We start from the raw sequence: 143,651 nt of genomic DNA, 5'->3' as shown, positions 1-143,651 counted from the left end.
TCCCACCTCCATCACGCTTCTCATTTAATCCATGTTGGGATCGTTTCACGTCCATTTAAACCAGCGAAACATGGGGAAAAAAGAAGAAAAAAAAAATCCACACAGCCTTTTCACTTCGCCACACGCTGCGTCCTCAAGTAGAGGCGACAGCGACGTTGGAAGTGCTTTTTACTTGAATGCATGCCGTCAGCTGCAGAGAGCCTCCTGACGTTTAAAAGACACATTCATCCGCCTGCCTGCCTGCTGCTGCTGCTGCTGTGTGCGTGCTGGCTTGTTTAACTTTCTGTGTGTGTGTGTGTGTGCACAAAAGCGAGCAGAGGAAAGGGAAAGAAAGAAAGAAAAAAACTGAATCACAGAAGGAGAGACGTGTTGTATAATCCCACAGCATCACTCCTCTGACATCACACATCTCTCCATTCAGAAAATAGCCTCCACCCTGAAGGCGCAGTATCAGCTCTGGAGGCCACGACAGCCAGCACACTGTAGTATCAATCATTTAAAGGTTACCTTCCCCTCGCCCATCGAGAGACGGATTATAGAACAGGCCCGTTGTCTGCTATCAGTCTGAGGGGGGGAATGAACGAGCACACCAGGGCGATATGGAGATGAATTCAGGTCGTAGTGGTCCGAAGATTGACCGACTGGAAATGACACGCTTGCGTGGAAATAAGATTTGAATGCGATGAATGTTTCATACAGAGGATGGGAGCTGAGATGAAATACTGTTCAAGGTTTCTCGGCGCGATTGAAAGAGTGTTAGTCCAGATGAGGAGCTGTTTAATGTTTGTGGCTCGTGTCCATTTGCATCAGGAAGGGGCCACGTTCAAAAATAGAAAACACTGGAACAAACTGTATTTTTATGTCAGTGCATTTTTTCACAGCTAAAAATAACATGCCGTGTGGTTGCTGTGATGTATGTCAGTGATTATGTGCCACAAAAAAAAATGAAAGAAATGCACTTAAGTGGGATGTTCGGTCTTCAAACTTAACTCATGGATGAGGTAGAATAAAGCCATTGCAGCCATTCTGCCATTTTTTTGTATAGCAAAAAAAAAGTTCCTTCAAATCATTTTCAAAATGTGCTTAAAGTATCGTAGTCAAAGTGCTCATTCTGCAGGAAAATTACCTCCTTAACTGATACGCGATGTTATACTGTATATTACACTAATCAATCGCTCATTTTTTGAACTTTTTTACATTCTTACAAAGTTTAATCTGCAGCAGTGGTATGAACAAATCCAACACATGTTATGAGTTTAAATTCGTGATCCTGAAAACAAATGCAGCTTTCAAGTAAATGGGGTTTGAGTCCAACTTTAGTGGAGTACAGTAAAGCAGCATGAAATGGAAATACCCAAGGTCCAGTGCCTCAGACTGTACTTAAAGGTACGGTGTGGGTGTGTAGGATTTAGCGGTAACTAACAGTGCACAACCAACTGAACACCCCTCGCTCATCCTCCATTACAGCAGCTGCTAAAAATGCAGAAGGCCCTCTGTAGAGACGGTGTTTGGTTTGTCCATTCTGGGCTACTGTAGAAACTTCTTGGTGCACCATGCAAAGCCCCCAGGTTGACTGCCAGGCTTTGAAGACGATTTGATAGTGGCCGAACCATGGTGGCTAAAACCATGGTGGCTTATTGTTTGAGCATCAAAACCCTGCAAAGTGACTCGTTTCACTATCAGAATTTGTTCCGTTTGGTCTGATAAAAATTGGAATTCCTAGAAAACAAACTCCACTGGCACTACAGTTCGGAACATCCAGTGACATTATGTCTGTTTTTAGTTTCACCTGCCACCGAGCTGCTTTCATAGGAACACACAGGCTCCACCTCTGACGCAGTATCCAGTTCTCATTATGTCCGTGGGATCTCTTCCTGTGTAGTTATTAAAGGCTCATTCTAACATAGTTATGCATTAATGGAAACATACTCATTAATATCATATTCCATTTCTGCACCCACATCCTACACATTTCACCTTTGAGTAAATGTACTTCGTTGCTTTCCAACAAATTCCTATTAAAATGTTCTCTTCTGCGGTGTCAGTGCACTAATTAAGGTTTACATCTCGATGAATTAAATAGAATTAGACGGTCGCAGTTGGAGAGCGTGTCATGTAACTCCGCGCGTAAGCCGATCTGATCTGAATCTCTGTCTGTGCATCTGTTTTTTATCTGCTGTTGTTGAAGTTATATCAGCCTCCTGGGCACCATCAGGATTCTGAGTGATGGATCAGAGGTTTTTAAACTCAAATCCCAGCAGGTTGCTGGTGGTGGAAGATTCACTGGCTGAATCTGTGATTCCTCTCCGGGGCTCGTGATGTGCCGTCTGTGTGCGTCCTTGCGTTACAGCAGTAATAAGAGAAACATTTCAAGTGATTGGAGCGGCTGCCTCCCTGTTCTCTCTCTCTCTCTGTGCTTATTATAGCACGTCTGTCTGCCTCCCTTCACTTTATTTATTTACTGATGGTGAAGTATTGATGACACAGTCCGCCCTTCCTGTTTCTGTTGTGGCGTACATTGAGCAGCTCCTCTCCTCGAAATAAGCTGCGACGTTGGTGAAAGGGTTTTTCAGTCTGTGATTGCTTTTTATTTTTCTGGAATCTTGCAGGTGTTTCTAATGTGGTGGAAGAAGTGTGCAGTGAAGAGGAAATGCAGCTGTGTCTCCAGTGACCAACTGTGCTCACTGAGTCCGTCTCTTATCATATTTAATGCTGCGACAACGGCGTGCCTGTGATCTGGTTAGGTTTAGGCACAAAAACCACTTTGTTGGAGTCAGGAGAAGAACATTATTTTGTTTAAAATGTCTGTTTTGTCTCCTCAATCACAGTTGGAGAGGTGTCCTGAAAGATGTCAAGCAGTCTCATGAATGAAAATGTTAAAATCACAGTCTAAAACTGCGGCCACTTGTTTGGCAGTCTCATCGGCTCTAACTTCACCACCTCCGCGCGTGACAGTTATGTGAATAAGCATGTTATGTGAATGTGATATGACATGTCTATAAAAAATGTCAATATGTTACGTAGGCCTAGAAATGCAAACATATCAGTGGTTTGCAGAAATGTTTAAAACCCAGCATTCCATCCTGGCGTCGGCGCTGGCACGCTTTGAGATTCCTCATGGACCCAAGTTGTTGCTCCCAGGCTCAGAACTGCAGTTTACTGCTCAAAACATCTCTACATACCTCAGGTGCAAGGAACTTATAACTAGACTTACAATTCAGAACCAAAGGTGAACCGTGTTGACTGGGCCATCAATGGATAGGTCCAAACGGGCTCAATAAATCTATTTGCAGCTCATTCACATGTGTTGATGTGTCTCCAAGTTTAAGTACTGTTCTCTGTAAAGGACTGAAACTCTGAAACAGATAAAAATGGAAACATTGCGTGACGTTTTGTGCAGAGGGACTTCTGAATATAAAGAGTTCATGAGCGTAATACATAAAATTAACATAATTTCAATTCATAACACATTTCTGAATCAATCTGATGCTGAGTGACAGAGATTGATCATATTAACTGATCAGTATAGGGAAGATGAGAACCTTTGCTCAGTTTTTCCTAAAGATAAAGTATAATGTGCTAAAAAAAAAAAAAAAAACTAGACTCTATTGTGATTGAAAGAAAAACTCAGACAGTCTTCATCCTGTTGAGCCTTTTCACTCTGTCTCAGGTGCATTCTGGGAGACAATCAACGCTTCGGACGCTTTGGATGCACACATTTCTGGGCAAAGAGGCAGGACAAGGTTTCCTGAGCCATGGCAACCCTAACGACTTGCTTAGACGCTTAGCACCTATTAGCTCGAGTGACGACAATGTGAAAGTAATTCTGAATTAATTATCCGCGTGCTGCCGCGAGTAAACACAGCACACAGATGCTCTCCCTCTGTTCCCGCTGCGTATCTGGCAGGGCACATGTGATTGGCCGGAGGCTGCGACCACACCGCTGTCAGGAAATATGACATCAGGAAATAGAGGGGTTTTTTTGGAGGAGAGGGGGGAACAATGCCCTTAAACAGATAAGAGAGTCAAACATTATTCTCTTCTCCCTGCAGGAATTGGCTTGCATATTAACAAATTAGCATCATTCAGCCGCACACAGACTGCAGAGGTGATTTGAAACATTTCAGCCGGCCCCAAATCTGCCTGTCAGGTTTCATTCCGCTCTCTCTCTCTCTCTCCCTCGCCTCAAAACAATTTGTACAATCTCATCTCCTTGATCGTTGTATAATATCTGCCACCATCTACAGTACTCCACCCTCCTCCTCCACCTCCTCCTCCTCCTGCAGCCTCCAAACCCACAGCAGTCAGTGGGGGCTTTGCTGCTGTTTATCCACATGCCAATCAAAGCTGCGGGGAGAGAATGGTATCAGCTTAACAACGCCGGGTGTGCGTCACAATGGCACAGAGGCCCACGCCCCGCATGTTCACACGCTCACTGTCAGTCAGCCGCGAAAGACGCAAACGCACACACACACACACGCAGACAGACCCACAAAGCTGCATCTAGAGACGTCCTCTCATCTTTTGTGTGTGTTCAGATACTCGCTTTAATGCTTTATCATCTCAAGGACCCGTGACTCAACCGCGAGCCAAGGTTAGAGAGCTGCAAAAACACTTGATCGCTCTCTTCCTCGAACACTCAAATGTGATGCTGTCACGTGTGTGTGTGCGTGTGTGTGTGGGGGGGGAGAGGCGACAGGTCCACATGTGGTCATCCTTCCCCGGCTCCCTTTGTTTGTTTTCATCCTCCTCCTCGTCACCTCTTCACCTCTCCCCCTCCCTCCCTCCTCCATCACCCCACCATCATGAGGCGGCCTCGCCTTCTTCCTCAACCGACGTCTCCATGGTGACGCCGCCTCACAGCCTTTCATCTGCCTCCACCTTCGTCTCCTTCCCACAGGTTGGTGTCCTCCTCTCCTCCATTAGTGGCTCCGTTTTCTACAGACAGTCGTTCTCGCCTTCATTACCTCTCCCCTCCGTTGTACCCTGTCCGGCTCATCTTCTCCCTCGGCCAATTACCGCAGTTAAAAAAGCGCGGCCCGTGTCTTCTGGAGGCAGGTGGTTTGAGCCAGGAACACAGATAGGGATGATTATGGCCGGCTGAGTCATTAGGACAGAGGAGGGGAGAGCTGAGGGGAGAAGTGTGTTGTCAGGAGCAGCGCAGGGAGGAGAGAGGAGAGCTGGAGGAGTGAATGAAAGGAATGAAGGTGGAGGTTCCACACAGGCCTAATCTGAAAAGGCCACGCATGTCCGTGTAATGCCGCAGGAATGCATCAGGAGACCTGTGGGAGTGAGCTAAATATCTCGCCGTTAATGAGACTCGAGTATCACCAGCTGAGACTCAGTCGTCTCTCAATCTCACGCTTGTCTGTTGATGTCTCATAAAGTTTGTCGTTAGCGACACGGGTTTAGTTACTTAACTTGATATGAGAAGATTGATACCAGCCACACTTCTTCTGCATGGTATATATGTGCAGCTGGTTAGCTTAGTTTAGCTTAGTTTAGCATAAGGACTGGGAACAGGGATGATCAGCTAGCCTTGCACTGTCCAAGGGTTAGGGTTAGGGTTAGCATTTCATTGTTTGTTAACACTGAAATAATTATTACCTGAAGTTTGAATACCCATGCGTTTAACATTTATCAATGAGGGTCATTATAAAGTGTTACCAGAAACATTAATAAATCACTCAATAACTAATATAAATGAATTAATATGCCATTAAATGCACCAAAAATAATGTTAAAAACAAATTTAGGCATTAATTTACACACTTTTACATCAATTGATATTCATGTGTTCATAAAGCGTTTGATTGAATTCCCATTTTAGTAACTTTTTCATGTAATTTGATCAATTTAATGTATTTATTTTTGTATTTATTCCCACAAACTTATTGATTTATTTAACAGTTTTCTTGTTTTCACATTTCTGTATGCATTTCTGCTCATTCATGCAAATAAGGTTGTCTCCCTTGAGTTACATAACCCCCTTTCTTTATTTTATTGCTAGGCTCCTCCTTTCTCCCCATTTCCTATTCTTGAGTGGAAGCTAAGCTAACTAGCTTAAAGCTCCAGCCAGCTACATATATAGCATACAGACGTGGGAGTGGTTTCAATCTTCTCGTCTAACTCTCAGCAGGTTTAGATTCTAAATTAGACAGCTGGGATTTGACAGGAACTGAAGTGAGAGGTAGATTGTGAGCGACATGCAACAAAAGGTGCCGTGCCAGACGCGGCCTGGGGAGGTTGAGGTTGATGGTGGGACACACCGGAGTTCTCAGCGCTTCGCAGTTTGTCGTGACGTTTTTGCTCCTGTGCACTTCTGAACATTAAAGTCAGCATTTCAGTCGCGTCTCGCTTCCGCCGTCTCGGAGCTGACATGAGCAGCTTATCCCCCCACGCTCTACGTGGCACAATTTTGTCTTTTCAAGAAACTTAACTTCACTCTCGGCTCCTTTTCCCGCTTTGCCTCCCACCAAACCCGTCAGCCTCCATTTTGCTTTTCCGCTCATCATTAATACCATCCGCCCCCTCCCTTTTTTTTTTTTTTGAAACCCTCTGCATATTAATAGCGTTGAGTGTTTACCTTGACGTTCTGACTCATCCCCTTTTCAGCAGATCTACAGCGTGCGTGTGCATGTGCATGTAGAGAGTGCACATGTGCACGGACGATGCTGGTGTGTGTCTACGGTTCAGGGATGCAAGCGTGACGCACTGGCTGACGTCACCGGGGGAAGAGGCAGGATGTGTTTTTTGATGAAGAAATCCTGTCGGCAAGGGAGAGAAGCGGAATAAGAAACAGAAACGTCCACCATCTGGGAACAATTACATGTACTTTAATGTAACCCTGAATAAAAAGGAGTAATTATGCACATATTTGCACAAATTATCATAGTAATGTCTTGTAAAAACTCTGTCTTTTCTGCTTCCCCTAATTGGATTTTGCTCCTATCTTTGCCTCCCTAATTGGTTGTGCATGTATCAGCCTCGTGTGTTTTCTACTTGAGATGTACAGTGTCTAGGCAACCGCGCTGATTTTTAGGTTCATTAAAGTGTGCCACCTTTTTTTTTTCTCCCTGTCCTCCTCTGCATGACTCCATCTGGCCGGTGTCTGAAGAGAATGTGAGGCTGCGGGGAGGCGTGAGAAAAAGGGTGTGTGTGTGTGTGTTTTGTTTTGTTTTTTTTTTGCCTTAAATATGTACGGATGTTAGTCACACGTCATCTCAAAAAAAGGAGATCCCGTCGACTTGTGATCATATCCGAAACCAAGTGTGTCCATTTTCCTTTCAGCGTTAACAAGCGGTTGTCTCTGCGGCGTGTCACGCCCGGCGAGATTGTTTTGTGTGTGAGATTTTTTTTTAAATATGCTCCGTCTCATGCAAACGCTGCTTCTATTTTTGTCTTCACAGTTCATCCTCTCATCTTTCCATTATGTTCAGTCTCATTCATCCACCCCCTCCCTCCACCACCCTGCCTGTTTTCAAACCTCCTTCTCTGCCTCGTCCCTCCCACCATCCCTCCCTCCCTCTCTCTCTTTCCCTCCCCGTCCTCCATCCTTTTTTTTCTGATGCTTCATCTCTGCGGTCTCCGTCTCTCCCTACGCCGCTCCCTGTCGGCGGTGCTATGATGCCACTTTGGCCGCCTCCCAAACCGTTTGCCCCCCCCCCCCTCTCCTCTTCCCTCACACCTCCCTCCATCCCTCCCTCCCTCCCTCCTGATGCTATAAATACCCAGCATCGGTGAGTCATCGCCGAGACATATCGGTTGCCTCTCCCTCCTCGCTTTTCTTTCCCCCCTCTCTCTCTCTCTCTCTTCACTTGAGCTCTTTGCCAGACCTCACAAGTCATCCCACCTCCACCTTGGCCCCCTCGCATCATGGCGACCCAGCTGGGCTGAGCCTCAGCCCGTGCCTGGCACGGTGCAGCCCGTGTTACCCAGGCTCTGAAGCCAAAGGTCAGCTTGACACCTCCAATGCCCGAAAAACAAAATCAGCAGGAGTGGGCGAATTATGAGGAAACACAGTCAACCACATCACTAACTTTCCAATTAGGTGACGTGGAAGCGTGGCCATGGCGCCCCCTGAATGCCCCCCAAAAGTTGCTTCAAAGTCAGATGGTTTCCTGGAGTATAAAGTAAACACATTCCGAGTGTGATCTGTTAATCGCTGCCGTGTCACATTGAGACGGAGTGACAAACTGAAACCCAGGATTCCAGGACTGTTTTACCATTGCGCTGTAATCGAACGCAACATTTTCTGCACCTTTGCCTTTCTTTTTTAGTTGAGGTTTAGCGTGTGCGTAACGATGGAATGAAATGGCGTCCAGCTCCTTAAGTGTTTTCACTGTTCTGAGGGGCTACTTTAGACACAAAAGTGGCGTCTTTTCTGTGCATCCGTGCTTCCTGTCACTGACCCAGCCGGTCCCCCACTGCACCTTTAAGTGTCTTACATGTCATGTCACCAGCCCGGCGTCATACCTGCGTCCCACTCCTCTCTGTGACCGCCACCTCCCAGCCTCACATGTAATTATTCTCTGTTTTTTTTCCCTCTCTCTGTCTCTCTCTCTCTCTCCCGCCGCCACCCACCTCTCCAGAGTTATGAGGCAGCTCCGGTTCAGCTTGGCTCATCCTTGGGTAAACTCCAATATGGCTTATTGGCTCACACCGGAGTGTGCGCACGAGGCTGAAAACACAGATGAAAAAGTTTTTTTTTTTTTTTTTTTTTTGCGCACTTCTGAGTCATAAGTAGACAGGAAGAAGGGAGATAGAGAGAGAGAGAGAGAGAGAGAGAGAGAGAAAAGTTAGAATGAAGTGTCAGAGAGCAAAGAGAAGGCGAGCTAAGACATGCACACACACACACGCACACACACCACATTCAAACAATAGGGAAGATGTCCTTCAGAGTTTCCTGCTGCCTGGTGCTGTTGTTGTTGTTGTCTTTGTGGTAGAGACTCTGTGTGTGTGTGGTAGTGTGTGGTAGTGTGTGTGTGTGTGTGTGCGTCTGCGTCAGAATCAGTGGGCTAATGAAGGGAGCATTATGCCTCTGACGCACTCTCTGGTCCCATAGGGTTGGATGGAGGGAATAGACAGGAGAAGGAGGGGCTGGTGAGAATCACTCAGCGCTCCTCGCTCGTCCAGATACTGTTTCATTTGAAATGCAAAGGCGGCGCAGACGGAACCGCCACGCAGGATTTTTTTATTTATTTTTATTTTTTTTAATCACCCGTGTTCCTGCAGATTGACTTGTACGTGAGAGGTTTGTTAACGGATCAGTGCTCTTTGATTTCATTCGTAAGCTGTAACGGAGCCTCACGCGCGCACATTGTAAGTCAAGTGCAGCGTTTATCTGACATTTTAAGATTTACATACACACAATGAACTGTGCAACGTGTGTGTGCTTTAAAGCCGTGGAGCGGATTACGACACAACAAATTAGATGTGGAAAAAAAAAGAGATAAGATCATGCAAATAATCCAGCCTCTTGAATAATTTCCCTTCCTTTCTTTTTTGGTATTGTCATAGGAAAGCGCAGTAACACACTGTACAGTGGACGCCAGGAGGGGTAGAATGATTATCAGCCTTGGCCGATTATCAGGGCCGATATTCAGCATTTTCCGATTATCGCCATCAGTGAATTTTCTGCCAAATTTGGATAAATTATATTAAAGAAACATTTGATTAAAAGAACACTTGAGTCAATTGGACTTGGGTTTATTCATTCATTCTCGGTCCCAAATATCAGTTTTTCCTTCTCCTTGACTACTAACAACTGGTATCGGTATCCACCCTGGTAAAGACGTATCAGTCGACCCCTAGCTGCCACCCGACATATTTTAAAATGTCACCTTACGATGTGATCTGGGCAACTGTGATGGGCCCTTTTTGCCACTGCCGGACATCTAATAGGTCGGTCCTCCTCCAGGTCACCATGGTGGCGAGGACGTCCTGTGGCTCAGGGTCTCAATGGCGTTGGCCTCCTCAGTCGTCTTCTGGGATCCACATGCTTCACATGTATTTTAGATCATCTGCTTGTATCAGATCATTCATCTGTACTCTGTTATTTTATTGGTCTGTTCTGTTACACAACATCTACTGCATGTCTCTCTATCCTAAGAGAGGCATCCCTCCTCTGTGGCTCTTCCTGAGGTTTCTTCCATTTCTTCCTTTCACTCGACTCAAGGGCTTAAAGGATGTAGTACAGTGTACAAATTGTAAAGCCCACTGAGGCGATGTGATTTTAGGATATATAAATATTATGGACTTAAGTGTTGACCCTGTGTTAAAAAAGGCTGGACCTGCAGGTTTATTCAGATGCACACGGCAGCAGGTTAGCAGGTGCACGTTGAAGCAGCAGCGAGCTGAGCTTCTTCCTGTGATAAATCAAGGGACTGTGATTCAACGCGTTCTGAAATATTCTGATAGAAAAAAAAAAGAAAACGTCCTTTGTTTACTAGCCCTGACAGAAGGTTGACTCCCAGAACTGCATGTTCCATTTGTATCGAGGACCCGCCGCACTGTCTTTCACAAACCACAGCCACACTGGCCTTCGTTGCCATAGAAACTCTGGGTTTCGGGATGACTCTAATCAAAGTGCTGCTGATCGTATCAGTCACACACTGTGACTCACCGACTGTGTGTTGAACACCTGGACACAAAGCAGCAGCAGCAGCAGTAATTACAACACAAACTTTTTTTTTTATTTCATGACATAGTTTCCAAGGCCAAATCACAAATAAATAAAAAAGGAAGGATACACTTGCAACAGCCCGGCTTGCAGGGCAACTTAACCACACAAAAAACGAGGAGGAGACCCCCCAAAACAGGTCAGTAACAAAGATTATTAAATATGTTAACATGAGACTTTACACCTGTACAATTATTGGTAGTTTGAATTAATTTTGATCATCGAACCCCCCCTTCCCCTTCTCAACTTATATACAATGCAAGCGAAAAAGAACAACAGGAGTGGTGGAATTCATCTCGGCACCACCTGCTGTAATCGCCTCGCCGTCGGACGTACAAATGGGTGTAGTAGGACACGGCATGTGTGCTATCAAACAAAACGCGGGGAAGCGCTTCACATTCTTAAGACAGCTCATGTGTGTCAGAAGGCAACTGACTGCCTCTAGCCGGGCAGAGGGAAAGCAGCAAACAGCACAGTAAGCTACTTAACGTCAGGAGAGAGACACGATAGAAAAAAAAAAAAAAGACAGGGCGGGAGGAATGATCGTCAAACTCTTACGTGCTAAAAATAACCATTCTGCGTTGAGCTAGACATAATTAGAGAAGTATTAGAGTACCTGTAGCTTTAATTAATGCTAAATGTCTTCAGTGAATGTATTCAAAGAGGTCAGATGTGGGACAGATGTCGCCCTTGCAGAGAATCACTGACCAAACACTGTTTAATAAAGAGAAGAAAGACAGACTGAAACAAGGGCGATCCTCGTACTGATGCCACTCAAGAGAATGATCACCCATCTGAAAGCCTTCGGTCATAATATACAGCATGAGTTCAGACAAATGGCAGTTGACAGAATCTGAAGCTCTGTGGACCCTTTTTTTTTCTTGTATACACACTGCACATAAAGTATCATACACATAAACCAATTTGAAGATACAGAAATGTTACCCGCCCTCTGTGAGGTCAGGTGAACTTAATATGCGGATATATTCTCACTGTTAAATAAGAAGTTTTTATTTCTTCAGTCGTACGACTTGGAGTGCGATTCTATCTCAAATATATATATTCAAGTGCTTTGGTACAGTTGCACATCATGCAATGCAAATTCTATAATGCCAAATATTAGATTTTCTTTCACCTATTAGAGAACTTTACATCGTTTAGCACAGCACGTTGAAAATGGGCTACATCTAACACTTCCTGTCAGTGTCTCTCTACCATCCTCTTGTTTTTATTCCTATGCTGGATGCGGACAGTAAACAAGCCTCGACATTCATACACTATTGGAGGGGCTGCTGTGTGCGCGCGTTTTTCCTTCCTACGAAGTGGAGTTTTAAAATTTGTGTATAAATATTGCACATTCATTTTGTATCTCATATTCAATAAGTAAAAAAAAAAAAAAGGTAACAGTAACTAGACCTAACAGCGAAAAAAGAGTAACATGTACAGTTGCGTCAAAAAGTAACCAATGAAAAGGCTAACTATATTTCTACGCTAGGCTAAGTTCCCTTGGAGACATCCATACGGTGCGTTGGTCATGACTGGAGGAATGCGTGGCAGGGCTACAGTATGTTAATGAAGCGAGAAGTTAACCAATAAGACACGGGTTGGGAGGCATCCAGGAGGCTGCTGACATATGGAATAAGTTGGGGGGGGCAAAGAGCAAGGATGGAAAAAAATCTCCCAATGGATGCCTTTTTTACAATTAGTGTTTGACCCTGCTGCCGACGCCGAGAGCAGAAGGGACTGAAGACTGGATCGCCTCTACTAGTCAAGTCCGTAAAAAGTAAACACACTCAAAAACGTACAAACTTTGGGACAAATTGGGGGGAGAAAAAGACAAAAAAAAAAGAAGAAAAAAAAGCTTGTAAACAAAGCTTGTTAAAGTACAAGTAGCGTAAACAAATTGGCAATAGAAAACAGGAGGATAAAGAACCTCAGAAACAAACCCTCACACGATAATGCACCCAGAAAGTAACAGTAAGAAAAAGGAAATTTCGACAACGCAACAATCTCTCTCGGCTTTGCGACACCGATTACCCCCCCACACACACAAAAGACACACTCATCAAGTGGGTTTAAAAGCCAACAAACCAAACATGGAGCAAACAAAGCGACACAGATATAGAAGAAGAAAAAAAAGAAGACAAAAAATCATTAAAGAGATCCCTGCATAGATTCCAACCTGAATGTTACTTAAAGCCCAGGAGGGATCCCTCTATCATTCTACCCCCACTTCCCTGCCAGGTATCTGCACTACCAGTCCACGACCATGCTGAAGTGGTGGGAGGGCTCCAGAGAGCAGGGGGGGAGGAAGAGGAGGAGGAGGAGGAGGAGGAGGAGGAGGAGGAGGAGAAGCGACAGAGAGGGTGCGCTGACATCGATCCAGAAACATCTAGCCTGACGTTTGTTTTTTATTCCCACTTCTAGTCGTGCAGACGTCCGATTTCGTGCGCCGTCTCGGTTGCTGTGGCAACCTGGAGGGCTTGATCCATCAAAGGGGAGCGGCTCGGTTGTCTGTGAGGGGGACCTGCTGCCTTTTGGTCTTGACGGAGAGCATTAAGCTGGATTCAAGAGTGTTTTTTTCTCCCCCCTCCTTTGATCGAAGCTGGTCGCGGGGAAGCCGAGGAGGAGGTGCATGAGACGCTTTGTGTGTTGTGTGTGTTTATCTGTATCTTATAACTCCTCTTCAAGTAGTCCTGGTAGTGGCTTCTGAGCTCCTAGTGTATGTATGCACGTATATATGTGGATGTGTTTCGGCGCTGTTTGGAGTGTGTCTATGTGTTATTTTCCACCGTACATCCTCTCAATGTCTTCCTGGTAGTGCGTTTTGAGCTCCTTGCGTTTCAGTTTGAAGGCGTCGGTGACCAAGCCGGTCTCTGGTGTCCAGGGCTCGGCGCTCAGACGGATCTTCTTGGGGATCTCGAATCGCTCCAGTTTTGCTGGTTGGAGGGGAGAGAGAGAGCAGAATCGCAAGTCAGTGTGACAGATACAGTGCAACACGAGCGCAAGTCTGGCACAAGGCGGACGCCATCGCACCAAGTCTGAGCTGATAATTTGACAGTGTGTGCCACCAGTTTTAACACTATAGGTGAAAACATTTAGTGTCCTGTCAGATCAGAGTGTTTGGGTTATTCTATTACCAAAATTAACATTTAACTCTCTGGTGTCTATTAGTAAAGTTTTTTAGCCAATCCACTTGAAGCATCTCCCACTTTATTTTCTGCATGAACAGGATGAATTCAAAGGAATACAGAAAGGCTTTTCCCCCTACCTGAGATTGCAGCCTCAGTAATGATGCGGAGGACCTCTTTCTCCATCTGGGAGTTGTTGCAGATCTCCTCCCATGTGCCCCTCACCTGCATCTGCTCCGCCACCGCCATCAGCTGCTTGTGGTTCGGCACCACAAAGCTGATCACATATGACTGGTCGCTGAAAGACGAGCACAGGAGACTCCGCGTGTTTAGTCATTCACAGTTAGGGAGAGAGGAATCAAACTATGACTACAGAAAATCCTTTAACAGTTTACCTGTTGGCGTAGGCACAGATGTTGTCTATGAGCGAGCAGTTCTTCAGAACAGCCTCCACTTTTCCGAGAGAGACGTACTCGCCTGCTTGCAACTTCACCAGGTCCTTCTTGCGGTCTGTTGAAAGAGAACATGTGTCACAATCCTGATAGATGCAGCACACGTACCAGAGTTTCCTTTACCAGTGAACATTGTTGAAGTCTGAAATATTTAAATTCCTCGGTCATACTGATAGATGAATATATTTTTGGGCAGAACAGAGGGACAGAGTCACTTGTCAGCTGCTGCCAAGCTCTGTAGGAGAGAGCTGGTGGCAGAGCCGAGGCTTCTGGAGGAATAAACACTGATTCTTCTCTGATCCGGTGCCGTTTATTGGCGGGAGGAGAACTCAGATTTTTCTTTTCTAACTTTTGGGATTAAAAAGTGGATTTATCTTTACTCTGTCATCTCAATACATCTGTAGCAGCAAGCTGCTGTACAATGAACCATAATTAATCTTCGTCCTTGTTGACTGCTGAGACTGGTGGGAAATAATGAGAGTCTCTGATGAGTGCTGAGTAAAGTCAGAAGACTGAATTGAACACAAACACAGAATGCTACTGAACAATCAACAATCTTATTGCTCTTACAACTCTGCTGAGTCTCATTCCCTGGTCACCAAATACTGATGCTTTAGGTTGGATGATGCAAGGCACCAACAGTCTCCAGTAACAGCTTGAAAGCTCAATGATCAAAAATAATATTTGCCTGGAATCTCTTCTTGTTTGTCCTGGAGATTGAATTTCGGAAATGTGTACAATGTGTACACAAGTTCGTGGATCTCTTACCGATGATCTTGAGGCATCCGTCAGAGTGGAACTCTCCAATGTCTCCAGTGCAGAACCATCGCTGGCCTCTCTCATCCACAAAAAAGTCGTCACGGTTTTTGCCTTCGCTCTTGAAGTAACCCATCGTTACGTTGGGACCGCCGATCAGAATCTCCCCCCGTGGGTTTGGCTTGTCTGTGCTGTGGTAACCACCTACAGGAGCACAAACCTGATTAGAACAAAAGTATCATTGCGTCTGTTTGCCTTCCATAAAGTTGGGTTGTTGACTCACCCTCCTCCCAGTCCTTCAGTGTGATCTCAGAACACACCAGTGGAGCACCAACCCGTCCTGTGCTGTAGTCCCACACTGAGAGAAACACCAGATAAAATCCTGCATTAGCTTTGCTTAATACTTCTATTTGCTCCTCTCTTAATTTCCCAAAGGGCAGCCAAAAACAACCACTGCATCTCATCTCCCGCCTTCCTCCCTTTAAAAAGAAAGAAATCCACTCTCTTACTCTCACTGATGGTGCCAGCTCCACAGGTCTCCGTCAGGCCGTAGCCCTGCCCCACAGGGCAGCACAGGCAGATGTTCATGAACCGCTGTGTGGCAGCTGAGAGCGGAGCGCCGCCGGAAAGTAGCACCCGCGTGTTCCCTCCCAAGAGCGCACGCACCCGTTTGAACACCAGACTGAGTGGGAGGAGGAGGTGGAGGGAGGAAAATATACACAGCAGGGAGAAGATCAGAGACAAAAACTTAAAAAGCCATTTAGACTTTACAAAGTGAGCAGTAAATCTACATAGCCTCCAGATACTGACTCTGCTACAGAGCGAGCCTGGCAAAACACAATATTAAAATCAGTGCCGTGCAATGATTCACATGTTGGGGAATAATTTCCTCCACCCTTTGTTCAGACTCTGTGTTAACAAGCATTTGCACTAGGTTATGATTAGCCATGTACTAACAGAGGTTAATGTTTGCCCTGAGTATCACAAGGGAGGCAAATGTCAACCGAAGGAGTTTTGCTAATGACTCAGCTCATTCCTACAGATTATGATGTGCATTACCTGTCACAGAGAGGCGTGTTGTAGCCTTTGGAGATCTGCTCCATCTTGTAGTTGTAAGCCAGCACAAAGAGCGTCTTCTGGAATTTGCTCATCTCCTCCACTTTGGTCATCACATTCTTATAGATTCGATCCATGATCTCCTGCGAGAAAGACACTCAGTTAACGTGTTATGTCTGACCGAGTGTCTGACCGTAGTGTGATCAATGACGTTAGCTAAAGGGCCGGGTTACTGAGAAAATTGGATTGATCGGTTTCTGTGGAGCTCAAAACACTTACTGGCACAGCAGCCATGAGAGTAGGTTTCAGCACACTGGTATCACCTTTACTGCCCTTCTTTATCTTGGTGGACTGTGAAAGTGAAGCAAACAAAAATTGGTCAACACTCAGTTACCTATTGATCCAAGGCTGCAGTCACACATGTAGGTGGGCCATGCAGAGCTTTGCAAGTGGCTATATCTGAATGGATTCAAGTGAGACTCTAAATGATATTTCCAAAAGCACAACAATCTGCTAAGTTCCATTTTATTTTTGATAACTGGTCTAAAAATCTGCCAGAATTTTTGACCTCATCAGGACCTCATCCTGGCTTTTAGATATTGTATTGATTTCTTACAAAGCAATAAGAGGCCCTGCTGCAAGTTATTTAAGAGATCTTTAACTTTCACTATCACGCTACCGATTTTACTTTTAACTTGCTTTGTTCGCTTTGTGTTTTATTCGGGTCCGTTTTTATTACGGAGCACTTAGTGGGCTGTATTTTGAGATATGCGATAAATAGAGTTTATTGTTTTCATTATGAAGTCTAAGACTGATAAAATCAATCATGAATTCTAACTCAGCTGAAAACACAGAGAGCCTAAGTCTTAGTTAAACATGTAACTACTGTCCTCCCAGAAAGAAACCTATAGCAAGATTTCCATCCAAATGTAGTGCACATTTTAGATATATTTTAAGAATGTCTGCAAAAGGCAACACAAGTTACAGCAGGATATCCATCCACTAACAATGAGTGATTATTAGGAATATGCCTGTGCATGAAAGGAGGAAAAGCTGTGGCAATGAAGACAGCCACCCTGCTAGTTAACCTAGAAGTCGCCACCATATTGGAATCAATTAGTCTGAGGGCAGATGACGGCTAGTTGGGGCGTACATCTGATTAACCAAATTATGTGAATGCATGCCCATATATGACTGAAAATGCTGATATTTTTTTCTTATTCATTGTTTTTTTTTTGGGGGGGGGGGGGGAGGGGGGCGCTTTAATATACTGACCTGGTCTGCTAGTGTCTGCGGGGATGAGTAGCCAATGCGACAGCCATGTGAGATGCACACCAGCTCAGCGCTGAGCTCTAAAACGTGGGCCAGCGGCAGGTAACCTATGTAGGTGTCCGTTTCACTGCCAGCACAGAAATAACAGGTTAATTTCCACAGTGGACACAGAGGGAACATTGTGAGAGGTGAGATGCGATGGTGTAATATTTTGTGGATGCAGAGAGACGAAGAAGACAGGAGGTGTCATAGAAATAGCTGTGAACCCGACATTGACATACTTGAGGTTAGGAATTCTCTCAGCCATGCCAGTGATCCCGGCCATGATGTTGCCATGGGAGATCATGACACCCTTGGGGATGCCCGTGGAGCCGCTGGTGTACATGATGACGGCGATGTCAGAAGCCTGTGGCTGTCTGCGGTTTACTGCTACTGCAGAGACAGAGGAGCAGAGGGCTGATGGTTTGACAGGAAATGGATCCCACACCAATATAAACACAAACATTAACAGCTGTGATTATAAGAGGAACAGATGCCGGCTTTTTTAAAATGCAACACTGAATTAATGAATTCTTTTCAAATATGCTTTGAATGGGTCGGAACATTTTTGGTAGGGCTGAAACTAACAGCTGATCTTATCATTTCAATTTACTGTTTATTCAATAAAATGTCCAAAAAAACATATTCAATTTTTAATTACCATTGATATAAAACAGAAAAGCAGACCATCCATTTCAGTTGCTTGATATTTGACTTAAACAAATAACCAATTTCATTTGCTGGTACATCTTTTGCCGATCCTATAAAGAATGGCAATCTGCTCTTCCAGTGAATTAATGCACACATGGTTTAAATCATTGCAATCCTCTTTGTAATTCTTGTTGATTGTGAAGGAAATTTGGCAACAGTTATTTCAGAAGCGAGAATATTTTTGCACATATTCATGTTTTCTTGGTAAACTACTGTAGGAGGAAAAGCATAGACAATGTTCAAACTGTAGCACAAACATAACTTCTCCTCATTTCTCTGAAAACTCAGCTGGTGACATTGGGAGCTTGGCGAGTCTGATCTGACCTCTTGCTGGCTCTGTCATGCATGACACATCGCTCCAATCACACATCAGGGTGTCGGCTTTGTATTAAGCCTCCATCAGTGTATTTCCATCCCCCCCCCCGACAAAATTAGAAACCTTTTTAATCACGCTGTGCAAATACTCACTATTTACAGGTTTGGATCCCATCTCCTTCACAGCGTCCATGTTGTAGACCATGATGCCTCTGGGGACGTCTGGCCAGCTTGACGGTTTACTGTCCACTACAATCACATACTGCAGCCTCGGCACGTCACAAAGAATTGCCTGGGATGTAGAGTTGAACAAAGGAGGGAGGGAGAAGGGCGAGTGAGCGGAAGAAGTAATTATGCAAATAGAAATGAGCTTCTTATCAAACCCTAATGATTCAGACAATAAAACAACCTGTAATTAAGTGACATATCAAAGGACAGAGCCTTGTTTAACACAGCTAACATGATGGAGACAACAAAGCGGATACCTTGAGACGGCTTTGAAGCAGGTCTTTGCTTGTGATGATGTGCGTGACCTCAGTCTCGTTCAGGCCGTGGGCAATGGCCATGGGTCCGAGAGTGGCGTACAGAGTCACGACTGTCAAAGTCAGTCAAGATCAGTCAGTTGCGTTTTACTGCAGGTTCAAAAATTGTCCGAATACACATCATATATTTGTCTCTCACTTACGTGGAAAATTGTACATGAAGCAGGCTTGTGCTGCAACGAGCCACTCGGCTCTGGTCTCACAGAAGATGGCGATGTTACACTGAGGCTTCTGGCCGAGAGCTGCCAGACCGCTGCCAAAACACTTGGATGCGTGGTAAGCTTCCTCGTAGGACAGCCAGTTATAGTTCCCTAGAATAACCTACAAACAACATGTAAAGGTTTATTATATTATTTTCACATATAAACAACATAAAAGCCGATGCATAAGCAAACATTCTACAGGCCTGGGTAGCTTCAGTGCATCTATCCGGGAGCAGCTTTGGTCTATAACAAATCACTTACAAGTATTTTCAAGGTGCAATGTCAAGCTTCAGTGATTATTTCACTTAAAGCATGTGTTACTTTGCTAAAAAGGATGTTGAAAGTATCAATACCTTTTTAAAACTGTGAGTTTAAAAATGGTACAATCTATGTAAAGAATACTATCGATAGGAATCTAAGATATAAATATTATGGCACATATCATCATCTCAGTATGTGTTCGGTGACCTTTTCTGTAACACCACTGTGAGCAGGTTGTTTACCACATTTTTTTAAAAGAAAAAAACATCCTATTTTGTGTGCCTACAATATATTTATTGCCTTTTTGAAATTGCCATTTCTTGCTATGATATCCAAAGGGGTATTGAATATAATTTGTTCAACTAGTATCATATCAAAGCTTAAAATTCTGGGAATGTAACAACCACGCTGTGCTACGAACAATGTCACATACACAATATTATGTGAGAAATTGCAGTTTTATGTTTCAAAATGTGTCAGCTGTCTGTGGTCCTGGCACCCTCAGCCAATATGAAACAATCACTCAAAGAAGCGATTTATTATGAAAGTGTTGCATTTACAATTTCAAGCACTTTCTTCAAAATGTAAGGACTTTTCAAACCTTCAAACATTAACAGTCAAGCATGTTCGAGGATTTCCAGCTGCTGTACAAGCCCTGTAAATTCAAACAGGATGCTTGAATGATTTAAGCAACCTTTTACAAACTATACCCATGTTGAGGGATTTAATATAAGGGGATTTGAATATAAAAAAAGGCTAGGTGCAAATTATTAGAGGGGTCTGATGTTGTCATGCAACATCATCATTCATTCACGGTCAGCTAGCGCCCTCTGCAGGCCTTTTACAACTATGCAGGTCTTAATGAGGAGACTCTCAGCTGTGAGACAAAGGACCAGTGACACCTCTGCTCTTCCACCCACATTCCTCAGTCACACTGTGCACAGTGGCAGACCATGCACAGTGGTAGACTGTGCTGTCAGCCTCACAGGCACAAGCAGACTTCCTGTAAACCCACAGATTCACCTCCAGCTTCTACAGTTCTGGGTTTAAATATGATGAGCTGTACCACCCACTGATTCTATATTTGCTCCAGAAAGCAAGACCAAACCATTACAAAAAATAATGAAACGTCTGTGTCTGAAAGAGGTACAGGTCAGTGTCTCTCACCTTCTTGAAGACCTTGCCGTTAGGCTGGAGCTCATCCTCCTCACTGAGCACCTCTCTGGTGCCCAGACAGTCTCTTTGTGGAAATCTCCCCGCAGCGTATTCAAACATTTTGTCCAGGGTGTCCACCCCGGGGTGCAGCCATGCCACCAGCTTGTCTTGATTGTTGACAGCCCTGTAAGGACCTGCTGGGTGACCGCTAACTGAGCGTGCCTTGATCCGACGAGCCCGTTCCAAGTTGCTGCCTGCTCCAGAGAGGAAGTACCACGGTATGAAGGTGATGACAGAGTAGACCCAGACAACGGAGCGGAAGACCTGCAGCAGCAGGGGGTTCATATCCTCCTTCAACTTCATCTTGGAGGATGAAGTCAGAGCTGGGGATTAAATCAAAAACGCGATGATACTCTACACTCCTGAAGTATATTTGACCTCCTGCTGAGGCTGAAGGTTGCAGGGGAAGGGTTCCTTTGTGTAGCTGGACCTGCAACACAGAGACACAACATGAAATTTTAGAAGTACAGCCAGGGAAAAAGATGCATCAGCATATTTGGTAATATCGAGTGGCAGCTCAAGTGAGCTACTGGCTACTGGTAAACAAATCCTTCCCTGAAGAACACCTCTGCTTATTCTTAGGCTGGTTCTCAGTCAGCACTATTTATTTAACCAGATCTGGGGGCCCTGCTGCAGTAGCAATTCCAGCTTTACAGAGAGAGCATCGTGTTGTAACACTGTAAATTAAATGATTAAGAGGAGGTGATAAACAGAATGTGAAGTGTCTCTCATTCGCTGTCTTTTCTTCTGTTTTTATTTAATTGTAAGTTTTGTTGTTTGTCAGAAAAAATAAGCAGTTTGAATCCAGATCAGGAGTCTGCTATTTTTATATGCGACCTGTAGACAAAACTGAACACCGACTTTGATGCACCAAGCAGTTGTTGCATTAAAGCCAAGGAAACACTGCCTCAATTATTTATTTTTTTAATTATACACCTTCTCTATGATAATGTTTGTGTCAAGTCATGTCATGTGCTCTTCTCATTACTGCTCTCGCCTTTGGATCAACTCTGACCGTGTGCCGAGAGCTCAGCTATTTCTAGTGTACCCTTAGGGCCAGAGTGTAATTTACAGTGTAGACCTGCAGCCACGGTGCCTGGGCAGGATAGAACTAGCAGCACTGACTCATCCTGCAGCTCAGCAGGGAGAAGACCCGAGGTCACATGGGAGGTTAGCAGAACATGGCCAGCCAATGCAACAGTACTGGGAAAAATCTAACACTGACCCAATGAGGTGGGCTGCTGCTGGATGTATGCAAACACCCTGTGGGTAATCGGTGACAGTAAAGGGTCCAGTACGCAACCCAATACTGGTTACCATGTCTTGTGCTCCAGTAAAGGCTGTTATAGAAAATGAAGTGCACCAAATGTTTTCAGCTGGATACCTAAATGACAACCACAGGACCGCTAAGGCCTCATTCGAACCAAATTAGGTGTTGCAGTGATTAGCGTGGGGTTGTACTGCGGTGTCGGAGCACGCAAGTGGTATTGTCGTTTGGATTCCACGAACCCTACCTGGATAGCTCTCTATTTCCAGCTTGGGAGCAACAAGTCTGCAGTCGGAAAGAGAGGCTCTATCCATCTGCAACAAGTTTGCAGAGTATTTCTCCTCCCCTGCAGGTCTCCTAGCAGCAAGATTTTGATTGAGGCACCAAGCAACACAATAGAACTTAGAGCAATTTGGCAAACCTCCTTCACTCCGTCTCCAAAAACATGTCACGTCAACCAGTACTTAATAAATTATGAAAAACTTCCATTCTAAGAATTAAATCAGTAGGCTATATTTATAGTCATTTTAGAAATGAAACTGCTGCAGCCTAAACAAACTCTACCCACACTCAAAATAAATGGGATGACTGGCGTTTTTTGCCGCACTGCCTGATTTAGTCTGAGTGACAGTGAATCTCAGCACTAGAACAATCTCTTCAAAGTGAGTACATTGGTAGAACCTGCTCATGTTTGTGATCAAACTGTTGCTGGGTAAAAAAAAAAAGGCAAATTAGATTTTAGTCTGTAAATTTAGTGAAGGGTTTTATGAGAATGGAAATATGTCAGTCAGCTCCAAGCCAAACAGCAGCTGTCTTTCCCTTCATGTATTCATTCAAAGACATGCTGCGCAAACTCAATAAACCTTACTAAGGCTGCAAGTTATGGTCATTTCTTATCATCAATTAACTGAACATTATATTTAGCGATTAATAGTGTTAAAAAAAATGCTTTCCTTGAGCTCAAAGTGACTTCTTCAGATTGCTTTTTTTGTCCAAAACCCAAAGAGGCTTCATCTACCATCATGATTTACATAAAAAGCAGCAAATCCCTGTGATTAAGAAGCTTGAAGGAGCAAATGTTTGGCATTTATGTTTAAAAAAATAACAAACTTTTTAAAAGATTGGCAGCTAATGACTTGATCGTCTGAATGCTGCAGCTCTAAACCTCACTGGTGAATGTTGAACACGTTGCACCCGTTTTGCAGCAACCCCGCATACCTCGACCAACCGCCAGTCTGCTGTGTTTGGGCTGTGCAAACAAACAGGGTGAGAACTCAGACAGCTCCGGTTTAACACTTGTTATGCAGGTACAACTGTGGTGTACCCTTTGCCTAAATGAGGTAGGCACACCCACTCGTAGTTGCAATTCCATCAAGAAATGTGACGACAAAATGCAATTGGCATGAAACACACAAGCAGCCGCATGCAAGTTTGCTGAAAAAAATTGAGCGCTCTCGAACCAGTTCAACCTGCACACCTGCAGCGATATCTTCCAACATGCAAGTTTACTCAGTTATCTGAATAACTCATGGGCAGGAATATACACCCACAAACTGCACATGACACAGAGATTACAACTTAGATTTAGACTATTTCAGTGAGTAGAACAGCTTTCAGCCCATCCTGCTAAACCTGATACTGAATGTATTTCATTCATTCATACTACCTGTACCTGAGTGGGCACAAGGGCAGCAGGATGATGCTAAATTACAACCTTTCCCCTCAGTGATCTGAATCTGATCTTTCAAGCACTTTCTCCATCTTATCATTTAGACCGCTGAATCTGCTAATGCGTCATCTTTTATACTAACCTCGGGCTGCAAATTCTCCTTTAACTCATTAGCTGGACTGTGTTCACATGTAACGTTATCTCTGCTGCTCCAGATACGTTGTCTCGTCGATAATGTTTTGATTTGTGTGCCCACCTTCGAGATAACCACTATCAACGTCAGCTGAGATCGTAACACACTGTTTGTTATGATAGCCTGCACACATTCTTAAGATAGTTTTCATTGTGTGTTCAGCTACTATCGGGACATTTTTCACCCCACTTTGTCCGCGTCTGAAGCGATCAAAAAAAAGGGCTAGCGAAGCAGCATCAAGATTAGCAGCTAGCGGGCAGCTCAAAGACGCGCTAGCAGCTAGCAAAGCTAACAGCTAGCAATGTAGCGCGTCGGCTAACCACTGCAGCTGCTGTTGGCCCGCTGCTGATGTGGTGGCGTGAAATTCAGTGCATGCATTCATCTAAACGCACGTAGTCATTCAAACACGGCACACGCCTTGTATTGTACACACAGGAAGAGGCTACTTAAGGCCATGTGCGGTTAAGCCAAGCCGGTAAGCTAACAATCAGCCCCTCTCATCAACATCTGCAAAGCGATTCACACAGCAATACATTCTCACCTCTTTTTCTCACCCGCTACGCCTGAAACTACGCGGCGGTGAAGTCTACGGTATTTATCCTTCTGTCCACAGCTCCGACATCATATCAAACATTGTCTGTCAGCACGGCGCGTTTTGGTATGAACTCAAACTGCTAGCACATCACAAAACAAATCTAAAATTGACTGACGTTGTAATTGTAAATCTGAGCATTGCCGGGACAGTTCTGCCAGCCCGGAAGCTGTAGCGTGACGTCACGACACTTCTCCGTCAGCGATTGGCGGACTGGAGGTGGCGCGTGCTTGGGGCAGCGGGGACGTCAGTGAGGTTACTAGCGGTCACAACTGCCGAGTCCGTCAGTTTCCTGTCAGCCGTTGACGCGACGAGGTGGGTCGGAGACAGACAGGGAAGTGAAACTGAAAACCCTTAATTGAACACAATTACTACCTGGTTTTACTTAATGTGTATCACAGTCATGTGTGGGAGAGCCGACTGCGTGTCCTGTTTGAAACGTGGTGACGAAGTGTTACTAGGGGAAATCACCAACAACACAGGGAGGGTAACTTTATTTATATTGTGATTTATTTATATTTAGCATTAGCCTACATGCTATCAGGTGCTAAAGAAAGGGGAGAGCAATAATGGGTTCCTTTCAAAAATGAAAAGTTAATGACAAAAAGTGTTGCGTGTCCTTTATAAATGTTACCCCCTGTTGTTTCAAGACCAGATGGGTTAATTCACTTATTTCAACATGCTTATTTTTAATTTATTAAAAGGTAGACCTATTATCGGGACGATATTCAGCCTTTTCCCATTATCGGTATCAGTGATTTGATATCAGATTGCTGAAAAAATAAAATAAAGGCTTTGTCCACGCCATTATTTTTATAATCCAAATGTTTCCCTCCTCCGGTTTCCCCCCAAAAATTTCTGCCCACAAAACGATGGTATGAAAATAAGCCAGTTGTCAAACGCAGAAGTACCTGTGCTGGTGTATACAGAGCCTAATTTTACTGTGTGCTACTTTTGGCTCTGATGCAGCGTCCTCTCACACAATTCCCGGCCCAAAACAATATCTGATTGTTTTCCAGTGGTCAGTATCACTATTGGCTCTGAAAAAAAGCCTTTTTGTAACAATAGGTAAGCAACCATTGCTGTATGAAAAGACACCAAATGATGATAAATGCACTGCAAAACAACTAAATCACATCAAATTTGAATTAATGAAATACAAGTTTTCATATTTTATAAACTTAAAATTCCAGCACAATTGAAAAATGTAAACTTGGACAAGGTCCAGCTATGTTTTGCAGTGTCACAGTGGTTTGGGAATAGTGCCGATATTTAATCTATTAGATGTGTGTCCATTTTTAGAGATTGAATTTGGCAGTAGGCTATTGCATGAACTCAAGTCACGATCATACCCAAATCTTCCCCAATTTTAATCAAAGTGCATCCTATATTACATTTTGTGACTGTTGGACAAGCTGAAAATTTTAATCTTAACCAAAGTGCCTTTAAATAACCACAGACTGGCTTGCGAACCTTGGATTCTTTATAAGTGTAGTGTTTCATTCGAGAGTGATGCAGACACTAATGATAATCGTGCTGACCTGAGGCAAAAAAATAATTTTAAATGTGTGTCCATGTACTTAAACCCTGTAGATTAGTTATATTAGATGCAGCCTCCAGGCACAATGATATTTTCTTACCACCTGCTGTCAGATTTTACCCAGAATCCAATGATATCCAAATTTCATCCAAGAAAAACTGGTGTACCTGCTGTCACGCTCATCTTTACCTAAATAAACTGATTTTAGGGCAGTAAGGGTTGTGCAGTCGGTTGTTTGTGGATTGTTTTCTAACAAAGTTTGGAGTTACAGTGCAGTGAAAGTTTCCCTTCCTCCCAACTGTCTGTCTCAGCACTATTTTTGGCCTCAGCTCTTTGTGCTTCTCCCTCAGCCTGTCCCTTCTGTCCTCGTTTCTTTTCCAGTTGAGTTCCGTCCTCCCATTTGTCCGTGTCAGTACAGGATGGCGAGGGAGAAGAGGGCGAGATCCAGATGAGGGAGATAGGTGTGTGGGAGACAGATGGAGGAAGAGTAGCTGCAGACAGTTAGGAAGCTGGGGGAGGACAGTCCTCTATCCAGCTCAGCCACTTTGGGTAATCTGATTATTTGCTTATTATTTGATCCACCCATTAACAAATACAAACTACACAGATTGATTGAAAAAAAAAGTATTTTCCCTATACTGCAGTCATCTTACAGGCACATCCCTGATGAAGCTGTCAGCAGCCTCTAAGACTAAAACAGGTTGCCAAGTAAGTAAGTGAGTACATTTACTCGAGTACTGTTCTTCTGTACAATTATGAGGTACTTTACTTGGGTGTTTCTATTTTTTTGCTACTGTAACACACAACAAAAACTACTACACTATTATTTAGAGGCTATAATATTGTATTTTTGTGCATCACTACATGTATTTAATAACTTTAGTTACTAGTTACTTTGAAGAGAAAGTTTAGTTATGCAAAATGTTTCATAAATAATTATGACATTATATTATAATTAAATAAAACTTGATTGATCCCGGGGCGAGTCACAAGCCTCACATGTGAACTTTATAAAGAACACTGTACATTTTAAAAGCTGACTATGATTTATAAAAGTCAGGAAACAGATTACCTTGGAATTGCCTAGTAAAGTAAAGAAGACTATTAGATTTAAGTTTTAAGACCTAAAAAGATTTGTCCAACCTAAAATGTTTAGTCTACTTTACTTGGTAATTTTGAGGAAATTTGTTTCCTCATTTTGGGAAGTCACTTTGTCAGATTTTACAGCTGAGTTAAACAACCTTTACTGTGTTCCAATTTGCCAAGTTTTTTGTATATTTTCATGTGACCTGCTTCTATACTTTTACTTAATTAAGAAAATTATACTGTCTGGATTACTTTTTATTTTCAACCTACACTGTAAAATCTGACAATGTATCTTTACTTTGAAAATTTAAGAAACAATCATCTCAAATATGACCAAGTAAAGTAGAATAATTATTTGAAGATGTTAAAACTTTTTTAGCTCATACAACTTCAATTTAATAGTCTACTTTACTTGGTAATTCTAAGGGTTGTCAGTTTAAATGTTTTAAAATGTACACTATAACTCGTCTTTATAACTGAACTAGTACATTTTATGAAGTGAAAACCAGAGTGGTTGTGCAACTAATGATCATTTCCGTTAGCTTTAATCTGTTGATTTTGTTCTCAATGAATTGATCAGTTGTTTGGTTATAAAATGTCAGAAAATGGTGAAAGATGTCAATCACTGTTTCATGAAGCCCAAGATGATGCTGTCCAATGTCCTATTACAGATATTCAGTTTACTTTCATAAAGGAGTAAAGAAAGCCGGAAAGGAAGCTGGAAACAGATTTTTTTTTAAAGAAAATTACCCAAACTGTCGTTTATCTAAATAGTTGGCGATTAATGTGCTATTTGAGAACTAATCATTAGTTGTTGCAGTTCTAAATTAGAGGCAGCAAACAAACAAAACAGATTCCTTTATGATAATAATAATTGATTTTTGAAATACTTATATTGCATGTTTCATCTTCTTTGCTGCATTCTCACTTTTGTACAGCAGAGGGAATCGGTGAGTAGTTGATCTTTAATGAGGTTCTTTGCTCTGAATTCCATAATGCTCTTTGTTTCGACTTGACAGAGAGATGATCCAACAGTGTGTTTATGTGAGCTCTCAAGACAAAGGACACTCTTCTTCTTTGACATCTGAAGAGGGACATGATAAGAGTGAACTGTCTCGGTAAGCCGTGTTTAACACTTTGACCCTGCACACTGATCCCATCTCGCTGCTCTTTGGAGTGTTTGCATGCTTGTTAGGCCATATGTCTGTACAGACGTACTCTCACAAATACATGCACGCAAACATAAAGACTCATGCCTCTCCCCCCCTCTCATGAACACATACACATGCTCGGGCACAAACGTCCACACGAGCATGTGATCACATGATGAGCTGCAGAGTGTACAGACTGCGGAGTGGTGATAATCGCTTTCCTCGGGCTATGTCTTTGAGGTCACTTGATGGGACGCGAAGCATCAGTGGGCAGATGTTGTGAGCAAAATGAACACTTTCATCTCTTCTGTGAAATACGTGTGTCCAATGTGATAATGACACGAGGACACACTTTGCACACACTTGAAGGAGAGACACAGGAAGAGAGGAAATGTATCGCTGAACTGTCTGTATCTGGGTGACCCCGGCTTCCCTGACAGGGTGCACAATGGCTAATGGCTGTACCTTTGGGATCCACCTACGACAAGCCCTGACCGGTGTCATGTGACTTGTTGGGTATTTACTTAATTATATGCTTCCTTTCAGTTCTGGCTGCTCTCAAAGAGACTTCCATGCACTGAAAAGACCCAAATTAGAAAGCTATGATACAATATATGTGTTTTTAAAGAGATGGCCCAACAAGACATCCCAGTCTTTTCAGAGTAAAACAAGTAAACTAATAACTTTTGAGCCCCCGGCTGATTATGAAGCCCCTCGACATCCAGTTGGACTTATAGGAAAAAAGGAGGGGGGTTGTGTGGGGATTAGGGAACAAAAGGATCCTTCTCTGTCATCAAAGAGGATCTGCTCCCAACTCATCCCCTGCTCTGTGGCGACAGCTTTTTATTTTTCGGGGAGAAGGGGAGTGACGGCTGCAGGGAGGGGGGAGGGAGGGCAGACTATAGCGGGAGAGTTTGATGGCAGGGGATGCCGATTTCAAAGTAATCTTTAACTTTAAGCCCTGCAGTCCCTGTGAAACGAAGCCCCTCTCTGCCCCAGACACAGTGTTGCCTATGGCTCCCAGTGGAAGCCGGCCACCCCTCCTTTTCTCTCAAGCTTTTGTCACGGTGGCATTTAAGTGGCATTACTCGACGACTGGATGACCAAATGAAGGAGTCCCTTTGAGAGGGCTGAAAGAGATGGATTTTAGCTCCCGAGACCAGTGTCGCCTCTTAAAACAACACTAAGAGCAGATAAATACCCGCTGTGTTATTGGGGTTCAGATAAACTAAATGGAGACATCTTGAATCATAACTGAGCGCACTGACAGCATCTGACACCAAATGAGAACAGTATGTGTTTACGCATATAAAAAAAAAAAAACAGAAATTCACTTAAGCTTCATTTTATTGCACACTTCCCCGTAACCTAAAACCAAGGCGTGGACCAACTCATTATTAGAGTTCACACCTCCTCACAGTTTATATGACTTCGGAAAACAAACTTAAGCCCATCAGATGATTTAAAACCCCTAGGAGGTCATCTGCACCTCAATTGTCTCACTACTTTACAACACTACTTATTTTGGGCCCCCTACCCCAAAGTTATTTCTCTCATCTTGTGAAGGCTCATGTCCCCTCAGGTGATTGGCCGGGGGAACCCCTGCTGGTCTGGTCCACCGCAGGGAGTCAGTGTAATCACACAGAGGTGCTTATGGGGTTAAAAAAAGGTTCTTTCATTGGCACAACTGGTCAGTAATATATCCGTCACATACCAACAGTTCAACATATACATACTTCACATATGCACCTGCTTGTACAGTAGCACCTTATATAATTTGTCATATAAATAATATCAGTCAGCAGGAAGTGAGACCGAGAGGATTCTGCTGAAGTGATTCCATTAGTGAGACCAGTTAAAGTGCTCGTTCAATGATTTTAGAGGAACAGTTGACCTATAAAATGAACATTTAGCCATTATCTAGTCACCTCCATGCTGTAAGAAAGTCAAGTGAAGATTCATAGTCCACAGAACATTTCTGGAGCTTTGTGGTGAGGCATCGTTAATATGGGATTACACTGGACAAGCTGTAGGGAGCCCAGCTTTTTATTTATTCATTTTTTTCAGCTTGTTTTTTACATTTTAAAACAAGTCCCCATCTACTTCAGTTCATTTGAAGAATGCTGGAGTGCTGTTTTGTTGCTGAAGCTCCAGAAAGGTTTTGTGGATTTCAAAACTTCACCCAACTTTTAATCAGCATGGGGGTGATTAGATAATGATTGATTTTTCATTTTTCAAACTTATCCTTTAAAGTGCTCTTTCAAATAAGGAACAGTTCACCCAAGATGGCAACTTATTATTGTCTGAAGTAGATGCCCCTTGACACACCCCTTTTTTCTAATACAGACAAACAAGTGAGGACTTGAAGCTAAAGTGCATTTAAGGTTGCATACAAAAGGCTCATTCTGTAATGTAAGCAAGCACTACATAGGACTTTGTACTGTATCCAGACTCATCATATAGTAGTTGACCTTTGCTCTATGCTGTAGATATAGTGTGAATGCTTCTTGTACCATGGAGCAATCACGTTTAGCTGGAGCTGTATTTCTCATACAACAATCCATTCAGGTCACAATAGGTCTTTTTCACAGATGACATTTGGACTTGTTACTATTAAGTATCCCAGCAAGTCGTGGCAGTGAGCCAGCAACAGCGGGACCCTCATTCTTAAGCAGCTAAATGGAATTCAGCCATCATTAATTGTATTGTTTATACTTGTCAGATATTCTACACAATGACACCTGACAGCTATGCTCATACACAGATACTTGGAAGTGTGAACCAGTGGTTCTCAAACTATTTCTGAGTAAAGGACCCCCAAACTGACTGAGATAGGACCCTAGGCTACTTGATAAGATTTGTGTTTTTAAATGTGTTGACAGAAAGTCTATGAAACCATTGACCAACATATTCAAACATCCAGTTATTGTGTTTTTCATGGATGGAGTTACAGTAACAATAAACAATTTATATTTTTGAGTCCCCTTCAGGGACCCGTGGGGATCCCCAGAACCCTACTTTGAGAACCAAAGGTTGACATAACACATTGACACATATAAACAGATTTTCCCCAGGCTGAGCGCGTGTTTCACAGCTCTGCAGACAGACAATCACATTACATAAGTGAGAGAACTGAAGCTGCTCGTGTCCGCGTCCGGTCGGTATTTTAACATACACATCAACCAGGTGAGAATGAGCGACAGCAGGGCGAGAACACTGGCCACGAACAGGCACGCGATGCCGACGGCCGGCGCCGTTTGGAGGTTGTACACAAAGATGAGGCCCAGAAACAAGAGCACCACCATGGACAGAGAGGAGAACATGGCGCACACGCAGCCGGTCGCGAACGCAACTTGTTTGCACGTCTGACAGCTGCTGTCGTCGCCTGAACTCTCGGCCGGACCGGTCCGCACGTCTGTGAGTGACGAGCTCACAGGCTCGTGCGTTTTGAGCGGGAGCGCCGCGGTCAGCGCCGTGTTGTCCGGGAGCCTCTGAACCCGATATTCCGGCACCGGAGTCCGGTGGCGACACACGGGGCAGCCGATTCTCCATCCCCGGCCCTCCCAGGAGTGCAGGGCTTCGAGGCACTCCTGGCAGAAGGTGTGAGAGCAGCCCAGCAGTTTGGGAGTGCGGCGGTCCAGGTCGAAGTAGTTGTAGCAGATTTTACACTCGTATTCGTCGCTGGGAAACGAGTCCGTGGCGTCAGGCGGAGCAGAGTCACGGTCCTCTTCCGCGTCGATCGCCTCCTCCTCCGCCATGTTCAGTGTGAACGGGCTGCAGGAGCTGCGTTATATTACACCGATGATCAAATTCCCAGAGCGCACTGAGAGATATTACAAGAGGAGAAAAATGCCCGGCTGGTAATTAAAGTGAGAACAACTCTCCCTCTGCGTGCATTTCCCGGTATGATTCAGTACCGTTAGGTGTCGTTGCGCCGTCCGGTTGCGCGATCACACACACTTGTTGCGTAACCAGGCCCGGGGCTAAACCCGTGGACTGCAGGGACAGAGCCAAGTCATACCGATCATATTACCAGAACAAAACCCCAGAAGATCCAGTCGATACACTCGTCCAAATTGATTCCCCACATCGGTGTGTGCCACCTGGATGGCCTGTCACAAGTGCTGGTCATGTGGATAAGGTGGATTTAATGGGCCTATTTAACCGTATAATTAGAATTTAGCGCCCGCAGCGACATTGAAGTGCACCGTGTTCTTCAGCACCACAGGCCGTGGACAGCTCCGAGCACCGCGGCCAGCTGCGACACCTCCAGCTGCAGCTCAGCACCTCTCAGGTCCTCATAGACTTAAATACAGAGATGGAAGGTCACTAAGTACGTTTGCTCAGGTGTTGTAGTTAAATACAATTTTCAGGAGCTTGGACTTGAGTATGTAAATTTACAGTTACTTAATATTCTACTTTTTTACTCCCCTGCATTTATGAGAATCGATTTCCCACTGAGCACAAACAAATCCAAAAAGGTGTCAGTTCTCTGGAGAGCCAGATTAAAAGTTGTTTATACGTCATCTCAATGTTTACTGTTGAAGTGACTTTTAAACTTCAGCCAACAGACATCTGAAGAACAAAATGAGTTGTCATGATGGCCAAATTTGACTTCATGCAGCAACAGCTACAAGATGGATTCAAACCCCGAGTCTCAGCCTCAGTAGCCTGCATGAGCCTGCACACACTCAACCTGGTGAGCTATTGATCAGCTTTGATAAATGAAGGTAGGCTAATGTTCCAAGGTTTGAGAACGAAATGTGGTATTTAATAAAAATGATGAATAGTTCTCCTGGCAAAGTGCATGCCTCATGCAGTCTGCTGAGGTTGAGGCACAGGATTCAAATCCACTCTGTATCTTTTGCGGAATGGAGTCAAATTCGGCCATCATGAAACTTCTTCTAAAACTAATTCTTAACCATGATAAGTTATTCAGACATCTGTGACTGAAGTCTAAAATTACATTGTAAAAATGTAATTTTGAACCTATAAGGATTTTACTTCAACATCAGTAGTTGTAGTTGAAAAGACGTCAAAAAACTTTCCTTCTGGCTCTCTAGTGGAAGTCAGTTCAACGTCGTCAAACACGTTGAATTATCGTCTTTTGGATGTGTTTACAATCGGTGGGTTACTACTTCTGTGAATAGACGGACTGTTTAGCTGCAGGACTGACATTTGTCCATTTTTCCCTTTCATGCAAGTGTTATGAGGCCTCGTCTTACAAATACTTTAAAGATTCCCTTGCGACCCATAGATCAATAACCACTCTCTATGACCATGTTTTAATTAGAACGTCATTAAATGTTGGTTACATCTACGAACACTGTTTGCCCGACACAAAATCGATGACATTTTAAAGATTCAGGCAGCTGTAGTGGCACGCTTATTGAAATCGTTCCCAAGGCTCAGATACACCTGAATCACACTGCTGGAAAACGACTTAAAGGGGCAGTACGTAGTTTTGGAGAAGAAATTTAAACTCACCGTTTTAATATTTACAATATTAATGAGGTTATAATACAAACTCAGAAATATTTCTCTTTTACTTAACTGAATAAACAAGCGCTTCTCAGAGGAAAATAAGGTACTCAGTCCACTGTTTGAAGCTGTAAAGGTGGCAGGGTCCGCCACATATAAAGAAAGTGAAACAGGATGTTTTTGTGTTGTCCTTTGGGTCAGTTTGTTTATTCAGTCACAAAAAAAAGTAACTTGTCTATTTAGTAATCAGTGTCAATGAAGATCTTTCTCTTCTGATTAACATTTCTTCCCCAAAGCTACATAGTGCACCTTTAATGTTTGTGGCCCGGGAAAGTTTAGATGACATCTGCAGCACCTAAACCACTGTAACATTGCATCATTTAAAGATGTACATATAAGGATAGCATAAAGAATAACACCAGAGGGACAAAAAAATAGGAAAACTTGAATAAAACAAAAATAAAAGCATTGAAATCAGCAACTTTACACGCAGGTGTTGTGATGAGTGATTGAAAATGGGTCACTGATTTCGCCTAGCCTGATCTCTTCAGGCAGGGAATTCTGACGTCTGGGAGCTATAAAAAAGCATAGTCACCTTTTTAGCCACAAGGAACAGATAACAGTTGTTTGCCTATGAGGGGAGATCATACCAGAGATAAATGGAGGTGCTCATCCAGACATGGGTAGCCTGTGTAAGATGCTAAAGTAGGAGTGATAAGAACAAAAACAAGTTTTGTGACATTTCTCCCTGTCAGGCATCCTCGTCTCCTGACTGACTGAGCATTAAAACCTCCTCTGCTTGTCACGCAGCCAAGTTGTGGATTTCGGTTCAGTCATGCAAAACGTTTGGTAACAGCCTCACTTCTTCACACATGATAGCACAAAGAGAGATCTTCATGATCTGAACTAATCTGTCTGCAGATAACTCTAACATGAAAAGCCAGATCATACAGATAGATAGATAAAATGTCATGATAGATAAAATGTCATGGTATCAGACCGGTCAGACCACTTGAGCTTAAGTGTCCCCTGTAAACTGGGCTGACATGCGCCCTCTTGTGGCTGAACGTATGCTTGCATGTTTGCAATACCTCACTGTGTGTATGCAGGGTGAGGTCGAGGCACATTGCATCTAACTGGATAACAATGCAATGAATCGCAGTAGTGAGTGCAATGAGTTCCAGTTACTAATGAAAGCAGAATAATCAGATTACACATTTTGAAGGTACTTGCCTCTCATTTTTAAGAAAAAAAAAAAAGCATGCTGGGAATGTAAAGAACAGTCTGTGACATAGGGGGCAGAGCAATTGTCATGTTAATCATGGAATTAATGCTGAATCTATGCCCTGATGAAGACCTTTCCGAGACGAAGCATGTTGGTTTATCCCTGATTCAGTTAAGGCCTTTTATAATTAATATCACGGCGTCTCAGTTAATGGAGCTCCAGGCGCTGCTTTTTCTTTTAATCGACCGCTGGCCAGTCCTTGAAGAGCACTTTCATTCGACTTCATTATCCTCCCTGACCAAGTGCAGCAGTTCCCATATTTCCTCCTTAATAATGATTGCTTTTTTTATTTTTCTACTTTACAAATGTACCCAAGTAAAATGACTCACAAGTGATTAAATGTAATCAAGTTTGTAAATCCAGAATGCCACAGGAGGTTTGATTAAATGAAAACTGAATATCTGCAAAAGACTTTTCTGCAAAGGACATTCTGTAAGTGTGCTGACATATTTTGTGATTTCAGAGCAAATGTTTTTTGTTTTTTTTTGCGTAATACTCGGTCGTCCTTCACATCTGACATCGTTTTCCCAGCATCACCCATCGTGCAGGATTCTTCACAGTTGCAAACTTTACATAAATTTGCAGCGGATGTGTCACAATGATCTAAAACATATTATTGCTTCTCATCACAGTGCGTGCAGTTTCTTTGGGGGGTAGCAGGAAATCTACACCATGATGTTGTCACAACACCGGATAACATGTCTTTCTTCCATTAACACACACACACACACACACACACACACACACACAAAGGCGTAGTGTAGGCCAGATTATAATCTCGCAGGAGGTAAGGCCTCATGTTCATCACTGGACCATAAACTATTAGCTCACTGTTTCCACTCCTCGTTTTCAGAACCGTTAATGAAGGTAACCCTGCATGCCCCGAGGCTGTATGGTTACCAAATGCTCCGCTTGTCTTTTTCCTTTTCTCCCGCTCACCTGGGTTCACCTCACGGGCCTTTGTCATGATAACCGCTCTCAGTTTGAGCTCCCATTGAAGAAGTGTTGTGGGTCACATGTATTTGATAAGATCAGACGCATCAGAAAAACAGTCCCTCTTTTCCTCTCCTTGCCTTGTAACAGCAACATCCCAAGGCTACTAATCACCGAGCGGATTTCCTTGTGCTGAAGATGCAACGTTTCTCAGATGCTTATCTTAAAGTTGGCCTGGCCTATTCTTCCAATCTGTTTCTTCTGTTTCACACAATCTCCGCTCTTAAGTCTTTGTGATGTAAAGCTCTTTTAAAGCGCTGAACCGCTGCAGGTGGATGGAGACAAACAAATCAAACACGACTGACAATAAATCACAAACGAAAATACAATCAGAGGCAGAACGTGCATTTTGAGGAATATTACAACCACACTGGAGTCTTCCTGCTCACCTGTTTTTGTAAAACAAAGACTGTGTTGTCTTAATGTAATGTAATACATTGAGAATTTAAGTTACAAGAGGTTCAGTGATTGAATGTAACTAAGTACATCTACTGAAGTACTGCACTAAAGTACAATTATGAGATACTTGACTTGATTATTCAAATGTTCTGCTACTTTATACTTCCACTCCACTACATTTTGGAGGCAAATATTGGTACTTTTTACTCCACTACGACTATTTAATAGCCTTATTTATTAGTTACTTTGCAGATTACATGCTGCATCAGAGGCAATGAAATGCATTTTTTATTTCTATTATTGGCAATCGAAAAAAAATAATAACAAAACATTGATTCAGACAACCAGAAAAATGCTGAATATCAGATCCAATAATTGCTCGAACCATATTACACAGCAGTGGTGGGAGTACATTTACTTAGTTACTATTTAAGCCCAATTTTGAGATATCTCCATTTTCTGCTACTTTATACTTCCACTCTTCTACAATTTGAAGGAAAATATTGTACTTTTAACCCACTACATTTATTTGATTACTTTAGTTACCAGTTAGTTACTTTACCTAGATTGTATCAATCAATTTATTGGCACCAAAAAAAAAGGACTGATTCTGTTATCAGAAAACTGCAGAACATCAGGTCTGATCATTGCCCAGGCTGATAATGGCTTGACCCCCAGTATATACATACTGTGAATGTAAATATATATATATATACTTTTACTTAAAAGTACTTATGTGCGTGTACTTATATGTAACTTAATTTTACTTGTACTTTTGATTCTTAATGTAATTTGACCCAGGAAATAATTGCTTTTGATATTTAGGTACATTTATATTTCAAATACTCAAAAGATTTTTTCCAAGTACTCTTCTAGGCTTTTAACGAAGTCATATTTGAACACAATATCTTCACTTTTACTCAAGTATGACTATTGGGTCCTTTGGTCACACGAATGCAAGTACATCAGCACTTAGCAGCGTTCAGGATGGTTGCAGACTGGAGTTGCTCTGACTGGTAGTCTCAGACTTTTTATTCCAGCTGTATGTATTTTATTATTAGCAGTGTTAAATTAAGTATTTATTTTTATGACAATGTTTTATCTCTGCTTTTATCATCATTCTTATTAATGTATTATTAAAGATAGTGCCTCCTAAGTCACTAAGTTCCTCTTCTTGTTATTGCTGCCTCGGAGGTGATGGTTTGTTTATGTGTGTTGTATAAAAAGTGCTATACAAATAAAGTTTGATTGATTGATTGATATCATGACATATTAGTCGCATTAAGCTTCCAGGCAGTGCACAATGCAAGTACGAGAAATGATAAAAAGAAAATACCAGATGGAAATATACCAAACAAGCAAAATATAGAAAAAATAAGCAATACAAAACAAACAAATAGTAACTATGGGTACATGTTAATGGCCAGCAGTGCAAATAAAGTGACAGTATTTTGTCTGTGTGATTGAATCCATCTTGTGTAGCATTGAACACATGGAAAACCTGACTAATAAAGGCCTTCAGACTGCAAATTGAACCTCCGCTTCATTCAGGAGCTGTGCCTGCACAACATGTGTCTCAGAAACACTACACTTTTTTCCGAATCTGACTTGAGAATTAGAGAGAAAACCGGCCTCAGTGATCGCGCTCTGTGTCAAATCCTCCTCTATAATTAGACCTCGGCGTAGAAACTGATATTACCGCACAATTATTTCAGAAGAACACTCCCTGACAGCGGCGGCTCCACTCTCTGAGGACTATTAAAGGTTAAGCACATGCTGTTTTACTGCTGCCTGTTATCTTAACATGCTAAAACCACAATATAAAGCCACTGAATAATGCAAATCAACTGGAGGTATCCATCACTCTTGTCACTCTAAGCCGGGGCTCTGCGTCTCCCTGCTACAGTTACAGTTCTACGGCCAGGAATGCATGACTGGCTGAAGCCGAAGCTTATGGTCAAATAATCGCTGTGATGATTCGATTGCCTACAAAACGTCTATCTACATTCGATCTGATGGCGTAGAGTTAATCGTGAATGCAGCAGTATACTCTGAGTCGCTCCGGGGTGAGCTGAAAAGGCCCCCTGTTTTTTTCTCCTTGAAGCCGTCGAGGGCCTTATCTCTGCAGGGGCCGCAGGCAAGACCCAAATTTTGCTATTAGGCGAGTTTTATCTCGAGTGGACGCAGAGCAAATTACTGCTTTTTTTTTCTTCTTTTTTAATGTGTGGGCTTTCAGGGTCATATAGCCTCGAAAGCCCCCTCGGCTTACTCTGCGCAGACGTCTGGTAAACGCAGCACACTATTTCTTTCTTTTCGGGGCCATTTTGTTCTTTTATTTTTGATGCATTATGTCCACCAGCACCACCACCACCACCACCACCAGCACCACCACAGCACATTTCTGTCTCAGCTTACTCCCGCTAATTGATTTGACACGGTAGATCCAATATCCTTTTCATGATAGTCAAACTTTAGTATGATAACTTTCTTTCTCTCTCTCCCCCCCCTCCCCTCCCACCATTCCTTCTTTTATGGATGTATAATGTTTCCACATGTCCTCTGCGCCATCTCCCCCCCCACCCCCCTTTTACATGAAGTCTTATAGGAGGAATTAAAGTATATTGGGCCGCATGCTGTGGGATACTGCAATGAAAGGTGGCGGTGGGGAGAAAAGTGACACTCTCCTGCAGTAAAGTTGGGACGAATAGTCGTAAAACGTGGATTATTTTAAAAAAAGAAGTCATCATCGACGTGCTGTATTTTCACTGTCACAACAGTAGCACCGCCCGGAACATCTGGCTCTGCTTACTGATGAACTTCTCTTGATCACTGTCTGGTCATTGACAAATCTGATGCTCATCATCTAATTAACCTGCCAGACCTCCAGCCCTCCTGATGATGCACCAGAGGTCACGAACCAAGCCAAGTGATTCATGCACTGCAGGTTGAGGAGGGCCCCTCCAAACACATCCAGCCATGTGCTCTTATTCCTGAGGGGGGTAAAAAAAAAAGGGGGCAACAAAAAAAAAATGTACCGGTCTATTAAACACGCCCAATTATCATAATTATCACAACTCCACAAGCTTCGCGGAAAAAGTCAAATGATCCCTCATGTGGCTCTATGTGTCCATAATCGACCATTTGCACGGATGTGTTACACCGCCGTGTGGCTCGACCACGGGTCCGAGCAGCACCTATTGTTCGATTCGTGCAGCTCTGAGATGACGGCGCTGGAGCTGCCGCAACTCGTGGAGGAGAGGAAAAAAAAAAAATTAGATCCTCCTCTGCACGCTGATAATCGGCCGCATCCAACGCCATGTTTGTCTGCTGACCTCCATTGTGTTAAGAAAAAAAAAAAAAAAAAAAAAAAACTCTTCTGAACACTCAGATATGATTCTGGTTACCAAAGAAAATCAAGTATTACCCTTTTTACATTTCTTTTTTTTTTTTAAAATTGCACACATGAATTTTTATATCGAATAATGAAATGTGATCACGAATTCCAAAAAATGGCATCGTTCACCAAGTGACACACTTTAAATGCACTTCTATAAATATTACATCTGCTGCCGTCACATTAAATCTCATCGGCTGTTTGATCATCATCGTGTAATTTTACTGTGTCACTTAGTAAAATGGTCAATAGATCCTGTGTAGTTCATCTATAACCATCATACACATGCACACTGTGAGGATGCAACTTATTTTTAGAGACTGCTAATGATAAACATTTTTCCCAAGGTTTGTTAACAGTGGAAAAAACAACTAACTTAAGTTAAATTAGACATTTATACATTCTGTTTATTATAAAGTGTTACCTCATTCCAAAAAAAACAAAACAAAACAAAACAAAACAACAAAAAAACAAATTCAGGGCCTTTTGGGTAATCATTCAGTGCTTTGTTTGTACCATTCTCACCTGTTTCTGTCGTGTGTAGGCTCTTTGCATGAAAAAGCAAGTCCGATTAAAACTTTAATCGATGCGGAATATTGTCCCACGTGCCTCTCTGCGCAAAAATGAGTGCGCACATGGAGAGACCACGCAGTCAGTAATAAGTGCTCAGCAGCTATTTGACATGTGCATCACATCTGTGGGCCATACAGTGACATGTATGTCAATGACAGTGACACACACACACACACACACATAAATATGTATAGCTAGATATGTGACATTTATAAATTATGTTAATTATAAAGTGTTACCTAATTAAAACAGAAGAAGAAAGTCACAGATTATGATGCATTTGGGGCCTTTTTAGATAATAAGTTAGATAACTACTTTCTGCTATTTTTTTGTAATTTCCTCACTCATTTCTGTCATTTTATATTTTCTTGTAACTCAATGCGAAAAAAATGACAGTTTTCAATTGTTTCATTCCATCTGTCGTTTTAAAAAGACGTCTTAGTAAAAGTTATAATGTTTTTATATATATATATTTTAAAACACAGCAGGCTAATAAAGACGTCATAGAAAAAACTGCTGATATTGATAATAATAACACCAACATGCTCAATAATGTTATTATTTTTTCATGATAACTTTAAGTGTGGGAAATATTAAAATGTGCATGAGTGTGTGTGTGTGTGTGTGTGTTCCTGGGAAGTCTCCTTGTTTATTTAATTGATTATTTATGTAACATTCAGACAACTTAACTGAATTATTCACTGACATATCAGCTTTAAATAATAAATAAGTGTTCGTGATTTTAATGGTTCATAACGTAAGGTAGTACTTTGTGATTTTTAGGTAGTTTAAACACTTTTCTCTTCACGTGCATCCTTTAACTTCCCCACTGTAATTTAATTTACTGTAAATCATCGCATTCATCGTCTGTGTCATCTTTGTTATTAAAAGTTGTGCGCTTGGTGCTAAAGTTTCGTGCGCAGTAGCACAAGATTGTGACACGACGCGCTGACCTCGTGAGGTCAACCCAGACAGGAGGGGAGCTCCCGCCGTCCAATCACGAGCCTCCCCCAGCCCCAGAACGTCCGGGTCTTGGGCCAATCAGGAGTGGCAGCGCGGAGTCAGAGGCGACAGCGAGCGCAGATAAAATGTTTGACTTCCATCCATCCTCTCAAACCATCCACTCAATCCCCGCAGGAACCGTCAGCGACCTGCACTTTGGTTCGAACTCGGATACCGACGCTTCTCCCGCCGCGGCGACCTGTTACTGAGAACCAGGGAGGCTGCGTGAAGAGAAAACAGGCGACAACCATTACAGCACAACAAAGGGATTAAAAGAAAAAAGCGATCCGAGCAGAGAGGCAGCTCCGTCCAGAAACTGTTACCTGACGCACGGTCAGGATCATGACAGCGCTCGCAGGAGGTTTACCGAGAATGATGAGACCGACTCCTCACCAGAACTACCCGCGGGGAGGATACTCTCTGGAGGGTAAGAACCGCCACCGGTTGCTGCTCACAAGCTTGAATGTTAGATAGAAACTTTTGAGAGAAGTTCTGGAAAAGTTGACAGGCTCGAGTTGTGGGAAGCTTTGAACCAAACAGTATGAAAAAATGTTCAGGGTTCAGCCTGGATGTCTTGTGAAAACGTTCTGTTTTGAGTTTTAATTTAATTGATGTATTTATTAGGCCAGTTTGTGTTATTATCAGGTATGTTGCTGTCAAGAAAAATATGTCTTTTTGGTGCCACCTGCAGTAAATTTCTTATTTACGTCTTTTGCCACAATAAGATAAAAATTAAAGTTTATTTTCACGACTTTGCAGAGCACTTTAGTCTGATTTTCAAATTTTTTGTATATCCTTCAGAGGTTTTCAGAAACAGTCTTTTCAATAAGTAAAAGAAAACACAACAACAGCAACATGCTCTCTGATTATTCGACTAATAAATCCCCACACGCCGCTGTGCAGTCTCTACTCCTTTAGGACAGGGTCGGGTCAACCAGCTCGGTGGCGTCTTCATAAACGGCAGACCTCTCCCGAACCACATCCGCCACAAGATCGTGGAGATGGCCCATCACGGCGTCCGGCCGTGCGTCATCTCCCGTCAGCTGCGGGTGTCCCACGGCTGCGTCTCCAAAATTCTGTGCCGGTACCAGGAGACCGGATCCATCAGGCCGGGAGCCATCGGAGGCAGCAAGCCGAAGGTAGGGAGATGAAGTTTGGAGAAAATTATGGAAAAAAGGGAAGCGACGAATAATTTATGAGAAACTGAGCTTCTTCTTCTTCTTCTTCTTCTTCTTCTTCTTCTTCTTCTTCTTCTTCTTTTTTTTTTTTTAAGTTATAACTCCAATTTTCTGTCTAAATATGTGATTTAAACGAAAAACAAGTCAGGAAGTTTAATGCTGGATGTGTTTTATTACTTGACATTTTAAATTTGACTCTTCTAGATAAATAATCTTTTGAATTTCTGGTTCACGGCTTCAGCAATTAATTCAACTATTCAGTCTCGGCCTATAATAATAATAATAATAATAATAATAATAATAATAATAATAATAATAATAGTAATAGTAATAATAGTGATAATTAAATAAAACAGTGACTAACTCCTCTCTTGTTCTTCTTCCCATCAAAGCAAACCGCTTCTCCGGAGGTGGACAAGAAAATCGAAGAGTACAAGAGAGAGAACCCGGGCATGTTCAGCTGGGAGATCAGGGACAAGTTACTGAAAGACGGAGTCTGCGACAGGAACAACGTTCCCTCAGGTAGGCGACGGTTCCTGCACCTGAAGTGATAAAATAAGAAAATGAAAAAATACTGAAAAGAATGTGAGAATAAATGTCATACATTTCATTTGAGAAAAAAAAACTTTTATAAGCTGAAATTTTTATGTGAATGTGTCTATTTAAAGGACCCATTTGTGTATTTTTTCATGTGCAGCTTTTATTCGTCCAGACATATTAATCGTGTGTTTTTTTTTCTTCCCACTGCTCTCCTCTCAGTGAGCGCCATCAGTCGCATCATGCGCTCTAAGTTCGGCGGAGTTGGTGACGATGATGAGGACGACGACGAGGTGGTGAAGAGGGAGATGGAGGAGAGCGAGCCGCGGACAAAACACAGCATCGACGGCATCCTGGGAGACAGATGTAAGTGAAGCACTGCGGTTATTTACATCTGCGCTGTGTGCTCTGTAACTGAGCGAGGATGGTGCGATGTGGTTGTTTTCCTAACGGCCGAGTTGGACAGAAAACTTTAGATAATGATAATAATAATAATAATAATGATAATAATAATAATAATAATGATAATAATAATAATATATTTCATTCGTAAAGGAATAATCGTCCCAGCTGTTTTCCCGCAGTGGAAAGTTAAATGCGTAAAAGTTTCAGGTGCTTTTTACGCATGCGCTCACGCTTCTGAGATTTAACAAATATGCAGAGATTTTTTTTTTTTTTAAACTGGATAGTCAAACATTTGTCTAACTTCCAAGCCTGAGAATTTCTTTCCTTTCTTTTTACGCACACAATCGGACACTTGAGGATGAACTTCAGGGGACAAAGCGGGGAGAGTCCATTGAGACTCACACCTCAGTTTGACGAGCACAAAAGCCAAAGTGCAGTGAGCGGCTCAGTGGTGTACAAAAAGACGCCAGCGCCTTTCAAAATGGGCAAAGAAAGGGGGGAAAAAGTGCGCTGACAAAAGGCCGGGAGAAGACATTATGAACCCGCAATGAGCGATGAATTATTCAGGGACAGCAATAGGCCCAGAGCGACCTGGTTTATAGACTGCTCAGAAAGAAAAAAAAAAGTGCCAATCTGAGCTGTTTCCCGCACTGTTTACAGTTTGTCACGCAGAGAAAACACATGCGGGAGAAGAAGCTCAGACTTCGGGCAAACACCTGTTGATTTACGACCTGTTGGGCTCTGAGGAGCGCTGCAGCAGAAAACGAAGGCTGCTGCTGGAGACACGATGGCGTCTGGAGTTAATCATTGATGAGAGGACTTGTAGAGGCAGCGGTGGTGTTTTTGGAGATGTTTAATTACGCGCAGATTTATCCGTTTTTAATCAGTGTTGTGGGTTTGTTTGTGCTCGGTTTTATTGTCTAATTTTGAAGAGCTAATAACTGGACCTGCAGAAAAAAATAAAATAAACATCAGGTTTAAGCTCTTTAAGGATAAAATAAATCTAACAGAGATTCATCAGAATGCCGTTATTATTTTGCGCACGGAGCTTTTGTCACAGTCTTTGCGCGCTGAGCGTGACGCCTTCAGCCAGTGAGCGCAGGGAAACCCTTCTCTTCTCCCCACTAGATTAAATCCAAACCTTTTATTTCTCCCCACTTTCATCTCGGACAGAGTCCGCCCCTTTCCTTTCCGCCTAGGGCGCACACATTCATGCAATATCTGTGGGCACATCCCTCTCTCCCTCTTCCAGGGCCAGACGCATCCCTCAAACTAATTTTTTAAATTTTTATTTTATTTGTAATAAAATAAAAATTGAAGTAAAGATTTTAGAGAGGATAAAAAATCAGGATGCTTTTTTAAATTAATCTGATATTTTTTGTTTAAAAATCTAAACCTAGAGGAGAACCTGCCATAGAGAAAAATGTATTTTCTCCTTCTTAATCTGGCATGAATTTGTTGAAAGAAAACAAATAACATTAGCTTTTTTTTTCCTCCACATCAAATAGGTGACATCCTCCATGCAAACAGCTCTGAGGTACTTTCCCCCCCATTGATATACAGAACAGCACTATTTCATTCTTGTGTCTCTTTGTGGAAGTGGTTGTTGTTTTTCCCTTTTATAGCTTCTTCATTAGAATGTGAAAAGGCCGGTTTGGGGACTGAGAGAGTGTCTTCTGGCCAAATATTGATTAAGTAGGTGTTTGCAGAGGCTATTGTTGTGCCGGAGAGAGGGCCTGTTGCTCTCTGCCCCTTTCTCCTCTACCACTATTGTTGGCTTTCCTTAAGTGCTAAGATCAAAGCTGACTCATTTAGATTTATTTGTCTGGGAAAAGGACTGCTAAGGTTTGTGGGATAAAGTATGCCGGGCAGCCCCGGGTCTGCATGGCATTAGCAAGTGGCTGGAGCATTGTGGGAAAAAAAAAGGGATGTTTGCTGGAATGAATCTGATGCTAACTTGTTTATATCTTCCTCTAGCTGTTTGAGTTATGGGGGAATTCAAACAACACGAGTGCTTGAAAGAATCTCTCTGCGCCATTTATCACATTTGTCCACAAAGCGGGAGAAACATCCAGCCCGGTGCATCTCTGTACTAACTCATTTTTGCAGAAAATGTAACGCGCTGCCAAGATTTTTGTTTTTTTGCCATGAGCGGGCGCTGAATTAATTGATCGCATCCTTCCCCTCTATTTATTACTGTTAGCACTTTAGCCTCATTTAACTAATTAAAGCAACCCAAGTCATGAAAGAGGAGTAGCCACTCTCGCAGGACCCATTTATGGCGGTGGGGGTGAAGCCCCGAAGAGAAAAAAAGAAAAGCTCAGAAATACAAACAGTCAAAGGGATAACTTTTCTTTAAAGGGAATCCTGCAGGGCCAAATTGAATGAGCCCAGCTCTTTCAAATCTGCCATGGTGAACGCAGTCAACATGTAATAATTGGTTTCATTGAGGTTCATTCCAACAATCTGCTGCCATTCTCCTGCCTCCATTGTCCGGGGGCAGGCAAATAGCCAGAGGGACAGGAGGAATCAAGTGCTGACAAAACATGAAAGATTTAGCTGCTTTTGTCAAAGGAGCTGAGTAGGACTTTGTTTGTGTAAATAAACTGGGTTACCGGCTCCCCGTGACGCTGGCATGGATTTCGGAGTGAGGGGAAAAAATTTGGAGGGCGAGGAGAGCAGGGAGATCATATTTGTGTTTTGTTTTTTTTTTGAGAGAGAGAGAGTTTACCACATGTTAAAAAGCAAGCGCCTTGCACACACAAGGACGACGGTAGCAAACCTCCCACGCCACATCCGAGTCACATAATCCAATTTTCAAAAGTTCAAAACTTACACCCTCACGAGACGTTTAGGAACATAAACAGATACATTTCCTCTTGCAGAAACGGAGCACGCGGCGCAATAACCCCACGCGGATGGATGTTTGAATTTCTCCGACTTCTTTGTTAGGGGTCCTCGCATTTCCACGGTGAATGAGTTTGAGATTGGAGGTTTAGAGCAGAGGCAGGAGACAGAAGGCCTCAATGCAACCAGAGGAATGTCTGCTGGAGCCACATTTCCATTTTCCTCTCAGGGCTGGATAATGGAGAAATTTATATGTGGGCCTCACTCTGAGGTTTCCTGTGTTAATAGTGCTTATAATGCCGGTGTAGCCCTGCGGACTGCTGGGGAAAAAACAAACCAGAGGTCAAAATATGGTTCTGCCCCGGAGAGGAGGAGATAGATAGATAGATAGATAGATAGATAGATAGATAGATAGATCAATTTGCTTACGTAAAAGTAGAAATACAATTTTCTAAAAGTACCCCATTACAAGTAAAACGTCACTTAAGTAAAAGCATTATTAGCTAAATGTACCCAAAGTATTGAAAGTATATACTTCTAGGTGGATAAGTTGTACAGTACATCATATCTAAAAAGTAACTAGTAGCTATAAGTGTAATATAAATGTCTACAATAGAAATACTCAGTTAATGTAAAAGTATGTCGGAGTTGTTTTTAATTACCAGTGATGGAATGTAACTAAGTACATTAACTAAAGTACTACACTAATTTCCAGGTACTCGTACTTCCAAGGAAACAAATATTGATACAAATATTGTACTTTGACTGCACTGCATTTATTTGATAACTTTAGTTACTAGTTACTCTGCAGATTACTCGCAGCATCAGAGCCAAAGAAGATTTTTTTAAATCAATAAATATAATTGACAGTCAGATTTAAAAAACACATTTCATCAATTGCTTGATTAAAAGTAGAAACAACACAGTCTAAAAATACTCCATTATATGTCTCAGTCCTGAATTGTGAAGTTAAAGTAAAAGTATATGAGCATTATCAGCAAAAGTACGTAAAGTATCACTGATAAAAGTACTCATAATGCAGAATGAGTGTTTCATAAAAGAAAATTGTAAGTGTGAGTATGTGTCAGAACAGTATCGAAGGACAGCAATTGTGTAAATGTACATAGTTAAATTTAAGTACAAATAGAAACACCACAGTCTAAAAATACTTTATGACAACTAAAGTCTTGAATTCAAAAGTAATTTAAGTCAAACTACATTAGTATTATCAGTAAAATTAAAGTTCTCATTATGCAGAATGTCTCTTTTCAAGATGTATTATAATAAAACTATTTTAAAGTAGTTTGTTAATGTGGATGCAGTTTTAGATACTAGTACAAAGCATCACATCTTAAAAGTAACTAGAAACTGTCAGTGTCAAAAAATGTAGTGGAGTAAAAAAGCACAACTTTTTAAAATGTCATAAGTATGTCAGAATTGTATTTTACTACAGTACTCGAGTAAAAGTTCCTCTACTAGATAAATTGCTTTAGTAAAAGTAGAAACAGCACAGTCCAAAAATACTCCATTACAAGGAAAAGTCCTGAATTCAAGTGATTAGAGTCAAATATTAATAGAGTATTATCAGCAAAGTGTGTCAGCATATTCCAAAGTAGTTTGTCACCGTGAATATTAGTGAATAGATTATGTAAACATGTAAATCTAAAAAGTAACTTGTAACTTCTGAGTGTCAAAAAATGTAGCGAAATAAAAAAGTAGGATATTTCTCTAATGTGAAGTGAAATTAAGTGAAGTAGAAGTACAACATAGCATAAAGTAAAAATATTAAAGTATGTCAGGGTTGTATTTAAGTACAGTACTTGAGTAAGTAGACAGACGGATAGATTACACACCCAAAACCTTTACGTTCTGTTGGTGTGATTCTCAAGTCTCCCTCTCTCTCCAAAAAGAAAAAAAAAAAAAGAAAAAAAGAAAAAAGAAAGAAAAAATCCACACCGGCTGATCTGCAACTGAATACAGACTCTATGCTTCATTAAAGCCTCTTTCTCTGTTGGCACCCACATTGTGATCCTCCAATATTAATTCAAAGGACAATTAATGAATGCAGGCCAACTTTGAAGTAATGGGCCGGGGTCCTGCCCCGAGCCGGCCCCTCGGCGCTGATGTACTCTCCGCATTCTCCCCACTAACCCCAGAGACACTGTGAAGTGACTGAAAGAGAAGCAATGAGCAATGGAAGGTCAAGGAGAGGAGCCCCGGCAGAAAAAGAACTCTCTATTTCCTTGGAAGTATTAGCCAAGCAAAACTCTGTGATGGGGAGGATAAAGGAGCGTGAGGAGAAAGGGGTCGGGGGGCGAGGGGACTCTGCAAAGAGGAGCACAATGGGATAGTTAATTGAGTAAAGCCAGACAGCGTTGTCAATCACTTAACTTTGTTTAGCCTCAGTTTTTGTGGAGCTGTTTCGTCCAGCACATTGCACATCACGGACACGCCAGTGCAACTCCGCTGCTGTTTTGATTAATGTCTTTTTTTTTTCCTCCTGTCTGAACAAAGAAATCCACTTCAAAAAGATCAGAAAATGTAGGATATGTAAGATTTTAAGAAGAGTATGTTCCACGTTACAGCGTTTATTTGTCCAAACACGGGTGGTTAAAACGACAATAGAATCTGAAGGCCTGCTCGTAAAAACCGAGAGAAGTTCCCCCCCGTAAACGAGTGTTTTACACGCGGAATGCGGTGATGGCTTCTCTCTCTGCCGAGTGAAGTTTTGTTGAAGGGTCGGGCGGTGAGGCCGTCTTTCGCTGCAGCGCTGCGCAGTAGCTGTGAAAAGGTCAGGGGCTAACCTAGGGTCACTTGACTGTTAAAACTATCAGGGCCCCAGGAAAAGGGAGGTTACGATAATGTTGGGGGAAGAGATGACAACTGATGGGCTCCCCTGATATCGCACCGGTGAGTCGTCGAGTAAATCGCCGGTTGTTTCTGAGCGAGCTGGTTAGTCTCCGTTTGACTGGAACGTGCGGCAGACTGGCCTGTTGCTTTGTCCCCGCGTGGTTTCTTGCGCTGTTGCTTTGTCCCTGCCCCGGGGGTGGAAATGCCACCGTGAAACTGTCACCTAACTGCACCACGGTGGAACTAAATAATAACCACCGCACACTGGGCACACATAATGGCCACTGAGGGCCATTTGGGGCTTTTTTGTCGCTGCACCAATATTAGACAGAGATACATCTTTCAAAGTCATATCGCCGGCTATTTCTTTGTCCGTTAAGTGCCAGCCTCCTGCTCGTACTCGCTCTTCCGTCCATCACATCATCATCTCCCTCGCTCTTTCTCTCTATCTGCCTCCCCCCCTCCCACACTCCACCCACCACTCGCCTCTGTTTTCCCAGGCAGCTGCGGGTTCCTGGGGGCTCTTTAGCAAGTCAAGTGAGCAGCCCACTCGCCTCCATTTTTTTCCCCTAACTGTTAACCCCAGCTGAGCCCATAAGCTGTCAGTTAACTATTCTTCTCCCTCCAGTGCATCTGCTCGCTCTGGCTCTATATGTGGCGTGCCACTATTTTATTCAGTGGCCCACTCGCACTGTGCTCCGTGGCCTGAAAGGACCAGATCTACTTCCCTGGGCAAATAACTAGTTCATTTGTCTCTTCTGCCCTTTGTTTTGTGTTGCGAACACATGTCACCAGCTCAATTACCTTCTCTATTAACGGCCCCTGGAGGAAGGGCTAGCCAGCCCCTAGCAAGGCAGGACTATAAACTGCCCCATATGCTCCGCTTCTCTTTCTCTTTCTCACCGAGGCTCTTCATCTCTTCCCCCTTCCTTCTCGGTTCCACTTTCCGTTTTTTTTTCCCCCTCCCTCCTTCCCCCGTTCTTTACTCTAATACCTGATTTCATTATCTCTCACTCTTTTCTGTCGCTCTGTCCACCTCGTCCATTTTTTCCGCAATTTCAAGCTGCGCGTGTGAATTTGTGCACACGTACATTGGTGTGTGTGTGTGTGTGTGTGTGTGTGTGCGCGTCTGGGCACGTCTCTTTATATTAACGTCTCTGGAGCGGATGGGAGGGGGATGAATGCTTGGCAAGGCGAGGCCCGGCCGACGTAGACTATGAGGGTAAACAAGAGCAGTCTTTATTCCCACAGTTGGAGTCCTCTCTTGTTTTTTTCAGTTTTTTTGTTCGGGCCTGTTTGAGGCTGCACTGCTGCAGGTGAAGCTAATAAGACTGGACGTTCCTCAGGTTCACATCTGTGACCCTCTGGAGTTTATCTTCCCTGCCTGTCAGTCTCGTCTCTCGATCGATAAATGGTTCTGTTTACCTCGAGCGGTCCTTTTTTCCTGCCGATGTTTGAGTGCGTCTGCAAAAAAAAAAAAAAAAAACCACCTGTAAATTCAATTATTCAATTTTAGTCAGCTGAGAGAGAGGAACCTGTTGAATTCACTTGTTGAATCCAAAACCCTCCTAACTTACATAAATGCACCACTTTGCTATCCAAACCACCTTGTTTTTGGTTTATTAACCTACATCTTGCTTTGTTTTGAAAGGTCTGTTTCATGAATGGTTCTGCAGCAGCCCCCAATTTCCACTTGAGGGATAATAATCTATCTTTTTATTAAGACTCTTGTCGGAGCCGCGGCCAAACTGTGAGCGGCTATGGAGTATTTTCAGCTCCCTGGTGCTTTAGCTGCAGCGTAAAATTTGATTTGGGTGTTTAAGTAAGGAGGTCGAGGCCTCCCTTTTGTGTGTTTAGTATCCTCCTCTGCCGTTTGTTGCGGGGAATGTGTGGGAACAACCCTCTCGCCGTCAGCGCGCCTTAAAATCGATCCACGGCGGCGTTAAAGAGCCGTATTTATAGATGTCAAAGACGTGGCTGCAGCGGCGGGGGAAAAGAGAGGAGTGAAGTGAATGGGTGAGATGGAAGGGACAGGTCCAACTTTTTTAAGAATGAGCAGCACCCCCGTTTTTCCTCGGCTTCCCCCAGCATCCTCTTCAGGTGCCTTCAGCCTCCCATCTCCTCTCCATGTCAACCTCTTCAACTGCCCCATCCCCCCGGCTCTGTGCCCCTCAGGCCGTGGAGGGAGGGGATGAAGGGGTGCTCCCCTGCTGTGCCCCTCCACAGCCCCCAGTGGCCCTTCTCTGGACCCCTTTGTGCCCCCGCCTCCCTTCTCCCTCCCACCCTTCATTCCCCCACTCAGCCCCTGGCCCTACAGCCCCCATCTCACCCTACAGCAGCCCCCCCTCACTCCCCTGCTGGGCAGGTGACAGGCCCCTGAATGCGGGCCCGGGCGTCCCTGATGGCTCCTACAGATGGAGCGTGGTAATCGGCCCAATAGAGCCCTGCCACAGGCTTTTCCCTGCTAAGATACAAAGGCTTGGCCACATCACTTCCAAAAAAAAAAAAAAAAAGAAAAAAAAAGACAGAGAGTGAGGAGAGAGGAAGAGAGCAAAAGAGAAAGTGCAAGCCAGAGGATGACAAAAGCAACACTGTCATTTGCCATTAAGAGAGCGTCTGTGACGGAGTGTTTTCTCTGTAGTTACTAATAATAAAAACAGGGAGGGGAAAAAAAAGAGAGGGAAAGACAGAAATAAAGGGGGCAAAGGAGGAGAGATCCACCCCCACCCTGCAGTTAACATGAGTTACAGTGCCGATGGGGAGCCTTCTCCTCTCGGAGGAGTTTTATGAGCTCCCCTTCCCTCCCTCAAGAATCTTTTCGTTTCTGCGCCGTCATTGCTTCTCTGTCTCCTTCTTTCTTTCTCTGTTTACTCCGTCTTTAAAATGGTAATGACGTTGCATGTTACCTAGCTTGTAGTCTTCGCCTTTGCTAGCTCCCTAATCCCAGCAGTATTGATGTTTATAGGAAAAGTATCACGATGTATTCTCACGCTGTGTGGCCTTCTCTCCACGCCTGTTATTAAAAAAAAAAAAAATGTTTTGGTCCGACCGCTCTCGGGCCACATCCTTGCCTCAACAAACCACATCCAAAACTCATAGTGCACGTTCCAGGAGTGTTTGAGCATCCAGCCAATCCTCCGTGAGCCCCCTGTGCCAGCGTGGCGCCCTCGGTTCAAATGTAATAAAGAGCTCTTCTCAGCGGCATCAGAATCTTGTGTGTGCCGGCGGTCCCGGAGCCCAGCAGCATTCCCAGGCAGCAAATCCGTGTGTAATGCCTGGTCAGACGCACACTGGCAACCGGCACAAACATTTCCTGCTTGGCTCAGGAGGCTCCAGAGGCAAGGGGAGATTCCTGCTAACCCCCCCTCCCTTCTCCATGTCTGACTTGGCACTTTTTAATTAAAGCTTTAAATCTGGAGGGCAGAGGGAGAATGAGCCGTCCGGGGAGACAGAAGCTGAGGCCTTTTTCTGTCGCGTACACCTGCTTATTTATTCTCTCCAAGTTTAGGTGTTTGTGGAAAAAGTGCAGTGAACCTTCCTCATGCGGTTTAAGAGGTCTCCCTCGGGTGGATTTGGGAGTGGATTCCGACTCTTTCTGTCTTGTGTCCATCTGTGTTTGACACATTGTCATGGATGGCGTTCATTGAGCGGGCCCGAGACGCGGCAGATGCATGCTGGTGCGTACGACTGAGATGGGGGGGACTGCGGACACGTAATGGCGCACAAAGGCAGGCTGTCACGCTAGTTTGTGGCGCCTAATCATTATTTAATAGATGGGCAACCTCCCCCCCCGAAATGCAGCAATGGCCCTCTGTCTCCAGTCTCAAGCCTTCATTGATTCCCTTCTTCTGCTGAATTAGATCCCAATAGCTGTCTCCCACTCGAACAGTCGCTCTGTCTCCTGCCCTCAACTGAACAAACAGATTAAGAAGCACCTGCGAAAAGGCTGCCTGCTCTTCACTATGGGACCCTATCGACATAGCGCACAGCATGGCTAAGACCGGGAGAGACACAGTGTCCCAGGGAATAGATGCCCCAGAGGGATCTAGTCCTCTTTAATCCGTGTTCAAGCAGCTTCTGGCTTTTGATCCCCTCAGGAACCACTGAGGAGTTTAGGGCAGCAGGAGGACACAATCTAAAGTTGCTCCGTACCATGTGTTGCACTCAGCATAATCTGTCTATTGTGACCCCAGCTTTAGTATTTGCCCTAAAATTGTTCTGTTTTTTTGTTTGTGCCGTTCCAGCCAGCCACTCGGACGAGGCCTCCGATGTGGACTCCGAGCCGGGCCTGCCCCTGAAGCGGAAGCAGCGCCGCAGCCGGACCACCTTCACGGCGGAGCAGCTGGAGGAGCTGGAGAGGGCCTTCGAGCGCACGCACTACCCCGACATCTACACACGGGAGGAGCTGGCTCAGAGGGCCAAACTGACGGAGGCTCGAGTTCAGGTTAGACACGCGCCGCGCCGACACACTCTTGTGTTGATGTGTTGGCCTGTCATGGATATGTGTCATGTGGGGGCGTTAAATTGCCCTGGGATGTTGCCACACATTCCTTACAGCTATTAGACATTAGACATGTGTCCCTCCTCATGTCTCACCCCCCCCTCCCCCTCCACCAAGTGCACAGAGATACACTGCGCCCACTGTGTACGAAGACAGATTGTCGTTTTTTGTCAGACTTGTCCGTGTGTAAAGATCCCTCCCAAAATAGATGCCTGATTTAGATAGTGTGCTAATATCGGCTTTACCAGCTGTGAGAGCCCTCTGGCGTTTGCCTGTGAACTCGGTGACTTGCAGCAGCGCACAAAGATGTAATGTCTGTGGTTTCACTGCACGCGCCAGATGTTAAGATCTCTATCAGTTCAGCTCCTTGTAATGGGAGGCCTCGCACACACAGCACATAAAATTCACAGGCACACACACACACACTCTCGAAAAATATAGATGACCGTAAACCGAATGTGCGCTGCAATTCAACTTATTCCATTCGGTAGGCAGATAAATAAACGCTCTTTTTTTCGGCTTTCAGGTGTGGTTCAGCAACAGGAGGGCCCGGTGGAGGAAGCAAGCAGGGGCCAGTCAACTGATGGCGTTTAACCACCTCATCCCCGGCGGTTTCCCTCCGTCAGCCATGTCAGGCCTGCAGTCCTATCAGCTGTCCGACAGCCCCTACACCCCCACTTCTATAGCTCAAGGTGGGTTCAGACAAACATTCATGCTTCAGGATGTTTGCAGTCTAAAGTATACTTTAGTATTCTAGCAATAAGGGCTAAAAACACCCGTATTGGTTTTTAAGCAGCATTGTTTTATTCCCAGCAGTGTCCGAGCAGCCCAGTACAGTCCACAGACCGCAGCCCCTGCCCCCCACCTCCGTGCACCAGAGTGGGCTCAGCTCGTCAGCGGCCTCCCAGGATGGAAGCTCCGCGTACTGCCTGTCTTCTGGACGTCACGGCTTCTCAGGATACTCGGACAGCTTCGTGGCCCCGACGGGACACAGCAACGCCGTCAACCCCGCCATCAGCAACGGCCTCTCACCACAGGTTCGTCTCCACCTCCAGTGTTAAAGCACAGCGCACGAAAAACCTACAAATATCAGCAAACCCCACACATATGTTGTCATACTAGGAAACGGGACACCAAGTGCACCATATGGAAGGATAATGACAAACACACACACACACTTCGACCTCCGAGGTGTCATTGAGGTGACATTGATGAAAACCTTGTTAGGCTCGAAAACACGGTAGCTTTTCATTTCTGTTTATTTCGACGGGCTGTTTGATGAATTTGAAATGTGGCAAACGTCAGTCTTTGGGGAGGGAAGAAGGACCAGACATGAGGACGGATGTATGGATGTCGGATGATGACACAAATCAAAACTGAAAAGACAATTATGGTCGATTACACAGTCATCAGTGTCCATCAGTGGCTCCCTACCGGCCCAGAAGATGGACTAACAGGCGGAAAACGAGCTTTTAACCGCCACAAAGGGTGGCCGGCCCACATGCAATGCATGCTGGGTACTAATTCCCATGAGAGAGAATCTCAGACTCCTGTCAGGCACTGATAAAAAACTGCCTCAGGCAGGTTTGTTACTGTGTGAGCGCCTGAGGATGTATGTATATTGAAAAAGAGAAGATCTTTGTTGTGGCTGCCAGGGTGCACGGTCAGGAAGTGGTAGGTGGCTCCATTGTGGCTGAAGGTATAATTGACTCCTTTGATATATGACAGGAATCTGAATCCTCAAGAGCCGGCCACATTTACTTTCAAAACATCATTCTTTGGGTGTTTTTGTTTTCTATTTGGACAGATAACATTGTGGAGGGAAAGACATCAGCTGCACATCAGTGGTCCACAGTTTGAATCTTCTTTCGTTTGAACTTTAAAAAGTTTGTGTGCCGCGCAGAGGAACCTGCCCTTGTGTAACCGAGCGCACGGCTGTGGCGCGAGTTCACACACCCACAGGGTCAGCGAGTGACTTAAACTCCAATAAAGAGGCCAAAGGTGGCGTGGCCTCGTGGATGGTTTCAGCATTAACCTTAGCGGGGCAGCTCGGTACAGAATGGACACCTCATCTCGTGCCTGGAATGTTTTCTCAGTCTGGAATTGCAATCACGGAACGTTCCAGTGTCTTAATTGATTGGAATGAAGTAATCTATCCCCTTGTAACGCAGTGTGTAATTTATGCAAATGACTCACTTTGTTGGCTAATTTGTTTTAATTCATGTAGTCATTGCAGCTGTTTGAATGTATATTGCGATACAGTTTTTCTCCATTTCGGATGAGGATAGAATTAATTCCCTGGTTTTAACTTAATAAGAGGGAGGAAATGAGAATTGATTAAATTCTGTGACATTGATAGTTAATACATGAAGACCTCTCTGCACTTAGAAAACTTTGCCGCTTCAATTTTCTCGGATAGCCACGCAGCTTGGTCCGTTTTGTATTAAATCCTCCCTGGAATTGCCTGGTTATCCGAACTCTGGATCTGTCTATAAAAGTTGCCCCGCGCTATCTACTCTTCTGTATCCGTCAGAGGATTCAGAGGTTCAGGCAACTCCAGATATGGTCACATTAGAGCGCCGCGGAGTTTTGATATGGATAAGGTTTACTTTAGATAGGCGATATTGTTGTCTGAGCAGTTAGCTCTGTATTCGGAGCTTCAGTCGGCCCAGTGGTTTCCCCGTGGTGCGGGATCTGTGGCGTCTCACTGCTGATCTGGTGCATACCAAAGGAACCCTTTCTCACCATGGAAGCGAGCGGCCGGGATTTGCACCCCCCTGAGACCTAATCCCCGGAACAACCTCAAAACAGACACCATCGGGGAAACTGGCTGCCGTTTTCAGCTGCAGACGGCGAGTGCAATGGACGCATGAGAGCGTAGATAGACACAGGGCGTCTGGCAGAAACAAATACGTACCATACACTGCTGTTATGGATAAACGCCAGAGGACAAACTGTTTTTCACGAAGCCGCGAGAAAACTTTACGCTTTAGCAATCACTTAATGAATTGAATCTTTTGATGAGAAAATAAAAATTCAGAAGCACTATGCATTACAGCTCAGTGACGTCATGTAAAAGTCTGATAATAAAGAGGTAATAATTGAGTAATAAACTAATTATTACGTGATTACCCGGTAATAACTTAGTAATAACAATGGGTTAATCTCAGTAATATTAGACCTTATTTAAACAGGGTAATAAGTGAACAAAAACAAAGGGTAGTCATGGTTATACATATATGAATAATTAAAAACACTGAAAGAAAGTGATGGAAGGAATCCCTTTGACTTTTAAAATGTAAAACATGTACACGGCATAAACGGGTTCAGTTTTTTTCAGTTTATAATCAGGTAATTTAGCCTTCTGCAGCTGTGTTACGTTACGTTAATTTCAATTTTTCTCCTCCTCAGTACTTCCACTCCACATATTTTGGAGATTTTGATTTTTTTTTTTTTTACCCCACTACCTTTATTTGATAAAGTTAGTTACATGTTACCTTGCGGATTCTGCTGCATCAGAGCCAGCGAAGCACATTTAAAAAATCATCTATGTAAATATAAGTTCAATTTACTTTTACCTGTACCTTTTATATTTGAGTACACTTAATTGCAGATATGTTCAGTACTAATTGTATCTTTGACTTTCAGTTTTACCAAAGCAATATTCTAACGCTTCTATTTTCTATCTAGTATGGTTAAAAGTCACAGCTTATGTCAACTTTATTAGGTTATCACCCCTTTAATGTCATCATGTTTAATCTGAATATTGCACTTTTAATGTTAACCGGTGTTACCAAAATAACAGCACCAATATAATTCTATATTTAAACATGTTTTCCGATAATAACCTTTTGTTAGTGGTACATTACACCAAAATACCCAATGTTACTACCAAGCAATTACCTTGTTAATAATTTACGTAATTACACGGTATTACTGTATAATTACCTCATTATTACCGAACTCCGACCATTTTATTACTGAGCTGTGATGTTAAAGGCTTCCACAAGTTATTCTGACACTTCAAGGAGAGGAAACACTTAAAGCAGCGTGAGGCTTTGTGGTTCGTGTATTTTCGCGGCATCTCAAACGTATAAATGCTCAAACTTTAATGGACTCTGTGTGCAGTGGGTGTTTGTATTTGACAGTCTATCACCCGTCCTTAGCAGCGAGAGAAATAACGCTTCAGTGGTAGGCCGCATTGATGTGTTTGTCAGATGTGTGAGGTCAGATCACTTTGACAGACCGGCTGTAAATTACATACATTACAGAGTGCGTGTACATGCGAGTATGTGTGTGTGTGTGTGTGTGTGTGTGTGTGCCAGCTGGCTGTCAGTCGCATCTCTCCGGGATGTTTTAAAGTGTGTGTTTGGTTCCGTGTTCTGCTTCAGCTCTATTTTTCTCCTACATGGTCTGTAACTCTTGTTCGCCCCTCAACTTGGCTTTTTTTTTTTTTTTTTTCAGACGTTTTCATGACTTTGCTTCTCACGCAAACCCCTTTAACGTGCAGCTGTTCGCGATGTATCACTGATACCCCTACAGCCCTGACATCAGAGCAAAAAATGCTTATATTACACACACACACACACACCTACAGTTAAACACACAACCCCACACGTAGGAGAGGTAGTGCTTACACACATAGACAAACACAACCCACTTTCCTTCGTTCCCACGTACCCTTTGGCCTCCTCACCCCGGCCCCACAAGGACACGGTGATTTTAGGGCATCAAGAGAATGCGAGAGGGGAGAAGAGACAGTAAGAGAGGGCACGTAATCTGTTCGAATCCTACCCCAAAACACATCACGTTCTGAAAAACATGGAGTTTAGGTGTTGCTCTCACGTTGCGATCGGCCGATGTCACGATGAGCAAAGTGGAAAAAATATAAAAATATCCTCTCCGTGCATACGTTCGACAGGATAACTCCAACAAATAACAATGGTTGGCTAAATTGTTGACCTTTTCGGCCCCTCAATCAGTCAAGCAAAGGAAAAGGGAAACCACATGTGCGAGGGAAGCCAGTAATAATGTTTTTCTGACATGAACAAGGAGAGAGACGTTCACTGGAGCCCACCTGAGTAGAGTGGAAAAGTTAATCAACTGGTGTAAAAAGAAATCTATTTTGAGTGAATGAATTGGCTTTGTATTCTTCTTTTTTCGGACCAATTTACCTTGAGATATATTTAATGCAAATTTTTTATGGTGTGACTAGAAAAGAAAGAAAGTGAAGGACAGCTCTCCAACCGGACTTTTCAACATTTCCACATAGACATTGTGTGCAAAACGCATTCTGTTTCATAGATTTGCCAGAATACAAGCTGGAGAAGTGCATCTTGCGCCAAACTTTCTTTTATATAATTTAAGTCAAATTTGGAGTGGGTGATCTAGTCACTTTACGTGTTCAGCACCTACACTGTAAATTTGACTTTACTTAAAAAAAGAGTCAGGAAACAGATTACCTCAGGACAACTTCAAATTATTAGTCTCCTTCACTTGGTCATTTTGGTTTCCTCAATTCCTCAGTGAGGTCCTTGTGCTTCTATCCTGGCTCGAGCGCGTTGTAACTTCCTCCAACACCAACAAAAAGTCTTTATATTTGTGTCTTTCCTTCTTTATCCTCTTCTCTTGTAATAACCCAGTTTTCCTCCATGTCTCCCCCCCAGGTGATGGGCCTATTGAACCCAGGTGGAGTGTCACATCAGTCCCAGAGTGACTTTGCCCTCTCCCCGCTGACCGGAGGCCTGGAGCCCAACGGTGGCATGGCCGCCAGCTGTCACGGCTCCCAGCGCCTGGAGGCTCTACCGGGCCTGACCAGTATGCCCACCCTGCCTAGCACCCAGTCTTACTGCCCACCTTCCTACACCTCCCCGGCCTACGCCATGGACCACCATCCATCCTACCAGTACGGACAGTACAGTCAGAGCAAGGTGAGCTTGAAATACACTGTTTACTTAACTGGTGTTTAAAGACTTTACTGCATTTAAATGATCTGTAATTGATTGGAGGTTATGTTCCTCCTCTGACCCCTGACTTAGTTTATATTTTCAGACCCACGTTAATTTGCGCGGATTCCTCTGATGAGCGAGCTTCTCGAATCACCCCGCGCTCTGCTGAAATTACATGTATGTCGGAGCGCACTCCTGGCCAGGTTACCTCAGTTTACATTACCATCATCCGCCTGGCCACGTGGCCGAGCCTTATCCCATCGGGCGCATTTTTTTTTTCCGCCCGCTGTCCTTTCGTGACCTCGTGTGATGAGCTGTGCCCATCAAACCCTCAGCGCGGTTTACCTAGCCATGTAATGACCCCTGTGTAACAGAGATAGCCGCCCAAATGAAGGGAGCCACTTCCCAAAGCGTGTTTGACAGGAGGGAGGGGTCGCGGCGGTGTGTAGCTGGGGCTGATCTGAGGTACACTACCACATGTTGACTGGCCCATCAGTGGCAACATCTTGATGTCATTAATTTAGCCAGCGCTGGGAGAGCCTGCTTGTAGCTATCGGGGGTTTGTGTGCGTATGTGAGCACAGGCATATGTATGTGTGTGTGTATGTATAAAAGGGGCTGTTTAACAGGGGGCGATTATGGCCCTTGGCAGGCCCGGATTAGAACCAGGTGTCCCACTGGAGGTCAGATTTAAAGTTGTTATTGATCAGTGGAGCAGAGCCAGAAATCCAGGCTCAGGCCCGGTCTCGGGCTAGTTTTACCGACCACAGTAGGTTCAAAGAACGTCTGAGAAGATTCCCAAAGCTCTTCACCTGTTCTTTTAGTTTTATTATCTAACCTAGGACCCCAGTTTCCAGTCTCACCTGCTCTCATCTGCTCTTAAACACCTCTTTCACCTCTCATTTAACTTCCCATGTCACACTTTTGTTGACCATCAGGGGATTCAAAGCTGAGGAGTCTTTCTAACCCTCCTCCTCTCTTTTTTCTTGTTCTCCTCAGGTGCCTTTCATTATATGAAGCCCCCAACACGGCCGGAACAGGAGGCTTCCCGGCCGGTCTGACATTCATCGCCAGAGACAAACACTCCTAGCCCTGAGGACAGTGACAGAGAATTTGAGGGAGTGAAGCGGTGGAAGTTTTTTCTCCTTCAGCAAAGGGGGGACCAGTTCAGACGGAGGTGTAGCGGCGATGGAGGGGGTTTGACCGGAATAATTAGGACCAAAGGCGCAGCCTCTCCTGTTACCTGGCAGTCGCTTTGCTTGTGCGTCACGTCATGCTCCAAGGACCAACCCCGGTTCGTTCGTCCACGCTCAAAGAGGAAAAGGAGCGGGGTGGGGAAGGGGCAGTAAATACATTCAAGATTGTGTATTTGATTTTTTTGTAATAAGCGGCAGAGATGCAAGTTGAGGCGGACTTGGCGAGCCCATCCCCCCTCGTGCTTCTCTTCATCACAGTGTCTTAGGAAAATAATATTTACTGTACATTGATGTGATTCTTGTGTGAGACGTTGGAGATGAAAAAAACGCGACTACAACGGGGAGAACCAGCAGAAAAAGGCGGAGTGGAGTCATAGCAAAACCACTGCAACCCAAAGAAAGTGCAATACATTCATACCTCATGTGATGTAAATTAACACGGATCGAATGCCCCCTGATTATACCCTCTCTCTTTCTAATGTCACTAATACTGGGTCGTGTGCATTGATCAATCAGGGGAAAAATCATCGAGCGATGACGAAAATAGCGAGCGTAGTCGTGATGTCATGAAGCCAAAAAATTCTCTGCCAGTGAATACATTATTCAGTTGGACAGTTAATTTTCAATTGTTTTTTTTGTTTTTTTTTGTTGTTGTTATTGCATGTGTTAAATTAGTTCTCACCACAAACATGCAAACATTAGTTCCATTTTATTATTTATTTAGTGTTGTTAAAGTGTTCTGTGTCCTCTGTGCGTCTTGTATTAAGCGCTCCCGGGTGCTTAAGTAAGTCTTACACGATGTTCATTATACATGTTTTTTTTTTTTCTTTTTGTATAATTTTCATTTACATTGGCGTAAAAAAATGATTTTGTTGTAAGGAGTTTTGTGTACAATACAGCACTATTTACTATTTATAATAAACTGTATAAAAATGTAGAACGTTTGGACTGAGTGGGTGTCGTGTTGTGTTTAACGGGATAGCTGCCGCTGAGGCGTCGTGTCCTCGCGTTTCTTCAAACGTGTTTCTGACCATGCTGTCGAGAGAATCACTTAAATGTTACTCAAGTACAAGTTAAAGTAATTGTATTAAATACTACTAAATTAAAAAGACAAAGTATTCTTTATCAAACCCTGCTCAGAGTATTAGTTCGCTGCTAACCGTTGCATGTTTAATCATTATTGATAGCAGGCATCCAATCAAACAGGTTTCTGTTTAATTACTCCTGCGCTGTTCTGCTCAGTGTTCACGGTCGCCTCTCCGAACCTGCTTCAGGGTTTTGTGTTTGTTGTCCGTATGTCAGGCTCTCCTTTTCCTGCTTTGTGATTAAACAGTGTAACTGGCTGCAAAATACAGATGAAAGGTTAAGATATTAATACAAATTATACTCAGTACCCTATTATAATTTCAAAAGTAACTAAGTAGATCACATGGTGCATGAGTAAAAGTAAAAGTCATTCACTTGAATAACTGTAATTTGAGTGGCTTTAACTAGTTACTTCCTTCCCTGGTTCCTGAGGTGTTCACACACTATAATTAAAAGCTTAAAGTCATTTTTGGCCAAATAAAGTACTTAAACTACTAAAATCACAATCAGTGGAGTGCAAACCTCCCTCAAGGCCCAGCAATCCCCTTTAATTAAATTAAGCCTAATCCAATATGAAATTAAACATATTTAAATCTGCTAGGTTCGGATTCGTATTTTGATCCGCATCAAGTGGCACTCACTAATAGATACCAGCCGCCAAATGCGCTTTGATAAAAAACCCCACAAAAAACAAGACGCATTTTTCCATGGGGAATAAACCAAAAGGTTGAAAAATTGCCCTCTTTCATCATGTTAGAGAAAGTGAAAAAATGGTGCATTAAACTTCTGTTTCTCTAGATCCACACTGAAAGTAGTCAGGGATCTATCCTGGATGTAGACCCATCCACCATCCAAGTTTCGTGGAAATTTGTTTCAGTAGTTTTTTGTGCAATCCTGCTGAAAAACCAACCAACAAATAAACACAGACAAAAACGTCCCTCCTTGGCATTTTCGGCAGTGGAGAAAAAGGATTTTAAACACCATCACAGACTGTTATTTGAAGAAATTAAATGTAGTAAAGGTCTTATAATAATTTAACTGATTTAACAAAATAATTGATTTTTGTTCAAACTTCTATGAGAGTGGTGAGGGGTGCCCTGGTGTACTCAAGGCACCAATATCGCAAAGATTCTTTCTACGGCCCTGTTATTTACTTAAACTCCAGTTCCTTCCTTCCTTCCTTCCTTCCTTCCTCACTCCCTGCCATTTTAACCACGCCAGCTGTTTTCCCCCCCTTCTATCTAAATCCAGATGAGCAGGACGGTGACAATACCTTATACTCCGTGAGCAGCGTCCCTCGTGCACACTCCTGCAGCCTCTAAATCATAAGTATATCCCCTTTAATAAACACTCCTTTTGGACAAATTCCAGCTCCCTAGGGGCTCCTTCACACCCCTCTAATGACTAAAGCAGAGCTGCTATAAATTATGGGAGCACAGCGGCCCACAGTCACACCAGGACATCAGTCACCGACATGGCTGCCCAGGGTTCAGAGGGGTTTTTTCTTTTTTGGCTCTTGCTGCCAAACAGAAACGAAAACACTGTTCACCCAGTTGGCAGACTCCTCAAAAGGTTACAGATATCACCGCCGCGTTTTTTATCACTCCCCCGTTCTTTTTTTTTCTCCTCCTTTTCTTCTGGAGGTTTAGGGATGCAGCTGCCCGTGTCACTCATGGTATGTGAATAAAGTGAACGTTTGTGTTTCAGAACATTTCTTGGGGCTTGTTTTTGTGCGTCGGCCGTGTTTGTTTGCGAGATCTCTCAGCTCGTCGTCCGGGAGCACAAGCCATAAGATCACGAGGCGAGATCACATTTCGCTATTTTCTTTACTCTGCAAACTTCTCCTTTTTTTTTTTTTTTTTACCCTCCCCTTTCTACAAGTGCTCATCTTGTAAGACACAATGATTGAAAAAGCCAAAGGGGCTGCTTTGGAGCGGAGTGTCAGTCAAGCAGCAACACACTGGAGACAACTTAACCTCTGACCCCGGCACTCTTTGAAATGAGTAGACTACTTGACCGGAGCTGACAACAATCCAAGCGTCTCTGCAGCTTCCAAGCCCGCAAATTGAAAGTGAGAGGAAAGGGGCACAAAGAGAGGAGGAAAAAAAAAAGAAGTTTTCTATATATAGGAAGAAGAGTTAAAAGGAAGCTTTAGAATACAAGATGAGCCAGAATGTCCCTTCAAGTATTGTAATCTGAGAGTTATTTCTGATGAAAACCAAATCACTCTGAGGTCATAGTTGTGCCTTTTATGATGTTTTGGCTGCGTCCAATCAGGCAGCAAAGAAGTGGGCTTTATCTCTGAAATACCACCTTATCAAGTCTCTTGAAGAGTGGGTGGATGACTCACAGCGTGCCTTTCCTAAAGCAGTGAGTGGCTGTCTCTTACACTTTCCATCTGTCGTCCGCTCTCGGTCGCCCTGGTTCTTCTCTGTTTTTTTCTAATGTTTCTGGTTTATTTTGTTTCCGTCGAAACCTCTGGTATGAAACACATGAACCGGACCCTCCTGCTTCCTCTGCTCTCCAGATGCCAGCAGATCCTGGAGGACACCGGTGTCGACATCGCCGGGCAGCAGATCAACGTGACCGCCTCCAACAGCACGGCGAGCCCTCCGCCCAGCCCGGCGTCCTCCACCACCACCACCACCACCTCCAGCTCCAGGGAGACCTACGACAACGCTTACTTTTACATCCTGATCGTCATGTTCTTCTACTCCTTCCTCGCCATGACGCTTTTCAAGTGCTTAGGCAGCGACGAGGACAAAAAGGACCCCTATGAGGAGTTCATAAGCGGCGGGCAGCCGTCAATGCAGAAATTCAACACAGGCCACATGGAGGAGAAGTTTGACTTTGAAGAGGAGAGCAGCCTGTGAGCCACGGGCTTTTCTGAGGAGAAGGGAGGGAGGGTATGAACACATGAGGGAAGATGTTTTGACAGTCACCAAGCCAGAAAAACGTCAGTGCTGACTACTCAGGCAAGACCTGCTAGTGATTTTGGGGAAAACCTGTTGTAAGTTCATTTCTTTCTTTCTTTCTTTTTTTTTTTTCTTCCCCTTTCTCCCCCGTCCAATCTGACAATCAGAAATCTCACGCGAGCGGGCAGGCAGTCAGGCCGGCAGGAGGAGACGGCTGCCTCTGATGATCTGAGAGAAGGGTGGAAACACGGAGGAGTGTGGGTCAATGGCAGGCCGGAATCTCCTCCTGTGAGGCCCAATCAGGATCAATAACAGCGGGGCCTTCAACATGCACTCACCGCAGGGAACCAGGGATACCTAAACATACTGACGGTGTGGACAACATGGACAGTGTGTGTGTGTGTGTGTGCGTGTGTGTGTGTGTGTGTGTGCAAGACAGAAATAGAGAGAGAGTATTGACCTGCCATTGGATTTTCCATTTCCCTTAATTCAATTTAACTTATGAACATACTGAACAAATTAGATAAGGGTTATTATTTTACTGCATTTTGGAATACAGGCATTTTTTTCCTTAAAAAAAGTGGGCGCTATGTAGTTTTGGAGGAGAAATTCAAACTCAGATTTTTGAGGTAATAATACAAACTCTATCTCTCTCTCTCTCTATATATATATATACATATATATTTGCCATAATTGAGTAAACAAGCCATTCTCAGAAGAAAACAAGTTATTTTTCGAAGCTATAAAAGGTGGCAGGGTCCGCCAAACATAAACAAAGCAGCCCTGTATGAAACTGCTTCACCCTCTACGGTCAGTTTGTTTGTTCACACATGAATAAACGACTAGAGCTTGTGTATTTAGTTTGTTTGGGTACAAAACAACAAGAAAGATCTTGATCTTCTGATTTAAATGTCTTCCCCTAAAACGACATAGTGCACCTTTAAATCTTTCATGGGTACAAATGTGAGCTGTTTCTTTAAATCTGGACTTTAAGTGTGATTTTTGAGTTTAAGGATTTGCACAATAATGTCACTTTACATGCACCATCAGCCAGCACTTTTAAAAAATGTAGTTAAATTCTAGGCCTGCAAGATGTAAATGCACGAAATAACTGTGTTTCTGAATAAACTTAAATGACAATCCCGCTCTCACATCGGCTCTAATTAGGGCCAAAAGCCCCATGCAACAGCGACATTCCATTGCCATTACATTTGTAACCGATCTTCGGGAGGCTGGACGCGCGGCTACAGGGCCGCTCCAGCCTCCCGGTGACCTCCCCGAGTGATCCGAGTTTACAAAGCTGTGGCGAAACGTGAACCCCGAGACTCACTCTGCAGAATTACCCCCAATTGCAGGGGATGGCTGCGGAGGAGCTCAAAGAGAACACACGCTTCTGATTTGCGCCGTTTTTTTTTTTACGCACAGAGGACGCGTCACATTAACAGCCGGACAGGTACAGTGCGATCACGCAAACACACATAAAAGGGGAGAAAGAAAGTTATTTACTTTTTTTTTTTTTTTTTTGCATGAAAGGCTTCCGGGGTCAGAGGTGGGTCCTGACTGACAACGCCGGTCTAATTTGAACTATCCGCTCCCAGAGGTTGCGCCGGTCCCCGCGGCCATGTGGACCCGTTTCCTCTGTCATAATTACATTTCTGTCTCATCCTCCTCCTCCCCTGAGGTGCCGGGGTCACCACGATGATCCTAACTGACCAAACAGCGCTGCCTTGATGTGTCTGTCGGCCGAGCCTGCACACATATTCAACGGAAAAGAAAAGTGAGTTGGAGTCTTGTGGTCACCTGTGGCTTGAAATGGGAAGTGATCATTATCATTAACACCTTTTCCACTCCTTCTATCTTTTCAAGTGTCCACCAGTCATTAAAAACAACGAAATAGTGAACATGTAATCAGTATTTACATTTTGTGGTGTATTTCTATGGTGCATCAAGAGCCTCCTGCAACATTCACAATATCTTTTTCGATGCCATGTGGTTTTCTTAATTTTTTTTTTTTTTTTTGCTTTTTGCAATGCACTGCATGTAATTTAGCCAGCAAGAAACCGCAGCAGACCATGTGATGTTCGGTCGATGTAACGATATGACAGCATGAAAACAGAAACGTCTACTTTAGTCAACAGTGTAGCTGTGCACTGACAGCACAGAGCGCAAAACCACATGTGTGCGTTTGGATCAGAGTCTTTTGTTCGTTCTGAATAAGAGATTTCTCTGCCACAACAGATGAAAATATTATAGGAAACCATCTGGGGAGCTCGCTTTCTGTGGGAATAATCAGGGAAAGGAGAAAAAAAACAACAACAATATCAGGGGCCCACATGGTAAACCCTCAGCCTCCTCTCTACTGGTGGTGTCAGTTTCAACCTGTCTGCATGAAGGTCTCCTCTGCGCCTCAGGTGCATGGTGCATCTATCAGCAGTGGTCAGAGAAAACGTCCTACGTTTTATTTCGATGACGCGTTTTGACACGAAAGCTCTCTTTGGTGACGGTCCCCGGGCCCCTGCAGGTGATCTCCACTGGATGGAACCGGGTCATTTCTCATCAGGTGGGTTTGATGCGTCTCATCTCAGCTCTGCAGGGGGGAGCACAGAGGAAACCAAACACACCGAGCATTCGAGGGAGCTGTGTATATGATGGACGGTCTCTTGTGATGCTGTAACTTCATGATGCTGCAATCAGCGAGCACTTGTACCTGATGCAACCTGTAAAACCACATCTCCATGTTCCTCCTTATGGGTTAGAACAGAGACTTAGGCGAGGAGTCCCTGTTAAGACAACTGAAAAATAAACAATAAAAAACTATGTTACTCTGCACACTGTTAAATCACTGGATAAGACAGCATGTGCATGGCTAACTGAGGGTACCTTCATCTGTGCTGATGGGTGGCCCTAGTGTCCAGATCTGTGGATATGCCTCCATCTGATGGCGAAGATGTGACATTACTGGTATCCAGAGTTGTACTGACGTCTGTTGGTGCTGGAGAGGGTTCTATTGGATTTAAACCTCTTGAAAAGAAATGGCAGTGTGTCTATCATACTGCGTTCCCTTTCGGCCACTGCGACCATCAAACTCTGGACTATTAACAGTTCCGAGGACTCAAAAAACTTCAGCGACTCGGTCCCTAAACTGTGGAACACATCACTGCTGCATATCAGACCATGCAGAAAACACTTTTTTACTCTTAGATCAAGAAACTCCCCTTCCACTTAAAGGTTTTGCAGTTCTCATTTATGCTCATCTATGTGATCGTTACCTGATTCTGTGCTGTTGGCCGGACCCTCTTATCTTTTTTAGTGTTTGCTGTCTTTGTCCTTGGTTTTATAATACTCTATTACTTCATGCCCTACTTTTTAAGACTTTTATAACGACTTTGCAGTTTTTATTACTTTGTGCGTCCTCTATGGTTGTCTTTCTTGTCTTCTTTTGATTTCTTTGTGTAGTACGTTAAGTGTCTTTATAAGTGAAATGTATTATTTGTGTTAATATATTTGAGTGTGCAGAGGTGTTAATAGCAACATAACTTCTTCAGATTGTTGTTGAAGGAGAACCCTGAGAACGACAATGCATTTGATGGGAAAGGTTAAGAGCAAATATTCAGCAGGAATCGTAGTATCAAGTATTGCATCAAATTTGTATTTTTTAAAGGGCTTCAGCACTGAAAATCTTTCTCACTTCCATGTGGTGGTGGGAACCGTGCGGTGCAGAGACGGCTGATGTTGTGGTTTTTGCTCCCACCTACTGGTAAAGATGTGGTACCGCCTTTGTTGATGTGCTTGGTCTCATTTTGACAGCGCAGTAGTGAGTTAAGCTGGAGTGAAGAACAAAGATTTTTCCATAAACCGACACTGAAAGCTTGAAACTGTCAACCTTTGGATTTCTTGTGGTCACCTTGATCGTCGTTCTGCAGCAACACAGAGCTGGACCTGGACACACACACACACACACACACACACACACACACACACACACACACACACACACACCCCGTAGCCTACCATAAAAGCTGCAGCTGTCTGATAAGGCTCTGACAGTTCAGCCTATCAATATGATCCTCATGAAGGTGAGTTTTCACTGGTCACCTCACGCACTGAAATAATCATCTAGTGGAGCAGCAGAGGGACAAAAGAGGTCTGCTCCTCCTGCTGTTTGCTTCTGTACCACACAGTAATATAAGTCTGGTTAACTTGGGGGAGAGCGTGCCAAACAAACAAGCTCTCTGGCATTAAAGGACAACCCGATTTAAGACTGTTTAAGTTTGTTTGCATGTGGCGGACCCTGCCACCTTTCTAGTTTCAAACAGTGTTCTGGAGACTTTATTTATCCATCTGAACAGCTTGTTTATTCAGTTAGAGTTTGAATTTCTTATTCAAAACAGAAAAGAAAAAGTTGAGTCCTTGAGATTTTTTTTCTTTCTGTGGTGTTTTTCTTCTTTACCTGCTAGATAATGAGTTACGCCAACCAGCTCTAACCAAGGAAGTCGTGTTGATTTAACTCCTCTTGACAATCCACCGACTAACCACACTTCAGTGAGTAAATCTGTAATGTACGAGCATTCAAACACACACTGTGACCAAATGTCCGTAACATCTGAATAATTATTTATTGCACATTAAAAAAAGAAATCTCCCATAATTATCAGATGCTGATAAATAATCCAGTTGGATTTATGCACTCTTACTGCACTTTAACCACTCTGTACAGTAAACTTACAGTGAGGCCATCGGCAATGCAAACATGAATCTCTATGTAGAAACCACACAAAAATGCAAAGATGTGAAATTACAAATCAAAGTCAAAATGAACATTTCATCAGTACATAACAATTATAACCCAACTACCAGAAAACTAGTACAATTCAATACAAAGCAAATAATAGAAAAGTACAATTTCAAATGTGTCAACATTTTGATAATTGTCCTATTTAGTCTCTCAGTTTACATTGAGCTACTGAGGTAGCACCCGCTGACTGACACAGCGCCCCCTTGGATTGTGTCGGTAAATGTATCTCAATCTTTTGTGGTCAAAAATAGTATTGCACCCTTTTAGCTGAGGCAGCTGTGGAGTCCCCCTGAGAGAAGATGTTCATATTTACAAGAAAAAGTAAAGTCATGTTCACTTTCTGTCTCTTGCTCTCACCTGATGCTTGAGTGTCGTTCTGCAGCATCATCCTTATATCAATGATGAATATATGACATGTAACTTATATTATTTACTTTGTCTGAAGGGCCTGTGTTCTTGTTGATGTGAATTTAATGGATTAATTTAGCAATTCCCCACATTTTGCATATTTACTGACAGTCACTGACACTGACAGTCTGCCAAATCATCAGTTTCTTATGAAAAATGTAATGTGTTTTGTTTTTAAGCTGTGCTATCAAATGAGTCAAAAGTGGAGCCCAGTAATACTCGATTTTTGGGGCCAATACCGATATGAGGGAAAATTCTGATGTTGACAAATCGGCCGGTAATCTTGTATGCACAAAATGTAAACATAAACACACAGTATCTGCAATGATAATATGGTTATCAAACAAAGATAAAAGCAGGATATTTAACAGTGTTCCAATAAAATTAAACGTCCAAAGTAACATCAGTGCACTGAAACAATACAATTCACTGGGAATTAAATAATTATAAAATACGTCAAGAATCTTTTCATGTTTTTTGTTCTATGAAAAATGTGTTAGGCCAATATCAGCCGAGGAATATATAAGCTTAAGAAAGTAGACTACTATGTATGCTATCTAGACTGCGTAACCAATGCATTGAAAAAGAAAACGTATACTTTATAGTGTGGACATGAACATTTGAATAAGTCAGTGTCTTTGGTGTTCAGTCTCTTTAGTATTCAGATGTGTTATCAGAATCTTATATTTATAATCATCAACATAATATTTATTTATATTGCTTCTACTGTTGTACACTAAAAAGTCAAGGCAACACGTGCAAATGTGTGATTTATGCAGTTAAATGTCAATTAATTGAATATTTGATAGTTTGTTATAGGATTGCAACAATTAATCGATGGAGAAGTATTGCCTACCGTTTTTGATAATTGAGAAAAATAAATACATATTCCATATACATTCAAATATGGATACGTTGTGATTTATTCTATTAAAAGGAGTTGAATTTCTTTGTTTTTTGGGGGCTGTAGGTTGGACAGAACAAGGCATTTTAAAGACATCATGTGCAGGTTTGAGGAAATTGTGATTGGCATTTTTCACCAGTGTTTGATGTATTTTTTTTAATACCAAATGTTCACCAAGTGGTTCAATGACCCTCTGTCCTTTCCAAAACCTTACAGAGCTGACTGCACTGCTAAAAGGAGTGTTTAGCTCCAGAGTTAATCTAACTGGCCCCTGAGGTTTAAATGGGCCAGAACTGCCTCTGCATAATTAAACTTTTGACCCATTATCCTCGTTTTAAATGTGTTAATACAACTTGTAGGCCCTGTCTAGCCAAATAACACATGCCACGCTCTGTTTTTGGCTGCACAGCCTGGTCCAACAGTTTTCTCTCATCAGAAATTGTTGCGTAAATATGTGGTTTTATGTACATTTTACGAGGCGTGAAATATGCACTGATCTTTATTACTTTTCTCCGTTTCTCAGGTTGATGCTTCTAATAATCGCAGTGCAGCCATCACAGTCCTGGAGTAGTTTCTGGGATACAAACTGCGTGCGAGAGAGAAGACATTCACTGATGAGATGTGAGCGACAAAGGTGATACTGTTCCTGCTTGATGTAGATTTGAAGGTGGTTTGTACTAACATTAGATAAAGCTTCCAGCAGCGCAGTCTTGTCCTTGTTACTGGTTAAGACAGAAACCTTTAGGTGAACAGTCAGTGTTTGGCCATCTGAAACAAGAAATGAGAAAATAGAAATGTATTTTACCATTCAAACTGTTAACTACATCCCTGAAGCACATGTCACTGAGTGTGTCCTTTCCTGAGCTGGTGGTGGTCCTGGAATCTGTGTTTTTCTTCAAAGCTCCAGATTTGCTTCCATCTGCTGGTGAAGACGTGACACTACTGGCATCCAGAGTTGTACTTGTTTCTGCCAGTGTTGTTCCTGCTAAGATTACAAGGAAACTGTCAAATTTCTGAGGTGTTGAGTGAGCATGCCAAAGGAGCTGACTCATCAACAGAGGATCATTGTTGGCTCTGACCCTAATGCACACCGGTGTTTTACACAGGTTGTCAACTGACTTTCCTGTAACTTGAAACTACTAACATATTACTCCTCTGGGCCTATAAGGTGCTACAGTTTATAATCTACTGCTGTAGGAAAAAAGTGGGTAAGGCTAAGAGTCTTGTCAGGGTTCACTCACAATTCGGGCTACATATTGAACTTCAGTACTTTTATTGGCATCGACCAAATTGCCTCGATACTGTTGAGTATCTAAAGATGTATTGTCATTCGGTACCAAATTTCAATACTCAAGAAGTTGATATTATCAGTGTCTGTGAGGCAATAAGCATGCAGCATGCTTTTTGTGCCAAGATGTAATGGTGCTGGTGATTGGCTGTCTTGAGGCATGCAGGAAAGAAATCTAGGTTATTCCCAGAAGCAGGGCTCACCAGGTGTACATGTGCTATAACCTTTAGTTGAAATAGATTTCAGAAAATCTGTTACTATAACAGTTAATATAAAGAACAAATGGCTGCAGCTACAGCAGAAATTATCATGATGACCGACCTGGAGCTGTGGGTGCTGAAGTTGTGAGGCCATCTAATGGTTTAGATGTAGAACTGATGCTTTCTTTGGTAGATGCTGTAGTTGAGGTTGTGCTCTCATCTACTGCTGCTGTTCTGCTGCTGGTCATACTGGGCGGTGTCGTTGAAGAGAGCGTGGACGACAAAGATGGGCTTGTACTGGTTGATGTAGATTGTGTGGGCACCGTAGTAAGAGAGACTGGCGATGATGAAGTTGTGCTTCCATCTGCTTGCGTCGTGGTAGTAGTGCTGTTTATTGGGGAGGGTGCTGGAGTAGTAGAGATTGTAGTTGATGCTGTGCTGACATCTACTGGTGTAGATATATTACTGTTTGTTGTGCTTGGCTGTGTTGTTTCAGATGCTGTGGATATTGAAGTTGCTCTGATATCTGCTTGCGTAGTGGTAGTATTGCTGTTTGTGGTGTTTGTTGTTGTTGTTCCAGTAGCTGATAAAGTTTTGTTGTTATCTATTAGTGTAGATGTACTGATCCTTGTTTGACTGGTTGCTGTAGAGACCGTGGAGGCTGAGGTGTTGCTCACATTTGATCCTGCAGATGCTCTACTGGTTACCGTTATTGGTGAGACTGCGGATGATGAATTTGTTCTAATATCTGCTGGTGTTGAGTTAGTATTGGTGTTAGTTGTGCTGTTATCTGTTTGTGTAGATATACTGCTGCTTGTTTGGCTGGTTGCTGTAGTAGCAGTGAATGTAGAGACCGAGGTTGAGCTCACATTCAACACTGCAGATGTTGTATTGGGTGCTGTTGCCGAGACTGCTGATGATGAAGTTGTGGAAATACTTGCCAGTGTAGATGTCACAGTGCTGCCAGTCGTGCTGGGTTTTGTGGTACCAGAGACTGTCGATGCTAATGTTTTGTTGGTACTGGAAGTATTGCTGTTTGTTGTGCGTGGTCCTGTTGTCACTGAGACTGATGAGGATGTGCTGTTATCTGCCGGTATAGACATGCTGTTGCTGATATGGCCAGTGGCTGCAGTTCCAGAGACTGTAGATGCTAAGGTTGTGTTCACATTCAGCACTGCAGATGTTGCACTGGGTGATGCTGCTGACAAGACTGTTGTTGCTGAAGTTGCTGGTGTAGATGTCAGCCCAGCACTGCTGCTTCTGGTGGGTCCTCCTGGCGTTGCAAGAGTAGACGCTGTTGTTGAGAAAGAAAGATTTGCACCATAAATCTTAAAACCTCAATCACAAATACAAAATTTACATAATTGCAGTGTATCCAAGACATTAATTTATTTGTGGTGGTCCGCTACAATATCACAATCGGCTGCCACATCAAGATGCAGCTCCCGGGAAGAGCACCAGGCCTTGAAGCCAGTTTTCCTATTGGCAAAGCTGTGTTATAACATTGTGATACACCACGACCTAAAAAGATCTTTTCCCCATCCACTGCCACAATTCAAATCTTACTCTGTTGGAAACACTGAACTTTGTAACTTACGTTGTGTGCAGGTTGTGTTGTAGTCATCACAGCAGTCTCCAACATTTGTGCAGTGCTCATCACAGTAACAGGTCCTGAAACAGGAGTTGTTTTGACCAGAGCAGCACAGCACAGGTGGTCCTGCACAGCCTGCAGCACAGACAAAATGGTTGTATAACAGATCAGCACTGCACCAATCTATAATTATTTCAGCCTGTTATTTCAAGATCAGTCAAAAAAATCATGATTCAGAGTACAGTAATCAAGAGATGAAAGAAAGCACAGTTTATGCTGAAGCAGCTAGAGTCAATATTAGCAATGGTAGTAATAGTTGTAGCCCGGGTTGGAAATTGGCATCCAAATTTGTTCAGTCAACCAACCACAGTGGCAGGTCAGCAACTGCCTCTCAACCAATCAGCCAGAGCAGGAAGTAGAGACTTTGTGTGATGGAAAAAATTTAATTAAAATCTATAACCATAAATTGAAAAAGTATTACATTTAATACTGTTGTTATGAAAATATCTACATTTCTTTTTCAAAGCAAGATACACACAATTTAGTAACACTGTAGGTGCGATTAGGAGTGGCTCGTAGAATCTATAGAGTCTCTATATTGAGGCAAATGTTTGCTACATGTTGGTGGTATGCAGCAGGGAGACATGTAAGAGAGACACACAACACATAGGTGTTGCTGATCATTGTGGTGTTGAGATGGAGCCAGACTGAAGAATCGGGCACAAGGAGTACAGTGTATGAGGTGACATGGTGGATATTACCTGTTGGGCTGGTACTGGGAGCTGTAGTTTGAGCTAGAAAGTGAAACGAAACAATGACATTTAATTTAATTGGAATTCAGGAAAGACAACATTTAAATTGAGCCTATGCTCAAGATACTGAAGAAGAAGACTGGCATGGATGTCACAGTGATCTGTCTGGTGCAACAAAAGTGAGCAATGATGTTGTTCAGTCTCCCCTGTAAGAAGTAAGGCTAATGGTGTTTAGACAACTTGATCCACTCAGTTACCCTGCAACAGTTAGACAACAGCTAGTTTCCAGGTGTGACAGCAGAACACAAAATGCTAGTACTTGTTCGGGGACTAGATTACATGGCATTAATGTCATTTTCACAGTCAGATTAAGAGACAGCTTCAGACAATAATTGAGTTTTTTTTTTATTTAGTGAAAAGGTTGTAATTAACAATTACTTATTGCCAATTTATTTATCACATTTATTATTTAATTTTTTCTTACTCAGTTTGTCACCTGTGTCTGTATAAGTAATATCATGGTGGATTTAGTAATGGTGGCAATTACAATCATCAAGACTTTATCAAACATTTACATCCAACCTTTATGAGATGAAGGCACTTTTCTTACTATGGATCAGATTTTGTTATGCTTGGTTCCCTTTTCTGAGTGTTATATTCACATTGAGGTCAGGACAAACAGCACCATAAATAACCTCTCAACCCATGATATAGTGGAGATTTATGATCAGTAAATGCTGTTTAGTTACTACTTGAATTGCTCTTGATCCATCGACTAGAGATGCAGATTGTAAGTAATATCTCTGATCAGTATTTGGCTGCATTTACAACTGATTATCAATGCATTGTTGATAATGTGTGAGACATTTTGGGATTCTTCCATCAGGAAATAGTTTTAACCGCTGACGTGATTCACTTTGTATGTATAAGCAGAGCGGATTACATTAAGAGTCAAAAGATCAATGATTCACTGAATCACACAAAATAGGGACTTCATACAATTTCTGTCCCTATTCAACAATTGGCCCAACAAAATGTTTAAAATGTAATAATATCAGTTTGCATAAAATGTTTTTTGTATCTTTTGAAATAACTTGTATTTTGATTGAATATATGTTCTCCTCCCAGTAGTTTGTATTTAATTTGGATATATTTGAAAGCAAGTATCTGTAATCTGTTATTGTAGGATATTTTTGATACATTAATGATCATTTCTAATCATCTGTGTTTATCTGCCTTGTTCTTCGTCTATGTTAAAGTCCTCATCAGTTAAACACAATATTATATCCTGTGATAATTATGCCATAACTTTGCTTAATTAAACTGTTCAATATTAAATGTGATAATGTTCCACTCACCATAATAGAGAGGTGGCAGCCCTGACAGGAGAAAGAAGTACAATGCAAACCAACCCATGACCGAATGTAGCTGCTGAGTGTCACTAGGGATTATTTATAAAGGCGTTAAACATCTGACATTTTTGAACAAACCCACACACCCACAGGTACAATCCTGGCAAGAAAAATCCTTTTGTTACAAAAGAGATAAGACAACTTCCTTGTCTTAACAGGATCATGTTACAGAAGTTATGTAGTAGTCCTACCGAGAGTTCCTCCAGAACTACAGGCGTGTAATGGTTAAATGAATAAACACATTCAGTCCGCAGATATTTCAAGAATGTTGTTGTAGCTCCACTTGAGCCTGAAGTGACTAGACCAATGGCGACACAAATTCAACAACAGTGCACATTTATTTGAGCAATGAAACGAGTATTTATTGCACATCAAACTAATTTTGGAACCCTGCCAGGTAGTGAAACAAAATCTGTTGGTAGTCTTGCATAATCATTATGAAACTCACCATATAATGTGTTTTGTTTTTAATGAAGCTGTTGCTGCATAACACAGGATAGATGCACAGCTCTAAGAAAATCCCTGTTGGATAAATACTTTGCAGGGCAATGACACAAACAGTGACTCTGACGTATTATTACAAAGTTCAAAGATTTCTTGAAAGAAACAAAACAATAATATGTTACAGATTTTCTAAGAGATGAGAAACTTTAATTTAACTAAACTTGAAAGCTTGACATTGGATTATTGAAATGAAAAGGGATTTCCCAGAATAATGCAGGTGAAAAGAAATTTGGACATCATTATCGTGGGTGCTGAAGTTGTGAGGCCATCTAATGTTGTAGATGCAGTACTTATGGAAGCCGAGGTTGTGCTCCCATCTACAGCTGCTGTCCTGCTGCTGGTTGTACTGGGCGTTGTTGTTGAAGAGAGCGTGGCTGACAAAGATGGGATTGTACTTCTTGATGTAGATTGCGTGGGCACTGTAGTAAGAGATACTGGCAATTCTGAAGTTGTGTTGCCATCTGCTTGCATAGAGAAAGTAGTGCTGTTTATTGTGGAGGGTGATGGGGAAGTAGAGATTGTAGTTGATGCTGTGCTGACATCTATTGCTGCTGTTCTGCTGCTGGTTGTACTGGGCGGTGTCATTGAAGAGAGCGTGGACGACAAAGTTGGGCTTGTACTTGTTGATATAGATTGTGTGGGCACTGTAGTAAGAGAGACTGGCGTTGATGTAGTTGTGCTGCCATCCGCTTGAGAAGAGGAAGTAGTGCTGTTTATTGTGGAGGCTGCTGGAGAAGTAGAGATTGTAGTTGATGCTGTGCTGACATCTACTGCTGCTGTTCTGCTGCTGGTTGTACTCGGCGTTGTCGTTAAAGAGAGCATGGCAGGGATTGTACTTGATGTAGACTGTGGGGGCACTGTAGTAAGTGAGACTGGCGTTGATGTCATTGTACTGCCATCTGCTTGAGAAGAGGAAGTAGTGCTGTTTATTGTGGAGGTTGCTGGAGAAGTAGAGATTGTAGTTGATGCTGTGCTGACATCTACTGCTGCTGTTCTGCTGCTGCTTGCACTGGGTGGTGTCATTGAAGAGAGTGTGGACGACAAAGTTGGGCTTGTACTTGTTGATGTAGATTGTGTGGGCACTGTAGTAAGAGAGACTGGCGTTGATGTAGTTGTGCTGCCATCCGCTTGAGAAGAGGAAGTAGTGCTGTTTATTGTGGAGGGTGCTGGAAAAGTAGAGATTGTAGTTGATGCTGTGCTGACATCTACTGCTGCTGTTCTGCTGCTGCTTGCACTGGGCATTGTCGTTGAAGAGAGCATGGCAGGGCTTGTACTTGTTGATGTAGATTGTGTGGGCACTGTAGTAAGAGAGACTGGCGTTGATGTAGTTGTGCTGCCATCCGCTTGAGAAGAGGAAGTAGTGCTGTTTATTGTGGAGGGTGCTGGAAAAGTAGAGATTGTAGTTGATGCTGTGCTGACATCTACTGCTGCTGTTCTGCTGCTGCTTGTACTGGGCATTGTCGTTGAAGAGAGCATGGCAGGGATTGTACTTGTTGATGTGGATTGTGTGGGCACTGTAGTAAGAGAGACTGGCAATGCTGAAGTTGCGTTGCCATCTGCTTGCATAGAAAAAGTAGTGCCGTTTATTGTAGAGGGTTGCGGGGAAATAGAGATTGTAGATGATGCTGTGCTAACATCTACTGCTGCTGTTCTGCTGCTGGTTGTACTGGGCGTTGTCATTGAAGAGAGCGTAGATGACAATGTTGGGCTTGTACTTGTTGATGTAGATTGTGTGGGCACTGTAGTAAGAGAGACTGGCGTTGAAGTAGTTGTGCTGCCATCCGCTTGAGAAGAGGAAGTAGTGCTGTTTATTGTGGAGGGTGATGGAGAAGTAGAGATTGTAGTTGATGCTGTGCTGACATCTACTGCTGCTGTTCTGCTGCTGCTTGTACTGGGCATTGTCATAGTAGAGAGCATGGCAGGGATTGTGCTTGTTGATGTAGATTGTGTGGGCACTGTAGTAAGAGAGACTGCCGATGATGAAGTTGTGCTGCCATTTGCTTGCATGGAAGAAGTAGTGCTGTTTATTGTGGAGGGTGCTGGGGAAGTAGAGATTGTAGTTGATGCTGTGCTGACATCTACTGCTGCTGTTCTGCTGCTGCTTGCACTGGGCGGTGTCATTGAAGAGAGTGTGGACGACAAAGTTGGGCTTGTACTTGTTGATGTAGATTGTGTGGGCACTGTAGTAAGAGAGACTGGCGTTGATGTAGTTGTGCTGCCATCCGCTTGAGAAGAGGAAGTAGTGCTGTTTATTGTGGAGGGTGCTGGAAAAGTAGAGATTGTAGTTGATGCTGCGCTGACATCTATTGCTGCTGTTCTGCTGCTGCTTGTACTGGGCATTGTCGTTGAAGAGAGCATGGCAGGGATTGTACTTGTTGATGTGGATTGTGTGGGCCCTGTAGAAGGAGAGACTGGCAATGCTGAAGTTGTGTTGCCATCTGCTTGCATAGAGAAAGTAGTGCTGTTTATTGTGGAGGGTGCTGGGGAAGTAGAGGTTGTAGTTGATGCTGTGCTAACATCTACTGCTGCTGTTCTGCTGCTGGTTGTACTGGGCGTTGTCATTGAAGAGAGCGTAGATGACAATGTTGGGCTTGTACTTGTTGATGTAGATTGTGTGGGCACTGTAGTAAGAGAGACTGGTGTTGATGTAGTTGTGCTGCCATCCACTTGAGAAGAGGAAGTAGTGCTGTTTATTGTGGAGGGTGCTGGAGAAGTAGAGATTGTAGTTGATGCTGTGCTGACATCTACTGCTGCTGTTCTGCTGCTGCTTGTACTGGGCATTGTCATAGAAGAGAGCATGGCAGGGATTGTAATTGTTGTTGTAGATTGTGTGGGCACTGTAGTAAGAGAGACTGGCGATGATGAAGTTGTGCTGCCATTTGCTTGCATAGAGGAAGTAGTGCTGTTTATTGTGGAGGGTGCTGGGGAACTAGAGATTGTAGTTGATGCTGTGCTGACATCTACTGCTGCTGTTCTGCTGCTGCTTGTACTGGGCATTGTCATAGAAGAGAGCATGGCAGGGAATGTACTTGTTGATGTAGATTGTGTGGGCACTGTAGTAAGAGAGACTGGCGTTGATGTAGTTGTGCTGCCATCCGCTTGAGAAGAGATAGTAGTGCTGTTTATTGTGGAGGGTGCTGGAGAAGTAGAGATTGTAGTTGATGCTGTGCTGACATCTACTGCTGCTGTTCTACTGCTGGTTGTACTCAGCGTTGTTGTTGAAGAGTGTGTGGTAGACAAAGATGGGATTGTACTTGTTGATGTAGATTGTGTGGTCACTGTAGTAAGAGAGACTGGTGTTGATGTAGTTGTGCTGCCATCCGCTTGAGAAGAGGAAGTAGTGCCGTTTATTGTAGAGGGTTGCGGGGAAATAGAGATTGTAGATGATGCTGTGCTGACATCTACTGCTGCTGTTCTGCTGCTGGTTGTACTGGGCGTTGGCGTTGAAGAGAGCATGGCAGGGATTGTACTTGATGTAGACTGTGGGGGCACTGTAGTAAGTGAGACTGGCGTTGATGTCATTGTGCTGCCATCTGCTTGAGAAGAGGAAGTAGTGCTGTTTATTGTGGAGGTTGCTGGAGAAGTAGAGATTGTAGTTGATGCTGTGCTGACATCTACTGCTGCTGTTCTGCTGCTGCTTGTACTGGGCATTGTCGTTGAAGAGAGCATGGCAGGGCTTGTACTTGTTGATGTAGATTGTGTGGGCACTGTAGTAAGAGAGACTGGCGTTGATGTAGTTGTGTTGCCATCTGCTTGCATAGAGAAAGTAGTGCTGTTTATTGTGGAGGGTGCTGGGGAAGCAGAGGTTGTAGTTGATGCTGTGCTAACATCTACTGCTGCTGTTCTGCTGCTGGTTGTACTCGGCGTTGTCGTTAAAGAGAGCGTAGATGACAATGTTGGGCTTGTACTTGTTGATGTAGATTGTGTGGGCACTGTAGTAAGAGAGACTGGCGTTGATGTAGTTGTGCTGCCATCCGCTTGAGAAGAGGAAGTAGTGCTGTTTATTGTGGAGGGTGCTGGAGAAGTAGAGATTGTAGTTGATGCTGTGCTGACATCTACTGCTGCTGTTCTGCTGCTGCTTGTACTGGGCATTGTCATAGAAGAGAGCATGGCAGGGAATGTACTTGTTGATGTAGATTGTGTGGGCACTGTAGTAAGAGAGACTGGCGATGATGAAGTTGTGCTGCCATTTGCTTGCATAGAGGAATTAGTGCTGTTTATTGTGGAGGGTGCTCGAGAAGTAGAGATTGTAGTTGATGCTGTGCTGACATCTACTGCTGCTGTTCTGCTGCTGCTTGTACTGGGCATTGTCATAGAAGAGAGCATGGCAGGGATTGTACTTGTTGATGTAGATTGTGTGGCTACTGTAGTAAGAGAGACTGGCGATGATGAAGTTGTGCTGCCATTTGCTTGCAAAGAAGAAGTAGTGCTGTTTATTGTGGAGGGTGCTGGGGAAGTAGAGATTGTAGTTGATGCTGTGCTGACATCTACTGCTGCTGTTCTGCTGTTGCTTGCACTGGGCGGTGTCGTTAAAGAGAGCGTGGACAACAAAGTTGGGCTTGGACTTGTTGATGTAGATTGTGTGGGCACTGTAGTAAGAGAGACTGGCGTTGATGTAGTTGTGCTGCCATCCGCTTGAGGAGAGGAAGTAGTGCCGTTTATTGTAGAGTGTGCTGGGGAAGTAGAGATTGTTGATGATGCTGTGCTGACATCTACTGCTGCTGTTCTGCTGCTGGTTGTACCGGGCGTTGGCGTTGAAGAGAGCATGGCAGGGATTGTACTTGTTGATGTAGACTGTGGGGGCTCTGTAGTAAGTGAGACTGGCAATGCTGAAGTTGTGCTGCCATCTGCTTGCATAGAGGAAGTAGTGCTGTTTATTGTGGAGGGTGCTGGGGAAGTAGAGATTGTAGTTGATGCTGTGCTGACATCTACTGCTGCTGTTCTGCTGCTGCTTGCACTGGGCGGTGTCATTGAAGAGAGTGTGGACGACAAAGTTGGGCTTGTACTTGTTGATGTAGATTGTGTGGGCACTGTAGTAAGAGAGACTGGCATTGATGTAGTTGTGCTACCATCCACTTGAGGAAAGGAAGTAGTGCTGTTTATTGTGGAGGGTCCTGGAGAAGTAGAGATTGTAGTTGATGCTGTGCTGACATCTACTGGTGTAGATATATTATCGTTTGTTGTGCTTGGCTGTGTTGTATCAGATGCTGTGGATGATGAAGTTGTTCTAATATCTGCCTGTGTTGAGGAAGTATTGCTGTTAGCTGTGCTGTCATCTGCTGGTGTAGATGTACTGATGGTTGCTTGGCTGGTTGCTGTAGAGACGGGGGAGGCTGTGATGTTGCTCACATTTAATCCTGCAGATGTTGCACTGGGTGCCGTTATTGGTGAGACTGCGGATGATGAAGTTGTTGAAGTTGGGGTAGTATTGGAGTTAGTTGTGCTGTTATCTGCTGGTGTAGATGTACTACTGCCTGTTTGGCTGGTTGCTGTAGTAGCAGACAATGTGGAGGATGAGGTTCGGCTAACATTCAACACTGCAGATGTTCTTTTGGGTGTTGTTGCCGAGAAAGCAGATGATGAAGTTGTGGTCATATTTGCCAGTGTAGATGTCACTACGATGCCTGTTATGCTGGGTGTTGTATTGCTGTTTGTTGTGCTTGGTCCTGTTGTCACAGAGACAGATGTGGTTGTACTGTTATCTGCCGGTATAGATGTGCTGTTGCTCATTTGGCCAGTTGCTGCAGCTCCAGAGACTATGGATGCTAATGTTGTGTTCACATTCAGCACTGCAGATGTTGCACTTGGTGATGCTGCTGATGAGACTGTGGATGCTGAAGTTGCTGGTGTTGGTGTCGGCCCAGCACTGCTGATTGTTGTGGTGGGTCCTCCTGGCGTTACAACAATAGAAGCTGTTGGTGAAAAAGAAAGATTTGCACCATAAATCTTAAAATCTCAACCACAAATCTAAAACTGACATGACTGCAGTGCATCCCACACATTAATTTACTTGTGGCGGTCCGCCACAATATCAGCAATAGTCGCCACATATGGATTTTATATTTTTGAACTGTGCATCCTCTTCCCACTCACTGAAGACAGCACCACTGTCCATAAATAACATGCTGTTATATACTCCGATTCAGTGGATGGTGGTGTGGTTTTAAGTCTGCCGGTAAAAGAAAAGCTTTTGGCGTGACCGAAACTTCCTCTATAAGGAAGACTGCTGGCCTCACCCTCGAGATCAAGCCCCCCAGGAAGAGCACCAGGCCTTGTAGCCAGTTTTCGTATTGGCTGTATTATTACATTGTGATGCACTCCAACCTAAAAAGACTTTTACCAACAGCTGCCAAAATTCAAATCTTACTCTCTTGTAAACACTGAACCTTGTTACTTACGTTGTGTGCAGGTTGACGTGTAGTCAGGACAGCAGTCACAAAATGTTGTGCACTCATCATCACAGAAATAGGCCCAGGAACAGCTCCTGAAACAGGAGTCGTCTGGACCAGAGCAGCACAGCACAGGTGGACCTGCACAGCCTGCATCACAGACAAAATGGCTGTATAACAGATCAACACTACACCAATCTATAATAATTTCAGACTGTTATTTCAAGTTCAGTCAACAAAATCATGATTATAAGTAAAGTAACCAAGAGATGACACAAAGCACAGCTTGTGCTGAAGCAGCTAGAGTTAATAATAGCAATGATTGTTGTAGCCAGAGTTAGAAATTGGCACCCAAATTTGTTCAGTCAACCAACTAGTGGCAGGTCAGCAACTGCCTCTCAACCAATCAGCCAGAGCAGGAAATAGAGACTTTGTGTCATGGAAAAGATTTAATTTAAATGTGTAATTAAAAATCAATACGTATCAAATTAAAACTTTTTCATGACGAAGATATGTATGTTTTTTTATTTTTCATTTTATGAGTGGCTTGTAGAATCTAGAGTCTCTATATTGAGGCAAATGTTTGCTACATGTTGGTGGTATGCAGCAGGGAGACATGTAAGAGAGACAACGCATGGGTGTGGCTGATCATTATAGTGTTGAGGTGTAGCCAGACTGGAGAATCGGGCACAAGGAGTACAGTGTGTGAGTTGGCGTGGTGGATATTACCTGTTGGGCTGGTACTGGGAGCTGTAGTTTGAGCTAGAAAGTGAAACGAAACAATGACTTTTCATTTAATTGGAATTCAGGGAAGACAACATTTAAATTGAGCCTATGCTCAAGATACTGATGAAGAAGACTGGCATGGATGTCACAGTGATCTGTCTGGTGCAACAAAAGTGAGCAATGATGTTGTTCAGTCTCCCCTGTAAGATGTGAGACTGATGGTTTTTTAGACAACTTGATCCACTCAGTTACCCTGCAATGGTTAGACAACGGCCAGCCTCCAGGTGTGACAGCAGAACACAAAATGTTAATACTTGTTGGGGGACTAGATTACATGGCATTAATGTCATTTTCACAATCAGATCAAGAGACATCTTCACATAATAATTTAGGTTTTATCAATTTAGTGAAAAGTTTGTAATTGACAATACGTTTATTATATTCTTTTTATTTTTAATTTGTCACTTGTATCTATAAAAGTATCATCATGGTGGATTTAGTAATGGTGGCACTTACCACCATCAAGACTTTACCAAACATTTACAAACAACCTTTATGAGATGAAGGCACTTTTCGAACTGTGAATCATATTTTGTTGTGCTTATTGCCCCTTAATAAGGATTATTTTCACATTGAGGTCAGGACAAACAACACTGATAAATGACCTCTTAACGTATGATACAGTGAAAATGTATGATAAGTAAATGCTGTTTAGTTACTACTTGAATTGCTCTTGATCCATTGACTAGGGATGCAGATTGTAAATAATATCTCTGATCAGTAGTTGGCTGCCTTACAACTGATTATTGATTCATTGTTGATAATGCTTGAGACATTTGGGGATTCTTTCATAACCTGGTCTGGCAGGAGCTTTTTATTATACATTTACTGTGGAACTGCATTTGTTAGCATTAAATAATATAGCATTAAGTTTTGAAATAATCCAATCAGCTGTGTCATGTAGCATTTAAATAATTACATCATTTGGCAATTGATTAGCTATTTATAATGAATTAAACCGTTCAATATTAAATGTGATCATTTTCCACTCACCATAACAGAGAGGTGGCAACCCCGACAGAAGAAAGAAGTACAATGCAAACCAATCCATGACGGAATGTAGCTGCTGAGTGTCACTCCTGATTATTTATACTTGCATATAAACATTACAGACATTTTCAGACACACACACACCCATGGGTGAAATCCTGGCAAGAACACTTGCAGTGTTGTCAGAAAACCAACTTCCTTGTCTTAACAGTAACATGTCACAGATGTTATATGTTATTTTTTCAAGAGTTCCTGCGGTTCTACAGGCAGGTAACAGGTAAGGCATTCAGTCTGCAGACATTTCAAGAATGTTGTTGTAGCTCCACTTAGAGCCTGAAGTGACTTGACTGATGGTGACACAAATCCAACCACAGTGCACATTTATTTGAGCAATGCAACAAGTTGCAGCATTTATTGCACATCAAACTTATATTGCAACAGTGCCAGATAGTGAAACAAAATCCATTCGTAGTAGTGCATAATCATCATGAAATCTACCATATAACATATTGTGTTTTAAAGAAGCCGTTGCTGCATAAGACAGGATAAATGCACAGCTCTAAGAAAATCACTTTTGAATAAATACTATGTAGGGCAATGACATATATAGTGAGTCTGAAATATTATCACAGAGTTCAATGATTTCTTTAAAAAAACAAATATGTTACAGATTTCTAAGAGATGAGAAACTTTTTCAAAATAAACTTGTGAGCTTGACATCAGATTATTGAAACAATGGAAATTCTCAGGATAATGTAGGCGCAAAGAAATTTGGACATCATTGCCATTGGTCATGTATATGCTAAGTCATGTTTAGGAGGGGTTTATGGGAGGCAAGTTGTCTTAAAAATGTGCATGAATTTTTAATTATTCCAATAGCAGTCAAGGGTCCTCTTGTAAACTAACACAGTAACGTTTCTACTAGTAGTCAGAACTGTCTCTTGCCATGTCTCATCCATCCGATTTTCACACTCTCCAGCTCTCTCCAAACTCTCGAACGTCCCTGGTCCTGCTGCCATCTGGCTTCGTCCAGTCATTCCCCTTGTCTTTGTCAAAGTTTCCACACAAACCCCCCACCTTCCTCATGTATATGCGTGGTAGAATGATCTCTGTGGGAAGAATAACAAACCACATAGTGTGGATTAATCATGGTATAACTCTCCTCCAGTCAAAATAAATCATTAATTGAAATGGGATAGAATGGTATGATTTGATCTCAAGGATTTGATATGAATCCTTCCAGGAATAATTCTACTGGACTTGTTTAATGAGGTGAACATTAATTACCTGCTGTGTGGTGTCCATCAAACTCCACTGAGAGGCCGAAGTCAGTCTTCAGGTAGATGCGGGAGGAATGCTCATAGATTTTTAGACCTGCAGCTGGCGACACAGGAGCATTAGTTCTCCTTCCATCCACCTGGAGAAAGACAGAGTACGGGATGTGTCAATGCATCATGTCAGTTAATCATATTTAAGAAGGCTTTTCTGATGTAGTATTCATTCTTGTATTGTTATGTGTATTGTGCGCAAGGTTTCACAAAACATGCATTCTTAGTCATGCTCCCGATGTGAATCAAGAGACTGTCTTGTCCGTCTGTACATCAGTTCAACACTGTTCAGACTGAAATATCGGGTAACACTGGTGTTGTGACAAGCTTATTAGATGGTGGGAAAATTTTGTGACCATAGCAACCCTAATACTGCTTTAAAAATGTTTTAGTGTTAGGCCTACTACTTAAATATGCTCAAGCTTGTGTACCAGTGTTCTTTGGGTACCAGATATAATATACTGAGTGCAGGCCTTCGTAGAATTACCGCAGACTGCCTTTGGAGGATACTCACGTAATATGGTCTGACTCTGAAATAAATATAACAATATTGCAGCTTTTTTTACATGCTGTGTCTCTGTTTTTTTCTCTTTCTCTCTTTCATACACTCACAAATACGTGTAAAATGCCAATAGGGAAATAACATATGACAGAGCATAATTTAGCACATAACACATCATCTGCCTCACTGCTGTCGTAACACCACACAGAGAAAATATGAGGGTGTGCTGGTTATTTCCCTCAGCGCTTTGACAAATGTTTGTGGGCGGGCAGAAATACGACAATATTAACCCATGAACAAAATATTGTGTCTGCTGAAAAGGCGCTGCAGGAAAATTAGATGGATGCAGTGTGTTGTTAAAAATGCCCTTGATACTTACAACCAGCCTCCGCTTCTTCTTGAACTCCACAGTGTGGTTGTACACTCTGATTTTAAGCCCTTGTAATCTGTGGTGGTCCTCGTGCTCTTCACTGTCATCGTCATCATCTTCATCACTATCATCTTCATCTTCGTCCTTGACTCTGCGACTGTGGTCTTCTTCGCTGCTGCTGTCACCATGCTGATGACTGTCGTCGTCGTCGTCATCTTCGACGCGTGTATTGATGCCCTCGATGTAGACATTGTGAAGGTAATTTGGCAAGTTCTTGGTCTGGACCAGCACATAGGAGTGCTCACCTTCAAAGTCATACTTCTTTCTATCAAAGGTTCTGTACTCAGAGTCACTCCTTACAGTGCACTCATCGAAGCCTGTGGAGAAACAAGTGCAGAGCAATTGATACATTAGTGAATAAGATGCATGGTTTGGATACGTCACAGTTGTTAAACGTTGGAATTTACTTCACCTGTGGACTGGCAGTAATATTCGCCCTCAACATTTTGAAGACAGACAGCATTTCCATCACACTCATCTTCGTCATCGCATTCAATCTTCCCCACGCCGCGGCGCTCCTTGCACTCACATTTCTGACTACAGTGACTGGTGTACCACTCTTCACGGAACTGACAAAAAGATTGAGAGTCATCATAGAATCTGAATGATTCAGAAAGTAAATGTTTGTATTTGAAAAGCAGATAATGTAGATGATGTGTGTCATTGAAAAATAGATATTCTTAACTATCACTTACATCATATTTGGTGCCATTACTATCAACACATCCACACTGTTGGATTGGCACACAAGCCCTATTTTTCCGCACAAAGCCTTCATTGCATACACATCCCGGCTCACAGCGCTGATTGTCACTGCAGTGTGGCAGGCCATTCAGGTGAGAACAGGTGGGAGTGCAGGCAGGGACACAAGTGGTGTAATGACTGTTCTGGGGACAAGAGGGTGCTAGAGAGGGAGACAGAACGGTAGCGATAGTATTGGGTGTATTATACATAGTCATGAGCTTAAAATGACGAGCAAATGGTCTTTGCAAACAGTGTATAGTATACTTCAAAATCTTTTAGCCATAGATATTTTTTCTTAGCTCACAGGTGAGTTTTGCCTCAGTATCTTAACATGTGAGATGTTAAGTGTAAAAAAACGAACCAAAACAAACTAAAACTGTCCACATTTAAAAAGGAAAATGCAGACTTAAAACATACTTGGCAGAGGTGTAGTTGGTGGTTGTGGTCTGGCTGTTGTTGATGGTTGTGGAGTAACTGTTGTTGTAGGTTGGGGTCCTGCTGTTGTCGTATGTGGCTTAATGGTTGTTGTGGGTTGTGGTCCAGCTGTTGGTGGATTTGGTTTAGGTGTAGCTGGAGGTTGGGGTTTAACTGTTGTTTGTGACTCTGGTTGAGATTCAGTTGGAGGTTGTGGTCTTGATGTAGTTGGAGGTTGTGGTCCAGCTGTTGGTTGTGGCTGTGGGTGAATTTCAGTTGGAGGTTGTGGTCCAGCTGTTGTTTGTGGCTGCGGGTGAGTTTCGGTTGGAGGTTGTGGTCTAGATGAAGTTGGAGGTTGTGGTCCAGCTGTTGGTTGTGGCTGCGGGTGAGTTTCGGTTGGAGGTTGTGGTCTAGATGTAGTTGGAGGTTGTGGTCCAGCTGTTGGTTGTGGCTGCGGGTGAGTTTCAGTTGGAGATTGTGGTCCAGCTGTTGTTTGTGGCTGCGGGTGAGTTTCGGTTGGAGGTTGTGGTCTAGATGTAGTTGGAGGTTGTGGTCCAGCTGTTGGTTGTGGCTGCGGGTGAGTTTCAGTTGGAGATTGTGGTCCAGCTGTTGTTTGTGGCTGCGGGTGAGTTTCAGTTGGAGGTTGTGGTCTAGATGTAGTTGGAGGTTGTGGTCCAGCTGTTGTTTGTGGTTGTGGATGAGTTTCTGTTGGAGGTTGTGGTCTAGATGTAGTTGGAGGTTGTGGTCCAGCTGTTGTTTGTGGCTCTGGTTGGGTTTCAGTTGGAGGTTGTGGTCTAAATGTAGTTGGAGGTTGTGGTCTAGCTGTTGTCTGTGGCTGTGGATGAGTTTCAGTTGGAGTTTGTGGCCTAAATGTAGTTGGAGATTGTGGTCCAGTTGATGTTTGTGGCTCTGGTTTAGTTGTGGTTGGAGTTTGTGGTCTAGATGTAGAGGGTTGTGTATCACAAGCAAATAAGGTTGTGGTTGAGGCAGTTGTTGTAACGGTTGTTGGTCGCTGCGTTGTTGTTGTTGGGACATCGGGATTTGAAGTTTGGTGGGTTTCAGTTGCTGCTGTTGTGGTGGTAGTTGTTGTAGCAGTTGAGCTGTTCACTGGAGGAATTTCTGGACCTTCTGTTGTAATTGGATTGAATTCGGTTGGAGCTGGAGTCATTGGTTTTACCAGGTCTGTGACAACATTTCACAATCAATGAAGTTACATCAATTTTCAAAGATGAAACGACTGTTGGTGTGTTTGAACTAAATTGAATGTCAGTAGTAGGACAGAATTACCTGCACAGCGGCCACGATGAAGCGATACATCATCTATAGCCACATCAGACTGATCGTTGGAACCTCTTCGCCCCTCAAAAATGATCTACAATTACGTGCACAGGTAAATACTAAAGCACAGTATACCATACACACTAATTAGGTCCAATTACACTTATTTATTGTCGCAGGTAGTACACTTGACATTAGACAGGTTAGGAGCAGAAATAGAAGGTTTTTAGTTTACCTGGAAAGCCTCAGTTGCTGTGAAGTCCACCTGAGCCAGTTGCCATGCATCTCCCTGGTCATTTCTCCTCCAAAAAACAGCATCGGCTAATTTGTTTTGGAGCAGGTAGACATGGAGGCCCATTGTATCGGCTGAACCGTGCATATGGTACCAGAACTGCAGACACTGAGGACTAAAGTCAGAACACTCAGAGCTGATGAGACGAGCCGTGTCTCCATGTGTCACACTGCTGGCCTCGATGTAAAGATAGTGACCATCTAGAAAACAAGAGTGCAGCGATCAAAAGTGGCAGATAGACTTTCTGTAGTGATACAGCTTTAATCCATACAGCTGTATTAATATCTGTCACCATTTATAGTGTTATGTTGCGAAAAAGTGTATTACCACCAGTGTGGTCAGCAGAGGGCCCAGTCATTGGGGTTGGGGTGGAACCGCTCTGCCATGTCCAGTCAAAAGCATCTGTGACCATCTGATTCCAGCTACAAAGGTTTCTGTCGAAGCTACAGTCGATACTGCAGACTGAAAGGGAACATTTGCAAAATATTGACTTTAACTACTGAGGCTTTAATGCAACTTCCTGAAAATGTTGATGAACGTTGAATGTTGACTTGTTGATTTGTAAGTTCAAAATTACACTGGAGTTTGCACACTGGAAACAAGAGTTACACATATCCTCAGTTTACTGATGCAATAATTCTGGAAAGCACAAAAAAATGATGTGGAAAGAATAAATTATGGAGGTCCCACTCCAGGACTGTACAAGTGTGGCTACAGAATAGCAATGTACCTGGATGTGATGGTGGTCTGTTATCTGGAACCTCAGTTACATTGTCCTCATTCATTAGGTTGGTTGTTGCTTCAACCACGGGAGGCATGCTGGCATTTGCAACAGGGGGCTGAGGTGTATCAGGAAGCTGAACAGTAGCATTGACCACAGGGGGCACTGGAGCTGCAGTGGTGGGCGCAGGGACACTTGGAGGAGCTGTTGTGTTTCCATCAGGTTTAGGAGGAGGAGTCACAACACCACCCAGATCTGCATGACAGGCCAATAATTGTGACTATTTCAACCATAATCAAGCCACACAGCCCTAAGACATGATAAGTTTGGCGGTACTGTGTGCAAGTTTCTTACCAGAGCATCGACCATGATATAGCTTCACATCATCTATGGCTACATCGGACTCTTCATTGGAGCCTCTACGCCCCTCAAAGATGATCTAAGTTAGGAGAGAAATCAATTTTTTAGTATTTCTAAGATGTCTCTTATTGTTAATATTCTACCAGTACAACATGACTGGTGGAAGGTGTCTGACCTGATAAGCTTCAGTTGTTGTGAAGTCCACCTGAGCCAGTTGCCATGCATCTCCTTGGTCATTTCTCCTCCAAAAAACGGCATCGGCTAAATTGTTTTGGAGCAGGTAGACATGGAGGCCCATTGTATCGGCTGAACCGTGCATATGGTACCAGAACTGTAGACACTGAGGACCAGAGTCAGAACACCCTGAGCTGATTAGACGAGCCGTGTCTCCATGTGTCACGCTGCTGGCCTCAATGTAAAGATAGTGACCACCTAGAAAACAAGAGTCAACCATCAAAAGTGGCCGATAGACTTTCTGTAGTGATACAGCTTAAATCCATACAGCTGTATAATATCTGTCACCATGTATAATGTTATGTAGAGAAAAAGTGTATTACCACCGGTGTGGTCAGCAGAGGGCCCAGTCAACAGGGTGGGGGTGGAACCGCTCTGCCATGTCCAGTCAAAAGCATCTGTGACCATCTGATTCCAGCTACAAAGGTTTCTGTCGAAGCTACAGTCGATACTGCAGACTGAAAGGGAACATTTGCAAAATATTAACATCAACTATTGAGGCTTTAATGCAACTTCCTGAAAATGTTGATGATTTGTGACCTCAATTCCCTTAAAACATTGCACATTCAATATTTATTAGACTTGACATTTGTTAACTTGTATAGTCAAAATTATACTGGAGTTTGCACACTGGAAACACAAGTTGTGCATATCCTTAGTTTATTGATGCAATAATTCTGGAAGTCTCAAAAAAATTATGTGGAAAGAACAAATTATGGAAGTCCTAACTCAATGACTGTATAAGCGTGGCTATGGAAACAGCAATGTACCTGGATGTGATGGTGGTCTGTTAGCTTGAGCCTCAATAGCATTGATATTATTAATGACCATGGTTGGCTCTTCCACCTCGGGAGGCATGGAGATATTTGTGACAGGGGGCTGAGGTGTAACAGGAAGCTGAACAGTAGCATTGACCATAGGAGGCTCTGGGGCTGCAGTGGTGGGTGCAGGGACACTTGGAGGAGCTGTGGTGTTTCCATCAGGTTTGGGAGGAGGTGTCACAACACCACCCAGATCTGCATGAAAGGCCAATAATTGCATAATCAGGTTACACAGCCTAAAGCCTTGATAAGTTTTGCGGTACTATGTACAAGTTTCTTACCAGAGCATCGACCATGATATAGCTTTACGTCATCTAAGGCCACATCGGACTCTTCGTTGGAGCCTCTACGCCCCTCAAAGATGATCTTAGTTAGGAAGGTAGGAAAAGAAATGCATTTTTTAGTATTTCTAAGGTCTCTTATTATTATTACAACGTGACTGGTGGAAGGTGTCTGACCTGATAAGCTTCAGTTGTTGTGAAGTCCACCTGAGCCAGTTGCCATGCATCTCCTTGGTCATTTCTCCTCCAAAAAACAGCATCGGCTGATTTGTTTTGGATCAAGTAGACATGGAGTCCCATTGTATCGGCTGAACCGTGCATATGGTACCAGAACTGTAGACACTGAGGACCAGAGTCAGAACACTCTGAGCTGATGAGACGAGCTGTGTCTCCATGCGTCACGCTGCTGGCCTCGATATAAAGATAGTGACCACCTAGAAAACAAGAGTCAACCATCAAAAGTGGCAGATACACTTTCTGTAGTAATACAGCTTTAATCCATACAGCTGTATAATATCTGTCACAATTTATGATGTTATGTAGCGAAAAAGTGTATTACCACCAGTGTGGTCAGCAGAGGGCCCAGTCATCAGGGTGGGGGTGGAACCACTCTGCCATGTCCAGTCAAAAGCATCTGTGACCATCTGATTCCAGCTACAAAGGTTGCTGTCGAAGCTACAGTCAATACTGCAGACTAAAAGGGAACATTTGCAAAATATTAACATCAACTATTGAGGCTTTAATGCAACTTCCTGGAAATTTTAATGATCTGTAACCTTAGTTACCTGAAAAAAAATGCACAAATTGCACATTCAGTATTTATTAGACTTGACACTTGTTAATTTGTAACCACACTTCGTCTTTCTGAACAAATGGCCCATAAAATGCAGCTTCCTCTGCACTCACCCGGTTGTGCTGGGAGGATTTCTGAAGTTGTGAGAGGACGCTCAGTTCCAACAACCAGACCAGGGTTGCTACCTAAAGAAAGGACACTGACTTTGTTTAAAAGTCCTGAGATATTTCGTCTTCTGAGTTACCAATTTATCTACAATTAAAGTTACGACATCAAATGTGTAATGTATTCTTCTCCTCTTTGTTGGAAGTGAATGTCACCTGAGCATGAGCCGAAGTGGATGGAAATGTCATCTATGGCGATATCTGATTGAGCGTCAGAGCCTCGAATTCCCTCAATGATGATCTGAAAGAGGTAGAAGGAAAATATGTTTCTCTGTGTAGAATAAAATCCATCTGTCTTTGCAACAAAAGTGTCCAACATTCAACCAGCATCAGTTAGGCTTGTACATTGTTTATATAAAGTGTCAGTCTTACTTGGAATGGACCAGCCACAGTGATGTCAGCATATGCTGGATGCCATTGTGGTCCCTGGTTGTTCATCATCGCCCAGATCTTGGTAGTTTTATTGTCTCTGAGCAAGTAAATATTGAGGGCCATGGCTGTGGCTGAACCATACATGTGGTACCAGAACTGCAGGCAGAGAGGGCCACTATACTGGCACGCTGAGCTCATCAGACGGGCTGAGTCTCCATGGGTTACTCTATCTCCCTCAAGATACATGTAGAATCCAGCTGGAGGAATGTTACAAATAGCAAAATAAACATGAATACTGAAAAAGAACAACACACATAAAAACAGTGCATCGAGGCAACCGATGGGATATCACTGCCTGACTTTGGGTTTATTACCTCCAGTGGTGTGGTCTTCGCTTGGGCCAGTTAGGTCTGATGGGGTTGGTCCTGAATGTCTTGTCCAATCATAAGTATCCTGTATTAGCTGTTCCCACCCACACAGATTTTCTTCAAAGTTGCAATTCAAGGGACACACTATGAAAAATCACATACGCACAGTGGAAGTGATGATTAAGTATCACAAGCAAATTACATGGAGGAACATTACAATATGATTTTTTAAAAACTTTTATTAATTATCCCCATAAATATTATTTTATCCATACCAACAATTACACTAAGGTTAATCCAATGTATTGTGAATCTATAGCTTTCCGAGGCAAACATAGTTAAATGTACTATTTGCTATAAAAACACATTAATTGTAATTTGCATTATGTCGTTATCCAAACCAGCAGTTACAAATAAACCTTCGCAACACTGAATGCTCTTACTGGTCTGATCTGGTGTTGGAGCGATAGGAGCTGGAGTTGTGGTGGGATGAGCTGAAATGGGGACAAAAACAACGCAAAACGGAAAGATGAAATTAGTTCACTGTCGACACATTTTTGGTGACCTGCCAGATATTTTGCATTAGGCCACCCCACTACACATCATAACCACCTAATTTCTCCAACTTTTCTTCTATCAATGACAAATCAAACAATAAACGATTAAGTAGCCTTCTGCAATTGGCTGATTCTGTGTTGTAATCAAAACAATAAAATGCAGGAGCAGAGAGCTTTGAAGATATTATTGGTGAAGAGAATCAATAAGTAGGAAATACAAGACATGTAACATAATTACTTTATCTAATTGTCAGTGCTAATACATTTATGGCATTTAAAATTCACATACACGTCGTCTCTGACTCCAGCACTCACCGCATGCTGCGCCTGTCTGCCAATCGGAAAGCTCCACTCCTGCGACCTGGCAGGCTGCTGCATAGGACTCCAGAGATTCGCAAAGGGTGTGTTTGTCACCGCTTGTGGCACAGTAGTCATACACGCAGCTACTCAGGTATATGCTTGGGTGAATGACTTTATGGCAGGACCTGAAGGCATCCCCTAGCAGCGCGTAACACTCATTGTAGGCGTCATTCTCCTCATCATAATCACAAAGTCTGGGATCATTTGGATGAGAAACACACCTGGAGGAGAAAGATTAGCCGCATGGATAAAGATCTGGACATTTTGATTTATTGTGTCACTTCAAAATAAAAAAGAAGCTTGATAATTCCTGAATTTATACCGAATAATTCTTTAACAACTTGTTCTAACGCAAAAACAAATGTTAGATTGCAGAAGTGTGAGCTTGGTGTATGTTCTGTCAACCCAACCTGCATGTATACATGTGCTCAGCTTGTAATTAGCTGATAATCAATATGGTAATTGGGCTTTTTATCTGGTTGCTAATAAACTAAACGAGCAAGCCAGGCTGTGAGATTGTGTGCTTGATAATGGATTATTACTTGCACCCTTACATCTTCGTAAAGCACAAGCAACCTCTACGCAGAAGATTTTTCTGTACTTGGGCAAAGTGGTGGTGAGCTAAATGCTATTATCACTGTGCGGACAATGGCAATGCTCACATGTTTATAATGTTTTTCCATCTCCATCATCTCTGTTTAGTGTGCTGGCATGCCATCAGTTGCTAATTAGCACCAAACGCAAGAACAGCTGAGGCTGTTAGACATATAATTAGCGCTATGCTGCTAGTGAGGCTCAGGAAACATATTCTGTATAGTGTATTCTGAAGTGTTTGCATTTTTCCTTTTTGAGGTATCAGAATGTTCTAACATTTATAAGATGAATGTGTGCAGATACCTCGTGTAATAGAATGACTTACTCATTATTGTCTTGAACCCTCCAGCTGTTGGCAAACTCAAATGCCCCGGTGGCATTCTGCCCTCCTGGTGTTACGAAGTCATCGTCCTGTTGTTCAGAGTAGGTGCCACACAGCCCGCACAGTTCATACTTGTAGCGCTCATCCACCTGCAGGAACAGCCTGTTCTCCCCTTCTATCATCATTCTGAGGCCAAAGGTTGTCTCCAAGATAATGTAGTTACCCTTCGTGAATACCCATATTGAGCTGGATGATCCTTTCTTGGAAAAAAAAGGAAGCGGGACGGGGACATCGTTCACCTAAAGAGAGGACAACCCATCATTTATTTTGTACGTTTATTCTTGTGAGAACTGAGTGTTTTTATCTGCTACCATGATAGTTGGTGCAACTAAGAAGCTGCCAACTAGCTGTTCCAGCACAAAGTTAAGTGGGTCAGCTAATGGTGTATTCCTGTGAGCAGCTTCCTCCACTGACCTGACACAGAGCAATAACTGACTCATATAAAGATGAGTGTGCTGACACTCCAGTCATTGGCCACTAGACACAGCTGATGGGCTGGAAGCTGCCCAGTTTCATAGCCTTTATCACAGCCTTTGTTTCAACCTCTTGCTATAAAAGAGTTTAATTTGGGATTGTTTGATTTGTATAGAATTACAAGAAGTTTTCATGCTTACGTGGACCTCTCCGCTCTGACTCAGGGTGACGTTTAGATCGTCAGTCTGAAGGGTCGCAGCTTCCAGCTTGGACCGGGTGAAGTTCCCAAGGGGAGGATGCATGTTGTGTCCGATGACCGTGAACTGGACTGAACTTTCGTCTCCACACGTTGTGGTAAGCGTGTAACTGCACCCCCCTTGGAAATCGTATGCCATCCCGTCAAATGTGATGTAGTGCGGATCACCGTACACGCTGCAGGTGGCGGCATTGAGAGGGAAGCAGCCTTTGACCCCTTCCTCGACTCGACAAACCTCATTGCGTGCGCATTCCGTGTCTGAACATGCCACAAAACCGTCAGCCATGCATTGGCACTGCAATGAACACTCTCCTTCCAGCCACTCTTCTCCTCTCTGTAGGCAAAAGGCAGTCGTGTGAATGAATCTTAGCACTGTGCGACTGAACAGGTGAACATGACGTTTCTCCGTGATCATCCTCCCCGCTTACCTCATAGTGTTTTCCACCAGACACGCACCCACAGTCCTCGGCTGGGACGCACTTCCCCCCGCTAAGTTTGAATCCCGAGTCGCACTCACATCTTTCCTCACAGCTTCCACAGGAGCCGACCATATCCTGGCCAGAGCACACCTCGGGACAGCCATCAGCACACGAGTTATAATGGCTGTTCACAGAACACTGAAGTGCTGTGAAGGGAGGAACAAGGAGAGCGCTCGACCTCAAATGTTATTGCATAATTACATATATCATTTGCGGTTATTTCCCTTATTTTATTCAAAAGGAGGTAGAGACAATTAAACGGAGGAAGCAATAAAGCAACATACGGCAGAACGATGAGTTCCTCCATACGGGTAGGGCAACCCCAGCCTCCTGACAGATATCGGCGTAGGCCTTCAGTGTCGCGCATAGCACCTCTTGGTCACCATGAGTAGAGCACATGCCCACCACACAGCCTCTGAAGTAGCTCTCTGCCCCCAGAATTGATAGGCAGTCAGCGAAGGGCCCAGTACTAGAGAGGAGGCCTCCACAGTACAGCTCGCCAGCATACTCTGCCTCCTCCATTGGATCGCACTCATGAGGCACTAGAATGGTCTCACAGGACACAGCGCTTTCTCCGGTCTGCCAGCTCTCAGCGAGAGCTGCAGCATCCTGGGCGTCTGTACCATCGGGCCTTCTGAAGTCATCACCTCTGTGGTGGTTGAAGTTTCCACACATGCCGCAGACGTGATCAGAGTAAGCGGGCGGCAGGTTGATGTGGACGGCGCCGCCGTTGTCGTATGAGACGGAAAGGCCGAATTTGGTCTCCAGTGTGACAACAGCGGGGTTGCCCTTGATGTTGACGGCGCCGCCGCCGAGCTTTAGTGGAAGCTTCCTCCAGACCCCTTTAACCTGATGAAACAGTGTCATTCTTTTAGACTTCCTTACCGGCTGTCATTAACAATAAAAAGCAGCATGCCGAGGACACAATAGATATATCTTTTTGAGAGAATTGATAAGGCTGATAAGTCCTCTGTGGATTCCAGGATGTTACGCCACTGAATTCTGCACTTAATTCTGCTGATAAACTCAAGTTTATCTGCAGAATGTGCAGATACAGGAACTGCTTAATCCAGTACATTACACAGCTCGACACTCATTACAGCAGAAATGGCAATGGGCCACAAAACCAAGGTTTGTACACACTGTACTGTACTGTGCTTTTTTCTTTTTTTTTTTAAAGCTTAAAATAGGGAATGGGAACAGCTGCCAGCAAAACAAACTGGATGTTTGGTCTGCAAGTTAATCTCTCTTTTAAATTATCCAACTAAAATACTCATTGTCTATTTTATGTGATGGCGCGCTGATAAACAACTTGAACTGTTAAGACTGTCAAAATGAGTTTATGTCTGCAAGAGTGTAGCGATAGAAAATGTAATGTTAAATGTAAATGATAAAGCTTATTTGGATGGTTTAGGCTAAGGAATTATTAACATTATTACAACAGTCATTAAAGCTTTTCCACTGCCATCAGGACATTTTAGCTTTTGGTAAGGATTGTTCATACATGGGTAATTATTTCTATTGTTGATTAATCTATTATTTTCTTGATTAACCGATTAGTTGTTTGGTCTGTGAAATGTCAGCAAATGGTCAAAATGATGATCCGTGTTTCCCAAAGTCAAAGATGACGTCGTCAAACGTCTTGTTTCGTCCATGAACCAAAGATACTCAGTTTTTAATCAACCAGCAGTACAGAAACCAGAACATAATCACATTTTTCTTCCGTGAAAAATTACTCAAACTGATTAATTGATTATAAAAAATAGTTGATGATTATTTTGATAGTTGACAACTAATTGTTCAATGGGTTAATTGTTGCAGCTCCACACACTGGCTTTATACATTTGCAGCTGACCCCCAGTATGTGTGCGTCTCAGTTTAAAGTAACTCACCACAACACGGTCCGTCTGCCTTCTCAGCAGGGACACTCTCAGGTTTCCGATCTCCACAATGACCTGTTGGACAGCTGGCAGGGACGCGTTCCCGTTCTGCTCGTTGACCACTGCCACACTGAACACGGGCAGGGCTCCAGCGGGTGAGCAGGTCTTAGCGAGTGTGTAGGTGCAGGGGGCCATGAAGCGGAACAGCACTCCATCAAAAGTGCTGCAGTCTGTGTTACTGTGAATAGTGCACATCCCCGAGGTGGAAATCCCACCGGAGGGACTTCTTTGAGGACCACAGATTTGGCCCTCAGGGCACCGAGACGGGGAGCAGGAGAGCTGGCCAGCAGAGCAGAGGCAGCGGGTGGACTCGTCCGTCCAGAACTCTGTGTTCGATTCACACTGCTGTCCTGGGGGGGAGGTGACCGAGTAGAACATGATTTTATAATCACAACACCATCTGGCAAGGACTGACTGATGAATTATTATTTTCACTGTCAATACTGTGTGGACTTTTCTTAATCATCTTAGTTATCCAGTCTATTAGTTATGTTAGTCATACTTAGTTTAATGTTTTCTCAGTTAATATTGAACAGAAGTATGAAAAACATTCGTACAAAATGGTTTAATGACAAAAGATGTTTGTTTTATGACGATCACACAGATAAACCTGAATATATAGTGTGATTTTTTTTAAATTTTATATGTATTGATGGAACCAAAAGTAGGCTGTTTTTTATGCTGTTAAAGAAGGAGAAATGAATAATTACCACATGAGCCTCTCCTCACACCTATCCGGTGAAATGCGATCTGTTGCTCCATGGATACTGCTTGAACTGCTTCAAAGACAACCTGATGGAAAACAGAAAGTCATCATTTGCTAATCCTTGTTGACATAGTGTATACCCAATTAGAATACCGTGCAAAGACAATATATTCAAATCAAATATGTGCTTATTGTGAATTTGATGCTGGCAACATGTTTCCAAGAAAAGACTGGGAAAAGTGATGGAATGCTCAAAAAACGAAAGGCGATAGTGTCATGATTTGGTATGAAAAGGGCGTCCTCGAAAAGCTCGGCTGTTCACAAGCAAGAATGGGGTGAGGTTCGCCACTTTGTGATTACAAATATGCCATTTTACCTTAGTCTCTGGTTCGATGATGTTCAAGGGGATAAACACTTGTCTCCAAGAATCCCCGGGGAGGGCAGGCGAGGTCCAGATTTCCACCAGACGAGTGCTGCTTTTTACCAGAGCGCGGAGTTCTGAACCTTCTGCTGCAAACGGGGCGCGGTACCAAAACTCCAGACAGGCCTCACCTTCCATCTCTAGAGGAGCACTCTCTAAAATGTCCACTTCAGCATCCCCTGGAGGTCAACATGCCCATAAGAAGATTCAATACTCTACGAATGTGACCAAAGTCATTTATAAATGGTAAAACGTATTTTAACTAAATTGTTGAGGGATTAGCTTTTATGCTGCATCAACATTTTGATCGTGACGAATAGCAAACCCTTATCTTTGTTACTGTAATAAAACAGGAAGTGCATCTGTTGTGGCACAGGTATTAAATGCAAAATTGTGCTAAATTTGAGCCTCAAGTGGAGGCCCTCTACTTTAATTGCCCCTGGATGAACATCAGGCTGTAAAATATTATTAGCCTGCTTCAGATCAATTAGTGATATGCAGCGCGGCACGGACACAGTCACAGTCACAGCCTGCCTGGAGATTAAAACAGAACTGTGGACCGATGTTCCAAATCCTCTGAAAGAGGGCGGGATGCAATTAAACGACCTCAGTCAAGTTATCTCTAAGTGTCCGACTTAACTCAACTAACCTGTTTTAACGACATTTAAAAAAAACGAAAGTAGGTGGCTCTCAATGCCTCCAATCAATCATATTTGTTGCTGTGATGTTGTGCAATAAATGTTATCTCCTGTACCTGTTCCTGAAGTTAGTCGGTTCCTTGTCCAGTCACAAATCTGATTGTTCTGTCTGTCGGAGTAGCACACTGTAACGTATTCTATGACAGAGGAGAAAGAGGTTACATGGAATAATATATAGTGTGTTCATCTCTCTGGCGATTTATTCCGGTGTGTTTAAATCCTTATTGTTGCAACAGATTTATATTCAAGCAAAGTATCTTCCAGGTTTTAGTAAGTGTGAAACTTCAAACCTGAGTTTGGCCTCCCTTCTGGTAAAGTAATGAATGAAAAGTCATTTTCAGCCCTGAAACAGAAAAAAAATGAGAGTGGATTTCTTCAAAAAAAGAGAAGAAGAAAAAAAAGACATCTAATAAAATATCTGACTGACTCAGAAACAAAACCTTAACACAAATCAAAAATCCCATTCAGTTTCCACTTAGCAGAATTAATACGACAAGCCTGGCAATATTTCAAATAACTTGACGGTTAAAAAGTTTCATTATCTGGAGACCCACCTGCACCGAGTCCCCGTCTGAGCTAAAAGGAGTAGAGTCACTGTGACCAGCAAATCTGTGTGGAGTCCTCCAAGCATTGCTGATCCTTTGCCGGCAGCTTCTCAGCTGCTCTCCCGTTGCTAATACTCGCTCTTCTTTGATGAGTTGAAGTATGAATGATGAGCAGTAACCGCTGTGGAGCTCCTCTGTCGAGTGTGGCTTATATTAACCTGTAACTGGCAGCACAGAGGTGTGGGCCCTCCTGTGTCAGTCACAGAACAAAGCAGGCGGCTTTTCAGGCATTTATAGCCCCTCTGCCTATAACCAGGTAACCTCAGCAAGTGGGTGGAGAGAGACGACTGAAGGGCAGGAAGACATTAAAAGGGGGTTGGAACTGAATCCATGGTGTTGGACATGGTGATATGGCGAGGTCAGGGTTTGGTGTTGCTTGGTCATAAAAGGCAGAGATACGAAGGTAAATGAACATACAAATGCTTGAAGAAATAAAAAAAACTGTTTGATTTCTTCCATTTATTCCTCACTGTGGTGTAAAAGTGGTAGTTGGTGAAGGATATACATTAACCTATGAGACATTCTGAGTGGTATGGGACATTTTGAAGTTAAGTTTTGATGGTTTTAAAGCTCATGACATGAAATTTGACTTTAAACTGCCTCAGGTCCCAATGAAAAATCAGACGGCAAATTTAAAGTCTGTGCTCAACAAGTGCTTGAACACAGTACAGGGTTCGAAAACTTACAAAGAAAAGAAAGAAAGAAAGAAAGAAAGAATGAACACAAGAAGGAAAGAAAGAAAGAAAGAAAGAAAACATGGGGTTGTATCTGCTTATCGTAAATGCAGTGTTGATTCCTGCACACAGTTAAGCTACGGGACAAACTATTGTTATGCAGAAGCACACAACATTACAAGATGAGGGTCAGATCAGTGAAGCAGAAATTCCATTCTGGCACCTTTGGAGAAATGTTAACATTATTAGCCTGCCAAAAAGAGGTATTTGTATTGGCAAGGGGTTAGAAATGAATGGTTTGACTCCTGACATGTGCATCTCAACACATTACTCAAGTAACTATTAATGCAAATGGATTGGATCATGTTCAGTCAAGCAGAACTGACCATCTTCATGATTTTGACGTGCCGTAAGAGGGCAAAAGATAATTTTCCATGCAAATTAGTGCTAATCCTCTAACTCCGTCACACTCGGTAAAGATAAGACAACACCAGCCGTTAAGAGTGTCAACTTATGCAATCCATACAGCAAGGCATGTGTACATTGTGACCCGATAATGTTGTAAAAACCGGGCTTCAAGAAGTGTCTGCTTAAACTCTATTTGGTGTGTATCAACTAGATAAGAAGTGCACACTGTGAGAGCAGGTGGACAATGAGTGATAAGAAGGAGGAGCTGCATGATTCACCTGTTGTGACATTCCTGCAGCACCGCCGCTATGTGTCAATAGGGAGGGCCCTAAACAAATACGAGTGCTCTCTTAACCTCTCTTCAAGCAAAAAGACGGTCTTTGTTAGGGAACAGCTGTAAAAGCCCACTTTACTTTCAGGGTATAAAGTCTGATAACAAGTTGTTGTGCTTGTTGGCAAAGAGAGGGCAATCTACTAACTATCCAAACTAGAGAGATTATCTCCAGTTATCTGCAAAGCCTGATTCCATAAGAGATAGTCGAAGTGTCATATCAGTGTTTCTAAGGTGTCTAAGGCAACAGGAAGTGAGCTACTTATAAACTGAACCACAAAGATCCGAACGGAGTGGGTAATAACATTTTAGAGGGCTTTAACAGGAAATGAATTTGATGTAGGGCTCCGTAATGCCTCGTCAGAAAAATGTGTATTTACACTCCAGCTGCCTGTTTGACCTCATTTGGTTTATCATTTGTTACTTATTGCATTTCACTTTGCTCATACTGGTGCAACATCGCTCTAGCACATTTTTACAACCATTCACGCGAGCAAATGTAGTATACTGAATATCAAAGCTGGATACCAGGATACGATTGACACCATTTTATTATCAGTTACATCGATAACAAGAAGGAGGAAACTCCATAGGTAGCTCTATCGGATTCGCTCTGTGCTTAATTGCCAACAGTCGTTTCTTTAAATAATCTGGTGCTGATCAGCGGAGAATCCGACAAAGTCGCATTTCCCGGTACAAAACTCTGCAAATTAAAAGTAGCCATTATGTTACATTGCTATTATGAATAAGATAATGAGATTTAAAGACAAAACAATCAGATCACTACGCAAAATCAGACTGATCTGATCGCTGATACTGAATGTATACAATATCATATCTCATATAGCAGTAACAGCCTGGATCATTACTGCGAGGGTGTTGTCTGTCTGCTGATAAGGCCGACCCTGAGGGTCAAGTGCATCCAAGTCACCGGTGGAGCAATCTCTCTGCCCCACCCATATTAGAAAAATACAACGATACACTTCATGGTAACGTTATCAATGGAACCATGTTAAAAATAGTAATAAAACGTAATCAATCAGACAGTACTGCTCAATTGCACAGCTATAAACCCATAAACCCATGCTTGGACTCATGCCTTCATACCGTCTTCAGCCAACAAATGAAGGACCCATTAATAATCAACCTTGCCCACAGGAAGTGGGAGAGAGAGCAACAAGGGGCCAAGACATGGCAATATACTGTGAGCTTTTCCAAGGATCATTATGGACCACAGATGATCCATGACTAACAGCTTATAAGCTCATGTTTGCTCTTGGAATCTCCCCTTTGCTAGGAGTAGGAAAATAAATGGAACACCTAGGTAAGCAAAGGAATGCACTTTTTACAGATGTCAAGGAGAGAGGGTGACCTGCCTCCTCAAGGAATGTTTTGCTGTTTACCAAGTTTACCATTAAAAATTGCGTAAAACAAAAAAAACAGAGAGCAAGTCTCACAGATCGTGATGAGCGGACAAACATGAATGTACAATCTGTAATCTTCCAGCTGCACTCTCAAAGATGATCTTGAATACTTTTCATTGTGGAGACAATGAAGCCATACGATGAAAGGCGTAAGCGGGTGGGAGTTGAAGTGCCAGAGTGCTCCAAGACAAGTGCTTATCAGATGGCCGAACAGATTTGGAAACCTCCTCCCCCTCCAAACACTTTGCTTATGTTTCATTGGAGGCGCTGCGATTGGCAATTTCAGCAAACTTTCGACAATCCCACGAAGGCGACAATCCCACGTTCAAATCCAATTCACACAGCCGTTTGCCAGGTGTAGTGTGAGAAAAAGTAAGGCATGTTCTCTTGCGAGCTATCGTTTCTTGCAAGCAAGATAAATCCGTCTGTATCCTGCAGTACACCAGAGTTTTTAAATCTAGAGCTTTTAGAGACTTTCCTGCAATGGCACACCATTATTCATGTGTTTTACATCTACCAGCAATGATCGTGCGACAGATACTGGGAGGAACCATGAGCACATCGACAGTTTTTGTGTTTCTTTGTTGTGTGCACTGCAGATTGAAACTATAATGGCACTCACTAAAGTGTACACTTCCGCCAATGCCAAACAGTTGTCTTTATCCACATCAAATTGGATTTGGTCATACACACCAGTCACCAAAGTGTGCCTGATTTTTTTTCCCATCTAGATCCATGCATTATTTCCTGAGAATTCAACAAAAGTCTGAAAAAAATGCCCTAAATTGCCATGTATAAGTAAGGGGGAAAGACTTCCTGGATCTGTCACGTTATCCAGATTTGCACCAAAAGTGAATGGGGTCTACTCTGGACTGAGACCCATCCTCCATCCAAATTTCAAAACAAAACAACTTTGCGTCTTCATCTAGGGTTGCTACATTATGAGATTTATACGGTTCGGTAACCATCTCAGTTTCATGGCATCATAAATTAGTAGTTATTCCACAATTAGAGTGCCCCCTAAAGGAATAAATATAGAATGGGTTGTTTTTATTTGCTTTAGATTTAGAAATTATGACAGACATGAAACTCCTGGCCTTCGAGGTGGCCAATCAGAACAACAGAACTTTACTCTTCTGCTGTGGTCGGACCACATGTGCTCGACACAGCTCACCAGCCAGTCCCTTTTACTTTCGAAAAACAAACTATTTTTTCACAAGTCTGCTTGACTCTCGCAAAACTTTTCTCCCCCCATCTTGGCAAACTGTCCTCCACCCTCACATTTTTGTTCAAGCACCCGTTTGTCAGAGCTCAGGTTGTACCAAGCTCGCTCCCAAAGGTCACCCCTGCTGAAAAGAAGAAAATCAATCGACAGTGCAGCCCTTCATCTGCGAATAGGTCAGTCAATGGCATATGAAAATCTTCCCTGCCTTGCTTCCAGTCTGCTTGTGTCTTCACACTCTGCGGTCCCTGGAGATGACCTCAGCTGTGGCAGCAGGGTCAAGGTCACGGTTGATAGATAATACCGGGCAAGATGGGGCAGACGCTGAGCTCTCCCTCATGTCAGAGCTTTAGCACTTCTACTTTTTATTGAGCTCTCATTCATATACTCACTCCCTTCCCTTAAATGTGGGAATTAAATGAGGACAACTGGGATCACGCCGCTTCTTCTTTCTGCCGTCTGAGGCCAGGCGCAGTGATGCAGTGCAGGGTCAAGGTCATCAGACAAGGAGACCGGTGGGAGTGTAGGTCAGTCCACGGGCTCTCATTCATGTCTCAGTTTCTAATAGACACCTCTGAGCTCTTCAGTCAGGAATATAGCGTCCGCCTCATCTGGAAAGCGCTTCTGGTCACTCCCGTTGTTTATAATTTGCTATTTAAATGAACTGACTTACCTGCAGTCCGCACTTTTTGTAGCTTTGAAGCGTTTGGACATTTTGCCGTTTGTGAACTCTTAAAAGTTAATAGAACATAATGCATGGCTTTCAAAACACTGTCGGACTGAGTACTCGTGAACCTCGTTGATAATTACAGCAGTAATTTACACCGGTACATACATGAATGTTGAGGACATACGTAACTGCTTAAGTGGGTCTATATTGCATTTTAAATCCCCTGACTATTTATGGGCACATTTTTTTATTATTTTTTTTTACAGGAGCTGCCATTTATAGCCTGTCTTCTGGCAAATGACCTATTTTTCGACAAGGTTTTTTAGAATGAGGAGTTGCCACTGAAGGGTGAAAGAAAAGCAGCTGAAGGCCCCTGCGCGGAATGTAAAGTAGGTAAGGTATAGGTTAAAGCAATCTCCTCATTCCCCCAAAATAAAACAAGTCCATCAAAACAAATTAGGGCCCCAATGTGCGCCGTCTGCTTAGTATTCATTGAATCACCTGACTCGCCAAAGCATTTCTTAATTTCACAGCGTCAAGTCAAACTTGTTAACACTTCACCCTCAAACCTGAAAACGGAACGAGTGTTTATAAAGCAATAAAGCAATAAATAACCTCTGTCGCATCCCGATTAATACAATCATCACAGCCAGTTTCATATTTGTTGTGTTCTTTTTGTTTACATTTTTGGCTTGTTTCTTTCCTCACCACCTCCTTTCCTTTTCTTTTCTTTTTTTTTCCTTTGGACAAGGTCACGAGCTGTCCTCCCCCCCCTTTTCCTCTCCGCTCCTTCCTCTCCCCGTCACGCTCCATTGAAAAGTTTCCGTGTAATCTTGCAGGTGTTTCTTGGCCTGTGGCACTTGGTTTCACAAACAGAGCCTGACTGCTCCTTCCGCCGCATGGTTGCTAAACAGGTTGTTTAATGAATACAGGTGCTGTGGTTCTGCTCTGCCTATCAGGGAGACATGATCAATACTGTAGTCAGGCCGCGTTTAATTGTCTTTTGTCAACACCGCGCCTTTTCCCCGCATCTGAAATCCCGCCCCAAAGCAGAGTGTTTATTCCGTTCTCGATCCCTCCTTCGGGCTTTTTGGTTCATGCGGCTTGTGTCAGCACACAGCTATCAGGTGGGCATGAAAAGTGTCACTTAGATCTGGTTCAGGAATAATAAGAAACTAAATAGGGTCAAATTAGCCGTTGTCGGGTTGTGTAAGGGCTATGAAAGGAAACAGAAACCCAAGATTAGCATTAAAAATCCTGTCCTGTGTACGATACCTTGTAAAAGGCTGTTTTCAGATAACGCTGAACCAGGAGGCTGTCATTTTCATGCAGGTTGTTTTTTATTGTTGTTTTTTTTTTTTTTTTTTGTAATTGCTGGTTCAAGCACTATTGTTTTGAGCTATTTCAACCATCCTTAGGCAGTTTTTTTTTTAATTGCTATGCTCGTTCTCTACATGCCATATTCATGAGGACACTTCCAGAGTACAAGCCGGTGGAGCAGAACGTTCAGCATCATGCGGTCGTTCGTCCAGGAGGTGGCACTATGTCTCCTTCTGAAAACCACCTGGGTGTCAGAGCCATGATTGCAAAAGTTTCAGCCGCCTGAGCACATCACGAGAACTACATCTCTGATTCTCTACTGCTGATTGACATGTTAAACTGAGTCACATCTTGGCTTTAGATTTAAGGAAAAGGGGCTGAAATACGCGTTCGAGAAATAATGAAATGGTAACGTCGCCACATTCGTACAGGGTTCGGTCTGAGCGGAGCTTTCACGCCCCGGAACCTGACCCAGAAACTGATGAAAAGAATATGAATTTAATTACAATAACAACTGATCTCGCCGTCTAGTCTATAAAAAGCAAGATAATTCCCATTTGTGAGGTCTGATAAGGAATCGTTTTTTTTCCTGGGTTCAGTGATTCTCTCGCTGATAAACCCTGCGCCCGACTACAATACTCTGGCAGACAGTGGCCCAGTGTCCTATCTCCCCTCAATTAACTTCAAACTGCTCTCCATTACACGCTACAATGAGACACGCAATTTCATTACCTCACACGGGCCCATCAGCGCTACTAATTGTTTTTCTATTCATTTTCAGAATCCCTCCATCTCCCAGGGAGTGGGTGTGAAGATCTCCCATGCTCAGAAAGATAGAAGGATACAGGAGGTCAGGGAGGAGGGGGAAGAGGGGGAGGCGGAGAGATTTCTAGCTTGTCCTGTGTACTTGCTGTTTATTGGTTCAGTAGTGAACAGAGCTGGGGAGTTAGTCCGCATAACCTTCAAAGGCCAGGAACCCGAAGCACTCACAGACACTTAATTCACAATCAGCGAAAGGTCAACACAGACGCAGACACATATACAGAGAGTGGCTGTAGTTTACAGAGCTAACAGGCCAAAGTCATTGTGGCTCCACTCTCTGTCCTCCAAACACAACAAATCAGACGCGCACTGCTACAGTTTAGAAGTACTTCTGTTGCACTCCAAACAATGTAAGGTATACTTGTGTGAGGAAACAACAGGTTCGGTGTGATATACAGCACCCCCCCGATGGACCTGACAGACACGTAAACACACGGGAATCGGCCGTCTCAAGAGTCAAAACAGAACGTGAAAAATCTATAGTTTAATCGCTTGCAGACTGACAATTGCAGGTCATTTTAAGGCGATCAAGAAAAGACTATATTTACCCACCCATTATGGCTTGAAGAAAACCTGCGAGAGCGTCCGTCGAGTGGTGCTTTTATACATTCCCTAACTGATTTTGGTAGTATTAGCAGTGTACGCACATCTCCGAGCTTCTGCGTGAGTAAGATAAATTAAGTATTTGCTTGTCGAAAAAATCAACAATCCTAAACCTGCATATTATTATTCTTTCATGCTGGTGTTGTGAACTTTGGGCATATGGCAGACACGGACCACCATTAACTTTCATTTTGAGTTCAGTCTGTCTCCGCCTGCCGAGTGTAGTTATAGTTTGCTTTCCACTGACTCCTGAAGGGTAACGTCTGGCTGAAAACACTTTATAATGGTCACTAGCTAGTTGCTCACTTTGTTTGCCCTCTTTGGGGTTGGGCAGGAAGTGCACAGTGGATTTCAAAGCTTATTTTCAGACTCATCCTTTTTTTTAGATGTCTACTAGAATATCTTTACATGCTTTCATGTTCAAAAAACACATTTGTTTTCTCATCCTGTCCATTGTTGCAGCACATCTGTTCACCCGCTGCCTGAATGCTTTGTTTCAGCGTCTGTCTCTTTAAGACGGCCCTCAAGAAAAGGCCAGTCTGCTCTGATTGGTCAGCTCTCACAGGCCTGAGCAAGTACTGTCCACCCTGTTTCTGTTTTTTGCAACCATGGCCATGCCTCCATCATGGCTAAGGGTGGTGACGGTATAGGCACAGATTCTGAATATGGCTTTGCGAATTTCATTTTGATTTTGATTTCACAATATTCATATAAAGCCTAAAAATGCTTTATTATAAAAAAGAATAAATGATATTATTTTCTACAGTATAAGACCTCTTAAAAGCTTTTTCACTGAAGCTCTTTGCTGTGGCTAGAAATACCCGATAAGAGCACCGCGACTGACCTAAAACAAGGACGGGGCCATAAAACAAAAACGAGTTCAAAGACGCTTAAATGCTTTATCGAGCCTCTATGTGGGCTGGTGATTAAGAGCAACCCCTTTCACATGCGCACAGCCCTTTGATCCATTGTTGTTATAAAAATATGGATTATCACAGCTTTAAATGCTATTTAAATGATTCATTCTGTACGAGGATTTAGATGTTCTTTCTTTTTCTTTTTTTGTTTCTGCGCCAGTCATCCGTAAAGACCTTTTAAAGTGGCGGAGCGTTAGTAATGTAAAGTATGAAACAGGCAGATCTGAGTCGAGGGGGAACAAACACAGTGAGGCAATGGAGCCAGGAAGACTTAACTGCCACTTAACTGCTCAGAGGAGGAGGTCTCCTAATTAATAATGCACAAAGTAGTGCATATGAGTAGCATGCGGTGATGTCATACACAGCGGGCTTCCAGCATTGGTGAGGCTAACAGAGTGACTCATTCTGCCTTAGATAACCCCCAAATCACACTTTAGGAGGATGCGTTTAAGGCTTTTAAAGTTTTAAAATGTAGAACCGCAAGGGTCAGTGCACTGCAAATGTAGAATTTGTTGCATGTTTTATTCACTATCTGGGTGGAGTTGGTGAAGGGAGAAACCAGGGACTCTTTTAGACTTTCAACAGCATCAACGATACCAAACGTCACATGTGTCCATGTTTTCTTTTGTTTCATAACCTCCTCTGCCTCTCAACACCACTCTCCCCGTTTTATCCCGCATATGTGCTGAATTGAATCGAACGCATCCAATTGAACGTGCCCCAATGACTGAGATGTGAGGCAGGGTCCCCCGGTCTCAAACTGAAATCGCTTCGGTCGTGCTATCCGGGATTTGATTCGCTCACCCAACCAGCCGAGACCGGTTTGTGATGAGATGCTGGTCTCCAGCAGAGCTATAGAAATCACATCCACGCCGTTTCACCTTAGCTGAGGCATACAGCTTCTACGCTGAGCGGAAAGAGGAGTTAAAAAAAAAAGAAAAAAAAAAAAAATGACAAACAGGCAGAGTGGCAGAGATAAAAAAGAGAGAGAGAGGGAGAGGGAAAGAGAGAGCGATAAGGGGAAAGAACTCTTGGAGCTTCAAGCAAAAAAAGGTTGCCTGCCCAAAATCCTGTGCGGTGGAGCATATAAGAACAATCAAAGCTTTCAGACACACACATTCACACACATACACATTCTCTGTACAGCGTCTTGGTTGTGTCTTAGTTCCTTCCTGTCGCTTACCTTTTTATTCCTCGCCACTTAAAGCGGGCAGCTGCGGCCTGTAACGGTCAGCCAAGAGGACTTACAGAGGAACAGGAGGTGACAGAAGAACAGAGGAAAGACGAAACCTTTGGTATTTTAATTACCGAGTGATCTGCATATATTCAAACGACAGCGCATTAGCCCAAGGTGGGGCCTCTCTGCTCTTACCGAAAGAATAAAAGTATTTTCCTCATTTTCTTTAAAGGGACCAGGCACGGAGGCGCCCCTGCCAAACCCTCATTATGTTTCGAAGCGCCCGTCTTCGCCTGCAGCACCCAACCTATGCACCCTTTTTTTTTTTGCTCAACCTAGCTGAAAAAGATAACAGTGAGCAGCTGCATCCAGGTAGAAAGGAGCCACGTTTGAATGTCAACTGTCAAATATCAGAGGAGCAGCTACAAATGGCACGGCAACTTTGTCGGAGTTGTAAAGACACGCATTATCTCAACATGGAGCTACCTCTGATAAGGCGGATAAAAAGCCATGGGGAATTTTTAATCAGGATATCGAGGGATTAGACTTTGGGTACTGAATGGCATTAATTTGAAGTTGCCTAACGCGGCCCCCGGAATGCAAAATGAAAGCAATTCATAAGAGATGCATAAAGAACAGGCGTGGTAGGAGGTATGTTTTAATAATCGATGCGCCACGTTATTTATGCAAATACTCTCTAATTTGTGATCATCCTAGTGGGTGCGTATTTGGAATCTTTTTTTAATCTTCCCTTCAGCGTTTTACTAACGGCGTATAACTCATCTATAGCTGCTGATGGTAATAAGGTAACTAGGGAGTACGCCGCCTCGGTTGAAAGATGAGATGCCACGACGCTGTTAATCTTACACGACGACGTGCAGCATTCGCTTGTCCTACAGTAGATCATTATCAGACTCAATCAGCACCGAGATCTGCCATCAAAAAGGCAGAACGAGCGACGTGAGTGAACAGTCGACGTGTATCTGAATACAACAGCTCTCATCTATTGGTCATAGAAATATCATTCAGGGTTGTTACAGTGGTTTGCTCGATGCTTGCATCAGGTTCACTACACGGGTTGAGAAAGACTGAGCAAGAGAAAGATAGATTGTTCCTTCCTTGGAGGTCCGATTGCCTTTTTTTTTTTTGGAGGTATACCAGTGTGTGTGTGTGTGCGTTCGAGAGTGTTTCTTTTTTTCCTCCATTGGCCGGCCATGCACTATTTATGTGTTTGCATTACTAGTAAAAGTTGCCTGACCCTCACTTTTCCTGATGCAACGCATGTATTGACGCACAGATGAACAGGAGTTTGCAGTTGTCTCCAGAGGACTCGAACACTGACAGCGGGCTACGGGTGCACGCTCACCTAGTCGATAAACAATCTGAGCACCACAAAGGAACAATAGCCACCATTCTATTGCCCACCCAGCAAACACGTCCTTTTAAAATGTCAAATGAAAAAGCTGTTGCGAGGGCGCAGTGTTGTATTGATTCAAAATGGGCTCATCATTTGACCACTATGCCCAATTTATGGACTCCCTCCCATCTTGGATACAAAGTGGTGGAGTAAGACCTACGGCTATTTAAGAAATTGCAGAAAAACATGAAACATGAAATCTTTAAAAGTCATCCTGAGACTGTATGTAAAGGAAACTAAAATAACTCCAATCCGAAATGTTCAATTTGTGGGGGAAAAAAAATGGAAAGAGTTGTGCAGGCTGAGAAAGGCTTAAAGGGGCACTATGTGATTTTGGAGAAGAAATTAAAACAATGAAATGTCCATGAACAAGCTGTTCTCAGAGGAAAACACTGTCTGAAGCTAGAACGATGACAGGGTCCGCCAAATATAGATGAATTAAAAGCAGTACGAAGCTGTGTCGATCTTTAAGGTCAGTTTGTTTGTTCAGTCAGTCATGAAAACAAACGAGAAGAACGCGTTTCTCTTCCAATATAAAATGTCTTCCAGACAAACACCGAAAACCCAGAGACACAGATAGACAGAGAGAGAAGCGGACAAGCATGTTGTTTTATATGCACTACCCACTTCCTTTGAAGACTATACAAGCGCGGATTCAATCAGGTTTAATATCTCTCCTGCCGTGGAGCCTTCACTGGGCGAACCCTCCCCTGTCTGATCAAGCGAGGCCTTCATCCCCTTCAGCCTTCCTCAAGCATTCCAACCACCATTCGTCTCATCATCTCTCTTTTCTCTACATCTGCCAACCCTCCCCCCTTCTACTCAACCACTACATCCTCCATCTTTTCCCCCCACATGGTACCAGCTATCTTCTCTCCCCCCTGAGGCTCAAGCATCCAGGGCCCGAGCATCTCTGTTTCTAAGGCCCTGTGTTCCCTCACAGTTTTTGAACCCCATATTTCTATTCCCCTAACATATTATGCAAAGTTTATTATGATTATAAGCAACTCGTGGTCATTACAATGAATTATTGAACCACAGTGTAATCAATGATTTATGATACTGAGAATGCAACCATGTGTCTCCCAGCCACCTGTAGTAGGTGGTAACTAATCACTGAAATCATCTGACCTTCATGGGTCAACCCCCGTTCTTTGGGTATTATGACATTTTGATTAAGTCAGCTTAAGTACACATTGTAAATACAGACAGATCAAGGTCATGGATGAATCACATTGGCAACGCTGACTGGTAGAATAAGATGGACATGGACCATCGAGAGAGAGGAACATCCATCCACAAGCCCAAGTTTCACACTGCACTGCAACTACAACACTATTTAATTTATTGCCACTGATGTTGGGATAGTTAAGCATTTGATGTTATGTGACAGACATCTTCGTACTGTGTGGCAGAGATATCTGCTACCCCGACCCATCCACTCTCAAAATACCACTTTCTACCTAAAAAAAAAATAAATAAAAAAAATAGTGAGTTTGTGTATTATTTACTTTGCCCCCCAGTCCAACAATGCTGAGGTGGATTTCTTGGCAGGTTTGACTCGTCTCACACCGGGGCTGACCCTGCTGTAAACACCTCAGGCCACCAGAGGTGCGCTGACTGATGCTCCTCTAGCTCCTTTTCTTACTTTAAGCCTCTTGTGTTCCCGTCTGAGTCATGCGTCTTCGTGGCCTCGGAGTCAGAGCCCTGGCCGGTCGGAGCTGCTGTAAATCACCTCGGCCTAAAGCACGGATGGGTTGGTATCAGGCTTCAGCAGACCCCCGATTAGCTGATCATTTGTATCAGGTGTGTTGGAGCAGGGGGATCATCTAAAACATGCCGGGCAGAAGCCCCCAGGACCAGGATTGAAAAACACTGTAGTAGTTTATGTTGGGTCCTGGTCTGGCTGTGTTCACTGAGAGACTTAGCCCGTAAGTATGAATTTGACAGGTTGGCAATTCTAACATATTCCCCCTTTTATGATGATCAAAGTTGGGTTGCTTTATTTATGTGTAGCAATCTGTGTTTTGTGGTACCTAGTTTCTCATTAATAATCGGATCTGCCCATATACTGCAGGCTGTTTAGAAACAAGCTGGCCTCATCTCTCTTTCCTTTCGTTTCCTTTCCTTTCCTTTCCTTTCCTTTCCAAGGAGAGATTGAGGGGGGAGGGAAACTTGTCACAACTATCACAACAGTGCCATCTAGATCAATGTTAAAAGGATTTCTAATGGCAAATACTTTGTACTGCAGACATAATATAAAATCTGGCAGGACTGATATAACCTCTCAGTAATTTATTGGGGTAGTGAGGCACTACATACTGCATATGCTGTCCAGATCATTCAATAAAAATCACTGACGTGCAAATGTACTGAATTACATTACCGCCATTGTCCTGCAATACTAATCCCATTTGGATAGGCTATTGTTGGAAGATGGAAGGAACATTTTGAGGAGCTTTTAACCCCGAGTGACATGCTTTCCAATAAGGAGACAGTGATGGAATATTCTAGCAGTGGGTCCATTTCCTCGGTAGAGCGGCCGAAATATTTAAGGCATGGGATGTTTCTGTGGCTCATCTTTACATTGCCCGTGCTCAGAGCGCCCATGGTGCCTGGTCAAGCAAAAGAACATCATTACACAGCTGATTCTGTCTACATGTGTTATTGTTTTTAGAAAAGTTTTTTTCTTTTTTTCTTTCTGTGGTTAGTATTATTCCAAGCGATTTGATCTCTGTCAACATGAAAGTACAAACTGTGCTTGTGCTGCTGTTATAACAATATTTCAAGCTTTTTTTTTGTTTTAATTATCTTTAATACAGAATAAAGTTGAACTGCACTCACAAACAAGTTATCTAAATAAAAGCTGACACTTTGACACTGCAACAAATCTTTGACACTGCAACAAATCTTCAAATGCACCATGTAGGGATTATTGAGGGCATGCAGCTTACCCATGCATTCAAACAAAACACAACAAAAAAAGGCAATCATACCTATATATATGTGGACCTCTGCTAATTTGTAATAATTGCAGAGGATGTTAGGGATCTTAACCATGTGTGATTCTGCCAATACCCTTAATTTGTAAAATAAAAAATCAGTTGAATAGTAGCTCTACCATATTTCGCCAAACATGGTGTTCCCATGGTAATATTAGTCCCCAGCAAATTGGCATGTCTGTGATTTGGAATTGTATTTCTTTTTTTGAGCTGCTGTTTTCTGCTTTCAGACAAGTGAACAGTTATAGAAGTTGATCGGTTCTCATAGCATGTTGAAAAACAGTCATTCTTGTGTAGTGTAATGTCGCACAATTTACTTCAAAAGTGGAAAATTCAAAAAAAGTTCCTGGAGACCACGGATGTGTGAAGACATTTTGGCGACGGTGTCGTTTTTTTTCAGTGTTGCACTTTGTAGACGGTCCCTTCACTCGCCTGTCAGCCGCTGTACTCGGAGACCAATGGGATTTGTCAAGCTCGTCTGGATGAAAATTAGCTTGTAGCTCGTCGCCTGTTCCGAATGAATGAGGCATCATTTGTGTTATGACGTTTTGCTCATGGGTTATCGATCCTGTAAGTTGAAATCTGTGAATATCATTTCAAATTTACCGAAGGTGACAACATATCCAGGAGATAATGTCTGTAAATACAAGCATAACACAGACTTTGCTTTTCCCGGGGGGAATGCAACACACAAAACACAGATGTGAGATGGCAATTTCTAAAACATACGATGTCCCCTGATGATATCCGTCCCATGTGAATAGGGCTATAGACTCCATGTAGTCCAACTATGTAGTTATATTATGTATGACAGGTATGATGGCACGCTGTATGAACAGTGGAACAAAAATGCCTTGAGGCCGAAACACAATTCAGCCTATCTATCTGTCAGTATTCTGGTTACTAATGCAACTTTCTCTCATTGCCAAAATCTGGGATAAAACCTCAATCCCATGTTTGTCTGTTTGTGTATATATGTCTCGTTCTGTCCTACATGGCGTGTTCTTCAGGCCTCAATGGCTCTGTGATGAATCCTTATGGCCCAGCAGGCATCTGCCTGTATTACAGCTGGGCCAGACTAATGAACTGGACCCAGACGCAGTCATAATCAGATTAATGACTGTGTTCAGGTATAAAATGACCAAAATCAATGGGGAGAAGGTGAGGTGGAGGGATGGTGGAGCCAATCCATGGCTAAAGGGTGATTAGACACTGTGGACAGGCATGGGGCCAAGGTCAGAGACCAACCAGCTGATTCTAGGTCAGGAGAAGGAACTACGCCTGGGAGCAAAATAAATACGAAAAGGTGAGCAGGTAGCCAGAGGTCTGCCACATTCTGTCGGCCTGCTGTTGATGCCATATGGAAAATAACACTGAATGAATGCAGATAACCAATATTTTTGAGAGGCATATGGTGACAAAGGTCAGGGCCATTCTCGTCTGCCCCGGTCAGATCCCCAAGGGCAGTTTGACTCGTGGCATGGACTGTAAAAGAACGGATGGAGATCACAGTGCGACTGATTAAAATCGACACCACCACACAGTACACTGGGCACTAACATTCTAAACAATATGTCAGGAAAGCAAAGACTGAATAGTGGAGCAAATGTCAGAAAAATGTAAAGCCTGTGATAACGGGAAAGTGAGTACACGCATGCTAACTAGATCATAAGTATTGCATAGGCTTCCTTCCTTCATATTCAAGTGTATTGGCAGGATTTCACAAAGTACAAAGAATGGAAAGATGAACTAGAGCCTTGATTAGCTTCATTTTAATGCCTCTGAGCCAACGACAGCCTTGGCAAGAGGCTTGTTTTTTGGTCTCCTGTCCGTCTCCTGAACCTGATATCGCATGAAAACCTCGAGGGAATCTGCTCACACATGGCCCAAACTCAAGAATGAACAAATTACAATTTGATGGTCTCTAAGATCAAACTTGCAGTGACCTTACATAACATGTTTTTGTTGCCATAACGATACTGATATAAGGTCATACAGTAATTGAAAATGATAGATACAACTGTTAAAGTTTTATTGGTCAAGCATTTGAACACATAAGACTCTTCTTTTCCTCCACCACAAGTTGGTATTGGCTTTCTTGATATTCCATTTTGCCAAAATTCACTTCCTATCTTAAATTAAAGCTCCCATTTGCGTAAGACAATTTTTGAGTCTCAATCCCAACTTGTCAAAATCTTGCTTAACAAATTAAATGACACTTTGGGATGACGGCTGACCTGAACTGCAACCCCAAAGCATCAGTATTTGGTGCGTTGGCAATGGACTCAACTCTTGAGAGATATGGATGTAAACTGCAACTTGATTGGTTTGGCTTGCAACTGTTAGACTAGTTTGCATTCTGCAGTATCCATATTTGTTCTGCACAAACGTGACAGAAAAGCAGTCGCATTACCAGCCCAAGCTGCATCTACTAAGCACCACACATCAGCGCCCCTTATACAACCTGCCAGTGACTTAATGGAGTAGACTGAATGGCCCGAGGAGGAGCGCACACTAGAGGAGTGGGAGTTGAGACTAAAAAAAGCTACTGGAGGTAGTAGAGCCAAGGGAGGTTTTACCATGATAGACTTTAAAGTTGTTTACTTCATGTTCTGGTGGCTTACACAGTAACATACTTACCTCATGTTTCAGTAGCTTTACCAACACAGTTTTCTTAACTCCGCTTCTCTGAGTGTGGTTCATTACAACTGGTTTCCATCTGGCTACTTCCTGGCAGCCCCACAAATTTTCTCCAAATGAATGGAGATGGCAATTGAGGGCTCAAAATGCCAATGGAGGACAGCTTTCTTTTGCTCAAATGACTGCATCACCTCGGTTTGCTGTCCAAAGTGGGTCATGTTCCACACAGCCTTAGTTACTCCGAACCTAACCAGTTTGAGGGGGGTCGTAATGGGCACACAGCTACTCACCAGCCAGCAGGCAATGTACTGTACCTGGAAGTGGAGCTCAGATCTGCCAGTCATTGTGTTCGGCTGTCAGAGACAAGACACATGATGATAATCCGGCTTGTTCAGGCATATCAATCAGCTGGAAGTCAAGTCAGTCTTTATCTCCATTGTCCCTTCAAGGGAAACATTATGCGCAGCCTTTCTATGAAGCAGAAATCCTCACAAAAATAAAGTCAGACACACAACTACCTTTGGAGACGAACCATAATCTTTCTTCAGGCTGGAGTTTAGCTTTTCTTCCATGCCCAGAAGAAAATCCTTTTACTTTTAAATCATTTTTTTTTCAGAATTCTCTGAAATATGGCCGCTCTGTTGTAGATACAGGCAGCAATTTTCTGTTGCCTGCTTCAAGTCTCTCAATTATTCCCTGTGTATTTCGTTAAACATAAATGCACACGTGCACAGTGTAGAAATAAGATTAAACAAATGTCAAAAATTTAAAAAAACCTAGATGAAAACAGGGAAATGATTGTAAAATTGTCAATAGTGACGATAAGTAAGTAATAATGTGATTAGGGATCTTTCAATTAAGACATGTAGCCTTTGCACTGTAGCATTTCTCTTCCATATTAAAAAGTAAAAGTGTTCTCTCATCGTGTTCTTTGAATTATTACAGATGCAACCCAGGGGTGTGCTCAGTATAGTACAGATCTCGGTCAGGCTTACAGTCAAGATTGCAGGGAAGATAACTCAAACGGAGACTTATTCATTTTGTATCGTAGCTAACTTAACAATTAATTAATCTGCAGGCTCTCCAGATGAGACCAGTTTTCGGATGTCAGTTTGTGAGCTACAACAAAGGCCAAAATGTGGCCTGAAACAGATGTGGGTAAATGTTTTTTGGCCTTGGCGATTGCTTTTCATGAATGCATATGTCAAAATGGCAAATACTGCTGAAGTCTGAGATTTACAGTCAGCTCATAAGGAATCGTATTAATAAAACCCAATCTCAAGGTACAGAAATTTGGCACCAAGTGACCTAAGTTGAGTAGATACTTGGTAGTAGTGATTTCAATGTTGTCAGCCCTCTGAACAGTATAAGATTTGAAACTGAAACAGTGGTTGATCACCAGTAGACCATACCAGCTGGTTAGAGGACTGACGAGTCAGACATTTACAATATAACAGTGGAATGAAACAAACCAGTCAATAGAAAACTTTTGATTTTTCAATTGTATTCCAAAAATGTGAATATTTAGTCTGATTGATGCAGCAGTATCCGAGATTAGCTGCGGAAGGATACACACGGAAATGCTGTAATAAAAGACAGTCAAGACATAGCTTCAACAACAACAGATTGTTGAACAGCAGCTTTACTCCAGAACTTCTCTGAAGTAAGTGTTTGTAGTCCCTGCTTGTAGATTCAGTGTTGCAGAAAGCTAAATGGGCTTGTGCTCAACTTTGCTGATGTAATCAACAGATGGGAAACATCATTTGCAGACGATATCACTTGGAATCTGGTCCGTGAATGCTCGGTGTCCATATCCCGTGGTGAAGCACTTTGCAATTTTAATGCATTTGAACGGGGACACCTTTGAAAAAAAACTATTTGAATATTCATTCAGTAGAATACAAGGGACATTTCAAACTGGTTATGTCGCAGTGATCTTTTTGAGAACTCATTCTTTTATGTTAACAGGTTGTTGATTTTAGACGGTTTCTCTCATTTTCTACTATTCATCTGCACTTTCAAAGGGCTTGCATGTAAACCCACACATATACACAAACGCACACACACACACACTCGCAATTACCAGTCGATTTCCCCTCATCCAGCAGCATCCAGGCATCCGAGCAGGGAGCCAGGCAAGGGGGCACATGGGAGTTTCTTCACAGCAGGCACAAAACACTGCACCAGAAAGTGCTTCTTATTCCGGCGTATCAGCCCGAGACAGATGCCACCCCAGAAAAGAAAAGAGAGAGATTTTCAAGGAGTATGTTTACTCATAAAGTTGATGCAATAATTTGCAGCAAGTTAGTTTGTTGTTTGAAATAATAAGCCTTTTCCCCCCCTTTTTTTTAACAGTTTGCTCATTCAGTGCTCATTATTCAATAAATAAAGAAAGCTGCTGTTGTCAACTGTTAACTTTCTGTCTGTTTTGCAGTGAGCAATCTCCTCCCTCCTCCCTATATCAGCACACAAATGTGCTGCAGTAATCGCTAGATATGGCAGCAAACAGAGGGGTCTTGCTCTCTGTGTGTTCACAGGCGTACAGGACCGCCTCTTTATGGAATTCTCTGTCCTGATTGGATGGAAGCTGGCAAGGATACCAGAAATCATCTGTTTCCAGTTTTCTTCTAATTTTATCCTACCTGGGCCCATTTTAGGTCAACCTAAATGATTGGTACTCTAAACAGCCAGTTGATAAAGAGTCAAGCTGTGGGATGCAGTTAAATCCAAGTCTCATTTTAGATTTTACCTGTCTGATAACTTGTCTCTGAAGAAGAAAGAAAAAAGAGATCCGTCCATGTGGCCCAATTCAGAGTCACAAATGTCCCACTAGTGGCCCACTATTCTCCATCTTGTTGCAATAGTGGTCTAGGTCAGAAGTCTCCACATGAACTGTTTCCATTCTCCTTAGGAGCGATAAGATAACCTGGAAACATAAACTGGGGATTTATTGTTTTACTGTTGTTGATTAGATGAGCAGTAACTCTGTTTGAACTCACACCTTCTCACAGATCATCGGCGTAGATATGTACAGCGTCACTACGACAGGCTGCAGCTCTCTTCACATATTCAAAAGGAATCAGTTGCCTGCATTGAGTGATAGTCAAAGCTTGCAAAAAAAGGTCTCTTTTAATGATCCCCTCCACACTGTAAGACTTATGAATAAAACACACCGAGATCGATGAATTATTGACCATGTGTCATCAAGTAAGGAAACCCCTAATGAAAAAGTGATATCAATCCGGGCCGTAATGCGTCGTATGCAAACAAAATCCATTAGCTTTATATGGTCACTAATCAAAAGAGTTATCGCCTCGACGAAATATAAATGTAACGTGTGCACAATGTAAGCGAGAACAAAGAAATCATCTTTACAGTGCACTAACTCTTCAGCACATTTCACAGCTGCCTTTTTACATTCTGAGCGACTGGGGAGTGCGACTCCTACATGTGTGCTGCCTTTAAAAGCCTTAAGATGTTACAAAAAAAGAAAAAAAATCAATACTTAATCACAGGGATGACAATAATACCATTAAAATACCAAAAAAGAAAAAAAAAAACACTTAGATTTTCCCACTATACAGTGTACATCTACCCCAGTGTCATGCAAATTACAGCATAAATACTCCCTGTGAGTCAGTAATTGACTGTGCCCTTTAATAACAGCCGTGTTTTTTCTCTCCCCGCATCTCAAATGTATAACACCCTGGCGCACATTTCCATGCAAATAGGCTGGAAATACATCACAAAATATTTAAAATACTCACATCATCACTCTCTGCCTGTGTCTGCTGTCTAAAGCTAAATAGTGAAGTGGTTCTGGCTGTCTATTTCTGAAGAGCGGTGAAGCATGCGCCCATTTTCTGTCTTTTCCCTGACAGCCCTGTGATGTGTACAAAGCCCCCCATTCCTCAGCTGGGAAATCAGCCTTACTACAGCCCCGTCACAAACAATCAGCACTCATTACCCACTACACAGCACTACATTCTACCCCATTTACCTGCAATATCTCGGGGTGTGTGCTCGCGCGTCGATGTGTGCGTCTCCGTGCGCTCAGCTTATGATGATTTCGTTTGTGCACAATGAATCGTGAGCACTCTGAGGTGAATTTGCTGTTAGCTGCGCGGCTTTCAGTGTCTAACTTGGTGAATGAGCTCTATGGTCAGATAGTGTGTTGATGTTACCTCGGGCCCTGTAACCTTGCATTGAGTAGACCAACTGTCAAATTCAGAGAGGTGCTTTTATCTGCCTGGTGCGGCGCCCCAACGATGAGCACTCAACCAATTACCTCCCCGTCAGCCATAAACATGTACGCCGTGTTGCTACTCTCCCTGTCTATGCCTCTTTTAAGGACATGATGATCACAACCAACCCCGTGTCAGGGAGAGGGCCATTCCAGGAATTGAGTGTAATTGGTGAAGAGAGGTATGAGCTGGTTGCTCTGTGTGTAAGCAGATTACAGGCTGGCTTGGTTGAGACCCCCTCCGGGCGGCGCAACATGGCTGTTCGTACGTGGTGTGTAAAACAAGCGTGTCACTCATGAATTATACATGGGAAGATGCCCGGTAATGAAATTGGGAGAGTAGGGGAAAACAAGAGGAGGTAAAAATAGGAAGAAAAGACTGTAAGCAAAAGAGGAGGAGACCTCGCTCCGTAACAATTAAACGGAAAACAGGTGTAGCCAACCGCCAGGAAGCCAGCCGGAATTTGCGGTAAGCAGGCAGCTCCGGGGGGTGCTTCTGCCATCTTGCATTGTTCGCAACGCATTGTTGCTGTTTTGTATACATACCCTCCTGCTAACAATGAGCTTGTTTTGCATAGAGTCCAAACCGGTCGCTTATCACTTTTGCCAAAGAAAGGCTTTTTCATGCACACGCTTTTGTTCTCTCCTGGAAGTGTGTCGTCTTTAGGATTAGTCTCTTTCATCATTGCAAATAGGTCCCTTTCGCACTATTAAGCTTTCCTCAGCACGCCATGCTTCACTGCTCATTAAAAGAGAATAACATACTCATATACACCTAAGCCAACACGTAATTTGGCAGGCAAGACTGTGAATGTTCACTTTTCCTAACTTTTACAGAGCTGTTTTCCACATCTCCATCCATCTCCACTTTGCTCAGGACCACCCATAAGGAGGGAAACAGGAAAGCCTCCCGTGGGCCCATCCTAAATGTTTCATCCTAAATATAAGCAATGACATCCAAATCACGCTTGAGGCATCATTCCAAAAAAAACGTATTGAAAAAGATGAGGCTGGTGAATCTGTGACAATTGGCGGTGACACTGGAGTCAGCGGGGGCGTGTGAAACAGCAGCAGGACTGAACTGAAGGCAGATAAGGAATCATATAATGTAAGACAGCTGCAAGATGATAGGCTAACGGAGCAGGTGTGTCTCACATTGTGTCTCAATGCGCTAATGGACGGATGTGACAGCGCCAGATAATAACTGCAGGAATTATAAGTGAGCGTGCATGAGAGCAGTGACTGACAGCATGAGAAATAAAGTAAAGGCCTAAGGTCGCAGAAGAACAGAGGTTCTTCAAAACAAGTAAAATTCAAGGAGACTTGCTTTTTAACTTTCTCTCCCTCTGTCAGTGTTTTATATAGGTTGTTGTGCATGTAAATTGTCTTGAAAGTTAAAAGGCCCAATGTTTGCACCGGCGGAAGCTCGATTCTCCCATGCTCCTGAAACGCCTCGTCAGTAGTCAGCCCTGTTGAGTCTTATTTTTTCCCACTACATGTGAAACAAACTGCGTCAAATCTTCTTCAGATCGGGCTAATATCACAGACCTACAAGTTCTAACCGTGTTCTACCTTGATAAAACAACAGTGAGTGCGTTTTTGTCTCATTTATTTTGTGTGTGTAATTTGCTAAAGCTTTGAAGTGAACCGTTGAACCTTGAAAATAAATCTTACTGGGATAATCTCTCTCTTTTTGAAGGCTTGTTTTTGTGCCACAGTGAGAGCGGGAACTATGTTTATTCCACCTTCAACCTTCATCAGCAACAACAACAACAATGTACTTTCTTAATTGTTGCACTTTGAGTTCATTGGCATAGACAATCACGTGTCACGTCTTCGGTTTGATTTTATTCGATGGACAGCGAAGCTCTGATGTTAATTTGTTTTGCCGTCTTTGCTTCATTGTTCTGACTGTTTTGTTGTGTGTGTGTGTGTGTGTGTGTGTGTGTGTGTGTGTGTGTGTGTGTTGCATCCCTGTACATTTCAGGCTTGTTAAGAACCAAAGATAGTTGCTAACTCAATCCAGTCAAACACCCCAGTTCCCTTTGAGTTTACATATTTTTCGAGACTACGATCCTAATTGAGGCTGGTATATTAAGGAAATAGAATACATTTTCAAATGTGGAGCTCATTATAAGCTGGTGCTGGTCGATGCTTTGAAAAAAAAGGAGGAAAATATGCAGCATGAAAGTTCTACCTTTGTCCCCTTTCCTCCAGAGATAACTTGCAGTGTAGTACAATCAGTCTGTGGGCAGTTCAGTATTAACAACCTGTGCCTCAGATAGCAGATCATTAAATATGTATGGACACTGGTCCCTGAACAAGCTGCTCCAGGATTTTTATTCAGTTTAAAGTGTGCAAAAATACAAGCAGCATAATTATACAGCATAATCTTGGCATGCTAAGGTATTTTAGCCGATAATGCGGCAGACGTGTTCATTTTTTCAGCTCATTTACCTCGCAGTCATCGATGGAAAGGAATAAAAAGCTTTATCTCTGTCAATTTTTTCTTTTTTTTTTTAACCAAAATTACAAGGCTGGTGCACCGCGGGACCCAACCAGTGGAACACCAGCCCACTGAGAGTGTCACAGTTGATAATGACGCTCATTTCAACACACATGGCAAAACAAAACAAAGTCAGCACGCAGAGCGGCAGCCACCGATCGAGATTGTCCAGTGCCAAACGAGCAACGCCGGCGCTGCTTTAGCAATTCAAATCACCTTCCTCCTGCTTTGCATTAGGATGCGGCAGAGAGAAAAACCTTGATAATGGTTTTCATTTACCCCCCAGCCAGACTAATCACGCCGGCATTGGTTCCACTCACTGCTCTGGCTGATGCATTGGAAATACTGCAGCCCTGCACTGTAGGTGGCAGCGGAGCGGGTCGATGCCCCCGCAACACCCTGTGTACCGGCGCCAGTCTTCACCACACAACCTCGGGGCACGAGCGCACAGGATCCTGGCAGATTTGTCACAGCACATATGAAACGCACTGACATAAAGTCAACACGCGATCAGTGAATGTTTGGTAGTGTTTCTGCGCGCTATCCTGTGCCATCGCCAGGGGGCCAGATGCATCGACACATGCCAAAACCGCGCGTACACCATTTTCTTTTTCATACTTATATGTATAAAAAAGAATACATACAACCATGCATGTGTATTCTGCATGGTTTTCTGTAGTGAGTGAGCGAGTGAGTGTGAAACCTAATCTAGTATGCAGTGTTATTCTCTCAGGCTGTTAGTGTCAATGAGTGTGTAGATATTTTGCAGTCTACACAGATATTTTTAAATTATGCGCATTTTAAACTTAATTTGTAAGACTGTTGTGTTCGCAGTTGTATTATTACTATTTCAAATTTGATGCTTTTGATGCCTCTTTTCTTTCTTTTTTTGTTGAGCATTTTGTAAATCCTCCTTTTGACATGACTGCTGCTTTACATAACTTTGTAACAACCTCTGATGGATTCGTAGGGTGACTTTAATAAACTCATCGGAGGTGGACACAAAAGCTGACAGAGCAACACAAAATGACTAAAGGCGGCTGGCAAGTCCAACAAAAAAATAACCCAAATGGGGATAATCGGCTGGTTTGGAACGGGGAGTGGTGTTGGCCAGCCCAGGGATAGTGGAGGCGTTGGTCGACCCAGGAACAGGAGAGGCGTCGGCTGGCTCAGGCGTAGTGGAGGCGTTTGCCCACCCAGGAACAGACTCAGGACCAGACCAGGCATCGACCGATCCAGGAACAGACAGGAAATTGGCTGGGAACAGACAGGGTGTTGGCCGGGACCCCCCTGAAGCAGGAACACACGGGACGACGGTCGAGATGCTCAACGCAGGAAGAGACAGGGTGTTGGTCGGGACACCTGACGGAGGAAAACACGAGTTGTAGGAATGTTCCAGTCTGACTGAAACATAACACATTACCGATATATTTTTTAAAGCAACTGAATCTTGAGCTTTCAACACATGATTTAATAAACAGTCTGTTGGCATGCCCCTTGTTTATGAGTCTTATCAGCCTAAGATAGTGTAAAATAGTGTTTGCGCAGTTTAGCCTCTGGCCTGACAGTGCATCTGTATGTTTTACATCATCACTGTCGGTATTCTCTGCTGCGTGTGCGGCGCGGTGCTGTTGATGACACAGTCGTCCTGGAGCCGCAGTGAAACACTGCTAACATAATCGTATTAACCCAGGCATTTAAAAATACACTGAATTATTAAAGATACATTTGACAGTATCCACCGTACGTGAGGGGAAAGCGGTATGGATTATTCATCCTTATTTTTATTCCTCCATAAATATCCAGGCCAGTCAACATTCGCTCGGAAAATTAGATAACGGGCTTATGATGTGCGTCAATTCTCTATGCAATCAGGCCCAATTCCATCCTGCACCAAGTCGCAGTTTGTTCGAACAGCTTCGGGTTTATTTTCAGTTGGTTTTGCTCTTAAAAAAAATAAAATTAAAGTGAAATTATGTTCTGTAAAAGCAGCATCTTGTCTTTTTATTTATATTTTTTGAGTTTCCTGCTGGTTTGTCTCAGCAGTAGCCATACGGTTCTGTGGGTGATACGGACACAGCCAAGAACCCTCGCAGCGAGAGAGGCTCCACCAGGCTTTTTTTTTTTACAATTAATCATTCAAAGCTGAAGGTTCCATTTGTGGAGATGGTGTCCATTTGCCACATGGTTGAATAACTGAATAAGTCAACAGCAACAATGAGAGAGAGAATTTGTTTTTGGCTTAGCCATTTCTCAAAATAACTCTCCTGAGGCTGAAACTGAGATGATGAGAACAGGGGAGGAAAATGGGGAAAAAAAAAAAAAGCAAATGCATGCTGACAGCGTGCGTCGCCATACTTGCTTAGCTGTCTATGAAATAATAAAGATGGAGCACTGGGGTCATGCTTTATTCAGAGTAAAAGCCTCTTGTGTTTCTGTTGCGTTAAAAGACTAATAATAACCCCCCCCCGTTGATGTCCCTCTCCTTCCACAGTATCTATGTAATAATGTCAGTCGGGTCCTCTGCGCTGCTGCAACCTTAAATTAAAACAAAAGATAGATATAGAATTACAAGAAGCGGCTTCGCTGGAGGAACATCACGGGTTGTCTTTATCAAAAACGTATCAAAAGTGTCTTTTTTTTTTTCAGAGGAGCATAAATCTGCCAGGAAATGAAGGAGAGGGGAAATGCAAGACAAAATGCTTAAATTACCAGCGCGCGTCGATTCCCCTGAACAGATCTGGACGTTTTCCTTTTTTATTTATTTTTTTATTTTTTCCCTGCCGTGACTCAATTATCTGTGATTTTTGGGCTTATGGATGGTACTGCACAGGATTTACAAACAGGAAATTCTAATTACAACAGTGGCTGGAAGGACAGATTTTCTTATTGTTTGCTCAGATGGGTTGATTAGGTGGATGAACTCATTAGACAAAACAGTTTTTTTTTTCCCCCTGCATAATTAACAAGATGCTGACGATCCACTTTGACGGGGATGATCAGGAATTAACGCTTTAAAGCCTCAGCTGGGCTCGACCGGCGGAGGGGTTTGAACTCCAGTAATGAAATGGCGCTCTGTGACTACACTCTGCGGAAACAATAGTCAAGTAATTTACCCTATTTACTCCGCATCATGTTTTTATTTCTCACAACAATTCAACTTAACTTTTCTTATTCTGTGGTTTGACATAATCAAAATTCTAAGATTTCAGCCGAGTTAAACTGGAGGAATGATTGCAGAAGCGACGAACCGTTGCTTCTGCAATCATTCCTCCAGTTTAACTCGGTGTAGCCCGCCTGCATGAATCTCGCACTCCTGCAAATGTTTTCACATTAAAAGCTCTGTTAAGAAAAACTGAGGGTTACTTTCACTGAAAAACTGGCGGGCTTTTAATTTGGAGTGGACAACAAGACATCAGCGCTGCACCTACCACCTGTGGAGCTGAGCTAGCAGGCTATCCTGGGGATCCTTGCTAACTAGCTGCACGCTGTTAGTCTTCTACCACCTAACAAAATCAAACTGGTTGAAGCTGGCACACCGGACTGACTAAAACTTACCCAACCCTTACAATGAAGCACTGCGACACTCTTGTCTCAAAAACCTTAAGAAATAATTGGGTCAAGAGAGTGCAGTCTAAATGGAAGGCTCTCCGTCCGTCACAAATGGCTTTCCTTTTTTCCGATAATGAATTGTTTCGGCATCTCACGCGCCGGATGTGTGGGTGAAGGACAGTCTGTTTTTTTTTTCTAAGCTAGCTCTGGTAAAAAAGAAAACTCCATTTCAACTCTTCGCCAGCGCTGTCCATCCTTCACGCTCGCATTCCGTGTGTGCGTGTCAGTCTATGTGTGTGCATGACGTCATGCTCCATCTGCTTCAACGCTACTTTACTCCGCCGCCACTGATTCGGCCTGTCAGGGAGCGGCAACACGGGTCTCTGACCTGTCACATCGTGGCGTGGCACTGTTTGATGATAAGAGAGTGTTGAAGACACTCAGCAGCGTCTGGGGTGATCGACTGCTGCGGAGGTGCAGCGGCGCTGCCTCAAATTCGTCTCGGTCCGCGGCCGAGGCTGTCAGAGCCGCCACTGTTTCTTTTCTAATTCTCATTTTATCTTTTTTTTTTTTTTTTTCCTGCTTTCACTCTTTCTCCCGCAACCCATTTTTCCATTTGAATGGTCTGACCCTTTGTCCTCTCTTAAGTCCCACTAAATGAATTCATGCCTTCATCCATTGCATTTAAAGTCAGAGAAGACTGAGGCGTAAACTCCTGCATGCTGAAGTGTCTTCTTGTTTCGCTTTGAGGTATCAACACCCAACTGTGCCATGTCCACCGATGTCTCTCAGTCCTCGACTTTCAGTTCATCTTCATCAACTTAAGGATTCATTTGCACTGCCTAATAACAGACACCTCTGCAGAAGCAAAGCTGTTTTGAAAGAATCCCCCCTTGCTCTTTGAGACATCACATTGTGAGTCTGCCTGCCACAGGTGTGAGCTATTCAAATAAATCAGCACACAGAGCGCTGTGTTGGTTGAAGCATGGCCTTCGCACTTTTTGTATCATGCCTGTAGCCTTCGGGTCACGGACGTTGAAGCCCCTTGGCTAAACAGGAGAATGCATAATGAGGAGGAGGATGTGGTAAAGGATAAGAAAAGCCTCCAAGAAAATCCAACTTAAAGCTTCCAGAATTAAGGTTGGGTAGCAAATTGGTACTTTTGAGGGTGAAGACAGTAATATATTTGTACTACCGATTCACGTCAGATCAATCAGTGCCAAATGTTGGTACCTGAGAGCACATCTTTAGAGTATACAAAAGAAAGAGAGGGCGCAAGTTTTCACCCACGCAATAAGGCACAGGGCAACACATGCTGCAATGGGTACTGGTACCAACTTCCAGCTACCGGTTTCAGCATTGTGTTGGTACCCCACATAAAGAGGGGTCAGCGTTTGTAGATTCAAGCTCTAGCCTCGACCTAAACCTAGTCAGGTCTTTGCTGTAGTGTAATATTTGCTGTTCTCGTGCTGGTTCTGGTCTTACCGTTCAGTTATCAAAGTGCAAAGTCAAACAGCAGGTTATTATCCAGGCTTTTGAGAGCGGCTGTGACACAGGTTAGCTTGCATTGCTAGTCAAAACGTTCTATTTCTGATTGCTAACGTTTATTTCGTAGTCAACTGCAGCTTATCCAAGATGAGATAAGCCTTGCTCATATTGCACAGAGTTTGATGGATTTGCAAATACATTGACATACTGGATATAAAGATGGATGACACATCAGAAGTCTGTTGAACATATGGTTCCCTTCCCTCCCTGAAATCTGGTGACATGACATCGATGACATTAACTTGAAATAGCCAGTTGTTATGGAAAGTGACCATCGTTTTTATGCACTGTATTAAAATAAAAAGAATGTTAGATCGGTTCTGCAGTTGTTAATTCTTATCTTACTAATTATTCTTGCCTGTTTTATTTGGAGTCAGTATGAGGCTTAAAGGCAGCGCCACGTGTCAACAGTGTGCATGGGCGATCTTTGAAAAGTGTCTCCTCGGCTGTCCATGTCCTCTTTTGCCTCCTCACGTCTCTGAATAGAGCTTTATGTTCCCTCCCTCCATGTCCCCTCTCTATCTTTTGTCGCCTCTCTCCTGCTGCTATACTGTGTGACAGCTAAACACTGTTGCCTGCACCCCACTGATTTTCATCAAAATTGCATGCATCACCCTCATCTCTTTTCTGCTTTATATTCACCTGTAAGGCAACGTGGGCTCATGAGGAAGAGAAGGAAAAAGGTGGGCTGGCTGAATATGATGATAATGTGTCGGTTTTTTTGGTGCATCTGGAAAAGAATTCTCTGCTGTAGGAGCAGTGTGGCGAAAAAAAAGATTTTATTTCAGAACACAGAAAAAGTAAATGACTGGAATATATGAATGAAAACAGGAAGGTAATGTATACCAAACAACACTGCTAATGAAACTATTGACGGGATCATGAAATGTTTAAAATCGTATGAAATGATAATGATGAACATTCAAAGAGAAACCAATTTATTTTAATCTATTAAGACTCAATTCCAACGTCAGTCATGTCTACCTCCAATTAATTGGAACTTAAACATGCTTAAAGGATTTGGGTGCAGTAATTGAAAATGATATTAATTTGATGTCCTCATTCGTGTATAATCACCTGAAACTGGTCATTTTGTTTTCCTTACCTTAGAATGAGCCTTTCTTATCTACAGAGGGAGCGGGTCATCTTCCAGGGAGTCCACCGCATTGTGCCGCCATGTTTCTAGCCCGAAATGGACAAACCAAGCATCGACTCTCGAGTGGGCCCACCAAAAGGTATTTTAGACGTGGGTGTTCAGCTGGTTGCAATATGCAACTGCGCCGCTAGATGCCACCAAATCCTACAAACTGGACCTTGCCACTTTAAAAAAAAAATTATTTCTAATCTGCGATTCTTTTTGTTTTGTTCTATCCTGCTCACACCAAGCCTGGGAGTGGGTCCCTTTTTTTTGTGAAAATGCAATACACAGCGTCATGTCGCTTCTCCCTGATATCAGCGTGGGCTGCAAAATTAATCAAAAACATTGCCAAAACCACAATATGGCCAACTACAACATCCGAGAAGCTGCAATTTTCTGATAAAAGTAAAAATGTGTGACACAACAGCATTATAATGAAGCGCCGCAGTGCTGCTGAGATGCTCCGGCCCACAGTACTTGTCCCCGAGATGTAAGAAAACATGTTTGTTTGGTACCGACTGCAACACATGTCACCTCATCTGGATTCTAATGGCTTTGAAAATGAAAGTTCAGCTGCATAAATGGTCATTCACACCAATCTTGAATTGTATCGCGATTGCCTTATCCGTCAAAACAATGGCAATGTCATGCTTTGGCCCTGTCATGCAGCCCTAATAAGAGATTTAATCAGGACATAATTTAAAGCCCAGTTTGTGTAAGTTAAGCAGTCATGGTCACGCTGGCTGCCATTCGAATAATTTCATATCTGGTCGATGAAGTTGGAGTTAAAAACATAGAAACGACTTGTGATATCAGTATGAACTACAAACACCCAGTCTGGTTGTTCAGTTGCTGTCGGCTTCGCTCTGTCTGTTCTCATAAATAAATGTGATGTTCCTGCTGTCTTTATCTGTAAGACAGTCCTGAAAGGAGTGGATATCTTCCGTCTTTATCGCTCATGATCTTGCTCGAGAAGCATAATACGCAGTAGCTTAAGACGTGTTTGTCTCTCAATGACCTCGGCATGGAGAACACTGCAGAATTAGCGAGGCTCATGTTTGATCTGCAGAAGTGCGAGCGATGCCTCACAAAGGTTGCGCTCAAAATCTCCCAGCAATCTAACATTAACGTTTGACAGTCGCGCAAGAAAGAAACAAATGAGAGGATCACTTCTTTTTTAAAGGTATTCAAATGAACAAAACAGCACCTTAAACTGAAACCAAAGCCATTTCACTCTTCATCTTTGTATTTATCACCCTGTCAAACAGACTACAAAATGCAGAAATAAAATAAATATATCATCAGAAAGAGAAGAAGAACAGGGAGGAAAGAGGACACAGAAACAGGTTAATGTCTAGACACAGCTCGAGAGCATAAGTGTTTGTGAGTGTGTCTGCCTCCATATTTAGAACATGTCTCCAAGCATCCCTGATTGAATCAGCATGATATCAGATTTGGTGAAAACATGTGGTGTGCTGTCATCCAACATAGAGCTGTCAGTATGCACCAAGACACGCAGAGTGTGAATTGTGAAGGCGGCCTCGTCTAATGGATGCCCTCCTGTCTCTGTGGACTGCCACTGGTTCTGTTTGGCTCTTTCCTTAACATCGCTGATTTTTTTTTCTCTATTTCTTTTTTTATGACAATGAGTCACAGATCTCCATAGAAAAGAACGACATGATGGGCAACTGCGAGGCTACTTCCGCAGCCCGCGTACACTGCAGTGCTGTATATTCAGTCGTGTTGATTTTGCACCTCTGCCGTCTCAATCTGAAAAAAACTCGCTCAAATTCAAAATGTTCTGCTTCTAAAGGCGAGTAGAACAGATGATTTGATTCGCACTGATTGTTAGCAGTTCCCGACCGCACTTAATGATAACGTACTGTACTTAATCACACCTCATTTGTGATTGTGCGACAATGGCGCAACATGCCTCTGGCAACAAGATTAACTAATTCGGCTGACATGCCCTGTGTGCCCGTGCCCCGCAGTACTGGCTGGGATTTTCACTGTATGCAATTAATTCACCAAAATGGAACCCCATAAGCAACCCGTAGGTCTCCGGTGTACTCTGAGCATCGGAATACTTACTGTACAAGGAACAAGAGCAATGTCAGCTGCAGGAAGCTCTGACCCTGTGGCAGCTCCTCAGCTCGCACTTTTTTATTCTTGCCAAGTCGCTCTGCTCCAGCAGGGTCCCCATCCTGTGTCTGGATCGACAGTCTAATTTCCATGTGCTGCGACTCCAGACTGAAGAAAAGGCCAACTTGAAATAAAGTGAGTGCCCCCTGTCTTTAAACCAGGCTTTGGCTCGATAAGCTGGCGGGACAGTCTGTGGTTCATCCGAGGGAAAAAATGAAAATGAAATTGTCAAGGATGTGGTCGCAAATGACCACCTGAGCAGCTGTCCCCTCTTGTTAGAGCGCCGATCACAGGAGGAGACGGAAAATAAATAAACTTCTATTGACTGAAGCGATAGACGAGGAGAACACTGGCAGGCTTATGCACTGTGAAGCTTTCTGGTTCTGACAGAAGGCTCCTTAACAAGTGCTCTGCCCCCGCTGAACCGCGTGACCCGCAACAACTCGCAGCAGCAGCAGAAGGACAGGTGGCCTGTTGGTGTGACCTCGGTCTGGAGCCAGACACCTGGGCAGGAGGGCACTGAGGAAGCCACCGGGACCAGCTGCTGCTCGTGATGCCACGTCGGGATAAATGCCGGAAATGATCCAATAATGAGCCAGGTTATTGATGATTTCTGTCATAATGGAACCTACATGACCATTCTGCGAAATATCTGTCTTTTTGTAAAAGAATCCAATAACTAATTTGAGGTTTGAGGGATTTATGTGTCATGTTACAACTCAGGGATTCACAATGAAACGAAAGAACAAAGAACATTTACAGTTACTGACATACAAATATACATTTCTGAATTTACATCAGAGTGACTGTAAACGGCAGCAACAAGATGGTGATGATAACATGGTTGGGCACAATCTCTTCCTGTTGCCTGACTCTAATATGTTTGGACCTGACACTAGCCAATGCGGCACACTTTAATACTAAAGGCTGGTAATCTCAACCATGTTGCTTTGGTGAAATGCTGATCTGATTTTGCAATAAAGCAGAAAAGTCATGTAAAAACTGTAGATAACAACGAGACAACCCACCAATCAGCAGCTTTGCTCTACCCTAGCCTGTCGTGTGGAGTCAGGGACACTGGAGAGGAAGAGCGCAGCGTTTAATGGAGTGATGCAAGGTCAATTAGTAACAAAAGAATAGGATTGTCTTAGCAGAGAGTCACTTAATGGGCCGTCCCAGTCTGCTGAACCAAGCGAGGAGGTCTCGACTCCTGCCATCAGTCAGGCTTTCTTCATTCCAAGCTGTTGGAGTTGGTGAACGGACGTGGGCTGGCAGTAAGTGGGCATCTACATAAATTGTAGACAATCACCCTGGACAGGCCTGTCTTTACTTTGGCTGACATTTCTGCAGTTTTGGTAGCACAAGCAGAAGACTGCTCAATGATGACATCTCCGTCTATCTGCCTCCCAATTGGCTGCCGCGGTGAAGGTTCAGCCTCGCTTCGGTTTGCCAGTGGGATGTGGGACTGAATCTGGACTCAGTCCTCCTCCTTATGTTGGTAAAAACCAAGGCGTCATCCTCAGAGCAGATCACACAGATGGTTGAAAAGAGAGATGAGCCCTGAGAAAGGGAAGTTTGTATCTCTCCTCTCCGGGGTGGTGATATTTAGCCAAACCTGTCTGTTGCAGATAGTGATCAAAGCTTGGACATAGCCTCCGGCCGTAGCGGTGCAGGGAGACAGGAAATACAACTGACTGCACGTATGAGATTTATTCTGAGATATCTTATCTCAAGACTGTCAGAGGTGAACACCTGTGTGCCATATGACTTGTTTTCAAACTCCAGTACAATTATAATTATAAATAAGATAATTATCAATTACATGTCTACAAATTTTAACACTGTATATATAAATGGTCGTTAGATAACCCTCTCAATGACGGCAAAGTTACTATAAACAACATACAAAAATGTCATATTCATTCAAGTGAAGATCCAGATGGTTTAATGTAGCATATGCACCACATAAGCTACAATCATGAAAACTGTCTCCGTCTGCGTTACATCTCTCAATCCTTTTGGCTCTTTTCCCCATTTTTATCTACAGCGAGGGCAAACAGTGCATTATGTGGCGGACATGTCAGGTAGCACGCACGCTGTTTAAACGTAATCTGCGGGATTTGGCGTCTGGATTTACAGCCCAGCAAAATAGCACTAAACACATGCAGATACATGCCCCCAGAGCACCTTAAGCTTTGGCGCCGCTGAGCTCACATATGTATGAATACAAAACAAGCTCAGGCAAAACAGCATCATTGAAATGAATAAATGTTTTCTCTGAGACTGTTTGAGGTGTAATGCGTTGTTAAGCACCTACAGTCTTTGTAATAAAAGACACTGTAATGAAAAATGAAAATTCTGATGAGAAAGTCACTTCTATAAAGCCGGTTAATCAATCACGGGGCGCCAACCGCATGCAGTTAGCAGAACCGTTGCACAAAAACGACTTGATTACGGCTGCTGTTGATTTGAAGGGGCGCGGCGCCGGAAAAACTGACGTGAACCGCTTGCAAATTTCACTGACCGACCGAGACCCGGCTGTCATACGTGCAACACCTCGCAGCTTCACCTTGCATCTGCATACGAAAACCACTGGGAATCGATACAGAGGCGCACGGGGTTTGTTAAAATGGAAAATCAATGGTCACAAACATTCATTATAGGAAAAAAACAGCGCCAAGGGGTTGTGCTTTTACTGCCGAGGGCGGGGGCTGGTCGATGACTTGCTGAGTCAAAAGAGTCCACCCCTCTGATGTACCAGAATGAGTTAGTGGAGTGTCACATTTATCTACTGCAATGAGCCTTTTATGTGGGTTTCAGTGCCGCTGAAAGGATTGGCCGAGTCCAAAGGCGGCAGGAGATGCAAACGCTACCTATCTTTTTTACTCCCAGGTATGAAATATTAAGTGGAGTTTTTAACGATAGCAGTGTGCACCTCAGCAGGAATCGGACCGCTCTTAAAATACAGGGCAGAGGTTGGAACGCAGACAAATGGAGGGCTGGAGGAATATAGAGAGGTTAGATTAGAGCAGAGGAGGGTATACTTTTGCCTGGGAGAAGAGCGGGGCCTCCCTGCTGAACATTATAGTGAAAAATTGTATAGAAATCTGGCACAATCATGTTTTTTTTTGTTTTTTTTTTTCTGATTACTGTTGGAGGGGGTGCGAACAACGCTTCCCCTACAAAATCTGAGTTATTCTATCGCATGGTTTCTTTCTCTTGGCAATTTTTTTTTATTTCACTGCCGAGATATAATTGGTGAAAGACGGTGGAAAAAAAAAAAAAAAAATAGATGTCTGATCCCCGTCCTTGCTCTCCCCCGTCTGTCTTCCATTTGCTCTTTCTTCCACGCCGTCTTTTTTTTCTTGTCCCTGGATAGCAATCAATAGTTATTATCTGCTGAGTGTCGCGATAGACACTGCACAGAGCCCCCATTCTGAGTTGATGGTGCTTTTTCATTATAGCTGACACTAGTCTAAACAAAGCAGGCCTATTTCCCTGCCACCAGACAAACACAGTCTCCATAATGGCACCAGATAAAAGAGAAGCAGGAGCTAGGAAAATTGAGTTTCACATAATGGGGAATCACTAACTCGGGACCACTTCTCTTCCCACTCCGTTTTTCCCCCTCATCCACCAGCTTCCTCTGAAGAATTTGCCAAATACAACGGACTGGATTTTTAATTTCTTACCTGTTCCCATTGATCCCTTCCCTAATTCTTTCATTCATTCGTCCCCTATTATCCAGGCCAATAATGAGTTTGTTCATCCGTCAAACATCCATCCGTCCGCGCAACTGTCTGTCCGTCCATCAGTCCATCCATCCGACTGTCAGTCTGTAGGTGGGTGGTGTGTGTGTGTGGGGGGGGGCGAGGTTGTTTTGTTTTGACGGGGTTGTTGTTTCATAAAATAAATAAATGATATCTGCGCAGCGGAGTGGAAAGCATAACGAATGGCAGTTGGAGAAAAGGCAATTTAGGGAGAAGTGCACTGGCTGGCGAAGGAACAGAATGGGTTTTTACTGTGAAGTATAACCAATGCATTACAAAACACATCAGAGGTTTATTGAAAAAGCCAAGTACCCCTCACTCCCCCCCCCCATCAAAATGGCCAACATTATCATGGCCTACATGGTTAGGCACTGAAAGTCACTTTCAGAAAGTCAGGGGAGAGGTTTTTTATTGCGGTGGCACACAGAAATAGAAGAGCCCCGGGTGAATGACGGAGCAAGAGGTGGTCGTTTTTCAATTCACTTACATACGCGGGGGCAGATATGTTTCACGACACATGGCATGGGGGTCACCGTGGAGGGTTAACAGTTGTTTTTTATTCGTGCAACTTGGCTGTTCACGCGTGTCTCTTAATACAAGGACACGTAACGTAACCTTCGGTTTGGGGGTTAGTTAACTAGCATCACGCTGTTTTAAAATGAATGCAAACCAAATCACCAATAAAAGCTAATTACTGTTATGGCTAGCTGCACTGGAATTGATTTCCTATGATGAAATTGTGTCTCTTTTAGTGATCAAACCACCTTGTAAAAACGTCACCCACTCTGAAATTAAGTCAAAGTCATTTTCAAATGTAGTACCTTGTGGTTTCGCCCGTGCCTGTTTGTTGGTTGGTTTGACAGCAGGATTACACAAAAACTCCTGAAAGTCTGCACGCTAACCTGGTGGCAGGCATTAACTGTTACTATTAAATAGAAATAGTTAATGTTAGTTATGTTTGCTGATGTAGGTCATTTAGGGGCATCACTATTACACTGATATGCAAGATATGGCTTTCTAAAAAACAAAACAAAATAAAAAATGTATTTTCCATTTTTGTCAACTAAGATAAAACTCCATATCCAGCTGTGATATATTGGACGACGCTTGGTTGCGTTAAAAGGGGACTGTTGGACCTTGGGGGAGGTATGCACTCTACTGAGAGGAATTCTACTTCAAAGTGTGCTTTCATGTCATGTTGCCGTCTACTGTCAGACAGTTTGTCAGCGTTGCTGCCAGCCAATTATATAACAGTGAAGGCTACGAAATCATGCAAATTCACGTAAAACTGGTATATTAATAGAAAAGGAGGTGCTGTCATGGAACCAAAGAAGAAGAAAAAGAAAAACTTGCAATTTCACACATCAAAAGTTTGTAGTATAGACAGTTCAGCAATTGTAATGCATGTTATATGAGTTTGCAACATGCTGCTTCAGGAAATGTGAGCTTAAATAAAGGCTACTTTTCAATCCGACTGCGCAGAGTAATAGCCAGAGCATTAGCAGTTACTTCCAGGCCATCAGGATGCCCATAAAGTTTATCACTGTTAGCATTTCAGACATTGACAATTCACAAGCCCCCTAATGGAAATACTAGACTCACTTACAGATATCGATAAACACTATACAAATGCGTCCTTTGTCCTTGTTCCAAAGCAGAAGAATACAAACAAATAGATTGTAGAGATAGGAAGATGATTCAGCATAATGATGCATACACACAAAAGAAAGAAAAACAAAACCCAGCAGACATTATTCTCTTAAGTCTGTCCTACGTTTATTCAGGTTGTCATAAAGTCTTTTTTTTCCCCTTCTTTTCCAAGAGCAGCTGGATTCACAGTCTGTAAAGCACCTGACTGGAAGCATTTCATTATCTGCCGTCACATTACTCTGTCACTATACCATAATGACTTCACAATTGAAGGCATTATGTCAGCTATTCTTAGTATAAACTTGTCGCCATCACTTTATTACATTTGCTGAAATAGTACTGGAGTCTAACGTCCAGAGATTTCTACTGGATATATATATAGAAAACTATAAGTTGGGGGCGGTTTGAAGAAGCAGATGTACAACCTCGGCGTGTTGGTCCTATTTTGCATTAACTGGGGCTTAAGGGCATCTCGGCGCCACCACGAGATATATTAAGCATCCCTCCTCGTCATTGGGCGTCTACAGGCTAACTGATAAGAGGATGACAGGAGGAGGACTGGGACGGAGATGAGAGTCCATCAACACTGCTGCCGCAATCACCTGCTCTGCATATCTAACAGAGCTAATTCTAGGCACTTAGTCATCTGCTGGAGCCACGGCACTGTCTGTGTATGTGCACGAGACTAATTTGCGGGTCGTAATAACTGCGCTGCACCCATCTTTGTGTCCCCTAGGCCAATAATGAAGTGGAGTCAGGGCTCTGAATGCTCTGCGGAATTTTGTTTCATCCCGAATGGCTTTGCTTTCCTCACATCTTCAAACCGGCCATAATTTCTTTGAAAAAGGCACAAAAGGGCCTGTAATTTACTGCTTTACACTTTGACTTGTGTATTTACTTCAGTCCACACAACCTGTAAACAACTCGGGCAAATATGGTAAACCAAAAAAAAAAAAAAGGTGAGTCAGTGAAGATGCAAATTAAAGGCTATCAAAGACCGTCACTGGCTTTGAGTGGTGATGGAACAAAAACTGGTCCGTTGCCTTTGTGTCTGTTGTTGATGTCATTTAGTTATTATGACAACGGTATTGATTTTCTATTTATATAAGCCAATACTGGCTGCAGTGAGACCTCTCTGACTTTCACAGACATCTCATTTGCCCTTTCGCAAAAACCTCCACTAGTGTCAGATCTGTCTTGTGCTGCAGCTCTATTTTCTTCCATTTTTTTATTTTCCACCTTTCAGATATGCCGACCTTCTTATTATTGCGCTTAAAAAAATAATAAAAAAATAATAATTCACAAAAACAAGTATGGTGCACTCAGTAGAGATACCGACCATTTAGCTGAATCGGATCATGTTTACGAACATGAAACGGAACCACCAACTACTAAATAAGTCTGTGTTATTTACCTAAAATATGTGCACTGCGATGAGCTGGCGTCTCATCCAGGGAGTACCCTGGCCTTCGCCCATAGAGCCACTGGATTTGGCCCCAGTATCCCCGCTCCACCTTGAAAAGGGTGGTATAAAAGCGGTAACATCACCCGCGACCCGCATGGATAAAGCGGAAGAAAACGAACGAACGAATGTGCACTCGTTTCATTTCCAGGCCAGTGTGAGAGCCCTTTCTAGGTTTTACTGTCATTTACAGTCGTGCTTCCCAAATGAGACGGGGCGTTACTCGACTTGACGAAAGGATGTGTTGTGATCCATTTGGGTGTTTTTTTTAGGGGGGAAAGTTAATACATTGCAGCGAGGATTATGAACTGGGCATTTACTTTGAGGACGAGGATCCACTGTCTGGCCCGGAGCTGCCGGTTGTTATTCAGCTCACCTGTCAACTGCAACGAGTCACAAACAGACTTCTGTTCTTACCTTTTCACAATAAGAGTCCAAGATACGCCAGAGTACATTACGTAAATGCTCATAAGACATTCCAGTACTAGGCCATTAATAGCTTTTAAAAGGCTGAATTCTCTCTTGAAAAGGTTGAAAAATGTTTGTGTATGTTGTTAATTATAGTTCTTAGAAAGAAAGAAAATTGGAATCGGCAAAATTAGCAGGAAGTGGTCAAGAAACGGTGCAGTCGGTGCATCTTTAGCAGTTAGGTTAAAGCCATTTTCATGTGTTTATCCACTGTATTTATGTACATTTACAGCCAGAGTTCATCGCTGTCATCGTCATTCTATAAAAGCTTTGACATTAACCGAGCGCTGTCGTTGCTTGACGGATTGGTCCCGCCGCGGTCGCGCCGCCCCCCCCCCCTTTGCTGCCGCACGTTGTGTTCTCCGTGCTGTTCTATTGGCTCAATTGAATCCATCTGCGGTAACCATTGTTTGAAAACCAGGTAGGGTGCTCCGTTGAAAAGCTGAATAAAGTTGTTACATAGGAGTGGAGTGCAGCCTGCAATTTCCAGCCCACAATGCTATAGCATGGCAGCGTGAGTCCTTTGTGGGAAAGCATTACGGTGGGGATAATACAGCCCTTGTAAAAAAGAACGCCCCGCAGTCCAAGGGGAATGACAGACAGACACTCGGGCATTATCACATTATCACCTGCAGTCAGAGAAAAATCTGCCCTTCACCATAAAAAGTAGGTTACTGCCGGCCATGTTTGCAAATGTATTGTGCCGGGAGAATATTACACGTTAGGCAAAACAAAACAGAAAACGTGTTGTTTTGGTCAGAGGCAGCTCTGCGTTCGAATTCTTTTGTTTGCATGTGTTTTCTCAGAGAAGCCGTGACCAAACACACAGACCAAAAGCAAGGCCGGGCAGAAACACTGATATCAGATTCTACTTAACCCTGGCTTACATTCAGCCGAGCCTTATCTCATGTTCAGTCACAATGTTTCTCCAGTTGTGCCGGCTGCATCTCCAGCATTCTCTGCTGTAATTGCTAGTCAGAGGAGGACACTGGCCTCGCTAGGAAACAGCATTTATTGTTTGTCTGTTGAAATTTCGGACAAAAGCTTTGTTTATGTTTACCCGACCATGTGAGTCAATACAGTCTTCAATCGGAGACAAAGGTGGAAGCAACGTGATCATGTTATATGACGAAGAAGAGATCGTCATAGCATTTATTTTTTTTAAAGACCAGACCCAAATACGATTTTCACACTAGTTCAACCTACTTATGACAAATGTGAAACAGGTGAGGGACGGCCGCAACCTTTTTAGTTACCGAGTATAATCAAAGCAAATTGACGCAATCGTCTGCATACCGTTGTTCTGAAAGCACCCTAAAAGTGGCATGTTTCGCTTTAAAAAGTGCCTCGATGATGATGTTTTTTCATCTGGAGGAGATCAGGTATTTCCCATCTTGCATGTACTCTAAAGTTGTTAAGATTCTGGGTCCCGTGAGTTATTATACCAAGTATTATATATTGATTCATGTGCCGCTCGCGAGTGTTACTCAACGTGAATTTGTTTGAATCCACACAAGGACGAAATTTTGATTTCAGAGGTGGGGGGGACACAAGTATTTTTAATAAAACTCCAACTCTTTCAGTTCACTGTGTTTTCTAGTAGTTCTTCTAGTTTTCTATTGCTACTTTTAAGTTTACTGTTCCCTTTTTTGGTTTGAATGGTTGTGAAGCATGTAGCAAAACATTATCACCCGATTCTGTGTTTCACCTTGTTAGTCAACTTCACTCCAACACAGTACCACCAATTTTACACTTATTTTTGGAATATATGGTAAACAGACCTCATTTTAAAGAGGAAAAAACTTAGTTTCACAATTCTCATGAGTTTGGATGTATAAAATCACATTTGCAATTCGAGGTTTTATTGTATTTTTCCCTAAATCTTTCATTTTTGGTGTGTTTTTTTTAAACAGTTGCAGCCTTTCAACATAAAAATAATACATGAAAATAAGTGTATCTCTTTGGCATCAAATATAAGCTTTTTTAAAAAAAATATTTGCATTGTTGAGGCTCTACAGTTATAACAATAATAATAATAATAATCATAATAATAATCATAATAATATAACATTTTATTTATCAGCACTTTTAATAAAACTGATTTATTACCGACACTATACAAGATCACTGAGAGCTTTGTAATTGATGTGGAGGATCTTGAAGTGGATATGCTGCTTTATTGGGAGCCAGTGAAGGTGTTGCAGGATGGGTGTAACGCATTTCTTTGAGTACCGTAAATTACAAAATAACAGCCAGGTTTCAATTATGCGCAGGGTCCCCTTTAAATGCCGGGTGCAGTTGTATATTTTCATATTTTTTGTATATTTTCAGTTTCAAATAAATGCAGAGTCTAATTTATAATTTTTTTTTAATCAAGGAAGAAGACGCTGCAAGTTTTTCTTCTTCGCCTTTTTTACGTATTGTGCTTGCTTTCTGTCCGTCACTATCACATATGATCTCATTTGATGATCGCCATGGCTCCAGTGCAGCAAAACAATAAAAAGTACGACTTGAAATTTACAATTTCTTCGTAAAATATGCAGAGGAAAACTCGGGAGAAGCAGCCACTAGACGTTTCTCTGTCGACCCCAAGAGAGTGAGAAATTGGTGAAAAAACGTTTCCCTCACCCCTTTGCGGCCACACTTCTGTCTAACAGAAGTTGTGATTCACTTAACTAAGATGGTGAACTTGGTAAACATAATACTTGCTAAACTTCAGCATTGTATCGTTCTCATTGTGAGCATGTTGCATGCCTTTAGCTCAAAGTACCACAAAGTTCCAACATTTTCTGCCTACACCGAACCTCCCTCAAGTTAAACCACAGTTTTTAAACCTACACCCAACCAAACCTTAACTCGTCAAGCTACAGTGTGTATACTGATGTGGTTAAGAGGACTTGCAACAAAGCAGACGCACAGTAAGTTACTCTTACCTCAAAAATACCATTACAGATACAGTTTTTGGCGATGGAGTGAGTATAAGCCAATTTTGAGAAAATGTTTGCATACAATACGCTAGATTTAGTCGAACGCAGCGCTTTGATTTGCTCATTTTTTCCACCTGACTGTATTGTTTTATTCAGTTCCTCCGTTGTTTGGTTTCTGGCTTGCTCGGGTGGCGCTTGTGTCACGCTTATCTGAGAGAAAAACTGCACCGGGGTCTGCACTGTGCTGCGCTTGAGTGCCATGAATTCACTGTGTTTGCCCCTGCATGCTGACAGCCTGAGCATTACACTCGCATTAGAGTGTATCAACTGTCTGAACTCGACATTACCCAGCACAATATCACAA

At 43.1% G+C, this 143,651-nt stretch overlaps 4 protein-coding genes and 3 long non-coding RNA genes across 13 annotated transcripts; 3 read left to right on the top strand and 4 right to left on the bottom strand.

The window, feature by feature from the left end:
* Window positions 1–3,241: 3,241 nt before the first annotated feature.
* On the bottom strand, window positions 3,242–8,695 carry LOC115573047 (uncharacterized). The gene is made up of 3 exons (XR_003982207.1): window positions 8,584–8,695; window positions 6,587–6,767; window positions 3,242–3,356 (listed from the first exon to the last, which is right to left on the bottom strand). It is a non-coding gene; the product is annotated as an uncharacterized LOC115573047 (long non-coding RNA).
* A 1,977-nt stretch (window positions 8,696–10,672) lies between these two features.
* On the bottom strand, window positions 10,673–24,547 carry acsl3b (acyl-CoA synthetase long chain family member 3b). 2 transcript variants are annotated; one of them, XM_030403585.1, is made up of 15 exons: window positions 24,305–24,547; window positions 20,587–21,064; window positions 19,099–19,276; window positions 18,899–19,008; window positions 18,567–18,705; window positions 17,630–17,777; window positions 17,352–17,475; window positions 16,356–16,427; window positions 16,080–16,219; window positions 15,530–15,702; window positions 15,304–15,378; window positions 15,033–15,224; window positions 14,208–14,322; window positions 13,953–14,110; window positions 10,673–13,620 (listed from the first exon to the last, which is right to left on the bottom strand). In XM_030403585.1, the coding sequence occupies exons 2-15, from the start codon at window positions 20,935–20,937 to the stop codon at window positions 13,463–13,465; spliced, it is 2,133 nt and encodes a 710-aa protein (XP_030259445.1). In that variant the 5' UTR covers window positions 20,938–21,064; window positions 24,305–24,547; the 3' UTR covers window positions 10,673–13,462. The 2 variants fall into 2 exon arrangements, with proteins under 2 accessions (XP_030259445.1, XP_030259444.1); XM_030403584.1 differs by having other exon boundaries at window positions 17,630–17,780; window positions 24,305–24,546.
* Window positions 24,548–26,154: 1,607 nt separating this feature from the next.
* On the top strand, window positions 26,155–28,635 carry LOC115572047 (uncharacterized). Its single transcript, XR_003982020.1, has 3 exons — window positions 26,155–26,444; window positions 26,540–26,611; window positions 28,001–28,635. It is a non-coding gene; the product is annotated as an uncharacterized LOC115572047 (long non-coding RNA).
* An 826-nt stretch (window positions 28,636–29,461) lies between these two features.
* On the bottom strand, window positions 29,462–32,359 carry LOC115572046 (E3 ubiquitin-protein ligase RNF186-like). The gene has a single exon (XM_030401811.1). It carries the CDS (start codon window positions 31,888–31,890, stop codon window positions 31,243–31,245), a length of 648 nt encoding a protein of 215 aa, XP_030257671.1. The 5' UTR covers window positions 31,891–32,359; the 3' UTR covers window positions 29,462–31,242.
* Window positions 32,360–41,348: 8,989 nt separating this feature from the next.
* pax3a (paired box 3a) lies at window positions 41,349–61,664 on the top strand. 2 transcript variants are annotated; one of them, XM_030401566.1, is made up of 9 exons: window positions 41,349–41,686; window positions 42,163–42,398; window positions 42,830–42,959; window positions 43,197–43,340; window positions 53,321–53,520; window positions 54,104–54,269; window positions 54,394–54,614; window positions 59,244–59,507; window positions 60,524–61,664. In XM_030401566.1, the coding sequence occupies exons 1-9, from the start codon at window positions 41,602–41,604 to the stop codon at window positions 60,539–60,541; spliced, it is 1,464 nt and encodes a 487-aa protein (XP_030257426.1). In that variant the 5' UTR covers window positions 41,349–41,601; the 3' UTR covers window positions 60,542–61,664. The 2 variants fall into 2 exon arrangements, with proteins under 2 accessions (XP_030257426.1, XP_030257425.1); XM_030401565.1 differs by having other exon boundaries at window positions 54,391–54,614.
* Window positions 61,665–65,933: 4,269 nt separating this feature from the next.
* LOC115573114 (uncharacterized) lies at window positions 65,934–68,551 on the top strand. Its single transcript, XR_003982223.1, has 3 exons — window positions 65,934–66,174; window positions 66,255–66,498; window positions 67,307–68,551. It is a non-coding gene; the product is annotated as an uncharacterized LOC115573114 (long non-coding RNA).
* Window positions 68,552–85,120: 16,569 nt separating this feature from the next.
* On the bottom strand, window positions 85,121–101,472 carry LOC115573113 (zonadhesin). 5 transcript variants are annotated; one of them, XM_030403741.1, is made up of 33 exons: window positions 101,204–101,472; window positions 100,940–100,992; window positions 100,706–100,786; window positions 99,907–100,130; window positions 99,535–99,616; window positions 98,777–99,174; window positions 97,169–97,733; window positions 96,834–97,030; window positions 96,350–96,739; window positions 95,679–95,974; window positions 94,715–94,980; window positions 94,286–94,336; window positions 93,849–93,986; window positions 93,475–93,731; window positions 93,259–93,343; window positions 93,052–93,123; window positions 92,705–92,839; window positions 92,323–92,579; window positions 92,146–92,230; window positions 91,814–92,059; window positions 91,367–91,501; window positions 90,985–91,241; window positions 90,804–90,888; window positions 90,459–90,704; window positions 90,056–90,190; window positions 89,672–89,928; window positions 89,446–89,530; window positions 88,162–89,340; window positions 87,696–87,904; window positions 87,413–87,569; window positions 86,950–87,317; window positions 86,028–86,157; window positions 85,121–85,849 (listed from the first exon to the last, which is right to left on the bottom strand). In XM_030403741.1, exons 1-33 carry the CDS (start codon window positions 101,278–101,280, stop codon window positions 85,707–85,709), a joined length of 7,341 nt encoding a protein of 2,446 aa, XP_030259601.1. In that variant the 5' UTR covers window positions 101,281–101,472; the 3' UTR covers window positions 85,121–85,706. The 5 variants fall into 5 exon arrangements, with proteins under 5 accessions (XP_030259601.1, XP_030259602.1, XP_030259604.1 ...); XM_030403742.1 differs by having other exon boundaries at window positions 88,162–89,286; XM_030403744.1 differs by lacking the exons at window positions 90,804–90,888; window positions 90,985–91,241; window positions 91,367–91,501; window positions 91,814–92,059 and having other exon boundaries at window positions 101,204–101,470.
* Window positions 101,473–143,651: the final 42,179 nt, after the last annotated feature.

The sequence above is a fragment of the Sparus aurata genome, chromosome 21, assembly GCF_900880675.1.
Source record: "Sparus aurata chromosome 21, fSpaAur1.1, whole genome shotgun sequence".
Taxonomy (NCBI): domain Eukaryota; kingdom Metazoa; phylum Chordata; class Actinopteri; order Spariformes; family Sparidae; genus Sparus; species Sparus aurata.
The sequence above is the reverse complement of the archived record's forward strand: the minus strand, read 5'-3'. Positions and strand labels throughout refer to the sequence as shown.

What these genes read in the sequence shown, in the direction of transcription:
- LOC115573113 (XM_030403741.1), bottom strand. Translation starts at nt 101,280, where the DNA reads ATGCTTGGAGGACTCCACACAGATTTGCTGGTCACAGTGACTCTACTC. An exon ending in AGAAGGGAGGCCAAACTCAG is followed by an intron (nt 100,787 to 100,939) that starts GTTTGAAGTTTC and finishes CCTCTGTCATAG; the next exon opens with AATACGTTACAGTGTGCTAC. An exon ending in GCAGACAGGCGCAGCATGCG is followed by an intron (nt 94,337 to 94,714) that starts GTGAGTGCTGGA and finishes TCCCCATTTCAG; the next exon opens with CTCATCCCACCACAACTCCA.
- acsl3b (XM_030403584.1), bottom strand. Translation starts at nt 20,937, where the DNA reads ATGAAGTTGAAGGAGGATATGAACCCCCTGCTGCTGCAGGTCTTCCGC. An exon ending in TGCTTCAAAGCCGTCTCAAG is followed by an intron (nt 18,706 to 18,898) that starts GTATCCGCTTTG and finishes TCTACATCCCAG; the next exon opens with GCAATTCTTTGTGACGTGCC. An exon ending in ATCTGTGCCTACGCCAACAG is followed by an intron (nt 14,111 to 14,207) that starts GTAAACTGTTAA and finishes CTCGTCTTTCAG; the next exon opens with CGACCAGTCATATGTGATCA.
- pax3a (XM_030401565.1), top strand. Translation starts at nt 41,602, where the DNA reads ATGACAGCGCTCGCAGGAGGTTTACCGAGAATGATGAGACCGACTCCT. An exon ending in TCGGAGGCAGCAAGCCGAAG is followed by an intron (nt 42,399 to 42,829) that starts GTAGGGAGATGA and finishes TTCCCATCAAAG; the next exon opens with CAAACCGCTTCTCCGGAGGT. An exon ending in TGACGGAGGCTCGAGTTCAG is followed by an intron (nt 53,521 to 54,103) that starts GTTAGACACGCG and finishes TTCGGCTTTCAG; the next exon opens with GTGTGGTTCAGCAACAGGAG.
- LOC115572046 (XM_030401811.1), bottom strand. Translation starts at nt 31,890, where the DNA reads ATGGCGGAGGAGGAGGCGATCGACGCGGAAGAGGACCGTGACTCTGCT.